At 42.6% G+C, this 144,179-nt stretch overlaps 6 protein-coding genes across 11 annotated transcripts in view; 2 read left to right on the top strand and 4 right to left on the bottom strand.

Annotated features, from left to right (window-relative positions):
• Positions 1–16,523, bottom strand: part of LOC306933439 (forkhead box protein J3-like) — a gene marked incomplete at its 3' end in the record, with an annotated part of 25,639 nt that extends 9,116 nt beyond the window's left edge. Inside the window, exon 1 of the mRNA XM_079515661.1 lies at positions 16,224–16,523. The remainder of the gene's footprint in view (positions 1–16,223) is intronic.
• A 7,802-nt stretch (positions 16,524–24,325) lies between these two features.
• Positions 24,326–57,876, top strand: rimkla (ribosomal modification protein rimK-like family member A; the record flags this gene model as incomplete). The annotated part of the gene is made up of 5 exons (XM_079525204.1): positions 24,326–24,913; positions 42,982–43,212; positions 51,090–51,176; positions 53,566–53,769; positions 57,323–57,876. Exons 1-5 carry the CDS (start codon positions 24,751–24,753, stop codon positions 57,874–57,876), a joined length of 1,239 nt encoding a protein of 412 aa, XP_079381330.1. The 5' UTR covers positions 24,326–24,750.
• Positions 57,877–65,212: 7,336 nt separating this feature from the next.
• zmynd12 (zinc finger, MYND-type containing 12) lies at positions 65,213–76,985 on the bottom strand (the record flags this gene model as incomplete). Its single annotated transcript, XM_079515649.1, has 8 exons — positions 65,213–65,332; positions 67,749–67,897; positions 71,968–72,061; positions 72,537–72,659; positions 73,493–73,662; positions 73,932–74,103; positions 74,957–75,098; positions 76,846–76,985. 8 exons carry the CDS (start codon positions 76,983–76,985, stop codon positions 65,213–65,215), a joined length of 1,110 nt encoding a protein of 369 aa, XP_079371775.1.
• A 688-nt stretch (positions 76,986–77,673) lies between these two features.
• On the bottom strand, positions 77,674–82,812 carry emp3b (epithelial membrane protein 3b (MAM blood group)). Its single transcript, XM_079496009.1, has 5 exons — positions 82,719–82,812; positions 81,516–81,603; positions 81,008–81,110; positions 78,586–78,726; positions 77,674–78,057 (listed from the first exon to the last, which is right to left on the bottom strand). Exons 2-5 carry the CDS (start codon positions 81,591–81,593, stop codon positions 77,882–77,884), a joined length of 498 nt encoding a protein of 165 aa, XP_079352135.1. The 5' UTR covers positions 81,594–81,603; positions 82,719–82,812; the 3' UTR covers positions 77,674–77,881.
• A 2,270-nt stretch (positions 82,813–85,082) lies between these two features.
• Positions 85,083–126,705, top strand: ccdc30 (coiled-coil domain containing 30). Of its 6 annotated transcripts, none has more exons than XM_079513242.1 (29): positions 85,083–85,151; positions 86,096–86,310; positions 87,611–87,793; positions 88,871–88,991; positions 93,276–93,466; positions 94,646–94,735; positions 95,222–95,296; positions 96,760–96,919; positions 97,774–97,845; positions 99,644–99,759; positions 99,879–100,009; positions 100,352–100,544; positions 102,693–102,785; positions 105,505–105,630; positions 106,162–106,299; positions 107,988–108,166; positions 109,284–109,587; positions 111,892–112,014; positions 112,421–112,591; positions 113,822–114,031; positions 114,919–115,076; positions 117,092–117,257; positions 118,923–119,044; positions 120,001–120,142; positions 120,858–120,994; positions 122,893–123,013; positions 123,800–123,867; positions 124,037–124,244; positions 125,186–126,705. In XM_079513242.1, exons 2-29 carry the CDS (start codon positions 86,290–86,292, stop codon positions 125,210–125,212), a joined length of 3,846 nt encoding a protein of 1,281 aa, XP_079369368.1. In that variant the 5' UTR covers positions 85,083–85,151; positions 86,096–86,289; the 3' UTR covers positions 125,213–126,705. The 6 variants fall into 6 exon arrangements, with proteins under 6 accessions (XP_079369368.1, XP_079369370.1, XP_079369369.1 ...); XM_079513244.1 differs by having other exon boundaries at positions 95,219–95,296; positions 99,644–99,717; XM_079513243.1 differs by having other exon boundaries at positions 95,219–95,296; positions 122,893–123,010.
• Positions 126,706–126,791: 86 nt separating this feature from the next.
• On the bottom strand, positions 126,792–141,395 carry znf362b (zinc finger protein 362b). The gene is made up of 9 exons (XM_079513294.1): positions 141,265–141,395; positions 138,595–138,658; positions 138,064–138,319; positions 136,566–136,673; positions 134,920–135,268; positions 134,520–134,744; positions 131,389–131,467; positions 130,386–130,544; positions 126,792–129,139 (listed from the first exon to the last, which is right to left on the bottom strand). The coding sequence occupies exons 2-9, from the start codon at positions 138,655–138,657 to the stop codon at positions 129,023–129,025; spliced, it is 1,356 nt and encodes a 451-aa protein (XP_079369420.1). The 5' UTR covers position 138,658; positions 141,265–141,395; the 3' UTR covers positions 126,792–129,022.
• Between the last annotated feature and the right edge of the window lie 2,784 nt (positions 141,396–144,179).

Raw genomic sequence — 144,179 nt, 5'->3', positions numbered from 1 at the left:
CTAGTTTTGCAACCATCCCCCTGGAGAGCCCAATACACCAGGAGGAAGGGGAAGAAGAACCCAGGAAAATACACTGCGCCTGCAAAATCCTTGCTTAATTAAAAATAGGAAAAGGAAAACAAATGTTTAGTACACACTCATAAAATTAAACAAAGCCAAGGTTTGGGGACAGGAGAGGAGAGGAGAGGAGAGGAGAGGAGAGAGGAGAGGACCGACAAGACCTTCTGCAAAGCGCCATCCCCGTAGTGTCTACTATCCCATCCTCCACCCCCACCCAAATCCTGGGAAGCCATCTTAATTAGTACACAATTTCTTTGCTGAGGGGAATGAAGCCATACTGGTGTTAGTGTGTGTGTGTGTGTGTGTGTGGGGGGGGGTGGGGGGACCCTACAACAAGTACTTATTCTCCCCTCATTAAAAAGGAGGCTCAAGCTGCAAATCAGACTGCCACAAGCTCCAACCTGCTGTGCAGCCTCGGCTGTTGTTTGTCGGGAGGTTTGGAAGCGTGGGCCGGCTGCACGGCTGCGTGGCGGGGTGCTGGCCTGGCGAGGAACATTTGGCATTATGGGTAATAAAGGAGAGACAGAACAGGGGGCGTGACTTGGCTTCTGGGGATATGACGGGGTCCCTGCTGTGGCAGGCAGGCATGCAGGCAAGCAAGCAAACCCACAACCTAAAAAGGTCCATAGATTCTCAACCTTTTTTCATTTCAATGACCGCTGGAAAATGAGGAATCAATGAACTCACCTGAAGCACGTGAGTCTTTAAAAATTGCAAATTACATACATCTTTCACTAAACAAATCCACACCCTAATTAGATTTTTGGCCATAGTCATTCACAAAGATAGACCATTAGTAAGATAACTAAAAAAATAAAAAATAAACATAGCCCACACTGACATTACACAGATGTTACTTATTATTAGTGTGGATTCCTCTTTAGTTCCTATAGGGCACGACTGCACTGCGACACTGCCCATAGGAGCTTCTTAATGAAATCAATCATTTTGAAGTTATAACCTGCCTGTCTTGATCTGATGGTGCTGGTGAGGACTCAAAGGCAGGACAGCAAGGCAGGCAGAGTTGAAAACCCAATATTGGATGATTTAATACATACAGTGAAAACAGTCACAATCACAAACACTAAACATGATGTGACACAAGCAATGACTCGACAAGGACTGACTGGGGAACACATGAGATACAGCAGGGAAAGACAACCATGAAAGCTATAGAACAGATAACAATACATAAAAATACAAGGCCTAGACTCTACCACAAAAGACACAAAAGTCGGTGACTGTGATACTGCCCCCATAAGAACCTTTTCTGACATCTCATGGTAGCATACCAGCTAAATTATTGATAGTTAGTGGTCCTATAATGGAATAAAAAAAGATGATGCAATCTTGCATTTTATGAATTTACGTGTAGGCCTATACCACCTCCTCTATTGTACTTAAATACAATACAGCTTTTTCTTTTACAAAAGATGGTTATCATTTGGGAGGTACTGCTACAGGCAGTACTATTCTATCATTTGGGAGGTCAAATTAAATAATGGACATTATTTCAAGAACAACTATTCAAGAAGACAACAAACTATGGTCTCAAGACAAGTGATCCAATTTACCATGATGAAAGAAAGTGTATCCTATACATAAATACATAACCAGCGACACTTAATAACCTTGAGGGAATAATTTCAACATGATGCAAAACAGGTCATTGACAGTTAATCTCCTCGTAGCAGGGCTTTTTTAGTTTTTTGTAATGCAGTGCATGAGTGCCCATGTAACAATTATAGAAAACAATCACAGCAAACACAAAGTCTAAATATGTCCGGGATGTCTGTCTGTTTTGTTTTGTTTTTTATCACTAACTAGGAATACATCTCAAAAGTAGTAGGCTAAATAAAAAGAACAGATGTAAATTAGTTGATCATAACCCGGTCAAATCCAGAGTGTAAAATGTTACTCTAAACTCTAAAGTGTAAAATATGCAGGGTTGTATGTACAATTCTGGGCACAGCCTGCCAATTGGATACAGAGTAAAATAAATAGTACCATCTTATAATAATGAGTATTAAAGAGGACCGATCTGACAAAGTTAAGGCATAACATTGGCGACGAGCTGCTTTAATATCGTTTTTACAACTAAAATCTGGTCTTCAGAGACATGCACCCACTGAATCTAAAGTTTGACAGGGGGCGCGCGAATCGGACGGGCTGCGACCACACATGCGGAATGCCAAACGGAGCCACACTATACTAAATGTATGCATTTTCATATGCATCGATCAATGAGGACGTATGCAATCATGTTAGTGACACAAAACAAGAACGTAACCCAACTTCTGTGAATGAGGAAGTGGCCGCGGGGCGCACACGTTGGTCCGACATGGGACAGTCCGACATGCGTGGCTGGTTAAGACACATGCGTGGCCGGTTAAGACTCACCCGTGGGCCGTGGCTCCGGTGGCCGGTTAAGACTCACCCGTGGGCCGTGGCTCCGGTGGCTGGTTAAGACTCACCCGTGGGCCATGGCTCCGGTGGCTGGTTAAGACTCACCCGTGGGCCGTGGCTCCGGTGGCCGGTTAAGACTCACCAGTGGCTTCCGTGTGCGGTTAGGGTTAGGTTAGGGTTTGGGGTAGGGCAGATTAGGGGTAGGGTGTCACAGTCAGACTATTGCGTGTGTGGTGAATTATGAATCAATAATTCTTACAATATCTCATGTTCGTGGGCCTAGCATATGGGTGATCCTGTTTATTCATTAGGTATAGTTAATTGCACCAGTCAGTTCGTCTCCAAAGTATGTGACTGTCTTTCCCACACACCCGATCCCATGTGGTGAGGGCCATTTGCTATGTGCCTTCCTGGGCTATTTTGTATGACAAGAGGAGTTTGTTGACATGAAGGAACAGAATGGTTGATCAAAGGGTAAATGGTTCAAAGGGTCTCTACCTATCTATAGGGTGGCCAAATGCCAGCTGTCTGGAGCTATGTGTATTGTGTAAAACTGTACTTAAACCATGAGATTTCTATGTCAGTCGGTCAGTCTGGGACGGCGTGAGGCCGCCGGAGGAGCCTATGCCATGCTTTGCTATGCTGTGTACTTCGAAATAAACCAACATCTCTGAGGAACATCTACTCTGTCTGCCGTCTCACAATTATCTCCGCTCTCCCGTTTTGGTTAAGTTTGTATGGTCTCGTGTCCAAAATACACGACATGTGGTGCGACGAAACCGGTGTCTTTGGTGCGTTCCAGCGCCAGGCAGGAGGAATCAGCGGCTTTTTATTCAGTCTAATCAGCGAGTTTTTGTGGAAGACGGCAACGACGGGTTCCAGCGGAACGAGGAGGAGGATGGCGACGGACCACCGCGATGAGGAGTGTTGCGCAGCGACGACGTGCGTCTCTTTCCAACTGGCCAGTGGACGGAGGAGCGGTCGGCGAGGAGCGGACAGCCACACGGAGGCCTTCGATCTTCGACTCGGCGCAGGGGACGGCGAGCAGAGGGGCGATGCGGCGCGGCGGGGGCACCAGCGTTCCAGGGGGAGAGGGGATCGCTCATCCCGACGGGGAGGGGCGACCACTCGACGCTTGGCGCGGCGGCGGTTTCCACTTTTCCAGGCCGACTGACGACGCAAGCTGAGGGCCTTCACGGGCCTACGGGGTCTGTGATGAAGATGTTGCTTTTCTCTTCGTTTTCCCATCTCTGTTGTTTCAGAGCTGGGAGGGGGGAGGTGATGATGAGATGATTATGAGAACTTTCAGCGAAAACAGCGGTGAACATTTTCTCAACTTGGTCCATGCAGCTGAGCGAACTTTGAGGTAACGGAATGCAGAATACAGAAGATTTTCCTTTGTTCATATCAGAGGGGAGACGGGCATTCCTTCTTTCTGATTACAAAATTGTGCGTCGTGTTTGTTTCAACATGAATTAATAGGCCTCATGTTGGTATGTTTTGTCGTATAATTAGGTAAGTTGGTTCATAAGTAGCCTAATTGTGAATCAAATAGGTGTTTTCCTCGAGACGTGAAGAGAGTATTAATTAGTTAAATATTGCTTAAACTCTGGCCTGTTAATGTATTTCTTATTATGGTCAGGATAGGTCTGGAGACTTATTTTGATTTTTGGTCCTGTGAAACTCCAAAGAGAGAGTTTCATGTGATCTGGTGTGTATGTTCTATATACCTTAGTGGAGCAGAGTTTTATTTAAAGCATTATAAACGTATAGATATGTTATGGCACGTCCTAAATTTCCTGAAAGCGGCAATGTCTTGTTTAAACGTCAGCTAATTGTAACTTACTAATCATTTTCCATTATCCATTGTTTAAGATACTTGTCAGGATAGTGATTAAATTACAGGGCAATTGGCTAATATTTACAGTGTTTAAAGAGGGTTTAATTTTACTCTGTGGTTCTCTAGGGCTTAAAATGCGATTTTCTTTGTTTGTGCGCAGACGTACAAACTGAGATATTGGTCTTTGCTTTTGTCGAAGTTGACGAGGTGACGGCAGTTTTCATGTTCATTGTTCTGTAACATTTTTAGCCATAAGAGTTTGAAATAACACGAAGAGAATTCTCCACTGATCCCAAAATTGTATTTGTAACTACTGTAATGTATTCATTTATGACGAGTTGTGTAACCTTGAATGTCTGTGTTTGAAAACCCTTTGGGAAGTTCTGTACTGTAATGCTGTTATTCTGGTGTCTTGAGTATTGTTAAGCTGAGGGTCAAGGGGGGTGGTAACTGGTAAGATAATTATGGTTTCATATTTCATAGTGACAGACTGTGTCTGTCAAAGGGGGAATGTGGTGAATTATGAATCAATAATTCTTACAATATCTCATGTTCGTGGGCCTAGCATATGGGTGATCCTGTTTATTCATTAGGTATAGTTAATTGCACCAGTCAGTTCGTCTCCAAAGTATGTGACTGTCTTTCCCACACACCCGATCCCATGTGGTGAGGGCCATTTGCTATGTGCCTTCCTGGGCTATTTTGTATGACAAGAGGAGTTTGTTGACATGAAGGAACAGAATGGTTGATCAAAGGGTAAATGGTTCAAAGGGTCTCTACCTATCTATAGGGTGGCCAAATGCCAGCTGTCTGGAGCTATGTGTATTGTGTAAAACTGTACTTAAACCATGAGATTTCTATGTCAGTCGGTCAGTCTGGGACGGCGTGAGGCCGCCGGAGGAGCCTATGCCATGCTTTGCTATGCTGTGTACTTCGAAATAAACCAACATCTCTGAGGAACATCTACTCTGTCTGCCGTCTCACAATTATCTCCGCTCTCCCGTTTTGGTTAAGTTTGTATGGTCTCGTGTCCAAAATACACGACACGTGTCAGACTGTTAGTATGTCGGACCAAAGGTATGCACCCAGTGGCCCTTGTGTTTCTGTTCGGATGTCTCTGTACTGTGGATAGTCACTGAATTACCCACATTTTGGAGGATAAAATGTGTACATATTCTGGAGGATCAAATGTATACATATTCATAGGAATACTAAATGAGGTCAAAGATAGAGCAAAGGAGCAACGTTAAGCTCCATTAGGGATGTTTTGAGGGGGAGGAAAATACTTGCATTTATTGAACAGGGATGTTATTTTATGAGGATTTAAACGACACCAGACAGGGACACGTGGACAGGGACTTTAAAATCCATTAAAAGGAACAATTGTGAAATGTCAAAGGCAATGAATTAAAGAGGATGAAACTTTTGTGATTTTAAACTTAAGTTATTAGCGTCTATTAGTTGGCACATCCAGAAGGGATGACAAGCATTAGCCAAAATGAAGGAAAAAAATTAAAAATAAAATGAAAAAAATGGAAAAGCAAGGATTTGGCCATTTTCGTGTCAATACTTTCCTCCCTGGCATTGAGGACGCCACTTCTTTCACAACTTGGGCACATTGTCCCTTTAAAGGAGTTGGGAGGGGGGAGGGTGTTGTGTGTGATTGAATGTATTCACCCATTAGACTTTGTAGCTGTGATGCACTCACCCATCTGAATGCATCGCTAACAGCTAACAGCCCCCCGCTGCTAGCAGGCTTTTAGGCTGAGAGAGGCTTTACAGTTCTGCATTTTAATAGAGAACTTTGAATGGAGAGGAGGAGTGGGTGGAAATGGGTGGTTGAGAGGTTGGGAGTTTGTGTAGAAGGAGCGGGGAGAACCAAAAGAAAGCGACGTCAAAATATTTTCAGAGGAGAAATGAAAGTAATGACAAAATGCAAAGAACAAAGTCATTTTCTGATCTAATTCACACCAATAAACAGTCCTAGATTTGTATTTAACACGGTTGGCGTCTCTTCATTTCGTGGTTAATTTCAATGTGTGTTAAGTTTTCAAGTCAATAATGTCATTTTGTTTTGAGGGGCGCTAGCCCCTCCTATATTTTAAGAATTTAAGAATCTAAGAATTTACGTCATATGTGTCTGAGCAAATCTGCTATTTTCATCCTACACAAACATTAAATTCCCATTGACAATGAATGGAGAATTTACATCATGTGTCTGAACAAATCGTCTATTATCGTCCTACACAAACATTAGGGGCTATATCTTGCGCCCTTATCCCTTATCCCTAAACTAATTTGCCATTTTTTACTATTTTAAAAAACCTTTTAAAATAGTTCAAATAGCCGATCTACAAGCTCACAATGTCTCGATGTAGATCGTCTAGTTGAACTATTTTAAAATGTTTTTAAAAATAGTAAAAAATGGCAAATATGTTTAGAGATAAGGGATGAGGGTGGCGCAAGATGGAGCCCTAAATTCCCATTGACAATGAATGGAGAATTTACGTCATGATGATGTACGATGATAAGAGCGCCCCTCACTTCACACGGGTGTGATTTTTACTGACAGGATTAAAGGCATCATATCTGTGATCTCTGTGCTGATATCATTCACTGATTTACCATCCTTGCCCTTACAGTATGACTTCAAAGCCCTAACTACACCAAAGGGTCGCCATGAAACTCCTTGGGTCCAAACGGTTGCAAGGAGTTGCATGGTGACCCTTTGGTGTGGTTTGGGCCATTGAATTCCATGCGTTGAATCACTTGGGACAACGTGGGACGACGTGCGTCGGACATATCATAAAACCGTCTCGACCCTTTGGTGTGGTTAGGGCTTTATTCTGTTTGTTTCCCCTATTATTAGGGAAGGGGAGGCTGGGCTGAATTTAGATGGGCCACTGGTTGTGTGTTTCTGTTTGTGTTGGGGGGGGGGGGGGGGGGGGGGGGGGTTAAGGTAGCTCCAGACCACCGCACCGACGGTCGGCCGCGGAAGCAGTTGGAAAGCATCTGAAAGAGTCGCCTGCCGACAAGCTCACGTCAATTGCCGTCGATATCACCGTGCCGGCTGGTTGGAACCCTTTGATGAAGAACCGAGCATGTCTGGTCAGTTGCCGACCTCGGGAGACGTCAATATCCGTGTGGTAGCTGATGAGGGGATAAATACTCCACTGTAGAGTGGACATCTAGTCTGCTCGTCACGTTTCAGGGCTGACTACTCGTGTACGTAGGACGTTGTCTGAACAAGTCTGTTTGGTGGGGACGGACCTTTAGTATTTTGAGACTTCTATCTTGCAGATCACATCTGGTCACTTCTTGGGCACTCACTCTCTCCCTCTCTGTCTCTCTCCGTCTCTCTCTGTCTCTCACTCTCTCTATCTATTACAATTAACGAAATGTTTGTGTCAACGCTGTGATTGGCTGAATTCTGGGCGAAATGTTTGTGGCAATCAGCGCTGTGATTGGCTGAATTCCGGGCGAAATGTTTGTGGCAATCAGCACTTGTCATTGGCTGAATTCCGGGCGAAATGTTTGTAGCAATCAACGCTTGTGATTGGCTGAATTCCGGGCGAAATGTTTGTGCCAATCAACGCTTGTGATTGGCTGAATTCCGGGCCCGTGGATATCAGCGCTGTGATTGGCTACAGATTCCGTTACTTCGTGTAACTTCGTGTGTTGTGAGATGAGAAAACAACACGCCACGGATATTTCATTGTACAGTACGTACCTGAGGGGTTTGTCATTGACGAATAATAGTATATAGCCGATATTGTAGCCTACTCGATGTGCAGGCCTAGGCCTCTAGTTTCCTTACAATGAATAATCAGTCATATTTATCCATATATCGTATTGCGTGCGTCTTTCAGCACTCTAGATTTCCCTCTCTGTGTGGGCTCTGTTTCTGTTCTGTTTACGAAACGTATCGCACATCAGTGTGGATGCTCAGATAATTATCATTTCACAGTAGTTGTTGTGCTCCGTGTGAATGGCGCATGTCATAATAGTCGTACATTCAGCACAATGGCACAACACATCGCAAGGTGACACTTGTAGATCCCCATGGCAATGGGAAAACACTGGTGATTTCTGTGTCTTGAAATGAAGATAACATATCCTACAATTTGTTGTAGATGTGTTGGAAGTAGTTTATTTAGTTTGATTTCCGTTTTAACATCTTCTGCATCTGATCTGTCATCTTAAGTCTCTCTCTTCTCGGGTCAAGGCCCAACCATTTTGTAGCCAATGACGGGCAGTAGCGTGTTACTTAGTATTATACCACAGGTCGTTTCGAGGAAGCAATCTGATTGGTTGAAACGGCGTTCTAGCCGTGGGTTAAACCAGCACCATTCACCACCTAATCAAAACAAAGAATTCAGCTGCTCTGTTCTCCCAGAGCGCTAGCAAACTCGGTGGCTAGGCTAGCTAGTTTCTTGGGACATTTGTGGTCGTAGTGACTACATCTGTCAATAAAAAAATATATTATTTCAGCGATTTTCTTAGTATTAAGGGTAACTGTTGTATAATTGCAATATTACACTCGAGGGTGTGGTTTAACGTGATTATTGCCACTTCAGTGATGCTTGCGGAACTCGACTTAGTCTCGTTCCTTACCGCATCCCTGTCGTGGCAATAATCACGTTAACCCACACCCTCTCGTGTAAGATTGCTTAAATATATTACGAGCCCGGCTGCAGCCCCTGAATCGCTAGGCACGCTTCATTGAAAGAAATCCCACCCATGTGAAGTGAGGGGCGCTGTTATCATCTTCCAACATCACTACCAATGTATATACGGTATGCATCTTTTATGACGTAATTATCAGACAAAACAAACAAAATTAAACTCTGTCCATTTCAATGGCGTTTTTAATGTTTGTTTAAGGAAAATCATCTTACATGATTAGGTGATGTAATGATGATGTAAAACAAACGGTGTCAAAACTAACTCTCTTTATTGTTAATGGGATTTAATGTTTGTGTTAGGGACAAAACAAACATTATCTTCTCTTCATTGTCAATGGCGTTTTTAAAACAAACATTGAACTAAAAACAAACATTAAACCTGTATATAGAAGGGCCCTCAAAAATTACACCTGTGTGAAGTGAGGGGCGCTGTTATCATCATACATCATCACATTCCGGCCAATCACAATTGGCGTCCTACATTTTCTGTCCTCACTTTTCATCCTCAATACGCACATTACTCAGCCAATCAAATCATCGCTATGGGGTGCTCAGCCAATCAAATCATCGCTATGGGGTACACAGTACACAGTACACACAAACACACAAAGCTGGGCATAGGAGGTGCTAGCGCCCCTCAAACATGCTGGCGAATGAAACAAAATGAAAATTCCTTGACTATCAGACTAATATATTACTGTAATATTACTTTCCACAGTAACTAGTGTATCGTAACAATTACCAAAACAGTAATAATATTACAGTTATTAATCCAAGTAACGCTGTGTACAGTAAATGCGTTACAATGTATGCTATATTTGATGGGGGACAGAGTGTGCAAACAGTGTCTGGGGTTAGTAAATGAGATGGGGGGGGGGGGGGGGGTTCTGGGAAGGAAGGACTGACTGCCTTGTCGAAGGCTAATGTGTCAAAAGAAAGTCTGTAGGCGTGCTGAGCACCATCATGTTTAAAAGTGTGGGCCATTCAAGGGAGAAAAAGGGTCCGAAAATCCAAATCCGACGTCTTAATTACTTTCTGCTTCAGTGCCAGAAAACTTGCCAGTGAAAAGGTTCAATTATAAGATATTGAGGCAAATCAGCTGCCCTTATGACAGCTGCTTGGTCGCCCGTCAATGTTGTTGGGTTAAGTAATTATCATTTGATGCCGTCTGCTTATTCCTGGAGGAGAACCGAAGCGGCGCACATGATAGTTAAAGAATCATTCAAGTCAGTTTTATTCATTTTTGTTTTTACCTCGATTCTTGAATATTGGGTTAGTGGTTCTCGTTCATGGTCAGGTAAACTAAAAGAACGAGGGAAAATTTAAAACAGATATTTTTAAATCATGATGTCATTGACTGTGCAGAATTTGCATGCAGTAAGTTGCTTCTGAGCAGGAGTGGTACTGTAACCTCCATGTCAACCAATTCAATTAACCCATTTTGGGCAGGAACCCCTTTTGGTGTTAGCATTATGCTATGCTTTAGCTATTGAAAAATAGCAGATCTACAAGCTCATAGCGCGCCACCGAGTGGCGCACTACGAGCTTGTAGGTCTGCTATTTTTGAAAAATCGAATGACAAAACTGTCAGGATGTAGAAGACATTTTTAGAATCTGATCTCAGGTCAGAATTGGTTAAGGAAGGAATAGGACGATATACTCACACACCCATTCCCTCAATGTTCATATTAATTTTGAGAGAAACAGACTGTTTTATTCATTTACGTGTGTACAGCCTTCACTCAATTGAAATAGAATCTATTGATTCCAAGTTTTTCTTAGGACTAAAAGCAAAGCTGATTGAAGGAAACCTTGAAAAAAAAATCAGTAGGCTCCACTGCATCCCTAAAGGACCAGAATAAATATCTAAGTCAGTAAAGCCCTCACAGAACACAACACCTGAAAACATCTGCCAAGGTAGAGCGAGTTAGCGACCCAGTAGACTTACCACCGCCGACTAGGAAAAAGCTATCACAATTCGAGATTCTGACAACGGCAAAGTTAAAAAGGCATATTTAGTCATAAATAAAACATAGGAGTGCAGCATCTCAGCATGCTCCCCCAACGAAATGTCCCAGGAGAGAGTTGGAATGCTGTTTGTGAACTCATGCTTAGCACAGTACAGGGGGGCTAGCACTGCGTCACCACGACTCAAACTACATTCCCACATTCAGCCCTATTCAGTGAGGACTACTCCTCTTTAAAAATTCATTAATTTACAGCAAAAATAGATTAAAGCGCCCAACTGCACCAACCTAAAAAGTTTGGCTTGTGAATAGCATTAATAATAGAAATAAGTCCCCCAATCCTAGAGGCACTGGCTTGGAGGCACGGATTAGGTTTTGTTGCGCTTTATAATGGAGAGTCATTTACATTTTTTAGAAGTATTACAGCTTTTTGATGGTTGTTTATAATTACATTGTTTTACATGCAAATTGGCTTACAATTGTTACTCATTAAAACATAACCAGTGGAGGGCAACTACACTCTCTGTTCATGTAAGACATGGGACTTTACACTAGATTCACAATAAGCTTTGCACTCTGCTAGCATGTGCAAAGTGTTTGACAGCACCAAGGCTGAGTTATTATCCAAAAGATAGGCCATTGAGGGGTGATCATCACCCAATCTAATCTCTTGCATCTTTCTCTTTCAAATCAGATAAATGCTTATATGGATGAATCAAAGCCGATGCGTGACAAGATGAAAGGAGTTTCTAATATTACTGAACTTGAATTCAGATTATCTGTAGTTTTTGATTGACCATAGAATCACCACAGCTCCTGGGAGCACTCTCAGAAGAAAGATTAGATACATTCAAAAAAGGAGAGAGAAAGAGAGAGAGAGAGAGAGAGAGAGAGAGAGAGAGAGGCTGCTGTTTTGCACGCATATCAATTTATTGCATCTTCAAATGAATATCCTTCCCTATCTGGTGATGGAGGGGAAGTTCCTCAGGTATAGCAGCTATAACCTATACAGTATATAGTGGAACAGCCTCGTCAGATGTTGATGTTATGTAGTTACTGTGTCAAGCAGAATGCAGCAGCAAATTTCCTTCGCTGGTAATGAACACTTTTATAAAAATGTAATAAAGTTTTCAGGGATACCTTTTCTTGTGACCACGCGGTCTGACTTATGGTGCGTTACCCGTTCAAATCATATAATGGAAATAAAGACACACCAAGACTGCATTTTAGTTTTTATTCTTGCATGATGGATCGAAGAAAAATGTTTGGGCTATCCAGCCTTCATCAGTGTGGAGAGTTTCTGGATGTTTGTCCCTTTTGGACTGACATTCAGAAACATGCAAGAATAAAAACTAAAATGCAGTCTTGGTGTGTGCGACCCATTAGCTTTATTTCCATAAAGCTTTCAGGGACAATGAAACATTCACACCCATGTGTTTCCTACTAGTTAGACAAAATACATTTATATTTGATTTGAAGGAAGTCAACAATTTGCCATGACTGTAGTGTAAGTGTTCTGTGGCCAAATGTGAAAAGGCTACAGCAGCACAGAGTGCCTATCAGTAAACGAATGCATGAATGACTCAAAATACTCATCAAAATCAGCCCTTGTAAATTCATTTGAATTCATATTTACAAAGTTATTTAAATAAAGTTGGTGTTATGTTCTATAAAAGAAATAAACTTGGCATATGCAATGATATATATATATATGTATGTATGTAGTGTATCATAGGGCATTAAGCAACTAGTCGACTAGTTTACTAGTAAATCCACTAGTCGACCTTGTTGGTACTAGTTGACTAGTTGATCAAAAATAAAATAAAAATAAAACGTTTATTTTATTTATTTATTTCCCCCCCCCCCCCCCGATTTTGTAGGTCTCAAGATCAGGTAGATTATAGTTATAGTCACCAATGTACACAGTTTTTAAATGTACACATATTTATTTATAATAGGTGGCTAAACAAGGTGGTTAAACAACTAGTCGACTAGTAAACTAGGCAACTAGTCAACTAGTAAAAATGACTAGAAGTGAATGCCCTATCATCCCTCCATACATACACCTCTTGAAAGTTAAAAAGCAAGTTGGTGTATTGCACTGTATTGTTTATGCAGGAGATGCCTGCGTGTCTTGGGGAGCAACCCTTTTAAATATTATATTTATCATGATTTGTGACAAGTGCACGGTGTGAAATCCATTGTGCTTAAATGAGTTGGCAAATAGTTCTTGGCAAACAGTGAGATGCAAGTATGTGGTTGAACGCTGTAATAGTAAAGTAATCAAAATGATTCCGTACAAGAAGGAAAACAATAGATTGTAAATAAATAATGTGTGCAGCCAGACATCATGAAAACCATGATTGATTCGTACATTCACATATGGTATTCTTGTTTATCAAAGAAACCCATTGAAACCCCACCCACAGATAGCTCATATTAATGCCACTCTAAAAGTTAGTACTATACTCATTTCTTAGTATTACTTTTGCTGACATTGACGATAATTACAACGACCTTTCCAGTGATAAAACAGAAATCAGAACACATTACGTGGTTTTCTCCCCTGCACGTTTCATGTGATTCTGCATAACATATTTTAATGAGGCATTTAGGGGTCTATGAGTGATCTATTGAGAGCATCTACAATGGCAATCACCAGTGAGTGTGGCAGCTGTTCTGCAATTAAAAAGCCAAATTAGCCTCAATCAACACCATTTAAGGGCGCACGTAAATCTCAGTGCAAATAATGATGAGAGAAATCTGTTCAGACAGCTCTCATCTTGATAAGAATTAGAGGCGCATCCAAATCAGAAGCAGGGTCCTCTCCCCCACATTTTCTCTTTCTTTACTTCTCCTATTATCCTCACTCTCTTTTTCTGCATTCTTCTTCTATTGTATTTGTTTCAATGGAAATGTAATTGTTCTGTATTGGCCAATGACACAGACGTTGTATGAGGAAACATTGTTATAGTCCTTTGTACATGTACATTGTATATATATATATATATATATATATATATATATATATATATATATTCCAGGTGGTCCCAAGATACATTTAATTAAATGATGGAGAGTTGGTACCCAAATGGACACTTACGGTCCATTTCGTTTCATTTTACACTCTCAAGAGTTAAATTATTGTTAAACATCTGCATTACTTTAATTTACAAAAAGTGTACACAATTAGAGAATGTAGAAGAATTGTTATTTTGATCAATGTTTGTGTGTTATCTCTCCTATGGTACCACATCAATACAGCATGAAATTGTGTACATCTTATTCAACAACAACAAGTTTTGCGTCTGAGAGTCTAAAATGTCATCAAATGGTGGTTAAATGCAGAATAGATAATGGACCTTGACATGAAAAGGGTTGAAAACCACTATATCATAAGCTGTAGTACACCTGTGTACTATATTAGTTAGTAGAGCAGTATAGGCCATAGGCCTGCCCTATAGTATTATTACAATAGGGTTTTCTTCAATGTGTGATAGGCCTATAAGTCTTACGGCTGTTGGTCCCTAAAGCAGAGAAGGTTAGTAAATGGTGCATTTATATAGCTCTTTTATCCAAAGCGCTTTACATTCACACACACACACACACACACACACACACACACACACACACACACACACACACACACACACACACACACACACACACACACACACACAGATGGTGGAGGAAACCATGCAAGGTACCAACATGCACATCGAGAGCAATTAGGGGTTCAGTGTCTTGCTCAAGGACACTTTGACACTAACTCTGGGGGAGCCCGGAATCGAACTGGGAACCTCACGGTTTCCAGCCGTTCTACCGGCCACTGCCACCAATAACTACGCCAGCCTTGCTGAGCCAAGTGAACCCATAGACCATGCAGGAGCCTATCTCCTGTTTCCATAGAGTAAGGCGGCTTGATGTACTACAAGTACATCTCCCAGCCATGATGTACCAACACCCCCTGGACGTGACACTAGTATGTCGCAGGGACTTACCCCCCAATCCAACCCTTGATGCTGAGTGCCAAGCAGAGAGTCATTGGGTCCCATTTTTTAATAATCTTTGGCATGACCCGGCCAGGAATCGAACCCCGACTTCCCAATCTCACAGAGGGCACTCTAATCATTCACAAGGCCACTGACCTGACCCTATAGTCAGAAGGAGACCATATTTGGGTATACTCAATGCAACTCATATCATAACCCAATGTGACAATAGCCCATTCCCAACTTGTACATATTTGGGTGATAATTGTTCAGTGATTGCCATGGTGCCAACCTCAACTTCCACATTTATTTATTTATTTAACAATTTGAAATGGATTCGGGAAAAAGGTATATTCAAGGCCTATAGGGCAAATGTGTCAGGTTACAGTTTACCCAAAGCTTTGCCTCTGCTAAACTCTTTTGAAAGTAAAGTAATTATATATTTTAAGTTGAACACAATCCTTTCAAGAGTGACTATACATTCCACAATGACACACAACTCAGATTAAACTTGATATCATGACTGAGTAGGCTGCTTAAATCACACAGGTAGGCTACCACCAAGCTGTGGTGATGCTGCCCCCCCCCCCCATGCAAATCACCCATAGCACAACTCAATAGATAATTCCTTTCAGCGAATGTCATTAAAATCTGCTTTAATACGCCGATAATGAGCACGAAGTATATCCAGCTGTTCTTATGATTTTAGAAAACTTTATTACCGAGTCATCATTCTACATAATGTAGGCTACCTTCACCTGAGAATATATAATATACAATCAATGACATTGCTAACAACGAGGACACAAGGATGGACATTCCGTATTTGGCGATTTTTAGGTTTGTTTTGTTTAATACGACATCGACAGTTTATCACATCTAAAGTGCTTGTAGCAGCAGGTATGCTATGTTCGTGCACGCATGTTCTGTGCGTTCATTTTTTCCCCAACTATAACCTACGTATCATTTTCTCAAACAAACAGCCGATTGCTAGATATAGGCTAGCCCCAATAACTGAATATGACCCACACGACTATTAATACAAAGTCATGGAAGTTGACATGACATGGATATGTTAGAAATACAACACTACAAACGCTGTCTATGAAATATGCATACTGTGACAGGCAGGGAATTTGACATGGCCTGTCATTAACTCAACTCCCTCAAGCTTAATCAAATTTTCTCTCCCTGAAAGACGTTTTTTTTTTTAAATCTCGAGCCCTGACCACTGTCATCCCCAGATCCTTCAGCAATAAGACTACTTACTTACCCCGGGAAGGTGTTTATGTGCCGGCTCAAATTTTTTTCTTTCTTTCTTTTTTTCCCCCTTTTTCCTCCTTCACAGAATCAGCGGTAGAAGCCTATATTCTGCACTTGGAAATGTCCCTCGAAGACAAAGCTTTATGGGAGGTTCAGTCACTTGGTCGCATGCACAGTGCTCCGTAACGGGCGTCAAATTGACCGGTGCCCGTGGTCATTTGACTGTCATGATGAGCAGACTTGACCCGCTATTCGCTTTTGCGGCGCTCAACAACAAGGATCCCCGGTCTCACTACCCCGTCCGCCTGCTAAACCACCGGAACTACTTCCTATGCCAGCCGGAGCACGTTGAAGACAAATCCATGCACCACAAAGAGAGAGAGAGAGAGAGAGAGAGAGAGAGAGGGAGAGAGAAAGTGAAATCAAATGTCAAATCCACTTTACTATTTTCCAAATTTCTATTGGATTTTCCTGGGACATCTTAAATTATCGTTATACGTGTTATGAATGTATTATAACAATATTAATAATAATATTAATAATAATAATCCATCATGTTTTTATTGTATTATTAAAATATATATATAGATTTTACAATACAATATTAAACACAATATTATATTCAATAGAGATATCTATCTATGGATATCAGCACCATCACCTTTCCCTTGGAGGGGGGGGATAGTAGGATATAAGAACTGCAATGGTAAAATGCTCCTCAGGCACTTAAAATATGGAACAAGCTTGCCTGCCACAAAACGAATGGGGGGCTAAAATGCTTACAATGCTTATATTTACAGACAGCAAAGATCTGATGTCTGTTACCAAAACACATTTTTCTGAATATCTTGGGACAGATTTTGGTGCATATAGAGGCACTCAGAGGCCGGTGTCTTGACACTTTGTATGGAGTTTAGTTACACCGGCAATTTGTGTTTTTTTGTGTATCAGAAAATACCAACTTCTACCTATTGAATCATTCATCCCTTGGCTTATGCAACATTTATAGACCTACCCTTTTAGTTGAAAAGCTTAATATATGAATCAATTGTGATCTATTTATAGAGACATTTGAGCCCCCAACCTCTCATAGACTGATATGCTTTTAAGATGCAATCTGAGCACCATGCCATGGTACTCACAACGAGGTGGCAGTGGCTACAACTGTCTACAGCCCATGTTTACATTTGAATCAATCAATAGGACAGAAGACATGTTTTCTTTTCAAATGGGTTAAACATAAGATACTACATAGGAGAAGGTTTGTACTACAGAGATTTGAAAACATATTTTGTCACAAAAACGATATACATGTGGCAGTAGTGTCTCAGGGGTAGAGGGGCTGGTAAAGCAGCCGGATGGGACCCGTGAGGTTCCGAGTTTGATCCTGGGCTCCCCAAGAGTTAGTGTCCTTGAGCAAGATGCTGAACCCATATTGCTCATGATGTGCAGGTCAGTGCCTTGGTAAAGTACTATATAAATGCACTATTTAGTTACCACACTGACATTTGATTGTTTGCGTCAGTAAGATCCATACCAACAACAGTCAGAACATGCAGTCGATTCCTGCATATAGACTTCAAAACCTGAACATTTTGCTGCTTTATTGCCTGTCTGCTTTGTTTGCTTAGATTTCTAATCTTTTCCACAAGTCCTGGGACACAGGCCATGGATATGAGTTTTTGGCGGAGATAAGTCTCACTTACCATTCTGTAGTTTAGCCAATGTGGAGAGGAAGGAGTGGAGACAGACATGAAACAGTCATGCAACTTCAAACCTGCATATGCTTAGATGAAGTTAGTTAACAGTACGATGTATGAAAGTATAAACTGACAGTATTGAGAGATTAACCTACATTTTAAAAGGAGTCCAACATGGTTATTTATGGGATCAAGTGTTCTGATGCAAGGTCAGTATGTGTGGCATGCTACTGAGTGGCCTGCCATGATTGAGCTGCAGCTAGAATGTCTTGAGTGTTATCGTATAGTACTGATTCCTGTGTATAAGTATGCTAGTATGTACAGACAGATGTAGTTATAAAATATTCACAGTAGGTTTTTGAGAGCTCCTTGTGGTCTGGTTTTCTCATTTTATTATTTATTTATAACTAAGTAAGGTATATAGTATAGTAATTATGTGTGGAAAGGTACTCAATGTTCTACCGTGGGTGAAACAGGTTTTTATATTAACTTAGGAGGGTGTCTCAAGCGGTTGCATGTTATCCTGGTTTCTTACTCCTATAGAAGGCCTGTGTTCTGTATTACTGTTTATTTATTTAGGTTATTTTTTTTAATTGTTTTTCCTTTTCCATTTTTATTTAGCCTATAGTAGTTTCAAAATAGTGAAGCCACGTTAAACTAAAGTATGAAAACAATTATTAGTATAATTGAATAAGTAAAAACATTGAGTCATGGGTCTCTTTTACAAGAATGAACTGGCCATTGAGTGGAGGGTGCACTGAGTGGAGGCTGCAATTAAGACAATTCTGATGATAGTGTAATTAATTCAACATTGGAGAATATAGTATATGAAAGCTGGCAGAAGTCTGTTTAGGTGTAATAATTAAGCGAGTGAAAATGTAAATTGACTTTTCAGACACTGAGAAAAGTCAATGACAAACATACATATTTTGGCCATAAGCCAGCTGGGTGTTCCTGAAAAATGTAAGGCGCAATTTGAGTTGCAATTTGTGTGTGAAAACACTTGGAGTTATATTTCAAGCCACCTGCAAACAACAGCAGTTCTCAGATGTTTGTTTTGCTTGTCTTATTCTTTGTGTTTCTGAAAAGCTTCAAATTGATTAAAGACATGATATAATGAGCCTACACTTTCCATAAATGTTATATCCAGTTGGGGGGTGGCTGGGGCATTATTATTTGAAGACTACAGTCTGTAAAACATATGTTTGCCATACTAATGTCTTTGGATTACAAATGTCCTTTATACGTGGTACCACCAAACAGTCACACAAATCACTTCATATGAATAGCCTTTTGTTTCATGTTTGTGAGATTTGTCCGTGGTGTGTTTTGTTCAAATAAGTGTTACATTTTACTAAAGAGCAGGAGAGATGGGGAGACCCATATTACTAAACAAACACTCTATTGCAATAATTACTATAAGAATATAGATCTTAAAATAAAGAAATAAAGGGGTTTAATCTAAATATATCACTTACTTCTGGTGCCATATGAGACTAGTGTATTAACAGATTGTTTTGCAACTTTACAACTCTATACTGCTCCCATCTGGATGTTTGCAGTCCTTACAATGGAAGCAGGCTACTGATACTGGAGTAAGTGTTGAGATGCATTCATTCATTCATTCATTAAAAGCAGCACTGTAGTTTGGGGTATCAGTGGCCACTGAGGGTAGAGTGGCAGCGGGTAGAGTGGCGGCGGTGGCTCAGGGGTAGAGTAGCTGGATGGTAACCGCAAGGTCGCCAGTTCGAACCCGGGCTCCCCCAGAGTTAGTGTCGAAGTGTCCTTGAGCAAGACACTGAACCCCTAATTGCTCCTGATGTGCTGGTTGCACCTTGTATGGTTTCCGCAGCCATCGGTGTACGAGTGTGTGTGTAAATGGGTGAATGTAATGCACAAACTACGTAAAGCGCCTTGGATAAAGGCACTATATAAATGCACCATTTACCATTTTACCATTTACCACTTCGGACACAAATATCTATGCTGCTGCATTGTCTGAAGGAAGCCAAACAAAAATAAGTTGTACTCTTTATACCTGTACACAAGATGTAACAATAAAGTACAAGCTTGAACCTTGAATAACATGGAAGCCAACAACTGACTTCATTACCCATTGAAGAGTCTCTGCAAGCATATCCAGCGAGGACGCTCTGTGATTCGCCAGTCTTCGCTTTGACTGCCTTGGTGCCTTAGCAAAAGCCATGGATGAAAGTGATAGTAATACAGTTTTATGGAAGGATGATTGTTATTGTTTAAACATGTAACTTTACAATTTTGTGGCACATAGGATAATAGTTGTTGCTGTCAGGAAGAAACCACTCAAATTTTTAGTTTTTTTGAACAGTCGTTGGAAAAACAAATATTGAACCATGATGAAAAGTATTAAAAAGCGCTTTGGACAAAACCTCTTAACCCCAATTACCTCAAACTGTCTAGTACAAAAGCAACTAACTCTACCACCTCTCCCAACCTCTCATGCAAGTAATTGACAATATATAAAGTCACAATACCAACTTTGATGAGGCAGTATTGCATTGGTTTAAAAATATAAATTTTCTTAAAATATATATATTTGTTTAATTTCCTGATAATTTTACATTTTGGAGTTAGGTAGTTTCTCCCCGACAGCATGTTATATAGTTGTTTAAAATGTTAAATAGTGCTGTTTTAATTAATTTCTTTCTTTCATCAGAGCACCAATGGGTGGCGTAAGAAGTGATTCATTGAGGTAATGTATAAGGCGATCACACGGCCCGTTTTTTTGTTTTAGATATAGAAACTCTGTTCCAACTCTACAACATTCAGCCTACTTAGGACATATCGGCTACCATTTGAAAGTATATTTCACTTTAAATTGCTTAAAATAAATCCCATTCATTTAAATGGGGAAATGCCATTTAACTATAGTGGAGCCTGGCAACCTTTTATGAGACCCTACTACTGCAACAACAACATATTAGACCCTAGCAACCACCTATTAGACCCATATAAACCGCATATTAAACCTTAGCAACCACATAAGACCTTAGCAACAGCTTATTAGATCCTAGCAACCACTTGTTTTACCCTAGCAACCACCTGTTTTACCCACCTATTAGACCCTAGCAACCAAATATTAATAAATAATAATAATAATAGCTCAAATTTATATAGCGCTTTTCTGAATTCCCAAAGCGCTTTACATAAAACACTAGGAACGAACTTTATTTCAAGAAAACAAAAAAACAAAGCAGCATTAGACCCTAGCAAACACTGTTTTACGTGTCTATGACTGAACTGAATTACCCATAGTCTTAACTAAACTGGTTTACTCCACAATAAACAAGACTAATAATAAGCATGAATTTATTATAGTAATGTACATTTGTAGACTTCAATTATTTGTTATTTTAAATACTAAAAATCTATCTACAAAAAATTACCAAGTAAAAATGTATCACTTTTTTAGTCTCTCAACACACCACTAGAGGACTCTCTAGACCGATGTCTGAATCATTGTGTCTGTCTTTTCTTCCAGTGTCCCCTCTGGCAGCTGGCAAAGTGTAATTGATAGGTTCTTTTCAATTCACAAGTTGTTCATATTGCTTTGAGGCCTTTGTAAACCTGAAAGATTGTGTTCTGTTTCACATTTAAAAGTGGGGTGCTTACTTTAATTGGAGTCACGTGTAGGCCTACTAGTGATAATTCCAAACCAGTCGGTCTATTTATCCGCACGAGCCTTTGGATTGAGGTACTCAAACAACAAAAGACAGGCTTTAAACATTGTTTTCACTTTTCAGCATCTCGAGCTCCCGCCCGATTTCCATGCCATGGCTCCCGCTTATGAAAGCTGAATGCAGCGACCCCTATGTGTGGCCGGAGGTCACGACCATAACAGTGCAGCAGCAGTCTGGAGACTGACACAGACACAGTTCAATATGGATGGACACTACTAGTCTGGGGTCAGGGCTCTCTATATAACTGAGAGTCCAAAGTAAACAAGATACATATATGACTATGAGGTGTTTTGCCTATAGTAGTAGATACATGTAAATAGTTAAAGCTTACAACAATACCAATAGGTGTATTGGTATTGTTGTATCTAATGTCACTTCACATAGCCTTGGTGTATTATACACCTAGGCTATGTGAAGTGACATTAGATTGATCATATTTATATATGATCCACCGCCCCCCCCCCCCCCTTTCCCCTCACTGTATATGTTTCTTTTCCCTTTTTACCTCCATTATGATGAATTTCTGTTCTGTTCTTTGTCTATATAGAAGTGTCTATTTGTACCTCTCTAAATGTTTTGATGAATTGAACATGGTGGACCCTGTTGTAAACAAGTGTAATGCTTAATTGGGTCGTCCACTCACAGTTAACAGCCTTTGTATTGAGTTTGTGCTTGAAATGTACTGTAATTCTGCAAACTGTTAATACAATTTTCAATCAATCAATCAATATCATCATGATTCATATATGAGTTATGAAATAATTTGGTCGTGCATAAGCATAACCATAACACGCTTGTAAGATTCTTCAAGTGACCTGCAGTTTCTTGCCGTGCTGCATGCATAGGCCATGAAAATGCAAACGTGTCTGAAATGGAACATCAGACCCATTAACTCTTTAATGCCACATTGCCAGTCTCATTTCGAATATAAACTGTAAATCTCCAATGCGTTTTATATAGCCTACTACAGATCGTCTCGTCTGTAAGATAAGGTGCGGAGAAAGCAATGATGATGCTGCATGCCTATAGGCTACCCTAAAAGTGAAAACAAACAAACAAACAAACATAGAGGCTATATTGACTTAGCACAATGTTGGCAACAATAACCTACTTTCACAACGCATCAAGTCAGTTCACAGTCCGCACGAACCGCGCATCATCGCATTTCCCCCTCGCAGCCATCAGGCGATACAGTATGCCGCCTCTGTGACAAAATAAATGAACAGCAGATGGTCAATCATACTCAGTAGGCCTGGCTACTGGGTGTGTTTTTGCATTCTTCTTCAAGGGACCTCCCAACAATATATAATATATTAGCATAATAGTACATATAAATAGAAGACAGCACAGCAGACAGCTTTTATAAGACTGTATAAAGAGATTTCATGGGAGAAAAGTAAAAAAAATAAATAAAAAATAAATGAAAAGAAACGAACACAGCAGAGCAGCCCGCGGGTCAGTTTCAGCCTCATTATGTGTCTGTCTGTCTGTTTGTCTGTCGGGTTAGTAGTAGTAGTGTTAATAACACTGTGTTATTAAATATCCTGCCGCTTGGGCTGCTTGGGCATGGAGACAGAGGCGTTGGTATTCGGTATTCATTCACTGTCCATAACCATACCTCCTAGTAGCGCCCGGTCTGAACCGGTTCGGAAAATGCGCGGACTCGCGTGCGGACACAACACATGAGGTCTCGCCTCGCGTGCTGGTGTGTATTGATGATAGATAGAGAGAGAGCCACGACGACGATCCCATATTCTAAACGGAGCGGGTCGTGCTGTGATTGGCTAGTTGGTTGTCAGGCAGCCAGGCGCGCGCTGCCATACCTCTCTAGTATAGTGGCATACGAGGAGAAGACATTGTCGAAAAAAAATCTGGTCAAGGAAAAATCATGTCAAGTTTTTTTTTCCTTTTCGCCACACATAATTGAGGCACTGTTTGTAAACTAGTAGATAAATTAGTCAATAATACTAGAGTTCTATTTAACTATAGAGTCAATGTTGGAGTAAGAAAACAAAGTCAACTCTTAAAAGATATTATATTAGTAGACTAGAAAGTCTGTTGTCTCTAGAGACAAACAGGCTCTGTGGAGAGAGGCTGTCGTTTCCCTGTGACAACCAACATCTACCCAATCACAGGGGCGACGGTTCCTCTGGGCTATGGGAACTGGGTGTTTTTTCACGCACTGATTCGCACGCACGCACTCACTCAAACACACACAGCTTCCGCGCGCTCTCCGGTCCGCGCCGTGGAGTGGAGTGAGTGTCCATGATGTATTAAAATACTCCGGTCGTCCCTCTAACTCCCGTTAAGCCGTCACCATTGGCTACGCGCGGCCACGGGTCATCCACACCTTCCACCGTTCCATTGGAAGACGCGGAGGGCGCACGAGTGTTTTCATGGCTTTATAAGTTGCAATTGGTCGACTTCGCTGGCAGAACCGCTATTATCATTGGCAGGTCTGTTGACAAAACGGGAACGCGGAGACCGACGTGATAGTTGTAAGGAGGAGGAAAAAAACGCAGGGCTAGGAATTAGCGTGCACTTTTCAGCACCGATACCTCGTGGATAGCAGCCAAACGGAGCCCAGTGTGTGTGTGGACGGACGGACGGCCGCGCGGGTGGGGGGTTTCATTGTGATCCCACTTTTTTATATTACTATTTCGTGGCGTGTATGCTGGTGGTCTCGACCCGGCCGAGCGGAGAATAGAGCGCAGTAACAGAGCCGGAGCTTTGTTTGCCCTTCGCGGGCAAATAGTGCAGCATCTTTGGGCTTTTTAGTAGGGGTCGGGAGACCGTTTTTTTTAAGTCAGCATCTAAGTAATCAATAGTCTGGTGATCTGAGGGACGGGTCTCGAAGGACTGCAGATGAAGGCAAACGGCCGGACGAACGGAACTCGCTAGCACGGTCCTTCTAGCGGGCAAACCCGCACGCCTGCTCTGTCTAGCTGCTGTACTCCATTGTGTGAGCGGCAGCATCCATCCATCCCTGCGCTACACGACCCATCCACCGCCCCCTCACACACAGTACACACGCCACAGCTGTGAATTTTCCTTTATTTACTTTTCCCCCCCTTCCCCTCTGGCTGCTACTCGGCTCCTCAAAGTTCCACATCCAAAAATGTGTTCCCGGGTTTGGTTCGTGACTGACCGGCGTATTCACCAGGAGTATCCCCAAGTGCAGATCCTCCGGGCTCTGAAACAGCGCTGCACTGAAGAGGACGTAGAATTCCGCTCTCTTCTCATGGATGAGATCGTGCTCACTATCAGCGAGGGGCAACTGGGCAAGTATAATCAATTCTGAATACATGATCATGAAATGAAATAATTATCATGATCATTTGGGAAACAACGCGATGCTGCCTATATACGGCATAACTTTGGGGGGTTCCCGACTCCCGGGTTTGTGTTGTGTAGGGGAGTCTAAAACATTGTACAACCTGCGATGCCCACAGAATGATGATGCTAGCTGCTAACGGTATTGTTTTGTAGCTGCAGCAGTGTGTAGCGGAGAGTGGGCTAGCAGTGTGACGGTGACCGCCTAACCCACTTTCCAGCTAGACCGCCTGCAGATTCAGTCAGTAGTGACTACTGAGTAGCCGAGGGTAGCCATACAGTAGGCTACACTACAGTATGCTGTTTGTTTGATGCGGAGGCAAGTACAATGAATAGTTAACCATGTCAGGCGCAAGATGAGCCACGATTGAGAATTTGAAAAATGGCTATTCCCTTTTCTTTCTTTTTTTTATTCAGTGACTGACTGTTGATGGAAATGAGAACATTGGATTGGTGCTTATTAGCCTCTTATAGGCAAATACAGAAGTAGGCTATAGCCTGCTCTATTGGATGGTGTATTTCTTTCCAATACAATAGTGTTGTGTTGTGTGTCTTTTGGGGGGGTGATTTCCAACCTACTTCCTCAACCCTAGCCAGCAGCATGCCATTATAATAATCCTTGCCATCCCTTATTGATGCTGTGTCAGCCACTGCTTAGCTTTGTGTCTGCACTCTGCAGCACTTCTCGCTAGATAGGTAATAACTGATGATATTACATTGATGCTCTCTCTGTGTGTGTGTGTGTGTGTGTGTGTGTGTGTGTGTGTGTGTGCGTGCGTGCGTGCATGCGTGCGTGTGTTGCTTATTCCAGTTACCTTGATAGATGTGTGCATGCTATGTTAACTTATTATTACATAGATGCTAGCTAGCAGTGTAGCCATGACTCTTGCCTGAAGCCTAATATCTATCTTCATGTATGGATTCTCCTTTGGATGTGAGAGACATAGGCCCAAATCCAGGGGTGGGAGGCCTACAACAACGGTTATGTTGGTTATCCACTATCCAGCTATACCTAGTTCCACATCACTGTTGTCTTATACTTCCACAATCACATACCCGGCCTACACTATAGTGTTCTTCACCTTGCACTTTGCAAGTTACTCGACTAATGCCTGTCGGACTGTTAGTATGTATAACCAACGTAGGCTACATGCACCCCGGGAGCATCTGCTACATGACCAAATTGTCAATTGCTCTCGGAGTCTCCAGGTTTTCGTTGTCAGTTGGGGTTGGTTCGGTGTGATGCTGCTTTATAGAAAGAACATTGTTTGCAGGGTTGTTATTATGAAACTCTGTTTTAGGAAGCTTTTGTGTGTTGATGATAATACTAGGGACGCTTGACAAGTAGACTCACATGGAATTTGTTAGAGGAGTGTTGGGGGGCCATTGTCACTCCTTGGGAAATGGTTAAGTCTCAATTAACACATAGCCAGTATAGTCTGCTGGTCTGGCCTGAGGCTGAGGGAGTGGGGTTGGTCGGGGCTGTCGCATTGCTATGCAGCGGTGACATTGGGCAGGTCTTCCAAAATTAAGAAAGCTAAAATTTTCCTCCCTCCCAGTCTACGTTTGCCAGAGCTTCTGCCCAGTGCACTTAGAAGTCCAAACATGGGTTCAAGAGCCAGCAATACGGTTAAAATCCAAAGGGGAATGGATAGCAGTTTTCAGAATTTAACATGTTCTCATATCCCTCCCAGCTAGGACATATTAGTTGTTTTGTACACAAATAAATACATAACACTGGCTTTTTGTTGCATACCTAGACATAAGGGTATGAGAAAGATAATACTAGAGGGGCGTGAAAGAGAACACTGGCTTAATCCACAGGTAGGTAGACAAGTATCTAGGATAACAGGTGACACAAATGGAACATTGCTGGTTGGCTATCCAGGCATTTAATCCTGACTGGACCAGGATGTACATATTGTCAATGGTATGGAGTTCTTAGCTGCAACATTACAGATTAACAGTCAGTGAACAACAGTTTGAACACATAGGAGGCTTACTACATGGGCACTGAAGACAGCAGTTAAAAGAATACAAAGAAGAATTGTATACTGTATAGGTGTAGTTTCTAAAGTGTTGTTATTTGTTGAGTGAAACTGTGTGTTGAGTGTCTGGAGAGCTGATAATCAGATAGATAGATAGTCTAGATAGATAGTCTAGATAGATAGATAGATAGATAGATAGATAGATAGATAGATAGATAGATAGATAGATAGATAGATAGATAGATAGATAGATAGATAGATAGATAGATAGATAGATAGATAGATAGATAGATAGATAGATAGATAGATAGATAGATAGATACTTTATTTGTCCTTTCGGAAATTTGTTTTGTGCACAGCAGTCATCAGGATATACATAAAACATATGGAAACAAACAGATCACACAGTACATAGACAATAAAGAAACAATGCCAACAGAAGGCCACCAGTCATAGTTCCAAGAGGTATCACATCACATTTTATGCACGGAACTGAGATGGGGCCTGCTTGTTCATAAGTCCTATACTTATGGGAACAAACGATCCAATTTACACCTTACATTAATGTGTGTCATATCCAGGTATGAATCCTCCATATTTAATTTACACCGTGGATGTCAACTATCCACATTTTATCTTGGCACAGATACACTTCTCTTGCTGTAAGTCTTAAGAACAAGGCTGTCCCAAATACCTTTTAGGGCCTTAAGTAGGCCTGCAACATTCAATCGGACTAATTAGATCTGTGCCTAATATATGTAAACGACATGACATCAGCGTGTGACTGCAACTTGTTCCTGTTCGCAGATGACTCAGCACTGCTAGTCTCGGACATGAACAAACTGCAGGTTGAAAAGGCCCTCAGCCCTCAGAATCTGCACCTGGCTCGCTGATAACAAACTATCTTTCACCTGGGAAAAACTGAATCCATTCTCTTTAGATCAAATAGTAACCTCAGCAAGGCAGATGGCTTCTTGGTTAGAGTTGGTGACAATATTATCACACGAGAAGATGAAATTACCTACCTAGGTTCCATCCTGGAGGCTAATCTTTCCAGTGATAAAATGGCCACCAACGTAATCGAAAAAATCAACCAAAGAACAAGATTCCTTTACAGGATCTCCTCACTGGTCAACAAAAACACCTTGAAGACTAACAGGAGCCCTCGTACAAGGTTTCTTTGACTATGCATGCACCTCTTGGTACCACAGCACCTCAAAGGCCCTTAAAACAAGGCTCCAGACTTCCCAAAACAAATTGGTCAGGTTCCTACTTGGCCTCACCCCCCGAACCCACCTCACCCCTGCCCACTTTGACAGGCTGGAATGGCTTAAGGTCGATGACAGAGTACAGCATTTTGCAATGGGTCTGGTCCACAAGGTTCGCTACACCACCAAGATACCCATGTACCTGTCTAAATACTTCCTTAATGTTAATGAAGTCCACACCCATAACACCAGAGGGAGTGCAACAAAACATGTGCAACCCAGATTCGGCACAAACAAGGGACTAAATTCTTTCCGCTCCTATGCCACCAAAATGTGGAACGCCCTACCACCAGTCATTAAGACATGCGAATCCCTTGACTCCTTCAAAACCGCTCTCAAAGGGCACCTACGGACGGCTGCAATTCGAAACTGGCCCCAGTAGAATCTGAATCCCCTCCCCCCACCACCCAGCCCTTTTTCCCCTCCCTGTATATGTTTCTTTTCCCTTTTTTACCTCCTTTATGAGGTTCTGTTCTTTGGATATAGAAGTGTCTATTTGTAAGTCTCTAAATGTCCTTTACAGGATCTCCTCACTGGTCAACAGGTCTTTTATGAATAACTAGTAATGCTGTTTAAACAAGGCGGTAAAGAATACAGCATAGGCACCTCCGGCGGCCACAAATTGCATACACTTTAGAGACCTTAAAGTCCTTTGATCAACAATCTGTTACTTCATGTCAACAAACTCCTTTGTCATACAAACAGCCACAGGAGTGTAAACAAATAATAAATATCATGAATCTTACACATTAAATACTGGTTAATTTTTGGAACCAGACCTTCAGGCCTGCCATATGTACTGGAAAAATATGTGCGTGACATTTCTTTTTTAAAACAATGTTTTATCATATAGGAAAACTATTGGTGGACCAATAACCCATGTTATGCTTAGATGTGATTGGACCATAGCAGTTTGGGGAGGGGCTTTGCCGCTTAGCTATAGGTAAATTAGGTGGAGGATTACTGAAACACTTTTTGAATCAAGAATTTAGAAGAAAGGATAAGGTCCTTTCTGAAACATTGTTTCTGTTCCCAATACATTTAAATTCCTTATTGAATCTGATGAATACAGTGTGCTCTGCACACAGCCTGTGTGCAGGCCAGGAGTCCAGTCTTCTACATTAATCGGCCAATGGTCTTCTCTGATGCACCAGTCCATCCGTATAGGTGTCTGTGTTAAAGTTCTGTTATTTTATGAATCACAAAGTTTTTCATTTAGCGGCCCCTCTAATGTAAATGTACTATAGGTATGTGCTGTTAAACAAGAAAAAAGGTGAAGTATTTTATAGTTATTAACCTATTCTACAAGTGGATGTCTATCTCAGCAGCAGCTAATTGTATGTTTGTGTTCTGTATACAATCTAAACCCAATCCTTGGATATTTGCTATGCACAGGGAGAAATTAGCACAAGCCCCCAAAAAAAAATGCTGGTAAATGTTTGTAGTCTGGTAAATCTGTTTCTGAGATTCTTGTCATTTTGATCAGGAAAAATTGTGAATTTGTGGACATTCATTTCGGGAACGGATTAACAGCCACTAACCAAAATGTGTGGTTTCTTGCCCTGTGTATTCTGGTTTATAATTAGTAGTGCGTGATTCAGTGTTCACACAATCACAGGCCGAGAGCCCACATTCTCCACTAAAGAAGTTAATGTGCTCACTAATATGTCCTCAGGTGAGAATTGGCCACAGGCACTGACACAGCCCAAAGTGTTACTTTTGGATTACCTAACATGGTCTCACACAACAAAAGGTCAAACACACTCAATGCCCAGCTATTGGCATTTCACATCCCATGATGTGTGCTGAGAAACATATGAGCGCAAGACAGGATATGAATCCTTCGTCAGATTCTTTTATGTTCCTGGTGGGTGCCAGTGGGCACACTTTTAACCAGAGGATGATACATGTCACATATTTGTGTCACTTAGAACAGAACACAGGAACATTAAGCTGTGCCCAGTTCGTTAATATTCCATCAGACATGTGAGCATAGGATGGATGTATTTGCAACAACAGCCATAGGGTGGATGTATCCCTGTTCCATTTTCATGAGCCATTTCTTTTTTACAAGTCTATGTGAGATATGTTATATCTTAAAGCATGGCTGTAAATGTGTCCAATCTATAACTGCCAAAAGTAGGGGTTATCCTGGAGGTAAACTGGAAAGGAAATTGATTGTAACATTTCCCTGCTTTTTCTCAAATGTAATTCCAACTGAAATGAGTTACTTAAATCGTATATCCTCAGAATTTGTCAGTACCGTCACCACGTACTGGGGGAGAAATGGTAATACATTAGATACAGTCATAGTCCATCGCACCGCATAACGTTTTTGGATATGAATGTATTCAAGTTCATGTATGGCCAACAAGGCCACCTAGATAGATGTGATCAGGGACTCTTTTATAGAATTTAATCGGGCTGCAATTAGCTATTATTGTTTTGCAATTATTCAGTTGAATGATTTTTAAATTAATTGAATAATCGAGATGCATGTTAAAAAAAACATCTTTCAAAAAAAGTATATATAACAACAAATCAACTAATCACTTAAGCTTTATTTTATAGCCTACTTCATCGTACAATGGTGTTGAAAATGCTGTCGTGAAAATCTACAAGCTCAACGCAGGCTATTTTCACTAAATTTGAAATCTTTCAAAATGTTTCGCCAATAATGACATGCCCAACAATGGGATCGATTATTGATCGATTATTATTTTATTAAATTATTATCAATTAAATAGTTTGATTAACTGTTGCACCCCTAGCATTTAATGCTGGTGGCTCGAGTCTGGATGAGACTATCAGCCAAGTGTCTGAAATGCAGCCTAATGTAAATGTAAGGTAAATGAGCTTGTGTTGTCTTCCTATCTTGTGATATAAGCAAAGTACCTTGTGTCAGTAGTTCCAGATTGACGTATTTCTCTGTAGCGACCCATATATGTATACACAAGTCAGTGGAGTTCTGTCATGTGACTGGAAGAGGACATTTGCATTTATGGTTTCCCCCCAAAAAAAAGAAAAGAAAAAAGGCTGGACAAATGATAAGTGTTCAACAAAAGAAATGTCCATTATCACGTCCAGTTTTGGCATTTCCGTAGATTTGTAAATAATAATATTTTGTTGTTGCGGAGCTACAGGAGAGGACTAGGTAAAAGCTTATTCATACTCCAGTTTTAGGTGATAAGGTGACCACCTGGTCAGTAAAAAGTGGTTAGTAAAAAAAAACAGAGATGTCAGATGTTCAGGTCATAGGGTCGATTCATACATGATTTCGGCTCGTCAAAATTTTCAGTAGCACCGAAGAGCCGACTTTAGGACGGTACCTACCCCCCCCCCCCCCCCCCCCCCCCCCGAACCTCAAATGACGTCACATTGTAGGCTCTACAGCGCCGAACCGACTTTTATTCGGCTCTAAAATAGGAGTATGGTCCATAGGTTCAGGTGAGCGGTGAGTTGCTTGCCACCGCGGCGTGACGTTATGTTGTAGTTTTCGGTGGTCACCTTATCACCTAAAACTGGAGTATGAATAGGCCTTTAATGGTGATATGGCCAGGTGTGTGACCAGGCGCACGACAGTCGGGGGTTGCTTGCCTGATCACACTTGCCTGTTCAGCATCACATGTTGTGTCAACTTTGTTGGCTAATCATTTACCTTTTGCCATTTAATGGTCATTTTCTAGAGACCTGGATATAAACAACCTGACCAAAAGGAGAATGCCTTGTACAGTATGTGACATAGCGCACACATGCATTTGCCCTCTCTGCAATCTTCTTTCATTGTTGCATCAGCTCAAAACGACAGCATCCAACGTATGATTGCTAGATTGGAACCGCATCCCTCTCTAACTTCATACTTAGTGGTATGACATGATTATATATATATATTGTATACAGTAGCTCACGATAAAAGGATTGCATATTTCTCTTCATTTCTGTGAAGTGTAAGGATGGACTTTTGTTTGTTTGTTTTTATCATGTAATATTAGTGGCCCATCCCATTATGATAATGTTGTTACACATCATGTATACTTTAGTAAATGTAGTAATGTTTACTGCATAAGTCTTGACAGAAGAAGGAATTACTGAATTACACAAACAGGTAAAGGGAGGCCCTGACTGATATGTCCTGGCTTCCCAAGAGCATATCCAATAGTTGTTGAAAGTTGTTGCCAAAGTGACAGTGATTTTAGGTTCTGCGTGCGGCACCCAGATGCATGCAACAGTGGTGAATTTCAGATAGAGGCCCTTAAGGTGCCTCACCTCACCTCACCTAGGTGAGGTGAGGTGAGGCATGCAAGTCGAAGAAAATGTGCCTCCGGCCGTGCAGCAGGGCCCCAAATAGAGGTAGAATTTTAGGTTCTACAGGCGGCACCCAAATGCATGAAAATGTGGGGAATTTCAGATAGAGAGGCCCTTAAGGTGCGCGGCCAAAGGTGTGCGGCCAAAGGTGCGCGGCCAAAGGTGTGCGGCCGCTCTGTATTCTTTTTGCCTCCGGCCCCAAGTAGTTAACTAATGACTGAGCAGTGACAGTGATTTTAGGTCCTGCAAGCAGTTATATGTGTGTCCTATTTGCAGATTCTTGATTGACATTTTGATGTGTGTTCACATGTGCCTTGAAAAAGGAAACCCATGCCTATTTGGTCACACACAGGTGTGTGTCTCATCTGCTTGAGCATTTACATGGGTGTATACACATGCACAGCTCTGCATTGGTGAGAAGTTATCTTCAGCCACCTACCAGGCCTAAACAACACGCAGCTGACGTTCCTGTTCTTTGTTTCTTCCCTTTTTCTCCGTTTCTCCTAATTTAGTTATGCCAATTCCCCACATATCCCCACACAGCGGTTACTGTAGCGGTGACAGGGACTACACAACGTGTCGTGTGTAGTCCCTGTCGCGGCTAAGCGACAGGGTCACGTGGCGGGGGTTGGTCACGTGGCGGGGTTTAGATGAGCACATGTTTCCTCCGATACCATGAAGTCACCAGCCACTTCTGTTCAACTAACAGTGAGGAATTTCACCGAGAGGATGTAACGAGTGCAGAGGAACATGCCATCCTCCCCACTTCTGCTCCCCGCTGAACAACAGGTGCCCTGACCAACCTGTAGCTATAGCACAGCGACAGAGATCGCCCTCCCCGCCTGGACAGGCCAATTGTGTTTATTGGAGCGCCTGGCCAAGCTAGATGCAGCGGATTCAAACCCCTGGTGTCCGTGATGGTGGGCTGGAATGTTTCACTTCAAGGGAAAAGCTTGCTCGACCCGAGGACAGTCTGTAAGAGTTCAGGAGTATGCTGTGACTCTCAGAGATGATATGATATAGTACTTTATTGTCAGTTCACACTGAAATGTGTCTTGCGACACAGCAGCCAAGTATGCAGAACACATATACGTACACACATTTGACATAACACAAAGAACAAGACAATTTACATACATAAAGACATGAAGACAAGAGCAATATCCACCGCTTAGATTATCCTGTGGCTACTACGACTCTTGATTAAGCCTCAAGGTCGACTGGTGGACAAAGGACCTCTTTAGTCTGACCTTATTGTATGCTGGTACACCATATCTCCTTCCTGAAGGTAGCAACCTATATTCTCCATACAACACATGCTTAGTATTAGAGGTGATATTCCTTGCTAACCTTAGGATAGTCCTTAGATAACCTTAGATAGTCCTATAGGAGTCTTGCTTAATAATGATAGGCTGGAATGCCATGTTGTCTTGTCTTGTCTTGTCTTGCGTTTGTGTTTGTTTCAAAACTTGATTCAGGTTATGTGGTTTGTAACTGCCATCACTTCCCTGTTAGCTATAGGACTATATAATTGCTTTTATGCTACCACAATATTTTGCATATAGTGGTCACAACATTTATATGTACATGTTATCTCTTTGGTATGTTCCATATGGGTGTGTCACATATACTGTCATATTGTTTTATTTACTGTATACCCTGAAATCTTGAATAAACAAAACTGTGAAAAAAAATAATAAAAAATAATAATGATAGGCTGGAATGTCTCCAATCATGCGGCACCCAGATGCATTATTAACCCTAAATTATTAACACTAAACACTGGTGATTTACACCCGGACAATTATATTTTTGCTAATGTCTGTTCGGGGGAATTTCACCCGTGTTTAGTGATTGAGTGATAGAGAAAAATATAGAAAATATATATATATATATATATATATATATATATATATATATATATATATACTGTATATTCCCACTGGACCAGGAATGTGTGGATCAAAGGAGAAGTTGGAGAGTTAAATTATTGTTAAACATCGGCATTACATCAATTACAGGAAGTCTACACAATTAGAGAATTGTTTTCCCCGTTATCTCTATGCTCTATCTATGGTACCAACATCAATACAGAATACAAATACAAATGCTGAATAAATAACGAACCTTGATATGAAAAAGGTTGATAAGCACTGGTCTAGATGTCTGGTAAGATAGTGAAAGTGGCTGTTGGGCCATAGCCAGTGAACAAAACACTCAGGTTTCCTGTTTTGACAGAGCAAGCCTACAGTATGCTTTTGTCTCCCATAATTTATAGTTGTGTGTAGGATGCTTGTGCCTGCCTACTGATGACAGATCACTGTAAAAAGACCATTGTTGGCCCAACCCTTGGCCTCAGAGGGAATAGTACGCTGACTGTTACCCTCCCAGGATAGCCCAGACTGAGATGCCATCTAAGGTTGGCATAACCCACCAAATGTTGCAAAGGATCATAAGGATGTGTCGGCAGCAGCAACACCAGCACTGTGATTTCAGTCAGACAACTCTTGGATTGAATACATATATTTATTGGGCAGCCGCATAAATATATAGAGCATAAATATATAGAGCATAAATATTTAAGCATATTTTATTTTGGCCCTGATGCTACTGCTAAATAGTGCTATGGTACTTAAAATATTGCCAAATCTGCCCTGATGCTAAGGGTGCTAATATGCTGAAACATAGTACTTAACATGCTGCCAAATCTGCAAAAACAAAAACAAAAAAATGTCAATATGCTGCCACAATGGCTTGCAAAGTTATTTTTGCAGATCTGGTGGATTGCTGGGGATTTTCTTTTCTGTGGTGTTTTTTGGCTGATAAATGGTACTCATCCTTGCATAAATGCATGGTATTGTTTATGGCTATGGCTAGATGTCAGTGGCGTGCACAGATAGACACTAGGTGGTGCTAGAGCACCTGCCCTTTGCCCTCTGGACAGCATTGTTCCCTTTTGATTTTTTTTGTACAGTGTACACTGTACAGTATGTGGACCATGGTGACATTGATCAATTATTGATACAAAGCTTCTAATATATTATTTATGCCCCAAAATCTATAAATCTCACACTATTAAGGCCGGTTCCTCGCGCTGCACAAGGTGCCCTTTTTTCACTTGAGCACCTGCCCCTCTAAATGTCTGTGCACGCCACTGCTATGTAGTGTATTCAGCTCAATCTTGTAGTGGATGTTCCTTCAAGCTCTGTCTCTCAAAGCATTTTGGGGGTCTTGCCGTTTTGGGGGTCTATTTAATTCCATTCCCTATAAAATCTAGTTCGCAAATCATTTATTATAATTCATACTTACAGGGAATGAATGAAATGAGACAGAGTCGCCGTGACGCCAAATAATATGCTTAAATAATAAATATGTATGCTTTATATATTATGCGCAATAAGTACAGTCTGACTGAAATTATGCAGAGCTAGTTCAGGCAGACAAGGACTCCCTCTTTCATTGGTGTTTCGCCCAGGTTGCGCCTAAACCCTAATGTAACTTCACAAACACTATGCCTGGCTAAACCTAACCTTAACCCTAACCCTAACCTCACAGAAATGATGCTTAAACTTACCTCAAAACCCTGTCCACCTGGGCAAAAACACTGGGAAAAGACACTCTCCCAGACAGACAACTCAAAGGAGTGTCAACTCCTGATCAGTCACATGATTACACAGACTATTTAAACCTCTGTCCCTGAGTCTGACTCCCTGCCGTGCTCACATATCATTCTTCTTGCTGCTGCTCTGCCATCTTGCTGCTCTGCTGCTGCTGCTTTGTATTCTGTGCCAAAGATTGTTTTAGCTGAAAAGAGAATGACAGACAGGGACAGGGTCCGAGGTAGTGATATTCAAAGGCGGAGTCCAATCGCCTGATTGGCTAGAAGTGCTCACACTTCAAGTTGTAAATGAAAGGATATTGGGAAGCATCCCCAGCCATAAAGATGAAGAAGAAGTGTGAGAGAGATCTTCTTTCTTGAACTTATGCTTAGAGACATATTTCAATAAAAAGGAGAGATCAAGTTGTTGCAAACGAAACGTTATATTGAATAAAACATGAAACAATTTGGTGATTACACTCTGTCAACGTTTAGCGTATAAGTAGGGAAAATGTCAAATCTGCAAGCCGTTGCATCGCAACTCGTGAATTAGTAGATCTGCTATTTTCATTTTGAGTTGTCATTAAGTCTCCCTGTGGATTTCATGAATATTTAACTATTATGCACAATAGTTTTGACTAAATAATGACTACAATGGATCCACTGTTACACAGCTCCTTTTTCCATTGACTAAAACGTAATGGTTTTGAACATACGGTTTCCACTGGTCAGCAACGACACTAAACTGAATTAAAAACACTAATTGTTGATTGACCTGTGAAGGTGTAAAGCAGGGGTTCTCAAAGGTTTTTGTGTCAGTGGGGAGCCCCAAATTCATATTTATTTGGCCGCGGACCCCCATCTGAAACGGTTTTGTCAGGGACAAAAATGGATGTACAAGCTCGCAGCACAGCATGAACGCGCTATGATAGTTTTTTAATAGCCAACGTATAAAGTGGTTACAATGATTGTGATGCTATACTAACACATTTTGCTGGGGACCACCTGGAACCCCCCCCCCACACACACACACACAAAGTAAAAGTTTATTCATTTAGCACTTAAAAAAAAGAGCATTACACAGTGCTTTTCAAGGTATAAGATTCACAAATAAAAGAGCGATCTGTCCGCAGTGCAGGCGAAAAACAATATGCAGCAAACAATAATAATAATACTTCTAATGGTGAAACGGCTTTGCCAGACAGACACACGAAATCTGTACATTATCACACCAAAGCCCCTGGCTCGCCTTTTGTTTGCTGCACAGACTGGATCGGTCATGAGTGTTTCTCTGAATGTTTTCAAATGGTCACATGACAGGCAGTACAGTGTGCAAGCCAACACCCGGAACAAATGAATAGGGCTAATTCATCCACCAGTGCTCCTATTGGCTTATGTTTCCGTTCCCTTGGAAACGGCGACAAGCACCGCGGACACTGAACACTGTCTGTCAAAAATAAAAGCCTGTGGATCCGTCCCTCCCTTCTGACACTTCGCACCGTAGCGCCGCTTGCTGATCACCCAGTGAGCCACACAATTGTAGCTGTGTGTGCCGTGTCTGTCTGTCGTCGCGACGGAGCCGAGAGGGGACAGTGAATCTTACTGATTGAATACCGTGCTGATTGAAAGGGGGAGAGGCAGAAGAGGAAGAGGAGCAAGGGAGGGGAGGAAGGGTGGCAGGCAGAGCTGTCGCTTCGTGCCTGCAGTTCACAGACATGCTGCTGCACTCTTCCCACTCATCCCCCCCATTCTCTTCCCCTCCTCTCACCACGCATACCTGACATTTGTATGCGTTCTTCTGTTCCGTTTTTGACATGAATGTGCACAAAGAAAACGTTTATATGAATTGTGTATGACAAAATATCAGTTCTTTGTCGTTTAGTGGCAATGTTGTTCCGCCAAACCATCTTAGCTGAACATTGCGTTTGGAAGTCATGATCACAGCAAAAGAACGAATGGCTTTCCAGTATTATCCTTTTTAGCCATAATGGTGCAACCCGCAGCTCAGTCTAAGAAGAAAATGCCGCGCCCCACCCACAGGCGGCTTTTTTGACAGAGCGTGAGAGAGTAGAGCGGTGAGCGTCAGTAGCTTCCCGTCTCTCTCCTCATTCCATATGCATCGGCCATCAAGCTCCCCGTGACCCCCGGCGACCAGGGCTGTCGGTGCTGTCGCTGTCGTTAGCGTGGAGATCTTAAGATGGCTGGAAAGAAGGTCACGGTGGAGCTGAAGTGCTGCGTCAGTGACAGCCAGCATCCCTCTCTCCAACCCCCTCCTCTCCATATATTACTCTCTCTCTCTCTCTCTCTCTCTCCTCGGGTTCCATCACCACCCCATCTGTCTCTCCTGGTGAGCTGTCAGGCTAGCTCCCTGTTAAGAATGCAGTGTTCCCCTCTCTATCTACTGTATTCTCTAGGTCTTTTTGTTATCAATTTTTGGGGGAAGGACGGGAAGCCCTTTTTGTAACTATACCTTTCAGGACAGAAAACCCCTTTTGGGGTAGTTTTTGCTATGTACGTACAGTATATAGCAACATAATTTTTTTGTCTTTTTTGAATAAGAAGGCATTTTTTAAATCGGCCTCAGTCCAAAATTACCGTTTATTTAATTAATAGCAGTCACAAGCTGGTATGCGGGTATTCCATTGGTCTAGTAACCAAGTAGACCAATGGCTGGTTACCTGCCAACAGACTCCAGTCAGTCAGTCAGTCAGTCAGTCAGTCAGTCAGTCTGTCTGTCTGTCTGTCTGTCTGTCTGTCTGTCTGTCTGTCTGTCTGTCTGTCTGTCTGTCTGTCTGTCTGTCTGTGTCTGTCTGTGTGTGTCTGTCTGTGTCTGTCTGTCTGTCTGTCTGTCTGTCTGTCTGTCTGTCCGTCCGTCCGTCCGTCCGTCCGTCCGTCCGTCCGTCCGTCCGTCCGTCCTTGTGTGTGTCTGTGTGGCGCGGTTAGTCTCACACACATGCTGCCAGTAGGCCAAGCAAGTCAATCTCAGATCACTTATTTTGTATTGTTTGGAATGTTTGGAATGTTTTTCACATTTGGCGAATTCATAATCTCAGATCCACCATCCACCATTCCTCGATCCATATTTCGACAAAACTGACGTTATCAATATGACCAGGGGTGCACACAAGTGGTGCGCCAGTGCGCATGCGTCGTCAAAACGTTTGGTGCGCGGTAGATCAAAGGCATGGAGGCGCATTTGCGCACCAACAGCTGAGAGACAGGGATTTAGAGAAAGCTGACAGTCACTCAAACTCAAATGAGATGTTAACGTCCTGTAAGTAGACTAATCATTACAAGTGGCTCTTATTTTGATGAGGAAGTAGAGGACAGGAAGTGCGTTTCAGTTGTAAACAAGCTAGATGACAGTTTTTAGCTGTCAAAGTGCTAGTCGCTAAACCGTGACGTTAGCGACCATATTTACAATATGAATACTATCTGTCACTTAAACAATGTAGGTTAGGAAATAGTGAAACAAGACTTATGGATTATTTCTATGTTTTCACCACTTCGTTCGATCACGTACATATATCATCGTGTGTGCCTTGTCTCCATGCCATGGTCTACCGTTAATTATTGCCTTGATATGCTGTGCACAGACAGACCCGTTTTTATGATATGATGGGTGGGTGTACAGTAGATATTGTATTAGCAGACTCTTGGCCATTCCATTAAAGGAGAATTCCATACTAGAAGGCTTTCTTACCTTTCTTTGTAGTTGTTACGTCCCCACCAAAGAGGTCCAGGTGTTTTTTTGTGCAAAAACTCCTTATTGGCCATTTCCCCTACCATAAGCCCTCAATGAATTGCATTGCATTGAATGGGGCTATGGGGTGTTATGCTAATTTGCTTATTTCCATCGAAATAAGTAGTAAAGTGTGCCGCTTGGGATATTATTTACATTATAAAGAGAGGATATATACAAAAAAATTATAATTTTGAGCGATGGAAATAAGCGAATTAGCATAACACCCCATAGCCCCATTCAATTCCCATTCAATTAATTTAGGGCTTATGGTAGGAGAAATAGCCAATAAGGAGGTTTTGCACAAAATAACACCTGGACCTCTTTGGTGGGGACGTAACAACTACAAATAAAGGTAAGAAAGCCTTCTAGCATGGAATTCTCCATTAAGTGATTGATTGACTGATTGAATAGTGTATTAGACAGAATGTATAAACAGCAACAGAGTACAGTCAAACACTCAGTCCAAAAGGGATAGATAGCACCAAAAGAAAGTCCTTTGCGGTCTTGTTTCTATTTAGGCCCTATGATTGATATACATTGAATGTTTGACACTAAATTGTATTTGGCCATTAATGCACACTGTCAAATGTTTTCTTTCTTTTCTTGTCAAATTATACGCACACACGCACGCACGCACGCACGCACGCACGCACGCACGCACGCACGCACGCACGCACACACGCACACACACACGCACACACACACACACACACACACGCACGTTTGAGTGGCACTGCTCTCCCTGTTATGTTAATGTGGGACTAAAGTAATTGCATCTCCCTTGGGTGTCTCTGTATCCCGCTGGCCTACACTGAGACAAAGCAGTGTTTAGTTTGCTGTAAGTACATTACCAGAGATCTTGTTCAGTGACTTGGGGGAATCAGAATAGCAGCCGGAGAGGAGTTGGCACCGGCGCTGCCACAGGGCATGTCCCTGTGGCAGGGCCAGTGCCAACCCCTCTGGCAACAGGGTACATACACAACTCCAAATCACTTCATTGCCAGTCTGTAGAACATACAAGTGGTTCTTGTTAAGGGGCCACATGAAACCCTAACCGCAAGCACGGGAGCAGTGCATGTTCGACCGTTGTTTCCGCATGTCGGTCCGTTGGTGAGTCTAATCAGCGCGTGCATCCCCAGGACAACAGACACAGCAACATGTGCAAAGCACTAAGGGCCGATTCATACATAAAAGTCGGTTCGGCTCTGTAGGGCCTACAATGTGACGTCATTTTAGGTTCGGGGGGGCAGGTACCGTCCTAAAGTCGGCTCTTCGGTGCTACTGAAAATTTCTGACGAGCCGAAATCATTTCGGCACTACAGCGCCGAAACAGCGGTAAAATAGGAGTATGAATCGGCCCTAACAGTGTGCAAATTACAAAGTCAACCGACATCCTTCAATGAAGAACAGTATAGTCTGCACTGCAGTGGTATTTCAGTTCAACACTTCATGCTGTAGGGATATGGGACTTAACCAGTGCTGTAGCCTAGGATCCTTTCAGACGGTATACCATAATTATTCCCTGCGCACGTATAGGCTATACCTTAGAGTATATATGAATAGAGACGGCACTCGAGTTCTCCTCCCATCCACTTGCATTAAGTTGCTCAAAAGCGCATGAGACGATTTCACTGTGCATTCTGGGTAGGAACAGAGTGCATTCTGGGATGGATTGGGCCCAAACACATGAACGCGCTGCCGCTGACTATCATTGCAGGCATTCAGCGTTCACGTGTCATCGTGAACGTGCACAATGATAGTCAACGGACCAGCGCGTTCATGTGTTTGGGCCCACGCTGCAATATCAAATTGTCCATTTCGCCTCAGGGTTTCATCCGGGTGCTGTCTCTATTCATATATACTCTAAGGGCTATACACTCGCGCGTGGTCAATGGATGAAATGATCAGTATACGCTTAAAAAAAAGAAACAAAAACTCAGCACGGCATACCACGTATATAGCGTATAACGTCGGTAGAACACGCCACTGATATAAACTGCCACTCCTGAAATTGGAAAAAATCAAATTCACAATCAGGGGCTCAACCGATACATTTTTCAATTATTGGCAGTCATTCATCACTTACTTTAACAACTTAGATTTAATCTGACACTGTCACATCCCCTATAAAAATGTAAATTGAAACCCCATTTCAGTACAAATCCCCTCCTAACCTCCTCAAGCATTCTCTCTCTTTCAACGACCAACACTCATGTCAATTAGAGGCCAGACCACACTGTATGGTAACTGAACTCCACACTGTTTTTGATTTATCTTTTCTCTTCTTTTGTCTTTGTATATTAGTCTTTCTCATGTGCCATATTAGGTTGTTGTTGTTTTCTCTTTTCTGTATTTTTGCAGAATATCTCTTGTTATTTGTTTTATTTCTCTCCTGTTTTCTGTTCCGTTTTTTTGTTTTGTTGTGTATACCAGTACTATTTGCAACACGCGCTTGTGAGCAACTTTTGTGTATTGTAGAAAAAAAAGAAATCCCATTTGTCAATAAAATAATAAATAAAAAATACACGCCACTGAATAATAAATAAAAAAAACACGCCACTGAACTTAACACCGTTAAAGAAAGCTACTCTTGGAAATAGATCTGGAGGAATGCTGGCCCTTATAAAACAAATCCCAGTCGGAGTTGGTAACTTTCGAATGGTAAATAGCAACCCAAAAAAAAGCATCAACCAAACAGGACAGTTTGTGAAAGTAGTTTTAGGTTATTAACGATCAATCAATGAATCAGTTACATTTTGTTCCTACAAATTCTAATCAGTAGAAAACGATGTCCAGAGACTGTACTAATAGCTCACATTTATATAGCACTTTTCTAAATACACAAACCGCTTTACATAAAAGACTAAGGAACATAGTACAAGATCAGTGCTAGGTAAAAAAGATGAAAGGACAAACAAGGGCTGGGGGGGGGGGGGGGGGCATCTTACTGTACTGTACACCTTCAGTTTTATTCATCATTCCTTTCCCACCAGCATCTGCCACAACACACCGGCAATTAAAGGCTTTTATCTTAATCTTATCTTAATCACGTCTTCCTTTGCTCTCCCTTTATCTTCCATCTGCCACATCCCCATCCCCCACCCACCCTCAGGTCTACGGGTGGAGCAGGAGGTGGTGACTTCATACCCGCAGGTGGCGGTGGTTCGGGTGCCCACGCCCTGGGTGCAGTCGGACAGCGACATCACCGTGTTGCGCCACCTAGAGAAGATGGGCTGTCGGATGGTCAACCGGCCTCAGGCCATCCTCAACTGTGTCAACAAGTTCTGGACCTTCCAGGAGCTGGCCGGACACGGGGTGCCTCTCCCCGACACTTTCTCCTACGGTGAGACAAACACCTGTCATGTTCTTTTTATTTATTTATTTTTTACATTAGGGAAGGTTAGTCAAAGTTCCAAACAAACATACTTCCCTATCAATGATGCATGGTCCGCAGGCTTAAGCATAGTTTACACTTTGATGTACTGCTGCACGATTCTTGCTCAAATTTGAATCTCTTGTTTTCCTCCAGAAAGAATTCAGGTCACGATTCTCACATGATTCTCATTTTTTCCATGAAAAAACATAAATATAGCTGCATGCAGGTGATCTAAATGTCAGAGGTCAAAAGTCAGAACACGAAAGTTGTTCAGCATGAGGAGACACATATGTGTCTGCAGTTTGCATTTTCAATTGAGTGCTATAGCGCCACCCTTTGGCCAATGGTCATGGGCTTCGCATAGTCACCGTTTGGCATGGACCTCTTCCAGATTCCCGTGTTTCACGAAAGCAGTCAGAACTGCTATTTTTTATTGTTTTTTTCCTTCTTCTTCTTCTTCTTCCGCCAAAAATAGCAGTTCTGACTGAACCGTGCAAAGATGTCACCAGAGGCATGCAGCTCTCCAGACCTGTGGAAGGGCATTCCGTATACCATTGAACTATGTCATTATAATATGTTGTGTCAAAAACCAAAAAGGTATGGAATGGAATCTGGAACCAATAATTCTTCAATATTTCATGTTCTCTTACACAATGTGCCTTGTGTTATTTACATGCAGTAGAGCTCATCCTGTTGACACCTATGGGGGTGTCGATGTGGCGCCTGTTTATACTGTAGTCTGAGTTCCTGAGTCACATCTAGGGCAATTACATGCTAAACAGTGGATCAAAGGGCTACAGTGGTCCCAATTCTACCTTCTATAGGGTCAAATGGTTCATGATATATGCACGTTCAAAGTTTGCATTTTCAATTGAGCGCTATAGCGCCACCCTTTGGCCAATGGTCATGGGCTTCGCATAGTCACCGTTTGGCATGGACCTCTTCCAGATTCCCGTGTTTCACGAAAACCGACTGCACGGTTCAGTCAGAACTGCTATTTTTTATTGTTTTTTTCCTTCTTCTTCTTCTTCTTCTTCTTCTCCTTCCGCCAAAAATAGCAGTTCTGACTGAACCGTGCAAAGATGTCACCAGAGGCATGCAGCTCTCCAGACCTGTGGAAGGGCATTCCGTATACCATTGAACTATGTCATTATAATATGTTGTGTCAAACACCAAAAAGGTATGGAATGCCCCTCCACAGGTCTTGAAAGCTGCTTCCCCTGTGGAATCTGGAACCAATAATTCTTCAATATTTCATGTTCTCTTACAAAATGTGCCTTGTGTTATTTACATGCAGTAGAGCTCAACCTGTTGACACCTATGGGGGTGTCGATGTGGCGCCTGTTTATACTGTAGTCTGAGTTCCTGAGTCACACCTAGGGCAATTACATGCTAAACAGTGGATCAAAGGGCTACAGTGGTCCCAATTCTACCTTCTATAGGGGGTGGCCAGAGGCCAGTCTGGTTCAATGTGTATTGTAAACTGTTGATAAGCAAGTTGATTTCTATGAAACATGGTCAGTTCTGTCCGAGGCCGAAAGGCTGAGGAGCCTATGCTGTGTTGCTGAAATAAACATCGGGACAACATCTAATCTGCTCTGTCGTGCCGTCTCACATTTTCTCCGGTGCTCTCCCAGCTTCCAGTTTTAACAGTATTTTTGTATGGTGAATGGTATATAATTTACCACAGATGATGCCTTGAAACCGGTCATGGTGGCGTGTTTTTCACGTCAGATGAAACAGAACCAGTGGCTTTTTTATTCAGTCTAATTAGCGAGTTTTTGTGGACGGCGACGACGAGTTCCAGGCTTCCAGCGGACCGGGGATGATGACGGCGACCACCGCGATGAGGAGTGTTGCGCAGCGACGACGTGCATCACTATCCAGCCGGCGGACGGGTGGACAAGCGAGGCGGTCGACGAGGAGCAGCAGCCACACGGAGGCCTTCGATCATCACCTCGGCGCGGGCGGCGTGCAGGGGAGCGACGCAGGGGAGCGACGCAGCGCAGCGTGGCGGCGGGACACCGGCGTCCCCGGAGGGGAAGGCGACCATTCGACGCATGGCGCGGCGGCGGTTTCCACTTTCCATGCCGACTGACCAACAAGCTGAGGGCCTTCGCAGACAGGGGTCTGTGATGACGGTGTTCGGCCTTTTCCCATCTCTGATGTTTCAGAGCTGGGAGGGGGGGAGAGATGATGATGAAGAGAGTTTGCTTTGAGAACTTTCAGCGAAAACAGCGGTGAACAGACTCTCAACTTGGTCCGTGGCTGAGCGAACATTGAGGTAACTAGAAAAAGCGGCATACAGAAGACATTTCCTTGTCCATATCAGAGGCAAAGACGGACATTCCTTCTTTCTGATTACAAAATGTGCGTCGCGTTCGTTTTCTACTAAATCATTTTACCATTATGCACTGTTTAAGATTATTTATTTGTCAGAAAAGTGATTTAAATTACGGGATGGGAGTTATTAGTGAGAGTTAGATTTCTGTTGGCTTCTGGGGTATAACGTGTTCCTTATTTTTTCTTATTTTATTGTCATGTGAATCACGAAGAGGTTTTTGTGATGTGTGGTCAGGATAAGTCTAGAGACTTATTTTGATTTTGGTCCTGTGAAACTCCAAAGAGAGAGGTTCATGTGATTTGGTGCCTAAACATGTTATCCTAGATTTGAGTAACGACAGAAATTATCCTCCTAATGATGTAACTACTGTAAGGAAAGTCATTTATTTATGTCAAGTTGTGTAATCTTGAATGTCTGTGTTTGAAAACCATGTTGGGGAGATTCTGTACTGTAATGCTGTTATTCTGGTGTCTTGAATGTATTGTTAAGCTGACGATCGAGGGGGGTGGTAAGAATTATGGTTCCATATTTTTGGTATGACAATCTTGTGGATGGTCATAAGGGGGGTTATGTGGAATCTGGAACCAATAATTCTTCAATATTTCATGTTCTCTTACAAAATGTGCCTTGTGTTATTTACATGCAGTAGAGCTCATCCTGTTGACACCTATGGGGGTGTCGATGTGGCGCCTGTTTATACTGTAGTCTGAGTTCCTGAGTCACACCTAGGGCAATTACATGCTAAACACGTGCTCTTTAAGAACCGGCTCTTATACGACCTGGAATAAACTCCCACGTTACCTTAAAATAAATGTACTACGATTTCTTGTCCGTATAGGTCCAAAGTTCACGTGTAGACGTTTTTGTCCATTTTGATCAAAGATCCTGGGAGGAGAGACATTTTAACTGTTTCTCATATAATTCAAAATGGCAGGTGATCTAAAGGTCAGAGGTCAAAAGTCAGAACACGAAAGTTGTTCGGCATGAGGAGACACATATGTGTATCAAAGTGTCATTGCCAACGGTCAAATGGTTCATGAGATATGCACGTTCAAAGTTTGCATTTTCAATTGAGTGCTATAGCGCCACCCTTTGGCCAATGGGCATGGGCTTCGCATAGTCACCGTTTGGCATGGCCCTCTACCAGATTCCCGCGTTTCACGAAAACCGACTGCACGGTTCAGTCAGAACTGCTATTTTTGGCGGAAGAAGAAGAAAAAAAAACAACACAAAAACAAATATAGCTGCAAGCAGCGATAAAGCGGGACCAAGATAGAATACAACAGAAAACAGAAAACAACAACCTTGCGGTCCAAGGGCAAGAGCTCTACTGACTGAGCTACACAGAGACAATCAGTTACTCCATTGTTAACAGGAAAATCATTCAGTGTTCAGCATAAGTACTCAAACTTTTAGAAATTAGCAGATCTACATGCTCATAACATGTCCCGGTACGGTACGGTACGGTACATTACGGTACAGTACAGTACAGTACGGTACAGTATGGTACAGTACAGTACAGTACAGTACAGTACAGTACGGTACGGTACAGTATGGTACAGTACAGTACGGTACAGTACAGTACCATATGGTACTGTACAGTACAGCACAGTATGGTACAGTACAGTACCATATGGTACGGTACAGTACAGCACAGTATGGTACAGTACGGTATTACACTATTGCACTATTGCACTTATTACACTTATTACACCATTACACTATTACACTACTATTACACTATTACCCTATTACACTTATTATACGTATTACACTATTACACTACTATTACACTATTACACTAAATACACTTATTACACTATTACAAAATTAGACTTAATACACTATTTCACTATTACACTATTACACTTATTACACTTATTACACTATTACACTATTACACTAAATACACTTATTACACTATTACAAAATGAGACTCATTACACTATTTCACTATTACAGTTACTAGTATCTCTATTATTGTGATGCCATGTCCTAGTGCCTGATGGGTCAAAAAGTGAGGTCAAATGTAATCTACTTCAATATTTCTATAGTAGAGTCATCACAAAAGGAGCACACAATGCATACACTGAGTTGTCTTTACCCGGATTTGAACACACAACCTTGTGGTCCAACAGCGAGAGCTCTACCGACTGAGCTATGCAGACACAGTCAGTTGACTCATTCTACACAGTAACATCATCCAGTATTCATATAGGTATTAGGTGCAGAAGAAGAATTTTCAAAACCCAGCAATTTTCATTGGCTCATAAAAACTTAATTTTTTCACTTAGAAAAAATGTGCTATGATTTATTGTCCGTATAGGTCCAAAGTTCACGTGTAGAAGTTTTCGTGCATTTTTATCAAAGATCCTGGGGGAGTTACATTTTAACTGTTTATCATATAATTCAAAATGGCAGGTGATCTAAAGGTCAGAGGTCAAAAGTCAGAACACGAAAGTTGTTCCGCATGAGGAGACACATGTGTCATTGCGAACGGTCAAACGGTTCATGAGATATGCACGTTCAAAGTTTTCATTTTCAATTGAGTGCTATAGCGCCACCATTTGGTCAATCGTCATGGGCTTTGCATAGTCACCGTTTGGCATGGCCCTCTACCATGTTGACAAGTTTCGCGAAAACCGACTGCACGGTTCAGCCAGAACAGCTATTTTTGGCGGAAGAAGAAGGAGAAGGAGAAGGAGAAGAAAAATAAACACAAAAACAATAAGTGACCAAAGTCACTTTGTGACTTCTTGGTCCCTTAATAACTAAAATGAATTGGACAGCCAACTATAGTGCTGCACGATTCTTCACCATTCTTGACAAAATGAGATTAGATTGCATAGGTGTCTGAATCTAGATCTCGATCTTTTTCCGATTAATTTTTAACACGATCAATTATTGAATTTACAAGTGTATTTCACACACAATTTATGAAATGGAACAGAGGGTGTTCAGAATCCCCATATGATAAGACAGAGGGGAGTACATTTGATTTTATTTGTTAAAAACAAAAACAAAACAAAACACAAGAGATTAACAGTTTTGAAATACAACTAACTAAACTGCCAAATGAATGAACTGCTTCAACTGCTTCAGTCACTGTTTTTCAGAGATATAGTGAATTTCAGTATCTCTCCTTACCAGCCAGCCATGTACAACTTAATCAAGTGGGACACTCTGTATTGTGTCAGACCACAGACAATGAACTTGACTTCGTTGGAGTGTGGGGATTCCACTGTAAATTGTATATAGATCCCATAACCTAAGGTCGGCTGCAGACAGTATCCAATAACTAAACAAATCAGTTCATTACTTAACCTTTTCTGGCAAACAAATTACGCTAAAGATCCACTTGTGTCCTTGCTCCAAGCTCTTCTGGGAGGCTCCTCTCTCCTCGGCTCCTAGCTTGACAAGCAAATTATAAATTGAGACGTCAGTCCTTCAAGAAGGAGGAACTCCATTGATACCTCAGTCGCGACCGGAATTCGGAGGAGCAAGGAGGTGTTTAAAGTACTGAGAAGGACCAGTGTCTCACATGTCTGTCCTCTTTGATTTGATTTCCTTTCTCTCTACAATCTCTCATCTAAAAATGAAAAGCATTTTGGTTGAGTTTCGGTGAGCGACCCAGTTGTACAATTAATTATACATTTGGGTTTCCAATTACCTCCAAATGACCTAATATTGATTTATCCTTTGTCGCCTTTCTTACCAATATATCAGCATTTGTGTATATCTGTGTCAGGACCAGTGATCATGTTTCACAACAATGTTACTTATGTGTTTATCTGCTTCCAGTGTTGTGTGTAATGAGTGTTTGTCACTGTTTTTATTCATCGTTTTATATGTTGGCCTCATTGACAGTTTGGACTTTATCTGGTTACATCATATCCCTTAAGCCTGCATACTTTATGACACGAATTAATAAACCAACAGTCAAGCTAGCCAATCATTTATCCCAGTGTAGCCTATACGGCTTATCAAAACAGAGAGAGAGGGACAGAGATGGAGAACATGGCAGATTTGTTTTTCCATTATGTTCTCTAAATACATTCAATCCTTATCATTAGAACAATATTTAGCCCCTGATCCATCAGCACAGCTCTCTGAAGATGTGTAGTTCTGACCAGCTTTGGTTGAAATTGATCGGAACTGAGTACTGAAGGCAAATTAACCCCCCCCCCCCCCCCCCCCCCCCCAACCCCGAGTTAGGGTTAACCAAACCACACACACACGCACTACTTGTTTGGCTGTTTTTTTCCCCCCTTTTTTAAAAGACAAAACAACTGTTCAGTTCAGTGACGTGGTGTCAGTGGCAACAGAAAAGAAAGGGGAGGCATGAGAGAGAGAGAGAGAGAGAGAGAGATGACGAGGGAGGGGAGGATTTGCCCTAAATTCCACCCGTCTCTTCACAGTGCACACTAGGCCAGGCCGCGCATGCAGAGCGGCAGAAGCGCTTATGTAACAGTCAGAGGCCCTCCCCTCCCTCTGTCCCCCCTCTCATGGGTTTGAAAATAAAAGATAGCCTCCCTCCCTCCCTCTCCCTCCTGCTCCCCACATCCCTCCACACACACAAACATACGCAAAAAAACACAGCATAGCATAGCATAGCTCATGACGTGACCAGGTTCTGTCATTTTTTCTATGCTCTCTTTCTCTCTCTCTCTCTTGCTCTCTCCCCCTTCTCCCTCGCTTAAAAACTCTTGCGGACGTGTGCTTCTTCGAGAAGTCATGTGGCAGGGGTCATCTCACATCTGGTTGGTCGCCTGAGAAGTCCAGGCTGACAAATACCGAGAGGAAGAGAGAGAGAGGGACGGAGAGATAGGGAAAGACGGGGAGGATGAGAAAGAAAGTGAGAGAGAAAGGGAGAGAGGCAGTTCCTTAGTACTAACTCTTTCTGGGGGCAGATAGAACGTTATTAATTATCTTAATTCTCCTTACGACATTGCAATGTTACGCGAGCAGACCATTTCTTTCCGCTATTCTGTCGGGCCACAACAAAACCCGAAGCCAAAACAAATCTGTTGCTATACAACTGCTGCTGCTGTGGCGAACTGATGGCAGAGGTGGTCATCTGTTTCAAATTAAACATGACCTGTCCTCTACCAGCAGACGACTGGCAATCACATGAATCAGCAGGCTTCTAACCCTAAAGCTCAGGGTGAGCATTCTAGCAGCCATCTTCATCCAAAACCATTTCCCTCTCTCCGTCTCCTTGCTGTTTTCAGTTAGCACTGTTTCCATAGTAACACACCATATATATTATTCCCCCCTCCGCTCAGTTTAGTCAGCTGGGATGTGTGATACGTGGAATCGAATTGGGGCAATTCCTAATCTATTTTTGTCTGTCTATGTCGTATATTTGTGGGATTTGTGTACGTGTGTGTGTGTGTGTGTGCGTGCGTGCGTGCGTGCGTGCGTGCGTGCGTGCGTGCGTGCGTGCGTGCGTGCGTGTGCAACCGTGTTGTGCGTATGTGTATGTGCGCACATTTCACAGGAGGCCATGAGAACTTCCGTAAGATGATTGACGAAGCGGAGCCGCTAGGCTACCCAGTGGTGGTGAAGAATGCACGTGGCCACAGAGGTGAGAGCGTCCACTCCTCACTGCTCACTGCACCGACCGCACGCACGGAAAGAAACAATAAAAACACACAAAGAAAAAGTGCCAAAGCCTCTCTAACCTTCTGCACACGGCACCACGGTCCCGGGCCGTCCTCATAGGGAATTCTTCGGCCGGGTGTTAAATGATTAGGACGGTGGTGTTGCAACAAGCACACAAACACAGCACATCAGCATTACTGGCTTAGCACACCGTATTACTGTACGGCCTCACGCTGTACAGTTTCAGCTGCTAGGATCATCTTTTTCATTCGCTAATACTAATTGACCTACTTTTGTTATTTCGGCTCCCACCGCTCACGCGTTGGGCTAGCCTGGGAAGCCAGAGCCTTGCCATTGCTGATGTCACATTTCCTGGAGATTGACTGCATGGGGCTCTGCTGACCCATGAAGCCTTTTCTATTCAGTCATGGACACTCCGCCGGTTCTGCCATTGTGTGGAGGGGCTAACAATGGACTTTGGCTAGCCATGGCCGTCATCACAAGGCATTGTTAAGGAAAGCAGCCGTTGGTCAAATACTAGCTAACTTGACCCCTATTTATGGAGATTGGCGGGACTGTTTTCCCTGCTCACTGTAGTTGACCATTACCATTGGCTAGAGTCCAGCTAGTGATTAGCCCTCCGACTAAAGGAACTTGCTCTTGTGTTTACAGTACATCTTGGCACAGTTAGACAGGCCTCAGATAACAATGACTAGTACTGACAGTTGTTCTTTTGCCAAGTAGTGGTTGGCTTATGCTACTTGAACAAAAAGGAGGAGAGGTCGCACAACTCGTAGTCACGATGGGGAATTTCAGCTGCTTATTATTTAAGATGACCAACGTTTCAGCAGAAGATGCCTTCTTCAGGCCAGGGTGACCCTGAAGATCTATTTATTTATCTCATCTCCCGTGGTCAGCACCTCTCCACTATTGGTGTGCGCTCCCACCTCTTTGTTTGGCTTATACTACTGATATATATACTCTTCACTCTTCAGAGGGACATATGCCAAGGTCTAACTCAATGGACGGCACTTGCATTCAGTTCCTTGCTCATAATATCCCCGCGGAGCCCCATAGGTGTCATGTTATGGCTGCTGCTCCATTCATGATTGACCGCACTGACCAGTCAATAAGACAGCTAGCCTCATCGCGTTATTGTGTATTAACCCGTGTACAGATATACGTGCACTCATTCACAGACACACTGCACTCACATGGTGTTCCTTGGTGCTGTAATGAGGGTCAGGGGACATGACACCTAGCAGCCAGAGAGCCAAGCAGTGCTAATTAACACAGCAAGAGGCATTCTGTGCCCCCGGAGAATATGAGTTGTCCTGTTATGTGAAGGAATGGGAACTGATGGGAAATTACATGGTCATCTCAGTGGGCGCCTTTGTCAGCATACACAGCTAGGTGTCAGGTGAACATTTCGTTATATAACTTCAGACAGTTGAGGTCATTTGAGGGCCAGAACATAGCGTTTTTTCTTTTTCCTTTTGCGTGAAATAATGCTCATTGATGGGGTGTAACAGGAAACAACGAAATCATCAATGTAGTGGTAAATAATAATGAATTGCGAGGAAGCAAACTGTACAGAGCATAGAGTTGTTTTCTTTGCTGGTATGTTCTGTTTATCACTTCAGTTCAAATCAAGAAACCTAATTGCCATAATAGAAAGCCTGAACTTCCTCTCTTCCTCACATTCATCTCTTCATTATCTTATTTCAGTTGTATCAAAAGAAAGTTTGAGCCTGGCTGATGGCTTCAGCCAATATATATAATTATTTTTGGAGGGGTCCTTACAATTTACAATTTACAATTTAGGCATTTAGCAGACGCTCTTAATCCAGAGCGACTTACATTAGGCAAGAACAAAAGTATGGGAATACATCACATATATAAAATGCATTTATCAAGAAACATGCGTAAGCTAAGAACGTAACTAGAACATATCTATATAATGACACTATACATATTAACTATACATATATACTATACTATGCCATACATATGTACTATGATGTGCTATGACTACATACAATGCAATTATTGTGCTGTCTACATGACATGCTATAAGTCTGTTTCAAATGCTATCTAAGTCTAAAAAGTGCTATCTAAGGGGGTAGGATAAGTGCTATGGGCCATGATGGAGTCTGAAAAGGTGGGTCTTCAGACTACGGCGGAAGATTGGGAGTGATGCTGCAGTTCTGATTGCAACGGGGAGTGCATTCCACAGTTTTGGGGCCAGAAGGGAGAAGACATGAAGTTTGAGCACAGCAACATGTAGAAGACATTTTTAGAATCAACCTCAGGTCTTACTTAAAGGGTCAAGTAGATAAGCAGAATGTATATGTTTCTGATGACCTCTCTAGGTAAGGCGGTGTTCCTGGCCAGGGACAAGCACCACCTGGCAGACCTGTGCCACCTGATCCGCCACGACGCCCCCTACCTGTTCCAGGAGTACGTCAAGGAGTCTCACGGGCGAGACGTGCGCGTGGTGCTGGTGGGCGGCCGCGTCATCGGATCCATGCTGCGCTGCTCCACCGACGGCCGCATGCAGAGCAACTGCTCCCTGGGTAGGTCTGATTGTCTCCACCAGGCCGAAGGCATGCGGAGAGAGTATGTTTTGCACTCCGTCCGTGTGTGTGTGTCCGTCCGTCCTTCCGTCCGTCAGTTATCAGGCACCGTTGGCCCGATCGATGCCAAACTGTGCGAACACACTCCCTGGATGCCAACGATGAACCTCTGCCCCAAATATTCCTCAACGGCCTGTTATAGCGCCACCATGAGGCCGATTTAGGCAAAACACATTTCTGGCCTGGACCGTGGCTCAGCGGTCCAGGCACCTTGGCCGGTAGCCCAAGTCTGGCAGTGTGCCGCGGGTTCGACTCCCGATCCTGAAGGCCTTTACTGCATGTCTTCCCCCCCATCTCTCTCCCCCATTTCCTGTCAGCCTACTGTCTGTCCCTCCATAAAAAATATTTAAAAAAAACTTTAGAAAAAAAAACACATTTCTGTAGATAACTCGTACACATTTTATCCATACATCACACAATTCGGTATACACTATCTCCATAGTCATGTGATCAACACGGATCTGTACAATTTCCCATCTTCCATCCTGATTGGCTAAGATTGGCTTCCAAAGCTCACATGATTGGTCCATTTCGAACAAAATGCCACAAATCACAAACACAGTGTCCAATTTCCATGAAATTATACACGCACATTTCCACTAGGGAGGACGACATGCCACTATTTATTTCCCAAATCAGCCTCACGGTGGCGCTATAACCTGTTTTTACCTATAACTGCATCGATCTGTATAAGTAAGTAAGTAAGTAGCCTTGCCGAGCCATGAGGCCCATAGGGCAGGAGCCTATCTCCTGTTTCTGTAGCGTGAGGCAGCTTGATGTACAAGTACACCCCCTGGACATGACGCTAGTATGTCGCACGGACTTACCACCAATCCAACCCTTGATGCTGAGTGTCAAGCAGGGAGGCACTGGGTCCCATTTTTTAGAGTCTTTGGTATGACCCGGCCGGGGATTGAACCCCGACCTCTCAGTCACAGGGCGGACACTCTAACCACAAGGTCACTGAGCTGGTATCGATCTGTATACAACTTATGTATGCGCACTCCCTAGAGGCCATGGAAAAACATTTTCCCTGCATCCCTCCACATCTGCCGGTTATAGCACCACCATGAGGCCGATTTCTGCAAAACACATTGTTTATGTTAGTTGCACAGATTTCATCCAAATCTCATGCAAATCGCTACACATGATCTCTGTAGTCATGTGATCAAGACGAGCCTGTTGGATTTCTCAGATTCTACACTGATTAGCTAAGATTGCCTTCGTTCTACGTTTTCAGGAGTAGCCCGTTTTGTACAAAATGCTGCACATGTCCTGCTCATCCAGAATTTTATCCTCAGAGATGCTATGAGTGATCTGGCTCTGCATTTCCTCAACAAAATGAAGAAAATTGTTGCAAGAAACAAACAAACAAAAAAACATGTTTATATTACTCCAAAACCAAACTTCACACACACGCCTATCCTCCTGGTGGAGACCTGTGCCCAGAAGGGCACTTTTTCTAGTTCATTCATTGAATGCTTCAGTGGTTTTCAACCAGTGGTCCTTGAGGAGGTTCCAGGTGGTCTTGAGAGTGTAATGGGTCCATTTGGTTTCATTTTATGCTCTCAAGAGTTAAAATTATTGTTAACACTTTGACTACTATTCACGATTTGCCCGAGTTATATTTTCATTGTTTAATCCCCGTTTTAATCAGTTTTAAGTCATACGGGCAATCCAGCGGACAGAAAGGGATATGAGTTTTGATCATCGCAAAAAGGTCTGTCAAGCGACGTGCAAAGGGTTATGGGAAATTGAGTCCCTGTTGTTTACAATGGGGAAGTTGCATAGCAGTGCACGGCTGCCCCGTCCTGCCTGTTGTTGTGGTCCGCACTTTGGAATATTTTTCAACACTACAACAAGCGATTACACCGTTTTAAAGTGGATTAAAGTGGTAACTTTAACCAACTCAACTGTTGGTGTCAAACTGTTAAACACCCGCATTAGGCTACTTAATTTACAAGAAGTCTACACAATTAGAGCATGTAAAATTATTTTTTGATATTATCAGTATTGTCTGCCATATCTCTCCAATAGTACCACATCAATACAGCATGGAATTGTGCACAAAATCGTATCCAATGACAATAAAACATTCTTTAGTTTTGGGTCTGCGAGGATAAATATTATCAAATGGTGGTCCGTGCCTTAAATGCAGAATAAATAATAGGCCTTGATAAGAAATAGGTTGAAAACCACTGGAATACTTTATTAGGCAGACATGTAAACAGTACAGAGTACAGTCAAAGTCATGTTTCCATTGAGGGGTATTCCTGGGTAATCAATTCATAATCATGACATGAAAAACAGGTAGCTGTCAAACAGAAGATGTGGAGGCGTTGCTGTATATTTGGTTGGGGGGGGCTGTATGTTTTGAAAAATGTTAGTCCTGAAAGGAATGGGATGATGTATTAAGCATTTTATAATTATACATTGTAGAATACTCTGGCTGGCTAATGTGATGGCATTCCATTTTGATTAGACATTTTAACAAAGCACCTACGTCACACTGCCGATCCTACTATGGAGACAGGTGTTCAACGGTGTGTGTGTGCGTGCGTGCGTGCGTGCGTGCGTGCGTGCGTGCGTGCGTGTGCGCGTGCAGTGTTGCTGCACTAGCGCCTCCTACAGCCTGGTCAGACGTGGACTATACAAACATCGGGGGAATTGCCAACACCTACATTGGGGGAGAAGAAAAACAATTGATAGAAAGTAACATTTATATAATATAATTAAAAACAATACAGTATTTGGAAACAAAAACAGTTTTCTTGTGTTTTCAATGACCATTATGACAAGCAAAGACAACTGAATTGAAACTAATAAATAAATCCTGAGAAACTGCAGTCCTGTTGATGCCAAGCTGAACTAACATTGAGGAGGCGTGTGCAGTTTTCAGGCTATTTGAAGCAGTAATCCACTGTGACATATTGGGGCCAACACTCACCAGTGCGTTCTGCTTTTTATGTAACAGGTGTCATGTGCCGTGACATTTTACCAGTGTTTCCGGTTGGATCTTACAATCTGATGGTCATTGGATTCAATGCCAGAAATTGTTGGTGCATGAAAATGTTGTCGTGTGCCATCACGACATGGCTTGTAGTGTCATGAATATGCATATGCGGATTAGGCACTCTTGGTTGCCAATGCCAATATGCTATTAATGATTAACCCATTTTGGGGGCGGGAACCCCTTTTGGTGTTAGCATTATGTTGTGCTTTAGCTATTGAAAAATAGCAGATCTACAGTAGTAGATCTGCTATTTCTTTTTTTAAGAATCTAAGAACGACTGACATAGAAACATAGCTTTTTCAGAAAACTCAGGATGTAGAAGACATTTTTAGAATCTGATCTCAGGTCAAAATGGGTTAAAGGGCCTGAGTGGAAATGAATTGTTGACATGCTTTTATAGACATCAAATCGACTACACTTCACAGCGACGTTTGTTTGTGCGTTAAGGTTTGTGACCCTGTTCTCCGTTGGTTTGTTTAGGTGGCGTCGGCATGATGTGCCCGCTGACCGAGGAGGCCAAGCAGCTGGCCACGCAGGTGTCCAACATCCTGGGCATGGACGTGTGTGGCATCGACCTGCTGCAGCTCAACGACGGCTCCTTCGTGGTGTGCGAGGCCAACGCCAATGTGGGCTTCATCGCCTTTGACCAGGCCTGCGGCATGGACGTGGCGGGCATCATCGCCGATTACGCCCTGTCGCTGCTGCCCAGCCGCCTCACCCGCAAGATGTCCCTGCTCTCGGTGGTGTCCAGCACCAGCGAGACCACAAGCGAGACCAGCAGCGAGCCCGAGGTGTGCCCAGGCCTGCCCGCCGGCATTATCGGCGGGGGCTCGCTGCCCGAGGCCGTGTGCAACATGAGCGTGGGCTCCACCTCCAGCGAGAGCGACCCAGAGCTGGCCGAGCCATCCCAGTCCTCCCCAAGGGAGGTCATGGCGCCCTCCCTGCCCGACCTCTCCATGCTCCCCAGCCTCCCCGACCCCGCCTACAACTTCAACACCCTCCTCGCCAACGAGATCAAGTTATTGACTGAGTGAGCTGAACGGCAGCGCCACGCATGCACTTGCGCACGCATGCACACACACACACACACACACACACACACACACACACACACACACACAAACACAAACACACACACGCGCGCGCGCGCGCAGGCCTGGTCAAAGGCGATGAAGCCCACGTTGGCGTTGGCCTCGCCGAATCCCACACACGCATATCACCCCTACACATGGCGACAGACATTCCTTTTACTAATACACAAGTAACCCACTACAATAAAACAACGCAGGCAAGATGTTAAGTGCAAAGAAGAAGAAGAAGAAGAAGAACAAATGGAACCCCTCCATGCACACACACGCACGCACACATGCACGCACGCACACGCACACACACACACACACACACACACACACACACACACACACACACACACACACACACACACACAGACACAGACACACACACACACACACACACACACACACACAAGCGCGCGTACTGTACTATGCCACAACCATGGAGAAAAACGGACCTACAGACAGACCAACTGACATGAGTCTTCTCATACTAACTCCCTCCATAAACAGAGAGATCTGAGGCTGCTCCCCTGACCCTTCTCTCTTCCCACTTTTTATCCCCAACTGTAATCCAATCCTCACACTCCAAAAACAAAAAGCTTAATCTGCAGCCTATAGTGACAGGGGAGAGGGATATAGAATGCAAGGTCCTTACCAAACTGGACAAACCTAGTTTAATTTTTTGCAAAATTGCGGAGGGTGAGTTTAGGAAGAGTATTATTACTATTATCTTTATTGTTACTAATAGTAGATCTGTTTCTGAAGGGGCGGGCTTACCCCACTGTAAGCACCCAAGAGCCAAGGCGGGTTCTCACGCTGAAAGCACTCCATAAAGGTGTATGTAGGAGAGTGATATGGGCAGGTTTTCATGGAGACTGTGGCCATGCTTGGTGAATTGGGGAGATGGGGTGAAGTGTTTCTTGCAAGTGGTTATCTCCATTGGACAGGGATGCGGTCCGAGGGCTGTAGGCACAGTGTACTGTCATTTCAAATGTAGCAATAGTCCTTGTTGGAAGGGACATAGTGAAGGATGGGGAGAGAGAGGGCAAAACTGGAACCCGAGGTGGAACTCACGGCCCTCGCAGTGGTGATTATATTATGTACAGTACGTTGTAATCCTCTCTAATAAACTGAGTTCATTGCTTATGATCTTGGGTAATTCGGTTAATTGTTTTCATGAACAACTCTGCCTAAAGTCAAAATGCGGCGCTACATTGACAGTGAGTTAATGCATATCTTTGTGGACCTGCTGTTTGTTTGAGCTGTCACGCTCAAACAATCACATATTTTAACGTACTGCCATATCACACCCAGGTTACAGAGCATTCTGTGATCCACGGAAAGGTTTGTAAAATTCTCACTTGATTCATTGTCAATGGAGCCCATTCAAAAGGTGCTGTTTAACTCACAGGTTAACTCTTGGGGTAGACTTGTTGATGTAGACAAAAATTAAATAAATTATTCAAGATCATATGAATACTAAATATGAATTCTGCTTTGGGGTGTATTTCCCTTTAAGCACAGAGGGTATGACTTCTAGAAATGTTACACCCATGGGAGATTAAATTAAATACTTTTTTAAACTTATGCTTTTAGATGGCTCTTTACCATTTTTCTTTTTTTTTACAAGAACAATAGCAGTTCAGTCGGTCTGCTATTTATTTTTTATTTATTTTTTAACTTCATTTAAAATATAGCACTTTATGATGAACAGATGCATTTTTCTGCTCAGATTACGTATTTGGGAAACGTGACATGGAGTGTGAAAGCTGAGTCTACACCGGCAAGCATAATATACCTCAAAACAGATGACTTCTCACTGCCATAGTATGAAACAACAGAAACCCAAACAATACATATCAACACCAGGATACTTGTGGTTTCAGATGGGCCATGATATGCCAGGCTTTCCCTCCCTTTATATAGTATATCTAGGAGATAGGTAGTTTGTGTATTTTGTTTTGTAAATATTAAGGTAGTAGGATTAGCTCTATTTCTAACTAGAATTCCAGCTGATGAAACTGGAAAGGCTAAAACAACTGCCAACGTTAACATTTTGGGTAAGCTAATATGTACAAATTGGTTTGTACGATACTGAAAAAGGAGAGAAAGAAAAAAAAAGTTACAACCGAAATTTGGTGCTGGAGCTTCTGGATTTGGCTAGATGTGATTTCTCAGTCATTCTATTTGCCGATGACAATTTAATGTTATGTTTTCTTTTCTTTTTTAACAAAGCGAGGCAACCTCCAAGCTATGTCAGCATGATGTACAAATAAAAATAATGCAAAAGGTTATATATTTTTTTTTCAGTCTGTTTGAATAGAATGTTACTTTCTCATTCCTTTAATGGGGGAAAAAAAAACAACGTTTCTGGGTATTACCGTAGCCAATATCTTTTTTTTTTCTTTTGATACATCGTTTTACACTAGATCACTTACCGGTCCACCTTCCACTACTACACCTGTCAATACAGGCTCTGGGGTAACTGCCATTCGTCTTCGAAACCATTCACAGTATATGATCCAAAGCACAAGCGAATCCTGTTTTGCCTCAGAATGTTTCTTTGTAGACTTGTTGACTCTTGCAAAATTCAGGGAAGCAGCCTGGATCTCCCTTTCCTCCCACCCCGTTAAAAAAAAGAAGATGCATGTGATATATATATCCATCCAAGCTATAGGGATCTGCCTGTGAAATGATGCTTATCGGCAGATACACTAACAACAATGGGGGGGAAAAGAGGTTGTAAGCTATAACATAAGGTGCAGTGTATGATGAAGGTTTACAGGCACTTTTTCCTTGCTTGTTTTACATCATTCTTTTTTTCTTTCTAATTTATGTTTTTCTTTTTTCTTTTTCTCAAAGAAAAAAAGAAAAAAAAAAGTTGTGTGCACTAATATTGTCTCAATAAAGTGAGACCGCTGTGATGGTTGACCCCCTATACCCCCTTTTTTCATGTGGGGAGGTTTTACTAACTGTCTGGAATCGAACAGGGGCTTGAGGGCAGTAATCACGCAGATGCCAAATCTAAACGTGGCAGATAAGACAAGACAATGAGAGGTGACTTTTATTTTTTCCTCCCGAAAGCTGTCAAGTTAATCGCAGTGTCTCCACTCAGAGATTTAACACCATTTCCAGTACTGTGATGTTGTCCAGCATAATATTTACTGTATACATATATACAAAAGGAAAAAAAAATACATTGAAAAAGAGAAGCTGTGAAATCCCCCCCATGTGTCCCCATCCAGTACTTGACATGCCCTGATTCCCAACAGGTAACCTACCCCCATAACGGTACTTCTATTTGCTCTGCTGATATAGTTGCCCGGGAGTACCGTTACAGGGCTGGTCACCCTGCTTTCTGAAAGGTCCTATGGGGTGACCACCTCCTGTTTGGAGTCGTCACCCTTTTTCCCAAGTTTTTGTCTTTGTATTAAACTCTGTCATTCCACATTCATTGCTTTGTAGATACATGTAAATCCAAGATGACATATCCTCTTTACACCTTAAACACCAGCCATAGGAGAGATGACGATTTTCTTTTTTTCTTCTCTGAACATGATGCATTGTTTGAAACCATTCAGCCAACTTCATCCATAAGCACATCAAGCCAGGCTAATGTTACTGAGCTTGTTTGGGACAATTGTTTGTGCCCTAACAACTATGAAAATGCCTTTTCATTGTCTGCATGGTGTCCTTTTGTGAGCATTGATCTGAGAAGATGTGTATTTCCCTCACAGGTAACCAAGCACATCGCTCACAGTTTGGTTCAGGCTTGGGTTCTGTCGGTCTGGTCTTCTCAGAACAGTGGCCATTTCAAAGGAGAGACAAGGCATGGGAGATATTGACCAGAGCCAGGGAACGCCACGTACTAAATTACATGGAAGCAGAAAACACCGGGAAGGTTATACTGTAGTGTGTCCACTGGTAACCTCTTGTTCTCAACTGGTTTAATGAGCTGCTGAAGTGTTCCCAACACTGCCCTTTGTCTTAGCACTCAAAAAGCACCGCAAGTTAAAAACGTTTCAACTTTTAATGAGAGTGTGGCGTTTCAAGTGGTCTTTCGGTTAGCCATATTATAGCAGCTATGTAACAGCTACAGTATGTGACTGGTGCTTTCCAAACGCACCTCTATTTTAGAAAGAAGAACAAAGTGAGAGGTGCCCAGTGGACACATAATAGTTAAGTCATAAAGTGGTCCTTGTTGGCCCGTGGATATAAGATGTCATTAGCTCGAGATGTGTTTGGCCTGCCTAGAGCACGCACAGCAAAAGCGTGTAAAAACAAAAAGAGTGTAAAAGACATGTCAATAAGTGTCCGTTTTGACACTCTGGTTTGAAACTTACACAGAGGATTTAGCTGTGCAGGTATGGGATACTCCAGACTGATCATTGTGTACAACAACACAACGCAAAAAGGTTACTATTTATTTCTGAATTGCTGCTAATGTATATTTGGCTCAAATATTTAAAAAGGGAATATGTGGAAATGCTGTGCAAGCGTTTCCACGTTTCACTGCCTCTCAACACCTAGAAAATGAATCTCAATGCCAAAAACAAGCATTTTGTTGTATAATTCAGTACTAATAATACTAGTAATGAGATGAATTTAACATTGATTCTTTGTTTTGATATAAATAATTTTTTTTAAACTGTTTCAGAATTTGTATATAATATGTAGGATTTGAAAGCGATCATTAGGTTCCTTTCCTCTGTTTCCTTCCTCCAGGTTTGCAGTATCAATACCAATGATGGCAACAAAAAAAAAGAAAGAAAAAAAAAAGGTTTATGCCCCAATGCATTGATGCAGCTTCTCTGTTGGTTAGAATAGAGACAAATTCACTTTGTCCAACACTAGTATTTTATCACCACATGATAATTGATTTCACACCTGGCGTGATACGTGACTCTGGACTTGTACGCAGAGTCGTGCTAGACCTCAATGTGAAGACAATTGATTTATCATCAGACATTTTGACAAGTGTGTTGCAAAATTCCCAAATCAGTTATAGTTCACCAATGTGCAAAATGATGTACATATACTGTATATCCCTCTTTTTTTTCTTTTCTTTTTTTTAGATCAAAATAAATTCATTCAAAAAAGATGAAAAACATGCCTGCTTCTTTTTATTTTATTTTGATCTGCATGCACAATACATTGCAATGTTCAGTGGACACTGATTTCACAATGTTACATGGTTAATCACTCCCCAAAGTTAATTACCCACTTACACGTAAACCCTATATACTTCATTGTAGGAACAGCAAAAGTAGCCAATCTACTAGCTCACAACGTGTCGCATATGTGACTGTCACTAAGCTTGTATGTAGATCAGCTATTTTCACTATCTCTTTTTACGTTGAAAAAATGAAATGTTTGACACTGTCGTGCCGCAGTGCGACCACGTAGGTGGTGCGCCACTTTCCCCTCCTGGCTTTGCCCTGGGTTGGCTCCCATAGAGTCAATTTACTGGCCTCAAGTTCCGGGTGCTCGACGCAGTGCCCTGCCAGCCTCATCCTTCTCTCTCTGATTTTGTCTGTGACTCGTGGTAGGTCCCCATAGAGGTCCACATTTCTGATGCGCCTGATGTGCCTGAACTAACAGTTGTGTGATTTTGGTTGACCACCTGAGTGGTCCCTCATGAGTCTCCATCTAAACCAAAGGGGTGACGGGTGAGCATCATCTGATTCGCTGAGATGTCTTATCAGTGTAGAATTTAAATAAAAAGATTTTGAGGGGGGAAAAAAAGTATTGAACAGCCTACACATGACGTGCCTAGCGGATATGAAAGCATTCATATCATTGTGCACGGACGTTCAGTCTCTCAGATAAAGTAGTTGGTGATCGTATCATGGATATCAATAATGCTTACATAGATTAGTGTTTCGACACTGAGTCAAGCATCATAAAACCATGACACTAACATGCCCAGAATTAAGGACGTCAGTGGTTGCAGCAAGGCGGACCTTGCTGTCGCCTAGATGTCTCTCGTAGCCTATCTATAAAGTATGCTACAGTACCGGCAGTACACAATACATATCAAGTACACTGTATCTCAAGTTCAAGTACATAGACTAAGATGTACTGTGCATGGGCTAATATCACAACAGTGCCCTCTGGACCCTCGTCTGGTTCTGACAGACAGGTAGTGTGTGCAGGCTGGGTGGTGTGTGACAATCCTGTTGAAGTATTCCTTTGGTACGGCGACTGCGGCGGCGGCCGGCGAGTACCCGGGAGAACAAATTAACGAGACACGAGACAGTATCACGCTAAGGTTCACAAAGTTTATTACACAAACAGGAAACATATATAGTGCTGGATCATAATGACGTAACAATAAGATATGAGACAGAAGAACGTGCCTACTGCAGCAAGGCTGACCTTGCTGTTGCCTAGATGTCTCTCGTAGCCTATCTATAAAGTATGCTACAGTACCGGCAGTACACAATACATATCACGTACACTGTATCTCAAGTTCAAGTACATAGACTAAGATGTACTGTGCATGGGCTAATATCATAACAGTGGTCCCTCATGAGTCTCCATCTAAACCAAAGGGGTGACGGGTGAGCATCATCTGATTCGCTGAGATGTCTTATCAGTGTAGAATTTAAATAAAAAGATTTTGAGGGGGGAAAAAAAGTATTGAACAGCCTACACATGACGTGCCTAGCGGATATGAAAGCATTCATATCATTGTGCACGGACGTTCAGTCTCTCAGATAAAGTAGTTGGTGATCGTATCATGGATATCAATAATGCTTACATAGATTAGTGTTTCGACACTGAGTCAAGCATCATAAAACCATGACACTAACATGCCCAGAATTAAGGACGACAGTGGTTAACCCTATATGGTACAGCAGTGTGATAGACTACAATTTACAATTTACAATCAGAGCAGACGCTCGTAATGCAGAGTGACTTACAGTGAGCAAGAACATGGTAATACATCAAATACATAGAAATAGTCATCAAGGATCATAAGGAAGCTAAGAAGCTAACATCCATCTAACAGTAGAATATCTGGAGTCTGAAGAGGTGAGTTTTCAGACTACAGAGGAGGGCACAGTCTGGTGCATGTAATGTAACAACATACATCATCATCATCATTTTTCGATCGCGGTCGAGATCGTGGATTTCACAATAACACGCCAGACTTCCCGGTCCTTCATTGCCATCCCCAGTTCCTGCTTATACTGATGCCTGTGTCCCTAGCGATGACATCAGGGAACAACATACAGTAGGTCTGGGTAGATGGTGGGCAGGGCAGGCTTTAGTCAGCCAGCCTGTTCCGTTATTGGGGTGTGTGGGTTCTCTTCTGTACCAGCTGCAGCAGGTCCTGAATAGGCTCTGTCAGGTTGTGGTTTGGTTCTAGCTTGCTCAACTGCAGGGCTCTGCTGCCAAAACCCAGGGCCTGACACACACACACACACACACACACACACACACACACACACACACACACACACACACACACACACACACACACACACACACACACACACACACACACACACACATGGAAATAAACAAACAGGCTACAGCTGTTATACCGTTCAGGGCAGAGTTAAAGCTCACTTATATAATGTTGTGAATTGGGGCCGTGTCCCAGTGGGTCTGACACTCACTCCTGATCACCCAATCAGATGGCAGACTGGCAGTGGTGGAAAAAGTACTCACATTTACAAAAATTGCCTCTGAGATGTAGTGGAGTAGAAGTAAAAGTAGGCCTACTGGAAATTGGAAATCCTATACACAAATTCCTCAAAATTGTACTTAAGTGCAGTACTTGAGTAAATGTACTTAGTTGGCTGGCTGGCTACGCATAGTGCTTTACACTGGATGTGCGAAAGATAATGTGGATCCGAGATTGATGACGGATGATGTCCGACACAGACAGATGGGTGGAACGGGTACTCGGACACGGGTACAACAGGTATTGCATAGCCGGGTGGGGCATGGATCTCCAACTTCCATCGTTACAGACTCGGTGCTCTACAGCCGGGCACCGGCCTAGTTCTTTAGAATCAAAAAAGCATCTCAGCCCTCAATGGTTTTGGCCTCACTTGGACTTATTTCGAACAGAAAGAGTAGTCAGTTGAGGCATAAAGCAGGTGCTGTACTGTAAGTGATGTCTCTTTTTTGTCCCTTCCAATTTAATTGTTTATCCTGTGTACGTAGTTCTCACTCCTGATTGGATCAAATTAGTATGCCCGACCTGATTATGTATTTTCCATTTATAAATAGCCGGAGACAACAGGGAGACCCCTGTTACTGAACAAACATGCTATAGCAATGATTACCACAGGAATACAGAGTTATTTAACACTTCTTACAAATAATACCCCAAATAATCACTTTCAGCACCTTTAACTTGGACCAAAATTAGGATGCATAATATGAAACCTAAGCTAAAATCAAAATGACCCCCCAATGTTGTGCTCCTGCACAAGCAGTGTTTCTCTATTATGCCACAGCTAGCTGGAGTGTCTGGAGTGTTTTGTTTTCTTTAGGACAGTGAATCAGAGAAACAGGAAATGGCAAGACGATACCCCAAACTGCTGACACTAGGCAATCTGTGAATTTGACTAGAATGCAAATAAATGCTATTAGAGAGCATGAACATCATGCTCGCGGGCCTCTGGCAGGTAAAGAAATCACCCTTTGAGAGGTTGTCTTTTGCATTAAATGTCTGATCTGTGGTATAGCAGCTCTCCTCACTTCATACATTTGCAACCTTATACACTGCCATGACAGCAAAGGGCACGATGACATTGTACATACAGTACGTACATACTACATACACAGACACACACAACCAGACACAAATACACACGCACGTATGCATTCACGCAAACACGAGCGCACATGCACGCATGCAGATCAGCACTCGGCCAAGTCCTACTACATCCTGGCATTGAGCCACTAGTGTAGTGTGGGAAATGGAAGAACTGGCCTGTGAATGGTAAATAGACACACACAACTAAGCTACAAGACGGGATATTAGAAATACAGACGGAAACTGGTGAAAAGATTTCTTGAATGCATATTAAAGACCTTTTGAGAGTGTGTCATGGTGTCTGGTTTATCCCTTCCCCTCTCCCCTTCCTGACCTACTAAACTTGAAAGACCTTTAAGTCTGTGACAATCACCTGTTTGATACAGGCCTTTTTCCACATACTTTTTTTTGCCGTCTCTGAATGTCAGTCAAACCACCACTAGCATGCTGCTGAAAAGCAGCACACTCAATTTACCTCCAACCTCCAATAATACACTACTATGTAATAATAAATACACTATAATTCCTGACCTGTACTGGCATGCATGAAACCAGTGAGTGAAGTCAGGACAGAGATGCGCTGGTATAGGATCAACTCCCTGATAAATCCCACTGCCAATCCAGCGTGATAGTCTTTAAGGCTTAAGTAATTACAGCTGAGCTAATTCCACCACCAATGAGACGGTGCAGCATACAGTACACAATGTGTCACTGTGTCAAAATGGAAGTGGCAATTATGCAAATTAAAGCACACAAGGCATTTTTTACTATTTTTCATGAAGGGTAATGGGCAAGATAGGGCCCATATATGTGCTATATCTTGCGCCACCCCTTATATTACCCCTTATCCCTAAACTTATTTCCAATTTTTTACTATTTTGAAAAACATTTCAAAATAGTTCTGAAATAGTGCAGATTTTCTTTTCTTCTTTTAAACATGTTTTTCAAGATAGTAAAATATGGCAAAGACGTTTAGGAATAAAGGGTAAGATAGATCCATTGGAAAGTATATAAAACAGTGTGCCAAGTGATCTCTTTATTGCGCCCTCACCTTCAGGCGGTCTCCTCCCAGGTACCAGAGCATGGCCAGGCAATGGGCTACCAGGGCAGTCTGTGCCGTGTCCTCCTGCCTGGAGTCCTTCTCTCCAGCATCCAGTATGGTTGTAAGCATGTGCTCCACCTCAGCCTGCTGGGCCTTGTCTAAAGCCCCAAACCACACCAAAGGGTTGAGACGGGACAAGACGGTTTTAGCGTTCGTCCCAGCGGTGTGATATATGACCCAAGTGATTCAACTGGTTCAATTCAATGGCCCAAACCACACCAAAGGGTTGAGACGGGACAAGACGGTTTTAGCGTTCGACCCAGCGGTGTGATATATGACCCAAGTGATTCAACTGGTTCAATTCAATGGCCCAAACCACACCAATGGGTTGCCATGCAACCGTTTGGTTGTGAGGAGTTGCATGGCGACCCATTGGTGTGGTTTGGGCATCAAATCAAACGGAAACATGGCAAAATACACACAACAGATTGCGTTGTGCAAATTATGTAGGTATGTACACCTGAGAATTTCCATACACATTTTATTCATACACCCTTTATCGAGACATCATTTAGTCTTTGATTTATTTTTAATGTTTTTTCACAACGGCAGTGGTGTCGAGGCCGCCTGCTGGCCTAGTGGTCCAGTGGTCCTAGTGGTCCAGTGGTCCTAGTGGTCCAGTGGTCCTAGTGGTCCAGTGGTCCTAGTGGTCCAGTGGTGTCGAGGCCGCCTGCTGGCCTAGTGGTCCAGTGGTCCTAGTGGTCCAGTGGTCCTAGTGGTCCAGTGGTCCTAGTGGTCCAGTGGTCCTAGTGGTCCAGTGGTGTCGAGGCCGCCTGCTGGCCTAGTGGTCCAGTGGTCCTAATGGTCCAGTGGTGTCGAGGCCGCCTGCTGGCCTAGTGGTCCAGTGGTGTCGAGGCCGCCTGCTGGCCTAGTGGTCCAGTGGTGTCGAGGCCGCCTGCTGGCCTAGTGGTCCAGTGGTGTCGAGGCCGCCTGCTGGCCTAGTGGTCCAGTGGTCCTAGTGGTCCAGTGGTGTCGAGGCCGCCTGCTGGCCTAGTGGTCCAGGCGCATGCCACATACAGTATAGGTATAGCCAGGCTCTGGCCTGACAGGGGTGCAGTACGTTGTTCAGACTAGTCATTGGTCCGACAAATGACAACTATTGGTTGAAGAGATTTGTAATCAGTATACTCAGTTGACCATATTATTATCTAAATCATTAATGTTGAAGAATGAGCCATCTATTAATAAAGGCATAATGTGATTAAATACAAGTTTATTATAAATTTTTGAGCCATCTATTAATAAAGGCATAATGTGATTAAATACAAGTTTATTATACATTTTTGAGTATATCACAATCTTGATCCATCCATGTTTAACCTTTAATCTACATTTTTAAGTACAGCGTGATCTTGATCCATCCTCGTTTAACCTTTAATCGAGATGACCATAAGATGATGAATACATTGTACGCCCATTTTCCCGTAACTGTTTTTCCTAAAAACAGCATTTACCGATCATGGGAGGGTTGATAGAAATCTAAAATTGTCACTATGATGCAAGGAGAGGTCACACGGCCTCTCGACATGTTTTGCAAAGTTCCATATTTCTATACTGTGCAGGGGAGGTTTATGCTGTTCTGACTAAGCTGACCACCGAATAACCTCGAGGAAAAGCAGAAGTATCGAGGGGAACATGCAGAGAATCGTCATCTGGAATCCACCTATTTGGCTTCATGTTAATGTATAAAATGGACAGGGAAAGCTTTGACCAGGACGCTCAGACTTCATGAACTGGCACTTGGTGGTTACACATTAAACTGCAAGGGAAAGAATTCTGACGCCCATGAGCTCATGTAGTACATTTCATTCTATTATTCAATCTGTAATACTTTGATTAAATACATGTTAAATCCTTAATACCTTTGTCCGTTCTTAAACTTCACCAACTAAAAGGACGCGCAGATAGCGTGCTCCTAGAGGGTTGTTCTAAAGTATCTCACTGCACAATTTGTTTTGTTATTATCAAGAGCTATCTCCTTCACAACCCACCTCATCTCCTAACCTAACCATAACCGCAAGCACGGGAGCAGACACTAGTCCGACATGCATCCTGCCCTGTCTGAATTACATGCGGTCCCCGCCTGCACGTTGCGTGTTCGAGTCCCGTTCATGACGACCTTTACTGCATGTCTCTCTCCTTCTCTCTCTCCTGTCAATCTTCACTTGAAACTATCAATAAAGACAGAAAAGCCAAAAACAAATCTTTTTAAAAAAAGGGAAAAAAATGGCAGTGGTGGAAAGTAACTAAGTACATTTTTGAGGTACTGTATGTGTACTTTACTATAGCATTTCCAATTTCCAATGCTTTTACTTATATTGTACTTTCACATTTTATTTGAAAACTTTAGTTACTAGTTACTTTGATTATTATTACAAAACATACATTAAACACTTCAGCCCCTATATACATGTTGAGTACTTTTTCCACCACTGTAGAATGGTCACTGGATAGGTCAGGATGGTCACTGTTGCAACCCGTAACCACAAAGCAAGAGGACGCCGGAACTAAAGAGATAACGTGCCAACTAATAACAGCTCAGCCAGGTCAGGTCACACTAGCCTGGCTAATAAGCCAGACCGAATCAGCCGTTGGCAAAAAAAATAATGGCCTGCCGGCGGACAGTGTTGTGTGATATTAGTCTGGCTTATTAGCCAGGCTAAGGTCACACGCCCCCGGCGGCCGATCAGGACAGGAAGCCAGGCTAAATTGCATTGAGGCCTACGGTATATCTAGGCCAGTTGCTACTGGAGACGGTATAATGGTACAGACAGAGGACGTGTCAGTGATGCTCCTTAAGTCAGCCGCCATGACTGCCTGGTGTTAAGACAGGCGCAGTAGGCTAACATGGCTAAATATAGTATCGCTGACCTTATTTTCAGCGATACGCCAATGGAGCTCCATGCATGCTCTCTAGGCTGGAGGGGAGAAGATGCTGACAGTGAGTGGCTGATGACATCATCTAAAGCTGCACAGAGCTTCAGTGGCAGAATGGCGCGATAAAAGTGCAATTTGCTCAGCTGGATCAGATAAGGTGGATCATTAAGCACATGAACCCTAGCGTGCCTATAGACTGTAAAACAATATGGATGAAGGGAGCTATGACATCGCCCATTGGTTTCTACACACCTGTTTCGAAGCAAATTAAAATCCATTATCCACCACATTGGATTTCATCAGTGATCTTCATAATGGGCATCTATCTATCTATCCATCCATCCATCTATCTATCTACCGGTATCTATCATTTCTATTTACAGTAAGTGGGCCGGTGTTTATAAAAAAATGTTTTTGTGGCTTTCGCCTTTATTTTATATTCTTTTATGGAGGGACAGACAGTAGGCTGACAGGAAATGGGGAGAGAGATGGGGGGAAGACATGCAGTAAAGGCCATCGGGATCGGCAGGGACGGATTAACCCCTACGAGGGCCCCTGGGCCGGTAATTTTTGCAGGGCCCCCATAGGGCGTGTTTGCGCAACATTTTTGTGTTTTTCCGTGTTTTTCCATCTTTTTGACCTAAATTTAAGGGTCCCAGGAGCCCTTTTCAGGGTGTCAAACCCAGTACCGTGCGGTCCAATTTCCCTGAAGGGCCCCTGAGAGCCAAGGGCCCCTGGGCCACGGCCCCACTGGCCCAATGGCTAATTTGTCCCTGGGGATCGGGAGTCGAACCCGCGGCACACTGCCAGACTGTATTACCAGCCAAGGTGCCTGGACCACTGAGCCATGGCCCAGGCCATATAATCCTAATATTTCTATGGCCAATTCCCATCTGTTTTGTATTGTATTCTATTCCTTAACCTTGTGATTTAAAACAAATACCTATGAGAACTCAATATAGACCCATGATGATGAACACAGAATTTATGTTCATCATATAACATGTAACTTTTAAATTTCATACAAATATTTAAATACAGCATTTATGCATTCACCAGCTGCCAATAAAGTTTAATATACAATTTTATGGTTCATAAAGGATAATAACAGATGTTGCAGACGTTCAGTCATGAACACATCAAAGTACAATACAAATTTAATATGCTGAGTTTCAATATTCATCCAGTAAATATTTTCCTCAGATGTTCTAGTGTTTATTTGATATTCTGTTGCATCTTGTTTGATCATTAATCATCTATTCTATTCTATTTTATTCAAAACAAGACTCACCAAAAGGAGCTTCAGATGACACAATGGATTTGTGGGCATCATCAGTGTGGCTCTCAAACTGTTTGGTCAGATGGGAATGCCATGTACTTGCCACCTACAATGCGAAGACAAATCGAGGTACAAAGACGAATTAAATAGAGCGCCTACTATACAGTTATAGTGTTGTCGTTAAGGTCTTTCTCTGTAGTGCCTGCTGTGCCTCACTTACTCAATCTTGGGTTCCCTAATATACCTATGTCTCATTTAGAGAAAACACAAGTGTTCAGATGCACTTTGTTGCAGTTTCTGTCCACCCAATTAGAAAAATGACACTTTGAGGGCTGGAAAGCGAGCAAGTGACTACAAACCTTGGGTCAGGGTTGTAAATATTATTGATTTTTTTTTGCCCACTCATACTAACTTAAGGTCAGTCATCAGTCAGGGAGGCAGGCACGGCATGTTTATATGTTTAGCATGTGTCATGTCATACATAAAAGGCGATGATTCAAAGCACATTGCAATACATAAAAGCATAACAGAGAAGGAATACAAATAAAGTCCAGTAAAGCCAAAATAAGAATATAAAATACCTCAGAGTATAGGGAATGAGCAATGGGCATCTTCCCCTGTTTCACAAACACATTTGCCATGAGAAAGTATCCGCTGCAGGTGACAGTGCTGTGCAGACCGTATTCTTCACTGGCATAGTACACCTTAACACAAAAGCAGACTGTCTGTCAGACTTGGAATGAGCTTTATTCTCTTGGTGAGAGAATTAAGAATTGCCACTAAATGCCATTTAGGATGTTTTGTTTGATACCACAGATGCAATGGTATAAAAAAAATAAATGAAGCTGAAATCAGCAGCCAGCGGTCATACGCCTCGGAAGGTTGCAGCAGACTGACAAGTAACTAAAAGCTGGAGAACTAAATTCAGAGTTTTAAAAGGATACAATTATAACACACTCAGGGACGTATTAACCCCCACGAGGGCCCCTGGGCCGGTAATGTTTGCAGGGCCCCCATAGGGCGCGTGCGCGCAACATTTTTGTGTTTTTCCGTGTTTTTATGATCTTTTTGACCTAAATTTAACTAAATCAATGGCCAATGACGGGCCCCAGGAGCCCTTTTCAGGGCGACAAACCCAGTACCGTGCAGTCCAATTTCCCTGAAGGGCCCCTGAGAGCCAAGGGCCCCTGGGCCACGGCCCCACTGGCCCAATGGCTAATTTGTCCCTGAACACACTGGGTAACAAATGTAATCAAATGTAAGCCACGTTCGTAGCAATGTGAACCGATTCAGAATACGGTCATATGAGAATAAAACTGAAACGAGATTAATAATGAATCAAATAATAAATCAATGATCAAACAGGAATACAAATTGTATTGTGTGTCACAGGTCTATCATTACAATCAGTGAGAAAATCCATCGTTAAATGTACATCTCAGCTCAGCTCAGCACAGATGTTAGTAACAAGACTTTCATTGACTTGACATTATGTTATTGCCAAACACATTGGCACGCTGGCAGCAAAGATACAGACATCATTGGCGAAGCTGAGCAGGGCGGCCTCCAGGTTCCCTTTGGCGGTATGGAGCCGACCCAGGCTCCTGTGCAGCTGATGGCGGACTGCCTGGCCGCAGTCTGGCTTCTTCATTACTGTCCACTCTGCCTGGGATAAGTACTCCTCTGCCTGGGGTAGACTGCCCAGACCTGGATATATTATTTGCACAGGTCACACATGCAGAGAGAGAGAGACATACAATAAACAAGCACACATGCAAGCCTGCACACACACAGCCTGCAGCGCAGCTGTCTAATTTCGACAAAAAAAATCCACAGAACTATGTATTACATTGCACTGGCATTCTTTGCATGCCACGAGGAAAGGGACCAATCTGATCAGCAGCTCAAGGCAAAACCAAACACTAGAATTATTGTAGGTGGAATATCATCAGTTACAAATGTCTTGGTGCACCCACCCATGTTGGCTTCACCCAGCAGCAGGTAGGCAGGGACCAGCTGGACGGCGCTAGGACCATAGACGTCCATGGCACACCGTAGGGAGAGTCGGGCAGCCGGCAAGGCCTCCTGGTACTTTCCCTCAGAAAGCTTGCTCTGGGCCACCTCCCTGGAGATCTCTATCAGCTGCTCCTGGGTGGACGGATGGGGAAACCAAACACCAGATGCGTTTCTTTTGCAAAAAAGACCCCGCTCCTTTTTCTATGTAGATCATTTGGAAATCTGAGGTAGAAACCAATGGTGGGGATTTGATCCTATAAGCCAGCTGAGGGTCCATCTGGGTTTGAATGGATGCAGAAATCTTTCTAATTGTTGTACAAAAAAAATCACACCTGTGTGAACTGAGTGGTGTAAGGTCTTATATAGACTGATCAACTGTGGTCTGACTGACGTCTGACGTAATGAAATCACACCCGTGTGAACTGGGTGACCATAGCAACCATGCTCATGTTTTGGTACGAACAGAAACGTAAACTAACAAAGCCAGTTGTAGGAGTGGTTTACACCACTCAAAAATATTTTAAAAAGTCTTTATATGACTATAGACAGCACGTGCACCAAGGCCCGCCCCACTCGATCATGATTGGAGGAAGGCCCCTCTCATCCTGATTGGATGAAGGCTTTGCCACCCAAAGCCCAAACCGAAACTAGGGTTTTTTGACCCCAGGGGCTCACTGGGGACAGGGAGGAACTCCTTATATGGTCAGCACACTTTATAGTAGGGAGGATTATCCAAAAAATAAGAACAAATAAGTGATATTTGAATTAAGTGAAATCACTGAATATACCTTTAAGGCCTCTGCGGCGATTCCTCTCATGATTTTTGTCAATGGTATATGACTTGGTGGTATATTTATTTGTGTGACTATATTTGCATAAACGTGTCACAGCTATGAGTGTTAGTGAATATAGGCTGTGAGTGAGTGCATCCAGTCAACCATCCCTATAATGTCCTCATGGGACACCGCATACAGTAACTCCTCACCTGCTTGAGCAGTGTTTGGGCGCGGCGGGCGTCACGATCACTCAGCAGGGAATATAAGGGTGGCGGGGTGCGAATGGGAACAAGCAGCTGACAGATCCGCTCGTGGATCCCCACCCAGTCAGCACGCTGGTGCTCTGTGTCACTGAAGGGGAAAATAGAAACACAGGCAGTACACGCCTGCTGTACTGTACACTGCATTCAAGTATGAAAATTGGCACCCTCCTGTCCTTTCCTCTTCCCCTCCCACTCATGGTCCTGACTCCTGCATGCATGGGGCAAAGGAATTTCTACTTGGCATATAAATGCAGTGGGCTAATACTATACAGAACACAAGATGGTCTCTATAGGGTCCAACGACATGCAGTTGTCTGTCTTGAATGAATCTGATTGCTTTGGTAAAGACACTAAGGATTAATCTAACAAGTCAATCCCCCCCAAATGCACCTCTGGATATATCCTTTAGTTAGTACATAGTAGGGATGACCCGATACACTTTTTTCGCTTCCGATCCGATCCCGATACCTCAATTTCTGTGTTAGCCGATACCGATACCAAATACCGATACTATAGTGTTGTGATCTCATGTTGTGTTTATAGCTATCTAGCTATATATCTCGTGTTGTGTTTATAGCAGACTCCTCATTCAAATGTGCACTTGCAGTTTGGGCAACTCCATAGCAAACTCCACATGTCCCAACATTTTATTTACCTGCCATAGTGTCAACCCCCTACCCCCTGTGTCGGATCTGTGGTTAGACTGGCATATTCACCGATACCGATATGACCCGATATGACAAATAAGGGCCGATCCGATACTTTTCCCGATACCGATACAGATCGGGACATCTTTAGTACATCTATAGTATACATTATATATATATATATATATATATATATATATATATGATTATTTTTAAAGCTCTTTTTTAGCAGATCTACAAGCGTTACGGGCTTATAGATCGGCTATTTCCATTACTTCTTAATTATAAATTTTTTATATAAATTCTTAGATTTGTTCCGTTTGTTTTAACATTTATACAATTATTTTAAAAAATAAATATTTCTTTAAATGTTTTAATTGTAGGAGAAATAAACGGGATATTTAACAAGACAAGTCGTGAGTGTTCCTGACCATAAGATTTGGTCTGTGACCTGGGGGAGACATGGCACTGATGGCAGCCCCTCCCACACATGTTTTCCCTTCCCTTCCCCTCATCCTTTGTTTTTTTGCAGCACACTTGAGACAAGTTGAGGGGTGTGTATATGTACAATGTTCCATTGATTCATAAATGCGCGTCACATGAAACGCATTCGAAAGGCTTGGAAAGACACCATTGACTGTATCACTGTAAAGAAGTTGGTGGTTGTAACTTGTAAGCTCCCCTCTAAAATAAGAGAATATCTTTAGTGGCTCAGTCAACCCTAAACCATGCAGACAGGAGCAACATTTGGAGCAAAGCATGTCACCAAATGCAGTAGAAAAATGTCTGTCTCTTCTTTCTACTTAATTGTTGCCCCATTTTTTGTGATATAACAAACAGGCTGTTCTTTCACAATTCGCTGACTGTCACATGTGCAAAAACAGAAGAAGAAAAAACAACAACTTTGTGGTAAGTTCATTTCCAGCTGTTCGTTTCCCTCTGCCACATTTTCGGTGGATGCAGGTTCTCATGCCAAAACGTTCCACAGGAGTGTTGTAAAGTCTTGTGAGCAATGCCACCTAGTGTTCAAATTACATATCCCAACAAGCTCAGCCTCATTTAATTATCAGCATACAACTTCGTGAAATTAAAATAATAACGCACTAATTGTTTAATTTGATTTAAAAATATAGTTTTAAATGAAATTATAGAATCATCAACAAAAACAATACAACAATAAGAACTCACCAGTAGAAGGTGACGCAACACTTGGTGCATTGCAGGTGCGCTGCTTTCTGACAAACTTCACATAACCTTTTTACACCTTTAGAGTTTGCAAGAGGATTTATTGTGGATGTCTCCCTTGAAGCTTGATGTTTACTAGGCATTTCCACCGTACGTCGGCTAAATTCAGACTTTTTGAACTAATTTGTTACAGGTAGGCTACAAATGATTACAACCACAGCTCTATCCACACCACAGAGATTTCTGTTTACAAACTCTACTTTTGGTTGTCATGGCGATGATAATCTTTGAATTTGTGCATTTCGGTGGCCTCTGTAATGAATTCAGACACATTTTCAACAACAACGCCAGCTGTTCGAAATAAAAAAAAGCATGACAATTCAAACAGAACCTTCTGATGAATTGAAAATGGTGGACCCTGTTGTAAACAAGTGTAATGCTTAATCATTTCATCTGAAATGTACCCATTTCAATTAATTGTCCATCAATCAATCAAACCAACCCATAGTAGAATGAAGGTAAGAATTCTGTTTTTCCATGTGATCTTTTTTATTGAGATATATTTTGGAGGCACTTATTAGACATTAGAGATAGGTACTATATAGGTACAAAAATATATTTTAAAACTTTGCAAATAAGCATAAAACGTCCGAGGCTACTCTAAGCATAAGTCAAAGCAACTCCAGTGCCATTTAAATCTAAACCTTGTCAGGAAAAGAGAATGAGAAAAAACAACAACCCAATACATAACACTTCATTGGCACTTGTCTTAATTTGTCAACATGAATAAATTCTAATTATATATATTTTTTAAATGGGATAATCAGGCTGCTACATGCGGTAGGCCTATATAAGCCTGTATTGTCTTGTTAAAAAAAACACATATACAAACATTTGTCAAAGCCTGAACAATCAACAGAGGCACCATTCACAGCATACCTATATGTATCAAATCGTTCAGATGTATAGCCAGCTGCAAATATGAGTAACCCTGTCACTTCAAACACTGTCACATAGTAATCCTCCTGGATCCATGCTCTTACTGTTTCTTTCGCAGATGGATGTACATGATCCCACTACACAGCAGCAGAGGCACACACACCCAGGCCAGGATGAAGCAGTAGCCAAAATGTCCTGAAAGCATTTCCTTGGAGACCTGAAGTATCTCTTTGTGGTGTAACGTGTAGATGAGAGCTGCGGCAAACGCTGTTAGACCTGAATAGACAGTAAGGATGGTGATGAACATTATGCCTTTCATAAAACAAATGTATTTATTTAAGCATTAGGACAATACTCCATAATCTACAAACAGCATTAGATGTAATTAACCATAAAAAGTCCATAAAAAGTTAAAAACACACAGTGGTGGAGTGGTCGGAAAAACACATTTTTTACTTAGGTAAAAGTATGAATACTGTAATGTAGAATTACTCTGTTACAAGTAAAATTCCGGAATTGACTTGAGTAAATAAACGTACAAATGTATTGGCATCAAAATGTACTTAAAGTATCAAAAGTAGAAAATACTCATTGTGCAGTATTTCTCATTTCAAGTTTTAAAATGTACAGTATGTATGCATGTATCTTGAAAATAGCAGATACAGTATAAGTAAAGGTACTTAGTTACTGTACACCACTGCATTATGGTTCTGGAAGGCAAGGTTAGTGCATGGGACACATACATAGAGCCGGGTAAGGCTATATTGGCACTTTGTTTTGTGGCTCCTGTTTCCTTATCATTACCTGCAAAGACTTGACACAAGCCTGTAAAGTAGAAGAGACCACCCTTGGACATGGTGAACAGCTGTCCCAGGAACACCAGGAACGACACAGAGGAGAAGACCAGTGACAGAACCATCAGGACCTGGACTGCCTGAAGCCACTCTGAGGAAGGAACAAGAACGCCATCATGCACCACACCACACCAGGTATATAGATAGACCAATACTAGAAAAAAGAGAAGGTCTGCACACTGAAGTATAAGCTCCAAAGCGTAAAAGATTTATTTAAGGTTCCTTACACCATAGTGGACATGACATTTCGAGCCTCACGGCTCGTCATCATTCACGAGGCTCGAAATGTCATGTCCACTATGGTGTAAGAAGGAACCTTAAATCAATCTTTTACGTTTTGGAGGTTACTTCAGTGTGCGGACCATATCTTTTTTCTTCTATTATTTACCTCGGCCCGGCACCTGGCGTTTAGTTTGTGGATGTGCGTGCTCTATTGTAATTTTCTGTTATATAATATAGACCAATACTGTCATCATTTTTACCCCCCAATAATCTATTTTGCTTTCCTCTATTTAGTTGTTGAGGTGGATTATGGTGGGTTTTGAAATTGCAATGAAGAAAAGTACACACATGCTTTTCAATTAGCTTTGACCCAAGGATGACGCAACATCCGTACCATGTTTGTTGACAAAATATTATTGTTATTACTGGGGTGGCCATGTAGCTTAGTGGGTCGAGACAGTCCATCTGATAAGCAGAAGTTCACCAGTTCGTCCCCTGAGAGTCCTGACCCTGGTTTACACTGAGCCTTAACCATTTCTCCCCAAAGCGCTTATCATGACCATCCGAGCAGCCATCAACTGGATGAAGCTGAAGCTCAGTTTCCCCCGTGGGATTAACAAATGTCTACCTTTCCCCCGTTATTATTATTATTATTTTTTGTATACTAATACAGTAAACAATCAAAAGGGCATTGCCTGACCATGGATCACATCAAGGATCTGCAACAACCTTTCCCCCATTATTATTAATACTTGGAACGATGCAAGTTGGAAATGAATGCCCCACCCAGTGTCCCTTTTATGCCCATATGGAGTTCTTTGTCAGGCATGCCCAAATATGGAGTCTATGCAGATGTCAGAACATATTTGTGATGTCAGAACAGACATCAGGCAAAGGCCTTTTGTGGCGGTTCTGGACAACCGTGGGTCGGAGGAACCACCCAGTTATTATGTCTGTGTCCCTTTTATGCCCATATGTGGAGTTCTTTGTCAGGCATGCCCAAATATGGAGTCAGAATGATGTCAGATCAGGACAGCTCCATATGGAGATCAGGTCCAGAGCCCGGGCAGAGGCCTTTTGTGGCTGTTCTGGACAACCGTGGGTCTGACCGACTCGACACCAGGCACTGCACTCCCTGTGGGGGTGTGGAGCGCGTGTGAAGTCGGTGGGGCGAACGGGTCTCGAGTTATGTGGATTTCAGACGTACACACGTACGTACGTACGTACGTACGTACGTACGTACACACACACACACACACACACACACACACACACACACACACACACACACACACACACACACACACACAGAGATGTGCATTTATAGTTACATTTTCTCCTATTTAGTCATTGTCATTTTCCCCTTATTTGCATATATAGTCCCCGTCACTACCAACCCCTACCGTGGTCTTGGCAAGACAACCACATGTCTCCTCCAATATACACTACCGACTCGAGTCGTAAGCTGCTTTTCAACTGACAGTGATGAATTTCACCGGGAGGGCATAATGAGTGTGGAGGAATGCACTATTCTTCCCTGTTCAAACTGAGTGGGCCCTCCGACCTTACATGGCCAGTTGTATTCATACGTATATTTGTTGTAGCACCCAGTGGCAAAATATATGACAAAATGTCGTAAGTAGTAGATAAATGATTCCACCCAGTTTAAGTGCAAACTAATGAGAAAATAGGGTATCAATCAATCAAGGAACCACATACAACACAGCCCTGAATGGATGATGATAAGCTGCTCTGTTCTACAACCAAAAACCAGAGTCTCTGTTCTCTGGTTTAGGAGAGACTTGATCACAGAGGCTTTAAAAGTGGGTGAAAAAAAGAGGTTGGAAAAAAGTGTATATAAAAAATAGCTGATCTGCAAGCTCACAACAAGTCACGGTACGACTTCCAGTTTTGAAAAATAACGCTCGCCTATAGAATTAAATGCCCAAAATAGGCACACCTGAATGGGTTCCCAGATTGCATGGTAAATGGATGGGTATGGAATGTAATCTGCGAACAACATTCAGAGGTTGGAGAAAATGTTAAAGGTTAAGGTTAAAGGTGAACGCTAGGAGGTGGCCATTTCCGTCCCCTGGGACCAAAAATGATGCCCCTGCTTGATCAGGAGTTTTAATGAAATGGTTCCTTACCAGTTTCCTGGGAGGAAGCACACAACCAGGTTCCTGTGTCGTTGTCGAACCTGCAGTTGTACCACAGGTCTGAGTTCTCCAGGCCGTCCCAAACCCACCAGGACTAGACAGACAGACAGACAGACAGACCGACAGGCAGACAGACAGGCAGGCAGGCAGGCAGGCAGGCAGACAGACAGACAGACAGACAGACAGACAGACAGACAGACAGACAGACAGACAGACAGACAGGCAGGCAGGCAGGCAGGCAGGCAGGCAGGCAGACAGACAGACAGACAGACAGACAGACAGACAGACAGACAGGCAGGCAGGCAGGCAGGCAGGCAGGCAGGCAGACAGACAGACAGACAGACAGACAGACAGACAGACAGACAGACAGACAGACAGACAGACAGACAGACAGACAGACAGACAGACCAAAATATACATCATTGTATTACTATAATTATTAACTAATTTGATTGAACGTGAATTAGTATTAATCGTGACATCAAATTGATTTCTATACCTTCTCCATGGTGGCAATGAAGAGCATAGCCAGGGTGATGAGATGCAGGAGGGTAACGAACATCAGCAAGTATGCCATCTTTAGTTCCCTGTCAAAAACATCATCCGCCCAGCATACGCATGGCATCATTATTCATCATTACATGATCATGTTAATTTAGCACATTTGTTACTGCCACACTTGTGTTATGGTACCTTCCTGTTTTCCTTTTAAACCCAAAATGGAAAATGTGAGCCGCAAGACAAAGAATACTCTGTGTTACATAAGACCCGGTGCCAAAACAGAGTGCCAATGAACTTCTTTTTAAAACTACTCGTTGACTGGCCCATGTGTTAACATACAGTGAACCTGTTTTAGAGTAAGTGGGCGAGGTTCATTGAAATCAAAATGGTGTCAAAATGTTTACTCAATTAACCTCAATAACCTTCTGAAGGTTGGTGTTTTGGGGTTCTTTTTCATGGCTCAGAATAAACAGCGTGTTTTTGAACCTACACCTGGTGTTCATTAAAGCAGCTCTACTTGTAAACTCTTCAGACTTCAAGTACGGTATGAAGGAAATCATGTGTTTTTACATGGTTGTTACAAAAATGAAGTGAAACGAAGACCCAGCTGCATCTGTAATACGTGTAATTGTAGCCTAAAATTGTTAAAAAATTGTCAGACAAAAAGTGAAATAGAGAGAGGAAAAAAAGGAAGAGGATGAAATTATCTATGGATCTTTATCTTAAGGAAAAGTCCAAATGGATGGGTGTCTGTAGATCTTTATCCGAAGCTCCAACTGGGTGGTACTCAAGTCTCCATGATTGTCAAATGATATAATTACTGTAGCCTACCATAGATTACACCCATCAAAGTGAAAAGTGAATGAAAAATAATAATTCATTGGAAATGGCATAAAAAGAACCAGACTAAAAAATAATGACCCAACCCTAACCATATTATGACAGGATTTTTTATCAAGTACTGTTCAACATAAGGCACAATCATTGTTGATATTGCTGAGATTCATGCTATGATTCATGTTATGATCATATTTTATCGACATTGTTGTGAATGCCAGAGATTTCTTAAGCTTGGACCAGAAGCAACAAAACATGTCAGTACTATTTCTGTTTTGATTATGACATACAATGAAAGGAATGATCAATATCCAAGTTACATTATATTCATTCACTATTAATAGTAGCCTACATTTCCACTCACCTTGGTTTTAGATCTTGTTCTTCTTTTAATCTGACCTCACCAGCTTGCCTCACAACTCCTCAATATTATGCCCCTCTCAGTGGTCCTCTCATTTCCAGGGGAGCCACACCTCCTTTATTTTTTTTCACCCACGCCATCCACAGTTTCCAGGGGGAGGAATGTAGAGTTCCTAAAAAGAAACTCTAAACGCCCATTTCCCTTGACTTGAACAGAGCTCCCTTTTTGCTCTCCCTTATAAGCCTGATCTATACTCTGTCGTATGACAGTGTGTGCCGCACACCAAAAATAGCCGATCTACAAACTTTCAGCGTGTCACATCGTCAACATGCTGCGAGCTTGTAGATTGGCTATTTTACTCTTGCAACACCGTCATACGGCGCAGCCTATATGTATCTCACACTCCCTCAGTGCAGAATCACCGTCCAAAAAAGAGTCAAAGCAAGACCCACCCATGGGCAGTGGAAGGAACGAGTGGCTCGACCACATGAAAAGATCCTTACTGTAAACAGTCCATTTAGAGTGAACTCTGGTACCTATAATGACCGTGCTGCCACTCCTCATCCATCTGTGTTGTGAATCATATGAAAAATAAACATGCAGCTACTGTATAGCTTAGTTTTGTTTTGTTTTTTAGTTTTTTAACTGCAGGGGATAATGATGAGTGAGAATGGAATGTAGTACTCAATGTAGGCTGTTTAGGGCTGTAAACGTTGTTTTTAACTTCTTAATGACTTGCCTTTGCTATATAGTATTTTAGTGTACTAGACCAGGGGTTCTCAACCCGTGGGTCGCGACCCCTCGAGGGGTCGCCAAATTATTTTGGGGGGTCCACAAATTATTTAAAAAAAATAAAAAAATAAAAAAAAAGACAGGCAAATGAATGGCTGTAAAGTGGAAATGAAGAATTTACATATAGTACACATAGTATATGCATACACCTTCCCTAATGATGATGGTTTCAGTATTTATTTATGGTGTATTGTCTCTATTATTAAGGTTATTGTAGCAGTCAATTTATATTGGGGGTCGGGAGGGGGCGGGGCGGGGGTCCCGAGACGTTGCCAAAGCATTTTCGGGGGTCCCCGGCCAAAAAGGTTGAGAACCCCTGTACTAGACGTGGTTCCCAAACAGTGGGTTGGGAGTCTGGGACCCATTTGTGGGTCGCGACTAGTACAACTTTTTTTTTTTTGGTTCCTAAATGATTCAAATATGTATTATTATTTCAAAAGATAAAAATACATTATGTTGTTTGACAAATTTAGTGTGGAAAAAGGGTAAACGTTGTCTTTTATCTCTATCATCCATCCTTAGGGAACTCAAGGGAGTATTCACATAGGGTTAGGGTTCATCATAGACTGATTATTATTGTTATGAGGAAAACAAATTTATTTCCCCCCTGCAAATTACTGATTGATTGATTGAATACTTTAACAGTTTGCAAAAAAAAGCACAGGAAAGTAGGCTACAGTTCAATACCAGGTCTGCTAAGAGGATTTAAACCCCATGTAAGCCTATATGGCAATTGTTGCCATTGGGGTCCTTCATATTCAATTCATAGGATAAGGAACATTTAATGACATACAAATAGGCTATACTGACTGCAACCATAGATGTCTATGCTGCAACCAGTGGTGAAAAGTAACTCATTTGAGGTATTTGTACAATTGTACTTTACTTGAGTATTTCCAATATCCAGTACTTTCACAGATTTACTTCTACTCTACTAAATCTCATATCCAAATATCCTTTATTTGAAAACTATAGTTACTACGCCTATATAGTTACTTTATAGATTTGGATTATTATTACAAAACATACATTAACCACTTCAGCCCTATAGGCTATACATTTTGGTACATTTTGGTAATTTGAAAATAGCTGATCTGCTATTATCAAAATATTTTTAAACATTATTTGAAAACTTGAAAATTCACATTTTGATTACCAATACTTTTGTACATTTACTTGAGTAAATTTGGAAATCCGTACTTTTACTTGTTGTAACAGAGTATTTCTATATTGCAGTATTGATACTTTTATTTATTCAAGTACAAATATGTGAGTACTTTTTCCACCACTGACTGCGACCATGCAGCAGCAGGGGACATATGGTGCGTCAGTCATGGGTCAATTTCAAGTCATTCAAAGGGCTATGATGAGAAAACCTTTTAACTTACATTGCCAAAGCAAAAAGTGGAACGATACAATTAAAACAAAGTTAACACTTGAAAGTCAGAATCTCCAATGAATCAACAATCTATTTCTATGTACCATTAAGATCACTCGATGCAGAATTATTCCCATCCACTCACTGAATGGTATGGTCCGTTGCCTAGGTGCTTGTAGAAGCCACTCCGCTCCGCCACGCCTGTCTCGCTGACTGTCCCTGTCTACTATTGTCTTCTCTGATGCACCTGGTGTTTTGTCGCTAAGGTGTGTAAAGCTTAAGCTCACTTTTGGCACTGCAAAAACGTATATTTTAGTCGCTGTGTAAATAACGACACAGAGATTTGCTTGCGAGGGGTGTCGTTCGTTGATAACTGGGTGCTATTAGCTAACGGGTAGCGAGTTAGCGTTATTAGCTGAGCCTCCTCAACTTCTGTGCTCAGTCAACTTTGTTGGGGCTAACTTCTAACTAGGCTTAGCTGAAGCTGTCGCTCTTGGTTGTGGGTTTATTTGCTCTGAGACGGCTGAATGGATATGATGAATGAACACATCCCAGTTTATGCAGTTGTCGGCTAGCTTTTGCAGGAAAGGAATGCAAATGCCTGTGGTGCCTGGAGAGAGAAAAAAAGCCTAACTTGCTCCTCCTCGTCAGACATTTTGGTACTACAACTACACTGGACGCATCATCCCAATATTGCGGATTTCACTCAACTACTGACTGATGGAAGAAAGCGGTTAGCTGTTACTGTACCTATAAGAGAGATGGTGTCTATATGTAAATCACTGAGTCAAACAATGTTATTAACTGCTATGGACCTTGGTGTATGTGCATACTGCAGCCTTGTCCCCTGCCTTGCTTAAACAAGTCATGATAATAATATACAGCAGATAAAACATAGCTAATCAGCTTGAAGCTTTGCATAGCCTAGGTGATGTAATGTGACACGCACACCTGAGGTTATGGCATGTGACACTTCCTACCTAAGCCGAGGTAGTAAACTATAACCCTGATCTTCAATCTTAGAAAGTCAAAATGCAACTACAATCCTACTCCTAACTAGCCTGGGTTGCTGCGTTCCGTGATTCTGAATTGTCAGTGACATTTTCAGATCCATGGAACGCAGCGAATCAGGCTGGAACCCAGGCTAACTCCTAACTTGCTTGCACAGACATCATCATTGCTCTAACTTAGGGTCTCTCATCTTTTACAGGGGAAGCAAGAGAAGAAGACAATGGCACACAACAGCCAGACCGAGCAGCAGTCTGCGTTTTGAGGATCTACGTATTGGACAAGATTTGAGAACCTTTTAATATGTTATCTGGACAAAATGTAGGCTGGATTGCTGCTTAACATCATTGTCCTGGCTGAAAAGTTCATCACTTTACCGATGCAACTTCCTGATGCATGGCCATGGATAATGAAGAGGTAATGCCCATATTCATTCACTGATTTGTTTATCATGGTTTAACATGTACAGCTTTGTCCTAGTTTGTATAATTTACATACTGTAAATGTTATAGTTTGGAGTTTGACGGGCGTCTGGCGGCCGGGATTGCTTGCGTTGACTACAGCAGCTGTTGGATTCAGAAATGCGCAAACCAATTTGAGCAGTTTCACTATTTCACCAGGCTGCCAAACATATAAAAAGGATTGGTTACTTGCTGCAGTGGATGTTAGAGTTATTCGAATGCTTCCATGTAATCCCACTGTTGACACTTTTGGTCTGATGTTTAAGTACACCAGGCATGTGAGACCTGATGCTCCAGCCTAGCATGTGGAGACAATGCACAGCATGCTGTGATGGTGTCTGTCTACCTCCATTGAATGACGGGCCCTCTCGAGTTACAGGACCTGCAAATTACACTATTGAATTCAATGACAGGTGTTTAGCGTAAGCAGGACCCATGCGTTGTGTCCTCCTGCTCCTGCCATTGCCATGTGTCACGCAATAGATCATTTTGCAGCTAACTCAAATTTAACATCACATGTTTTCATCACACTGAAAGTGGCAGCTTGGAATGGATACTCTAAAAACACACACACACACACACACACACACACACACACACATACACATACACATACACATACACATACACACACACACACACACACACAAAAGTGATCTATGTAGGCCTGTCGCATTTTGAAAGTATAAAATGATTAATGTGGCCTATTTTGCCATAGTACATTATTCATATTTTTTGGCTTTTTCTGCCTTTATTGATAGTTCAAGTGAAGAATGACAGGAAAGAGGGAGAGAGAGACGGGGAGAGACATGCAGCAAAGGTCGTCATGAACGGGACTCGAACACTCAATGCACTTGCAGGCCAGAGCCTATCCCCCTTTTTGAAACTAGCCCCTCGCCACTCGCCCTGCCTACACACTTCCACTTGGTTTGATCATAGATATATAAATAATAGAGACGGCACTGGATGGGAGGGGAACCCTGGTGCCGTCTCTATTATTTATTTATCTATGCTCAAAACGAGTAAGTGTGTAGGGCGAGTGGCGAGGAGTTGTAGGTGATAAGGTGACCACCGAAAACTCCAATATGACATCACGCCGTGGTAATAAGCGACTCACCGATTGGCGCTCACCCGTCCCAAACACATCTCTGTTTTTACTAACAACCGTTTCGGTGGTCACCTTATCACCTAAAACCGGAGTATGAATAGGCCTTATGCAACACATTGAGCGTTAGCACCAATTCTTTGTCCCCAAGGTGCGGACGGAGCAGGATCAGATCGCGGTGCGTCTGCAGGAGGATGGCCTGCCTCCAGGGGTCAGCGTTGAGGAGCGACAGCGCCACCTGTGGCATCAGCTGCTTGGCACTGAGAAAGAGCGCAACGCAGCCAACCAGGAGCTGCAGACGCTACGTGCTACACAGGCCCGTGAGATGAAGGAGGTGAGATGACGAGAAAGGGCCATATTTATCGCTTTGGCAAAGTACTTGCCCACCACGTTGAATAAAGAGAAGAAGAAGCGCTGCGTGGTCCGTATGGTTATCTGTAACTGCAAACAGGTGCTCGTTGGAGAGGGTTCGATAATAGGCAAGTTCCTTCCTCTGTAGTAGTGGGCCAACAAAGTAGTGCCAAAAAGGGGTGAACTCAAAGAAAATACAATGCCTTCTGTTCAGTACAGTTTAAAAAGCCTTCATATTTCCATGGCTCAGCTAGGCAAAAAAGGACCAATGGACCCTGATGAAGTACTGAACAGAGTGCTTTGGATTTTCTTTGAGTTCATCCCTTTTCCGGGGAGGGAACTTTGGATTTCAAAGGTCAGGTGCTGTTGCAAAATAGATTTAATGAATGTGCTTTTTCATTAAACTTGGGGGGACGACCAGTAGGTTGCCCCGAAGACATTCTGCTTAACCTTTGGGTCAAAAGGGTGAATGTTCATGGTCAAAATCAAGAACAAGATCACAATAATGGATTTGGCAGTCTTTCATGAGAGGATTTACTTTTTGGTTGAAATGATCGGAGCCAGGTCAAGGATACAATCCAGGGAACATTTTAAATTGTGTTGGCAGAGGTACTGCTTGACCTGTACTACATAAGTGCAAACTTTCTAGTTGATGTTAATTTTGGCAGTTAAGTCTTAATTTATTTTGCTATACATGTATTACTAATGCATTTTATTTGTATAGTGCTTTAAATGTTTTTTTTTTTTTTTGCGCCTTTAGTTTATATTTTTTATGGAGGGACAGACAGTAGGCTGACAGGAAATGAGGAGAGAGATGGGGAGATGACATGCAGTAAAGGCCGTTGGGATCGGGAGTCGAACCCGCGGCACACTGCCAGACTGGATTACCAGCCAAGGTGCCTGGACCGCTGAGCCACGGCCCAGGCCTTGTATAGTGCTTTTCATAATACTGCAAAATCGATGCATAACTTTTTAATGACAATTAAAAAGTGTGTGTGTGTGTGTGTGTGTGTGTGTGTGTGTGTGTGTGTGTGTGTGTGTGTGTGTCTCTGTCTCTCAGGTAGAGAGCTATGTGGAGCATATCCGCGGGCTGCTGGAGGAGCGCGAGGCGCTGACTGCTGAATATGAGAGAGATAACGAGCAGCTGCGCCTTGAGCTCCAACAGATCAAACTGCAGCAAGGTGAGTGTGTGCGCCACAGAAAACACTACTTTTATCCTCCAACTCACTGTTGTCCGGACCCATTTGTGGGTCGCCTACACATTTTTATGGGTCCCTTTATTTCTGGTTTCCTGCATTTGAAATGGTTTTTAACCGATTTAGGCCTGACGTCGAAATTTAAAAAATGTCCTTATCTTTCTGTATCAGTGGTGCTTAAAAGATTTGAGGCATATTTTCACGATGCCACATCTTTGTGGCATAGGAGCGAAATTAATTTAACCCCTTGTTTGAGACAAATCTGGGTTGAATGTAGTTTGTGGAACTCCGTCTGGTGTTGTGATCGTGGACTTCATTGACATTGATGTTATATTTTGAGACGCAAAACTCATTACTCCACAATACTGTACTTACTACATCATGCTAATCCCTACCCCATGGAAACCACCTTGTGACAAATTCAAATTGACGTTAGATGGGTTTTTTTCCCCCATGGCCCCGCATACTGTTGTAAATTAGCGTCATTCATTTATTCATTCATTCACTAATTCACTCACTCACTCATGGGACACTAGATGGATAGTGAGCACTTACTTGTCCAATGACATGCTTGCATGCAAATTATGGTTGGCGCTCTTCCAACCACGTCCTTTCATGGAAATTACTTGGCGCAATGGTGTCAGTGCTTTGTCCAATTACGTGTTTCGTGCAAATGAAGTTCAGTCAGCCACTTGGTTTCAGTCATCCTCTAGGTCAGGGGTGCCCACACATTTTTGACGTGAGAGCTACTTTCAAAATGACCAGCTCAACAAGATCTTTTTTATGCCATTGCTGAAAATAGTTTAAATATGTAATGTACCTGAGGGGGCTTTGGAATATAGCGGAGCTGTTGTTACATATAAGACAAATGCACTTGGAATGGGACATAGAGGGGGAAGAAATTTAATAAGTAGGGTTTTTAATTTGTAATGCTACCAACGTTTTTGTGCACAGCAACACTCTTTAATACTGTCCAATACATACTTAGATGGGAAATTATGACAGGCAGTTTCTGCTGTCAAAATATGACTCCCCAGTCAAAAAACACTTTGTGTTTTAACCCATTTTGGACTGAAGTCGATTCTAAAAAGCCTTCTAAATCCTGTTTGAAGTTTTCCGAAAAACTTCAAATATTTATATAGCAGCATCAAATCTTTTGTCATTTTTGAATACTGTACATACTGTACAGAACCCCAAGAGGGGTTCCCGTCCAGAAGGGTTAGAACACCTATAGGGGTTCCCGCCCAGAATGGGTTAAATAGACACTAGTGCTGTCTAAGGTGTGATTTGGGGCCCTAAAGATGAATACATCTTAAAACTAAAATGTATGCAAAAAAAATATATATATATTTTTCCCTTTTTTTTAAATGAAATATTCTTTTTCATGTGATCTACCTGCACAGCCTTTGTGATCTACTGGTAGATCACGATCTACCTTTTGGGCACCCCTGCTCTAGGTTCTGCAGCGATATTCATGTAAAGCACAACCACAGGGATAAAGAAATGCAGAACAGATTAAATAAAACTGAGCCCAGCAAGCATTGTGATCAGCTCTTCTTGCCCAACCTACAGTACTAGTGCTGTTAGATAAGATCTGAAGAGACAAATTAGATTAAAAGAAAATGAAGTATTTCAATCCTAAATCATGTGAATCTTTGAATAATCTTGATAATCATAGTCATAATTTGAAATAATTGTTAATTTATTGTGATTTGGCCGATGCATAGCTACTATGTCTGTGATGAACAATACAATTATAATAATTATAATAATGTAGCTTGCACTACTAGCCGATACCAGTGGGTGACTCTGGGAGTTCCATTAGGAATGCAGTCGGCGTGTGCCGGTCATGACTCATGGTGGCTGTTATGATTGATCCAACGGTGGCTGGAACATACTGTAGCTTCGGATGCTGCTGTTGTTGTTTATTAACAGCACTTGTTTAGCGAGAGGAAAAGAGAGATGACATGACTCGACTGGCACAAATGTTCTCTGATGAATTGAAAATGGTGGACCCTGTTGTAAACGAGTGTAATGCTTAATCATGGATCGTCCATAAAGTAACAGTTTTTGTATTGACTTGTGCTTTCATTTCATTTCTGTGAAATAAAAATTTCAATCAATCAATCAATGTTGATGAATTCTCAACACCGTTGCCTCCAGTAGAACTGTTTGTTTTCAGTAGAACCAACTTTACAACTTTACAACATAGAACTGGTTCATTTATGACTGTATTAACATTTCTTTCTAAACGGATTGCTTTACTGTTACACTGCAGAGCACCTAATAGATAGCATGTGTCAGGAGGACATTGTTTTGATCATGTTATTTTTTATTCATGACAAATGCAGAATCAGATACCGACGTCTTTTGTTCATACAAACTGCCAATTAATATTTGATATGGGGAAATATATAATTAAATGAATGCGCTAATACCGGTATGGTTGAGCAGAATAGGTACTGAAGCCTACAATAAGTATAGGCTTTTTAATGATATTCGCTCTGTAAATTGTTGTTTGATTCAGTCTATGACAGTGAAGCACTGAGTAACTATACTACTACACTACTTTGTGTTGAAAGTATTATTTTGGATTAATACTTTACTTTATTTTCAGTCACTAAAGATTCTTCTACACTGCCGTTAATGACTGGAATCAAAGTCTGTGAAAAAATCTAGGAAAAACAACGCCCTCTTTTCCTTGAATTTGAAACGGTCTGTCTCGAGAGACTATCCAATCCAATCCAATCCAACTTTATTTATAGAGCACATTTAAAAACAACAGAGTTGACCAGTGGAGAAAAACAAAACAAACAATATAACAAAAGATATAAATAAAATAAATAAAAATAACTCACTCTGGGGTAAAAGCTTGAGAATAAAAAAGTGTTTTAAGACGGGATTTAAAAATAGGGATAGAGGGGGACAGTTTTACTAAGAGGGGGAGTTCATTCCACAGTTTAGGGGCAGCTACAGAAAAGGCACGATCTCCTCTAAGTTTCAGTTTTGACTTTGTAACCTCCAGCAGAATCTTGTTTGCTGATCTCAATGATCTTTCTGGGACATACAATTTTAAAAGATCTGAAATATAAGGAGGTGCTAGCCCATTAAGGGATTTAAAAACAAACAATAAAATCTTAAACTTGATCCTAAAACATACAGGGAGCCAGTGCAGTGAAGCTAAAATGGGGGAAATGTGGTCACGCCTTCTTGTGCCTGTCAGAAGGCGTGCAGCAGCATTTTGCACTAGTTGCAATCTATAAATGCAGCCCTGGCTAGCCCCAACATAAAGTGCATTGCAGTAATCCAGGCGGGTAGTGATAAAAGCATGTATGACTTTTTCAAAATCTAAAAAAGTTAAAAAAGGCTTCACCTTAGATAAAATCCTGAGCTGGAAAAAAGCTGATTTTAACTATGCCCTGAGTGACACAAGAACGTGAACTCGGTGTAGAATACGGCTTTAATTTGAATATCACCAACTTTACAAGCAACCAGTTGTAAGATGACGTGCAGCATTAAGAGTCAGACCACTGTAGTGTGTATGATAGAGTAGGAGGTCTCCCTCCTCGCCCATCAGTGCATCCACAGCAACGCCTGGTTCCTATCTAAAGGAACTCATCGAAAACAACTAATCTCCACACCATGGGGGACCACCAGGCTTTCTGCTCAGTTGCTCCTCGGCCGTGGAATGCCCTGCCTGAACACCAGGGAGCACCACAGTCTGTTGACACTTTCTTTTTCCGAAAGGCTTTTGTCCTAGATTAACTTTTGGACAGGATTGTTGCCTGTGATTTAGGCTTTTGTTCTTTTAGACCATTGATCTGAATCTTTTTAATTTCTCTGTTTTTATTATTATTTTAATAATTTTTCTTTTTCAATGTAGCACTTTGAGATTTGGCTTCAAATATAAAGTGCGTAACAAATATGTATTATTATAATTTATTATCTGGACCTTGATCCAGATCCAAGAAGGTACATTAGAGTTCTCATTATTAATAATGAATTATCTTATTAATAAAATAATAATTCTATTTGTGTATTTATCTATTATGAAGATGGTGCTGACTAGCGTTTCACTTTTACTCTGCGATAGAGTTCTCATAAATCCTGACCCTACCCGACATGACCCAACGTTTAAGCGCCAGGTTGGGCTGAAATGTTATGCTAATTAGTCGGGCCGGACCATCACCGGGCCTTAATTTTCAGGACCGTTGAGAATTCTAAGGTACATGTTGTGGAGCCTAATCCATGACACTCATCTTCTTGCAGAGGGCCAGGGCAAGGAGCTGGTTGAGCTGTTGGCCCAGGAGGGTCTGGGAGAGATGGGCCTGAGTGGGCCCAGTGAGCAGGTGGCATACCTGCTGGTGGAGAGGGCTACGCTCCTGGAGAGGCTGGAGGCTGCTGAGAGGAGGCTGGACAGCCAGAGTCTTACAGGCAACCTGAGGGAGGTTCATCTGCAGGTAGGTACCACACCGATTCAGTGGTGTGAAGTAATTAAGTACATTTACTTAAATACAATTTTGAGGTATTTGTACTTCATACTTGAGTATTTCCATTTTCCAATACTTTTACTTTTACTCCACTCGGGGGCAAATATTGTACTTTTACTCCACTACATTTATTTGAAAACTTTAGTTACTTTGATTATTACAAAACATACATTAAAGGGGAATACCACTCATTTTCAACATTTTACTATGTCATTAACACGTTAATTGCCTGGGTTATTTAATCCATTACATTATAGCGCCCAGTCAATTTATAAACACGGACCACTTTTACCGACGGACCGGATGTTGTTGTGAATGTGTGTGTAGCAGCTAACATTAGTCACACGACTCACACCACTCTAAAGGCGAGCGACAACAACGGGAGGTAAGAATAAATCTATCGCGACTAGCGACTGGACTGCGGAGGGCCGTCTAACACAGGATGTTTTTTTATAATTAGACGCGATGATTTAGATCGCGAGTTATTAACGTTTTAAGATTTTCGTTGTCGTCGGCTAAACAGGGGAGGGAGATTTTCGATGACGTCTCACTGTTGCGCAACATCGAGGATTGCACAACAGGCGCTTCCAGGCTGTCTAGCGATGCGATCCGTTTTCATATCAATAAACTTTGTCTTTTGGATCAAACTTCGTCTTGGGCGTCGGGCGTTACTAATAGAAAGGACAAAGAACGCGATGGGCGTGTTAATATACCTTAGAGCTGTTGTGTGGAAATAATACAAAAGTCCCCCCATTCTGTGTTTCTAGTAAAATGTTGAAAATGAGTGGTATTCCCCTTTAAACACTTCAGCCCTATATACATGTCACCCATTTGAAAATAGCCGATCTACAAGCACACAATTCGTTGCGATAAGACGCATTGTGAGCTTGTAGATCGGCTATTTTCAGAAGATTATTTGAAAACTTGAAATGAGACATTCTGCACAATGAGTATTTTACTTTAAGTAAATTTTGATACCAATACTTTTGTACTTTTACTCAAGGGTCGAATACTAATACGTACAATATACACAACACACATTTGATTAGAAAACTCGAAATAGACTGATCCAAGTGCAGATTTGAGTAAAAAGTGATGCTACAGTCAGAGATGAATTTGTCTTCTTTTGTTATTCTACCATCTTGACAGGCGGAGCTGGAGCATGTCCATCACACACTGGGAGACGAGCTACGGCAGCAGAGAGAGGACATGCTGCAGACCAAAGATGGCATGACTAAGGTGAGGAGACTCCATTTGAACCCTGGTGGTTTAGATAAGGCTCAGGACTAGCTTGGAAACCAGATGAATCTGCCACAGGAATAAAAAAAGAATGCCCTGGGCAGTGATATTAGTCAGGCCATGCCAGGTTAAATCAGACCTGGGGCCGTTTCACTGTCGACTCATAATATCAACATGAGGAAACCACATTTCATGTGGAGCAATCATTATGAAACAGCCATTAGGTCAACAGTTATTTGACTGTCCAGTAACCCTAACGTTACAGGTTTGATAGCAGCAACAACAGCAAAAATGGCACATGTGCGTGCGTGCGTGCGTGCGTGCGTGCGTGCGTGCGTGCGTGCGTGCGTGCGTGCGTGCGTGCGTGCGTGCGTGCGTGCGTGCGTGCGTGCGTGCGTGCGTGTGCGCGTGTGCGTTAATGGTTTAAAGTTGTTAATCAACCAAATTGTGTCATGTTGTACAGCAGCCTATCTCTCTCCTCAGCAGTCTTCGTGTCAGAGTCCATGGAAGAAGCTGTTTGGTCCACGCAGGTCTGCTCAGAACAAACACAGTGGTGCCCCCGTATGTCCTCCACCATACAGCTATATCCAAACCACTAACACTGATGCCACCCGTTTGTGTGGCTTGTTTTGATGCATTTACTACTACCAGTCAATACACACTCAAACTGAGAAGGTCTTATTGATCCCGGTATGCCCCACTGTGATGTCTGTACCGCTACTGAACCACAGCACGTGTTTCACTAACAGATTTGTTAAATTGGGACATGGTAAATTGAATTAATGCATGATCAGGGTGAAATGTGAGGAATGGAAATCGTCTGCATGTTAATTGGCAAGAGCATGTCCATTGGCTGGTCCGTTGGCTGAATGTAATCCTTCTCTCAGGTGTATACCAAATGCTGGGCAATGGGAATGTGGTTTCTTCTCCCTCTCATTTTCCTAAATCTCCTTCTCCAGGCCCTCAGTGATGACGGCTCCGAGCCCCGGTAACGCATGTCTCTTAAATCAACACATTTAACCAGATGTGCCAACCACGTACAAGACTAACCACTTGAACCCCTAGAATCCCTATTCAGGGAGAAAATAGCAGATCTACAAGTTCACAATGATCTAAGATGGGCATATAAACAGACCTTTATTGATCCCGGTGAGGAAATTCAGCTGCCAAATGCAGTACAGAAAAAAACAGGGCAAACCAAGCCCCCAGAGCGGCTGGGAAAAGTTGAAGCCGCCCAACCCTACTGGCCAAAGCTGGAACTGCGGTGGTTGTAGCATGTAACGTGAGCAAAAGAGCACGCAGCTGGGGTTTAACCCATTTGGACCTGGTGTAACCTATATGTTGTTATACCTTTCATGCCGGGAGCCACCGTGTGTCTCATACACCTGTGTCTCATATAGCAGGGGTTCTCAACCCGTGGGTCGCGACCCCTCGGGGGGTCGCCAAATTATTTTAGGGGGTCCCCAAATTATAAAAATAAAAAATAAAAAAGGAGGTTTTTTAAATTTTATTTTCACGATTTTTCAAAAATAGCAGACCTACAAGCTCGTAGCGCGCCACTCGGTGGCGCGCTATGAGCTTGTAGATCTGCTATTTTTCAATAGCTAAATTATAACAATGCTTAAAACACCAAAAGGGGTTCCCGCCCAAAATGGTTTAAGGTTATTGTAGCAGTCAATTTATATTGGGGGTCGGGAGGGGGCGGGGCGGGGGTCCCGAGACGTTGCCAAAGCATTTCCGGGGGTCCCCGGCCAAAAACGTTGAGAACCCCTGTCATATAGCAACCAATGCTACGCCAGTGAGAAACTTGAAATGAATAGTGGGGGCGGGGCTGTCCGCTCTCTAGTTTATTACTCTATGGTAGCAACCAATAGATTCTGGATGCTAATAGCAGTCATAAATATACAAAAGATACAATAATTACAGAAAGGGGTAGCGGCAGCATACTGATACTTTGAAAGGAAAACGTTTTGTGAGCTTGTAGATCGTACGTAATGTACCCAACCTCTCCTATTCTCTGTCAGGTTCACAACGAGGAGGTGACCAGGGAGCGAGGGGAGCGCCAGAGGCTGGAGCGTGACCTGGAGGAGGCCTCTCGGAGGCTGGCCATGGCCCACCAGGACATCCGCAGGCTGAGCAATGAGCTGGACGCCGCCAGGAACAACAATGCTGTGATACTCAGTGGTACGTTTCGAAACCGGTCGGCGCATTCACATTTGTCACTTATTTTATTGATCGTCCGCACAGAATACAAAACTCTGATGCTGGCATTTAAAGCAACCAAAGGTATGGCTCCCCCATATCTTGCAAGCATGATTGAACCCTACAAACCCTCCCGAGCACTCAGATCAGCCAACGCAGGGAAGCTGGAAGTACCCTCACTAAAAACGCCGGGACAACGCTCCACACGTCCCAAACTCTTCTCCCTTCTGGCCCCAAAACTGTGGAACGCACTTCCCGTTGCAATCAGAATTGCAGCATCACTCCCGATCTTCCGCCGTAGTTTGAAAACCCACCTTTTCAGACTCCACCATGGCCCATAGCACTTACCCTTAGACAGCACTTTTTTAGACTTAGATAGCATTTGAAACAGACTTATAGCATGTCATGTAGACAGCACAATAACAGTACAGCATAGTATAATATATATGTATAGCTTATATGTATAGTGTCATATAGATATGTTCTAGTTACGTTCTTAGCTTAAGCATGTTTCTTGATAAATGCTGTTTATATATGTGATGTATTCCCATGCTTTTTGTTCTTGCTTAATTGTAAATCGCTCTGGATTAAGAGCGTCTGCTAAATGCCTAAATTGTAAATTGTAAATTGTAACAAAGCATACATGGGCAACTGGTGGCCCGGGGGCCTCTTGCGGCCCCCACCTTCACTTAAGGAGAGGAGATGAGTAGCGATAGCAGACCACTATAATGTGTACAGGTATATTAGCCTCTAAAGACATAAAATGGAATCCATCTGAAAGCTTTTAGTTCTCATAATCTCATTCTTAATAAATCATTTTGATTGCTAATCTTAAGGAGCTGACCTGGAGAGAACGGGCCAAGAGGTTGAAAACCTGAGGAAAGAAGTGGACAAACTGAAGCACTGTGGTGAGAGAGACTATGGGCTTCAATTTACAACCTGAGGGTAGGGAATTAACATCATCCTCCAGTCAAAAGATGATCACTGCTGGGTGTGGTTGGTAAGTTTGTGTTCGCCACTTTGATCTCAGTCATTAACACTCTTATCTCTTACCAACCTCTGCACCATGGGCGACAGGGCCTTCTGCCACGTAGCCCCATGTCTGTGGAACTCTCTCCCTATGCACCTGAGAGCACCACAGTCCACCGACTCTTTTAAGAATGGACTAAAGACCCACCTTTTTAAGAAAGCATTTCCTTAAACATGTTTTACCTAGTCGTTTAGCTTAGCCATGTTGGGTCCCATGATATTATTGATCGCGCTTCGTTATGCTTTTGATGTTGCTTACGCTTCTTTTTTTGCCATGCTTTGTAGCACTTTGAGATTCGTGAGAATGTAAAGCGCTTTATACATAAAATGCATTATTATTATTATTATCGCCCAGCGTCATTTGAAACCATTAAATCAATGCGCTCAGCGATTTGCAGCTTCAGAGCCCATTTCAAGGTGGCACGGCGCCATCTTGGTTAGTGCTAGATATAATAGCATGTAGCCAAAAGACCCAGAGGAGATCGACAACCAACGGATGTATGATTACTTCTAACGCGACTAGCGACGGGACCGCGATGGGCTGTCAAAAACACAATCTTTGGTTAGAATTGGAATCATTGATTTAGATTAAGCGTTATTCACGTTTTTAAGATTTTTGATCCTATCCATTCAAATGGAGGGGGAACACTTTGGATGACGTCCCAACCGGAAATTACATCAAATGTTGCCCAATAAACGCTCCCAGGCTGTAGACTCTTTTATGAAACGAGTAATGTTCCGTCTTTTGATTAATATCCGTCCTGGGCGTTGGCCGTAATTATTTAATAGGACGGAGACCTCAGTTTTGGCCGGCCAGAGTGTTAATTGGTGTATTCTAAGAATGTACTGTAGTTGATTCCGTCAATTTTAAATGTGGCATGCTATAGAAAAAGGAGAGACCATTGGGCTTACTTCAGACACACTGACATCAAGCCAAGGACACTGCATGGTTCAAATAGAATTTTTGCATAATTTTGTTACCTTAAAAAAGCAATACAAGGAAAACACAGACCGATTTCGACGGGCGCTGGTGTGGCTAGAAAGTATGTCAGGTTCCCTCCTGCTTGGGTGACATCATCTAAGTTTATTTTTGAGGGGAGCCCCCTCCGATGTGTGAACACAAACATTGGCTTGTGATTGGCTGATCACCCCATAGTGATGATTTGATTGGCTGAGCATAGTGTGCCGTGCCTAATGCCTCGGCCAACGCCAAACCACAACAGAAACAAAATCTGCTCTGCTTTTATAATTGTGTATGCATGTATTTTTGTGTATATGTGTATATTTATTTAATTTTTATTTTCTCTAGACTGTTTTTCCGACTATCCTTGGGATTGTGGGTGGGCGAGGGTGGGATAGGGGATTGAGTTTTATTTTTTATATTTTATTATGTCTGTTTAATACCTGCCCCTGGGCTTCTGTTATAAAAAACCTGAATAAAAAGATTTTGAAAAGAAGATGGAAGTGAGGGCAGAAGTGATTGGCACAAGTGTGCTTTTTTTTTTATTTTTTAGATGTAAGCATTGTAATGTCTTTCAGAATGTGCAGAATTGCATGCATGACTTTGTTCATTGAGGTAAGAAATGACCATGCAAAATCAGACAAAACTGCACCAAGTCACCTGTCCTGCTTATTGTTATATATTCAGAATTCTATGTTTGTTCTGTCTTGTCCCAGATATGGTGGAGCTGCAGAAAGCCAGAGAACGTAACGAGAGGCTGGACGCTGAGATCAGAGCTCTGAGAGAGAGGGTACGGACCTTGGACTCTGAAAAAAGAAATATCCAAGAGACGGTTAGCAGTTAATGCATCATTATTCCTAAATCAATCCAAACCTATAAAGTTAACATTATTTATGATAGTATTATTTCAGCAAATGCACTTTGGACTTTTTCCTCCCCCAATGCCTCCAGATGGCAAAGAATGGCCTAGACCAAGACCACGCAGTCAAAGACACGGTTAAAAAGGACAAGACTAGTGGTGATGAGGCTCACATCGACCTGACTGCCTCCTCAGCTGAAGACAAGGATGACATCCATAAACGGTATCAATACAAATACATTGATTTATTAGTAGTGAGACCATAGCCGATCTCCGATTTATGGAAAAGCTGATACTGTGCCTGATTACTTGGTGTGTTATCTGCCTAAAAATATATATTTTGAACTTGTGGCAGGGAACGCCATTAGACTGTGCATCTGCCCGGCAGCCAATGTGTTCATATCCTAAGGAATTCATATTGAATATTAGACACTGAAACAACCTCCTTGATCGAATGCAATCTCATTCAGTTGTGTTCCTAGTATGTCACCCGTCCGTTCTGACTTCTATATCTCCTACATGCCTCTGTCCTCCGGCCTCTCTGCCCTACCGTTTACGGGGACAGGTGCCGCGAGGCGAGGGAAGACGGCCTGGTGCAGCTGCGAGAGCTGCAGCGGCGGCTCCAGAGGCAGCGCATGGAGCAGGAGGAGCTGGTGGAGAGGAACGAGGAGCTGGAGTCCCTGCTGGGCGAGGCCCAGAACGCCAGCAAGGAGGACAGGCAGCGCCACGAGGGGGAGGTGGAGGGACTGCACAGGAGGGTGAGGAGAATGAGGGGGAGGTGGAGGGACTGCACAGGAGGGTGAGGAGAATAAGGGGGAGGTGGAGGGACTGCACAGGAGAATGAGGGGGAGGTGGAGGGACTGCACAGGAGAATGAGGGGGAGGTGGAGGGACTGCACAGGAGAATGAGGGGGAGGTGGATGGACTGCACAGGAGGGTGAGGAGAATGAGGGGGAGGTGGAGGGACTTCACAAGAGAATGAGGGGGAGGTGGAGGGACTGCACAGGAGGGGGAGGAGAATGAGGGGGAGGTGGAGGGACTGCCCAGGAGGGTGAGGAGAATGAGGGGGAGGTGGAGGGACTGCACAGGAGAATGAGGGGGAGGTGGAGGGACTGCACAGGAGAATGAGGGGGAGGTGGAGGGACTGCACAGGAGGGTGAGGAGAATGATGGGGAGGTGGAGGGACTGCACAGGAGGGTGAGGAGAATGAGGGGGAGGTGGAGGGACTGCACAGGAGGGTGAGGAGAATGAGGGGGAGGTGGAGGGACTGCACAGGAGGGTGAGGAGAATGAGGGGGAGGTAGAGGGACTGCACAGGAGAATGAGGGGGAGGTGGAAGGACTGCACAGGAGGGTGAGGAGAATGAGGGGGAGGTGGAGGGACTGCACAGGAGGGTGAGGAGAATGAGGGGGAGGTGGAGGGACTGCACAGGAGGGTGAGGAGAATGAGGGGGAGGTGGAGGGACTGCACAGGAGAATGAGGGGGAGGTGGAAGGACTGCACAGGAGGGTGAGGAGAATGAGGGGGAGGTGGAGGGACTGCACAGGAGGGTGAGGAGAATGAGGGGGAGGTGGAGGGACTGCACAGGAGGGTGAGGAGAATGAGGGGGAGGTGGAGGGACTGCACAGGAGGGTGAGGAGAATGAGGGGGAGGTGGAGGGACTGCACAGGAGGGTGAGGAGAATGAGGGGGAGGTGGAGGGACTGCACAGGAGGGTGAGGAGAATGAGGGGGAGGTGGAGGGACTGCACAGGAGGGTGAGGAGAATGAGGTGGAGGGACTGCACAGGAGGGTGAGGAGAATGAGGTGGAGGGACTGCACAGGAGGGGGAGGAGTGGAGCACTGCTAACATAACATCACTGAAGGTCACTGTGTGAGACATGTGAATACAATAATCAGAATCATGTTTGTCACATCGCAGTAAAAAAAAAAGTGGGTGAAATGTTGTTTTTGTGCATAGTTCCCATCGTGTTATTTTTTTTTTTAAAACAAAGAAAGGGAAGAAGGGGGGGGGGGGGGGGGGGTAGGAGATCAAGGCAAGAAAGAAACATTTGAAGCTCGTTACACTAAGAAACCGCACACTTGTAGGGTCTCTCTTAGCTAATTTACAAACGGCACAGCCATAGACTCTCTCTTATCTTATTTACAATACAACTAAGGGGTTTCCAGATATTTTCAAGCTTGTTTCACAAACGGCACAACCGTATCAAAGCAGTTTGATTTAGTATTGCTGAGTGTATCCTGAATGCCAGCTCCGACGAGCACACTTTTTTTAGTTTATTTATACAGGACTAGTATTACCAGAGAACCTTCAGTCCAGAAAATGTCCAACATGGCAGATTCAGATTACATTAAAATTAGTATTAGGCAATAATTCAAATTACAGGACAATCTCGGATTAAATTAATAAGAAATGGAGCTTTTAAGAAAGTGAGTCAAATAGATTGGTCATCATCAGTGCTTTTATCAGCAGGCAAAACATGACAAAGGGAAAAATAACTCTCTTTCAAATCCCATTAAAGGTAAATGGTGCATTTATATAGCACACACACATTCATACACCCATGGTGGAGGAAACAATGCAAGCCAGCCAAAGCACCAACCTGCACATCGGGAGCAATTGGAGGTTCAGCGTCTTGCTCAAGGTCACTTTGACACTAACTCTGGGGGAGCCTGGGGTCGAACTGGGAACCTGACAGTTCCCGTCCGGCCGCTCTAATGCTCTTAATGCTCTTAATGCTTGTGGAGAAAAGAACAACAAAGGCGTTGGTTTCTGAGAAGCTAATAAGCTTCTAGTCCTCGACTAGAATACCACTCTAATGATAATACAGTCTGAAACCAGGCTTTAAAGGATGTCTGGGAATGTTGGCTCTCTGTTGACTTGACTAATTATTCCGTGCTGTTCCTACAGATCAAAAGTCTGGAGGTAGAACTGAAGAAGCACGGTGTCCAGGACAAGATGCTGAAGGATGGAGGCAAAGAGACTGAGTCCTTATTACAACAGGTTAATTTCTTTCTTTTAACCACTTTAACCATTATTTTAAACTTTTGCTATTTTTGGAAAAATCATGAAAATGTGGAGCAAATGTTTGAATATATTTGAACGTTTTAACTCAAGTCTTTGCTTCTGGAGGGGTCCCTGAAACAACATATTTTCAGATGGAGGTCCGGTGGCCAAATACATATAATATTTGGGGCCTTGACATGAAATAGTTTGAGCACCACTGATATAGAAACATAGGTTTTTCAGAAAACTGTTTCAAATTTGTAGTATCGGCCTCAGTGCAGTGGAACTCTATAATTCCAAGTAACAGAACACGACCATATTTCTTCGTAAAAGATATGGAATTGTGGTGTCCTGCTGTTTTATAATTAACCACTTAACCCATATAAACTTGTTGACCTGGGGTCCTAGGGTCTATACTTGGGACCCTCCTTTTTCCCCTCTACACCAAATATCTTTGCCTATTGTGACGTGCCCAGAATAGACAGACACACCAGGGTTAAAGTGGTAAATGTGCTGACAAACCAACACAGGGAAACTACCACAAACTGCACTTAAACGTGATGTGGACCCAAAACGAAATCAAACAATAAAACGCTCATCACAATCCAGCTGCCATGTCTTTCCCTCTCTCTCTGTCCTCAGCTTCCTGACTCTCCAAGTAAAGGGAAGAATGTAAAAAAGGAATGTAATTCCTTAGGTGATTGTATTGTCACTATCTCAAAAAGGTTCTATATCAGTTAGAACTAGAAAAAGTGCCCTTCTGGGCACAGGTCTCCACCAGGAGGATAGGAGTGTGTGTGTGTGTGATGTTTGGCAAAATGTTTAGGAGCAATATAAACGTGTGTGTGTGTGTGTGTGTGTGTGTGTGTGTGTGTGTGTGTGTGTGTGTGTGTGTGTGTGTGTGTGTGTGTGTGTGTGTGTGTGTGTGTGTGTGTGTGTGTGTGTGTGTGTGTGTGTGTGTGTGTGTGTGTGTGTGTGTGTGTGTGTGTGTGTGTGTGTGTGTGTGTGTGTGTGTGTGTGTGTGTGTGTGTGTGTGTGTGTGTGTGTCGCGGCTTGGCCTGTTGTAGCGCCACCATGAGGCTGATTTTAAAACGGTCAAGTGGCATTTCTTCCAAAGCCTAGTGGGAATATGCATGCACAGTTTCACCACAATCGGACGCTGCGTTGAGTAGTTGTGGCGATTTGTAGAAAACGGGTACAAAGCGGGCTACTCCTGAAAAGGTTAGAAGCCAATCGTAGCCAATGAGGGTGGATTATGAGAAATCAAACAAACCCGTCTTGATCACATGACTATGGAGAGCATGTGTACCGATTTGCGTGAAATTTGGATAAAAACTGAAGGAGTAAAATTAGAAAATGTGTTTTACATATGTCGGCCTCCTGGTGGCGCTATAAAGAGCAGATGTGAAAAATTCCAGGCAAAGGTTTTTCCTTGGCCTCTAGGGAGTTGGCATACTCAAGTTATCCACAGATCCGTGCAGTTAGAGGTAAAAACACTTTTCGGCCAGTTATAGCGCCACCATGAGGCTGAGTTGAAAATGTTCATGTGGCATTTCTTCATCGGCCTAGTGTGAATGTGCGTGCACAATTTCACGGAAATCACACGATGTGTTCATGATTTGCAGCATTTTGTTTGAAACTGAGCACTCCTGCAAACTTTGGAAGCCAATCTTAGCCAATCAGGATGGAGTCTGAGAAATCTGAAAGACCCGTTTCATTGAATGGCTCTAGAGAGACTGTGTACCAATTTGCGTGATGTTTGGACAAAATATGTAGGTGTAATGTCCAAAAACTTGTTTTGCACAAAGCGGCCTCCTGGTGGCGCTATAACAGGCCGTTCTGGAAATTTTGGGGCAGAGGTTCATCGTTGGCATCCAGGGAGTGTGTGTGCAAAAGTTGGCATTGACCGGGTTAACGGTGCCGGAGATTAGCTGTTCACAGACGGACGGACGGACACACGGACACACGGACGGACGGAGTGCAAAACATACTCTCTCCCCATGCCTTCGGCCTGGTGGAGACAATTAATATGATTATTATGATAAATAAAACAGCAAACCGTGACAAAAAAATGTTTGCAGCATTGTAAACTGCGCTGTACTGGTAGTTATACTTAGCCTGGTGAAACCACTCCCCCTGCTGGACAACATTTGCATTCTGCCAGCAGGGAGAGTCTGGGAACTTTCAGGCAGAGATGATGTACTCCGGTCCAATTCTGGCCGGAGCGATATGCGGCTGTATGAGGCTGCTAGAGACAGGATCAACGCGAGACTTATGACATATGGAAGCGCTGCCACAGCGCAAATGTAAACTCAACCTAACAAGACTACAACTCGAAATGATTATTATTATGGAGATATCAAATGTTTGTCCCGCTGCTTCCGGGTTCATCGTTTCTGCTTGAGAGATCCCAGATGCAGGCAGGAGGAGGGAACTGGTGAACTCAATACTGCCGCAATCTGGAGGAGTCGGGTTAAGTTATACTGGCATTAAAACCAAGACCAAAATAGGGCTGAATGTAGAGCAAAACGACTCAAATCTGAACTGCTATTGCTGCCTGCATAACATTTCAGAGAAAACACTCAGCCACAAGTTATGTACAGTATGCACAAATAGAATTCTTGAAACTGACTCGCTTGTGTAATCTCATTTCACGACGTTATATGATCCACTTTTTGACCTCTGACTATGTTTTGTGACGTTTTGTGGGCAGCAGCTGAGAGGCGGTAACCAGGAGAGAGTGGCTCTGCTAGAGGCTCGCCTCACCGAGGAGAAAGACTGGAGGAAACAGCTGGAGGTGGACCTCAGTACTGCCCAGGCCGCCCTCAAAAAGGACAAAGAGGTGACACCATTTTGGTCCAGTTTTCCCACGTCTTTGTTTCTGTGCCACCAAAGCGAAAACAACAAAAAAATTCTTTTTTTTTTACACCAAAACACGCAGGCCTCAAGTTTGTTTCTGCAAAACGCCCGATCTGCAGAAGAGTAGACACCACCTGATAATGTGAATTCACACGACCGGGATGGTTTTCCAGGCTATTGTTGTTAGTGCCTGTGCGGAGCTCTGAGAAAACACTGAGCTTGGTTGTTATTGCCCAAGTGCATCATCGAAACTAGAGGTCATTAAGTAAGATGGACCAATAAAATAGAACTTTATTGATCCCTGGAGCGAACTTCAGCTGTGAGTAGTTTTCAACACTGAAAATAGAATTGCTACCCAACAACATAAAATTACAGATAAATCACTGCTGGACTTGTCTACTTTCTATGATGGCGTGTTATGCGTCAAGGTGTGTATACCTATTAGGCTCTGAAGAACACAGATTTGCTGTTTGGTTATAATTCACACATTTCCTTATTCTCCTACTTACCTCAGGCCTTGCAGATCGGTGAGAGAGAGCTGAAGAAGCTGAGGATTGAGGTCAACGGCCTTCAGACTTCATGTCAACAAGGGAAAACCCTCATCAAAAGTCTCACACAAGTTAAGGGAGAAAAGGCAATTCTTGAGGAAAAGGTTGGTTAAATTAGCTTTTCTTAAGCTGCTTTTCTTGTAAAGGTGCTATTTTTGCCTATTTTGGATACTAGTAAACCTCAATTAAGCAATATTACACGAGAGGGGGTGGTTTAACGTCATTAATGCACGACCTTGGACCTTGGCAAATGGGAACAACATTAGTGGCCAGTTCTCCAAAAGCATCTGATGGTATGCAGATAACATGCTATTTTTCATGAAACTGTCTAGTGTACATCACCCAGCAGATGGTGATTGATTCCCCATGATTTTACATGTGAAACTAGTAAACCTTTTGCAGTCATGTTTCCGGAAAAAGTAGTAGTTTTTTGTTAACACAAACAATGGCTGTACCTTTCTTTATTTATGTACTCTGTGTGTACGGTTTTGCATTGATTATCATCATATAGGACTAGCCATAAAGAGTCCTAACATTGTTTTTTGGGGATGGGGGTATTTTTGCCTTTATTGATAGATGTACAGTAGGCTGACAGAAAACGGGGAGAGAGAGAGGGGTGGGGGGGGGGGGGGGGGGGGGGGTGCAGGGTGATGGTGAGAAGGCAGCCAAGGTCGTTGGGATCAGGACTGGAACCCGCGACACGCTGTCGGGCTAGATTACCCGCCTTGGTGCCAGGACCACTACGCCGGCCCGGCTCGAGTCCAACATTTCTTACATTGCCTGAAGTTCATTGTAACCAATGGCGGCGTGGGTCGGCTTGTAGATGGCTGCCTTGACCGCATCACAGTAAATGCCCCGAGATGCATACAGCAAACAGATTAGCCACATTTATACTTGGATGTGGATATAAGATGGCCGATATGACGCTGGGCCATAAGGTGGTCCAACCTTAATATAGTTGTTTGGTTTTCTTTTTTTAAACTAACATTTTTATTCCACGATTTGGGCGACTGTGGCTCAAGATGTAGAGCAGGTCGTCCAATGATCCATGGGTCGGCGGTTCGAATCCCGGCTCCTCCTGGCTACATGTCGAAGTGTCCTTGGGCAAGACACTGAACCCCAAATTGCTCCCGATGTGCTGGTTGGTACCTTGCATGGCTTCCGCCGCAATCGGTGTATGAATGTGTGTGTGAATGGGTGAATGTAATGCACAATCTATGTAAAGCGCCTTGGATAAAGGCGCTATATAAATGCACCATTTACCATTTTACCATTTACGATTTTGTAACCCATTTTTCACCCCTTGTGTCAATTATCTAATGTGAACGTGGGCTCTACACACCCTCCGCTAACCTGGGGAGAGCAATGGACTTGAACTCATGCTTCCTTCATGCATGAGTGTCCAAGTCGCTCCTTTACACCTGACAGGGGGGAGTTTCCCTGGTTGAACGTAGCGTGTGGAAGGAACACGTTATTCCAACCAGTTCCTTTCCCCTCCATCAGGCGCCCCGGCTGGCCAGGGGGAGGCAGTTTAGAGAGACCAGGATTACTGCATGTTTTTGTGAGGGTACCTACCCTAGGGGACACGGGGAGAACATGCAAACTCTACACAGAAAGGTTTTCTTTGAATAAGGCTCTGACGAGGGCAGTGATTTCCAGCGTAAAGCACCCTACTGCAATAATTAGTTAATTCCTCAATGTGGGATATTTCTTTGTCAGTTGCCCCTGATTCTCCCCTATACTGTATATATGTCACTCTACCGTTCATTCTCTCTCTCTCTCTGTTTTTCAGGTGGCCCAGTTGGAGCGCGCCCAGGGCCGACTGCAGGGCGAGTTAGCGTGTCAGAAGGACAGTGGCCGGGCACACGAGGACCTGCAGGAGAGCAGGCTGCGGGTGGAGCATCTCCAACAGCAGGCTGATAGGCTGAGTGCTGAGCTCACCAGCCTCCAGTCAGAACACAACACACTGAGGTCGCTAATAGGTTTTGTTCCTACATGAAGTCTAGGGATGTCCCAATCACGTTTTTCTTTGCCCCCGATCCGATTCCGATCATTTGATTTTGAGTATCTGCCGATACAGATTTTTCCCGATCCAATATATTTCCACACTCACTCCAGAGCGGGCAGAAACCTCTTATCTCCATATTCTAACATCTTTTATGTAATTAATGCCCTACTTTGTCATTCTATGTCACACAAAAGTAGCAAAAATAGATGAACTTCTAGAAGCTCGAAACGCAATACAGTGCGACACGCTTTTGAAATTGTAGATCGGCTATTTTTTTGCCATTTTTAATGTTAGTTAGTTAGTTAGTTTCATTTATTGTCCACGTGTAGAAATTTGTCTTCGGTCTCAACAGTAAAAAACAAACAGCAACAACACTTAACACAATTATTTTCCCATGGCAAAAGAAATTGTAATCCTGAATGATGTTTTTGCTATATTTGAATTGGAATCCTGAAAAGTAAAAATGTTATATATCAAATGCATTTAGTTATACTTATGTTAACGTTTTTAACTTAAATGCAAATATATTGGACATAGAAAAGACAATTTTAATACTAGTCTTGAAGCTACTAATATAGACTGAAGTAATTAAAGTGGGTCATGTTTGGAATTGTAACCTTATTAAGTGATTAAGTGAAGGAGGTGGGGGCTGCATATGGGATATATGGGATATGTGGGTTGAAATGAGTGTAAGGGGAAACCCAGTAGCCAAGTATAAAAATAAATTGCAGCTTCAAAGGTTGTGTTAATTGACCATGTAGAATAATCTGCCATTGCCGAAGGTTGCTTATTTCTCAGCCAAATTATTAAACAGAATTTGGAACACATTCCGTATGTAAACATACTCGATGCATTTAGTCCTAAGTAGTCTACACTTTCGTTACTGATTTCTTGCAATCCAACACTTAAGCCTGTATATTTCGTCGCATGACAAAAATTGCTGATCTGTAACTATGTAGATCATCTGTTATTTTTTGCAATTTTTAGGAAAAAAAGGTACGAGAGAATTCCAGGTTCTAAATCTATCTGCCATGCTTGTTTCAACACATCTACACACATGCACGCCTGTGGGCCTCGTAGGGATGAATTGGCTGCCGAGCGGCTGCAGAGCAGCGAACTGCAGACCCAGCTGAGCTCCAGGGTGCAGGAGAAGCTGGCGGTGGAGGCGGACAGGGACCGCTTGGGCCTGGAGGCGCAGCACCACCGGGATCAGCTCCAGGAGAGGGACCGCTTGGGCCTGGAGGCGCAGCACCTCCGCGATCAGCTCCAGCGTCAGCAGGAGCTCCTCTCGTCCAGACAAGAGAAGGAGCCAGAGCCACACAGAGCTCCCACGGAGTGTAGTCCTAGTCCAGGGGGGAAGACTGTGGATGAGGGCCAAGATCAGGTACCTGGATGGCATAGATTTAACCTCTCAAACCCTATACTTTTTAAATATTTGTTTAGACTACTAAACGTGACATCATGTGGCAGCCAAGTCTATGGACTTTTTAAACACTTTTTTGCCAGGGAGTGCCAAGCACATGAGGCCGATTTTACTCAGAAAAGCCCCGCCTTCCATTTCCCCCAAACACCGGGAGGTGAAATCTTCCATTACTACAGTACCTCACGCTCTCTTTAGAAGCGTTAATATTCTAAACGAGATGCATGATGAAGTCAAAACATTAGAGTACTAAACCTGACGTCATGTGCTAATGTTTGTTTAGAGTACGAAGTTTGTTTAAAGGAGTGAGGTGCCCCTCACATCACACAAGTGTGATTTTTCTTTTTCTGAAAGCTCACCCATTAACACTAGCGCGTCGGAGCGGTCTGGCTGACCGATTTTGAAATTTTTAAGTGGATTTTCTTTGCCCATGAAGTCCTGAGAAAGTTCCCCTTGCATGACTTTTTCTAAATGTTCGATTCAAACCATCTCTGTTTTTTTTTTTCATCTGAAACGTTTAAGAAATATGATTTTAGTCATAATTCTACTACTGAGTCTGCTCTTTTTCGGTCCGTGGGACCGCTCTTAGACTCCTCACCCTTTCTCCCCCGCAAGCAGTGAAGTTCACACCTGGAGACGGGCATTGTTCAAGCTAATGTGTCATTTGCATTTCAACTACTTCCACATGTATAGGCAAACTTACATTACGAATATACTCACAGCATAGACTAAATGTTGTTTAAGGCATACTAAGAATAGAACGCTAGGGTTTGTGTGATTAAATTCTCATAATACAGTATGCCAAAATGTATTGGAATGGATAGACAGTGTCCCTCTGTTTTGGACATTTTCTGCTTTGCTCTACATTCTTTTTTTAACGGTATACTGAGCTGAAATAAGCATACACCTATATCCTAAAATGTGTCTGCAGAGACGCTGTATTTATTATTTTTGAAGGTTTCTGTGTACCTGCTGTGTTCTGTGTGACGCCAATGATAGTTTACCACGTCTGCAGCCTAAACCACTGCATGCTGCATCTCATGGCATTCAAACAAGCTACAGTAGCTAGACTAGAGGGAGCTAATGCTTAAAAATGTACCCAGTAAAAGCAAAGCAAAGTTACTATATTTACCCAGGGTAACTGGACTAAGCATCAGATACTTGTTTACAGCCAGGCCCTGCTCATAGAACATTTCATGGTAGTGGTTCAATGCCTTGCTCAAGGGCACTTCAGCGGTGGTAATTTTAACGTGCCGGTCCGGGGATACGAACTGGCGACCTTCCGCAAACCGATCGGCCACCGCTGCCAAAAATCTACGGTATAATTCCAAAATATGAGGAGCGGGCCTTTGCCTATTGGCTGGAATAGAAGGGATGGGTTGGGATAATGTGTATTTTGTAGATTTTTTATTTTATAATTATTATGCCTGTTGGTTTAAATTGTACACGCATAGAAGCAAGAACCTAATGTCTAGTAATGGACATTCATATATTGCATGCTAATTAAGCACTTAACACCAATACCTCTTGAATCTGTTAAGCCCTGGCCTATTTAATATAGCTGATCTAGATTAGCCGATCTACAAGCTCACAATGAGCTTCTAGATTCTAGAAGCTCATTGTGAGCTTGTAGATCGGCTAATTTTGCCTATAGTGGCATGCTCCAAATTGGGATGCCAGATTGACAGTGGTCAATATGTGTGTAGTTATAAATATTAGAACAGTGGTATTCAACCAGTGGTCTGGGGACGACCAGTGGTCCTTGAGGGGGTTCCAGGTGGTCCCCCAGCTAAATGATGGGGCGTTGGTAACCAAATGGACCCTGTTATTAGATCTTTAACTCTTGAGAGCGTGAAATGAAATTTTGAATTTTATGCTATCAAGAGTTCATTCCCTGAATAAGGCAACTTGTTGCCGAAACGTTGGAAAAATAAAGATTTTGATGGCATCGTGACTATGAGCTGTGCGGCCTCTCTCCTTTCTCTCTCATGCTATCAAGAGTAAAATTATTGTTAAACGTCTGCATTACTTAATTTACACGAAGTCAACACGTTTGCCTGTTATCTTTCCTATGGTACCAACATCATTCAATACAGGACGAAATCTTATCCATACGACAACAAAATTCTTTCGTTTTGGGTCTTAGAAGCTAAAGGTCATCAAATGGTGTACGACGTGGCTCAAATGTCGAATAAATAATGGGCCTTGATGTGAAAAGGGTTGAAAACCACTGTGTATTAGAACATGTCTGTTGTGTTCCGTTCCTAGATATCGGTTGCGAAGCGGGAACTGAGTGGTCTTCAGGTCACCCTGGATGAGGAGAGGCAGCTGGCCTCTCAGCACCAGCTAGCCCTGCAGGCCCAGGTCTACGAAGCCCAGGCACACACCAAGGTCAGTACATCTACTTATATGAGTCATATATACTGTTATGTAATCAATACCTCAAAACGGCTTCCAGTCAACACCAAGCACAGCTGTTTCCTACATGTTATTATGGCCTAATCTAATGTACCGTATGTACAGATCTTTGCTGCACATTTCTTTGAGGTGATTTATACTGCCAAAATAGCCAATGGGGCAGGCGTTGTGAGCTTGTAGATCTGATGTTTTCGGCACACCTCACACCAACTAAGTATAAATCAGGCTATAGTTGATGTTGGACCTTGGGTGTCTAGAACCATGTGCTTTTTCTGCATTCATCTACATTGCGGTAAGGGCACTGTGTAGATTCTACTGCACATGCTCTTCTTCCTTTGCGAACGATCTCTCGTCGTGTCTCTCTCTCTCGCTCTATAAGTCCCAGAACTGTGTGCTGGTCCAGAAGGCTGAGGAGCTGAAGCAGCTGAAGCAGGACCTGCTGAGGGCCCAGAGCCTGTTCACCTCCGCAGAGAGAGAGCTGCGCTACGAGAGGGAGAAGAACCTGGACCTGAAGAGACACAACGCTCTGCTGGACCAGGAGAAGCTCAAGGTTAGAAATGGATTCACACACAGCAGACCTTAGTGAAAATGGTTGAAGGTGTTTATTGTCCCATAGTATTCACATGAAATACAGTTGGGTAGCAGCAGAGGCAGCACTGGACAACAACATTTGAATAAGATAAGACATGATAGAATAATAGTAGTATGATATACTATAAATTATTATAAAAATCTTTTTTAAATTTTTTGGATAGTATAAATTCTATGTATAAATGGCACTGCATGTGACTTTAGCATTGTGCCATTAATGAATCGACACGCTCTGAGAGATAATTGGCCTTGGATAAATGTCTTCAGTATTACCGTAGGTTCAACCAGCATTTAAGCAATATACACAAGATTGGATTGTACTGCATAATAGTGTGTAGAAGTTTAGAGATAAGGGGTAAGGCGGCACGCAAGATAGGGCCCTTAGTGTACTCTGACACACCAGTATCATGGTGAGTGCTTCCCCTCCCCAGCTGTGTGAGGAGCTGAAACAGTATCATGGTGATGTGCTTCCCCTCCCCAGCTGTGTGAGGAGCTGAAACAGTATCATGGTGATGTGCTTCCCCTCCCCAGCTGTGTGAGGAGCTGAAACAGTATCATGGTGATGTGCTTCCCCTCCCCAGCTGTGTGAGGAGCTGAAACAGTATCATGGTGATGTGCTTCCCCTCCCCAGCTGTGTGAGGAGCTGAAACAGTATCATGGTGATGTGCTTCCCCTCCCCAGCTGTGTGAGGAGCTGAAACAGTATCATGGTGCTGTGCTTCCCCTCCCCAGGCTGTGTGAGGAGCTGAAACAGTATCATGGTGGCTGTGCTTCCCCTCCCCAGCTGTGTGTGGAGCTGAAACAGTATCATGGTGATGTGCTTCCCCTCCCCAGCTGTGTGTGGAGCTGAAACAGTATCATGGTGCTGTGCTTCCCCTCCCCAGGCTGTGTGAGGAGCTGAAACAGTATCATGGTGATGTGCTTCCCCTCCCCAGCTGTGTGAGGAGCTGAAACAGTATCATGGTGATGTGCTTCCCCTCCCCAGCTGTGTGTGGAGGAGCTGAAACAGTATCATGGTGATGTGCTTCCCCTCCCCAGCTGTGTGAGGAGCTGAAACAGTATCATGGTTGTTGTGCTTCCCCTCCCCAGCTGTGTGCGGAGCTGAAACAGTATCATGGTGCTGTGCTTCCCCTCCCCAGCTGTGTGAGGAGCTGAAACAGTATCATGGTGGTTGTGCTTCCCCTCCCCAGCTGTGTGCGGAGCTGAAACAGGCCCAGACCAAGCTGGTCCAGACGGAGCAGAACATCCACGGCAAGACGAGCGAGATGGAGCGTCAGCAGCACAGGATCAGGGAGCTGGAGCTGGAGCTGGCACGCAGCACCTCGAGCCGCAACGCCACCACCAGCCTGCAGGAGGAGCTGCAGGCAGAGAGGGCGCGTCTCATCGCAGCTGACAAAAAGGTTACGATTTTGGCTTTGCAGCCCCTGGAGTCCTGTAAAGCATGCTTTTTGTCAAGAAAATCACCAGACAGCATCAGCCTTTTTGTCAAAAGTGTTCTGTCATACAGTTTCAAGTATTGTTCCTAATACAACATGCTCCATACATAGGCCTTTTCACACGGGTAGCGACTGACGCGGATAGTAATTCATTTTCAATGAGAGGCGTGCGTTTATTTTAGACACGCAGAGAAGTTGAGGGGCAACAACGCAAGCGTATTTTCATGAGTGCAGTCCTGTGAAATTGTCGCGTGTGTGCTTGTTTCATGCACATGCCCGCAACTGACTAGACGTGGATTGTGTTGAGCTTTTTGAGGGGCGCCAGCCCCTCCTATGCCCAGCTTTCCGGGTTTGTGTGGCTGATCGCCCCATAGCGATGATTTGACTGGCTGAGCAGTACATTTTGAAGCAAAAATGAGGGCAGAAAAGTGAAGACGGAAAATTGAGGACGCAAATTGTGATTGGCCAGAATGAGATGATGTATGATGATATGAGCGCCCTTCACTTCACACGGGTGTGATTTTTTTTAATTTTATTTTTTCGCTACGAGAGTTGCGCGCCTCATGAGCAGACCTGTCGTTGATCCAGTCGACAACTACCCGTCTGAAAAGACCTATACACTGAGCAGCTTTTGTGTAATGATTAAGTGAGCTCGTTGAAGAATCTGTCCTCCTACTAATATGACTGATGACTGATGTAGAGGTCAATTCATATCTAAAAGTCCCACAAGCGAACATCAATTTGGTTGCAGACAGAGTTTAAATGAAAGACAACAATAAAGGGGAGAGATGGACCGAAGTGAATTCCACGGTGCTGCCCCCCCCCCCCCCCCCCCCCCCCCCATGTGACAGGTGCTGGACATTCAGCAGCAGCTAAAGGCTGCTCAACACCAGCTGCGTATGGAGGAGGCTCGGGCCGGCGAGAACAACCGCCTTGAGAGGGACAGCAGGGACCTCTCTGACACTCTGTCAGCCCTGAGAGCTAAACAACAGGAGGAGCACATCACCAGGTCTCAACAACACGTCTCCTCACATCATAGTCTCTGTGCTCATCCATTGGGCTTCTCTCCTTTCTCTTTTCATAATCTTAAGATAGCTAGTAGCTACACTAAACAGATGCATATAGGACGAGTTGTACTTGTGATTGCTAAGTGACTGGCACCCCTCTCAGCTCCCCGGCCCTCTCAGCTGGAGGCCCGGGGTGCATTATTGGTTAGACATACTAACAATCCAACAGGCATTAGTCCGACAACACCATCGCTCACGACATGCGTGGCCGGTTACAACTAATCCGTGACCGGGTTAAAACTCACCCATGGCCCCCGACATGTGTGACAGGTTAAAACTAACCCGTGGCAGGTTAAAACTAACCTGTGCGTGGCAGGTTAAAACCTGTGGCTTCCTGTGAGGTGAGGTTTAGGGTATGATTTTTGGGTAGGATGTTGGACTAATGCCTGGCGGACTGTTAGTACGTCGGACCAAACACATGCACCCTGCCTGGAGGGCCTGAAATGTCCACCAAATTGGAACGTTAATTATGAATTGAGTGGGCAAAACTATACCTAAATTAAATTGTGTGTAGGATCAATATGAGTAAATTAATATATGATAACCCTTCCACAGTAGTAGCTTTTTCATATTTGCTATTTTTTGCATATTTTCCTATACAATGTCTTATTTGCATATTTAAAAATCTCTCCCGTGTGAAGTGAGGGGCGCTAATATATTAAAGTCTAACTCATGTTATCTTCGTGTAAGTAAATAAACTGGGTAAGTTTCATGGTGATAACGATCTAATAAAGGTATGGTTTTGCCCACTCAATTCATAATTAACATTCCAATTTTGGAGCTCTGGCTCATGGACTAAGAACCACAAAGAACTGAGTGGAAAAGGGGTCTCTATGTCCTCCAGTACTGGCACCGTCCTTATGCCCTGTGCCCACAAGGTGGTGCTGTGCCTCTCTATTGGCTAGTAGAAACTGATCTAGGCTCTCATGGGTTGCTAAGCGACTACTAGAAGCCTCTTTAAAGCAAAGCGCTCTTTTGTTGAGGCTCAAATCCATTTTTGATTGCTAGTGCTGCAAGGGTTAAAACACGGTATGTTCTCAGTGATATTATTTCCATTGTCGATAAAGCGAAAAAGAAGCTGTTTGAATAGTGAATAGTGATTCATCTTTGGCACCTAATGTATGCCTGTAAATCTACAGAATCTACAGAATTACCATATCATTGTTGGGTTAGTTTATGTTCTATTTACAGATTTAAGAATCCAACACTCCCACAAGGTGTGGATTAAACCAGTTGGTTCTCAAACGTTTTAATGTCAAGGACCCCAATATTGATATGCATTTGTCCAGATTTGTCAATGTTCTAAAAATGAAAATGAATGCTATAGAAAATGGCATAGTTAAAAGCTCAACGCATTGTCGGCTTGTAGATCAGCTATTTTCCGATTGCTGAAAAATAATAGTTTAAATTGTTCCTCATTTTTCTGGGGACCCCCTGCAACCCCTCAAGGACCCCTGGAGGTCCCCGGACCTCACTTTGAGAACCAACGCATTAGAAACTTGTGTGTGTCTCTCCCTTTTAACCACACAGCGAGATCCTCTGTTAATGTATCCATTTGTTACATTAAAGGGAAACTTCACCTTTTTGCAAGAAATGATATGTTAATGACATTTAAAAGATTTAGAACACTTTCCTGGGGGTCTTTATGTGTGTAATATGTGGTTTTAGATTTTAGCAGTGAGCCCAGTGTCTCTGATGTCATCGACACTGGGCTCACTTACGTTGTTGTCTCAGTATGACAGCCCCCCCCCCCCCCCCTATCCACAAGGAGGAGCAGTGCACCAAAGCATTATAGGAGTTGTAGTCCAGGAAGGAAGTGAGCCCAGTGTCGATAACATCAGAGACACTGGGCTCACTGCTAAAATCTAAATGATCTAAAACCACATTAAAGGGTATGGTCCCTTTAATACTGAATATGTTACTTTGTACCCCCCTCTCTCTCTCTCTCTGCTCCCAGGAAGCTTCTAGAACAGCGTGAGGAGGAGCTGCAGCAACAGGTGCGCTCCCTGAGGCTGAAGGAGGCCAACCTGACCAGAACCAACTCTGAGCTCAGCCACCGTGCCCAGCAGCTCGACACCCGGCTGGCCGTACTGGAGGCTGAGCACAGCAAAGCCAGAGAAGAGGTGAGAGGCTAGGTTGGTTCACTTGATGTCGCCACGGGCTCTTTCACAAGACATTAGGAGTGTAACAGCTATCAGCATGTTGACAACACAATAGCAGACTGGATATGTCAATAGCTGATGCCCCAAGCAATGGGCATCAGCGTTATTCTTTTATTTCATTTTCATTTCCAGATACACTATCTGCAACCTTTTTTGAAACAAAGTGCCATGTTTTTATTTTCTAGATAGTCAGTGTCAACATTCTTTTTTTATTATTCAGATATTTGTATTGAAGTTTGCACATTTAAGGACAGACAACATTCATTTTAATGACACCACATAACGATTCTAACATATTTTGATTGTCCACGGATATAACCCTTTCCCTTCTTTTTAAGTATTTTAAACATTATATGTGTCCGGGTAGCTCAGTCAGTAGTGCACTTTCCTTTCGACCGCAAGGATCCCGGCCACCGCCAACTCAGGGTATGAGGAGCATGGCTTGAAGTCGTGTACTGGGAGCTGATTGTAGGTCTAGCCGCTAGACCATCATGCTAGACTCTAGCGCATGAAATGGGGATAGACTCCCGCACCCTGGCTGATACTGACAATTCACCTCTCTGACTTACTTAAATATTTTCTTTCACATTTGTATAATGATTATTAGACTCGGAGCTACAGCCTCGCCTATCTCTCGGACTCCCTCCCCATGAGTTCAGAGTTTGAATGAATGTTGAATTATGTGCAGGATATCATTTACATACTTATGTGAGGGATTTCATTTATTTGACACAATTTTTAACCAAAGATCCTCTCTCTCACACTTACGCCAGTGATCACCCTCCGTTGTGCCTACCCCTGCAGTACGGTACACATGCAGACTCTTTCCAATGTTCATTTCTCTCTTTCTCTTTTATGTTTCCCTTTCTAACGCTTCAGCCCTGATTGATAACGTGGATTCACTTACACAACGAACGTGTGTGAGTGAATCCACGTCATCAGTCTGGCTAATGCCAGGCTAGCTCTATGCTCACCCCTCTCTAAGGTGGTCTTTACACGAGAACGGTGTTCATAGAAAACGGCTAAATAAAGTATCGTTTGCTGGTGTCCCTTTAGGGGAGAATGGTGTTTTCAGGTGGTGATAACGCAACAAAGTGAAACCACCTTCCAGAGTGGAAATCTTTGAGAACGCCGTTTTATCCCTTCTCCATGTAAACAGGCAAAGCGGTGAATCCGCAAAACTTATGACATCATGGCTCACGTTGGCTCACAGCGCATATGTTTATTACATTGATGCAATATATTGATATATGATATAATGTAGTTCCTGAACAAGCCTCCCTCCTCGCCTACAAAGCGCTGCTCATCAGCGATGGTGAATGTAAAACCATGATGTAAATAAAAAGCCTTGTGATAGGCGGCAGCAGCGTTTATGTAGCCTAATGTATTATAAAATATATAACCATCCTGTGGCGCGCTCTGCCTGCATGCTCTGGGCTGCGGCCACAACCACGTTGTGTTCTGGAATCATTCAAAACCCCAATAGGGTTGCGTGAAGGGGTTCTTCTTCTTGTACGTGGGTGACTGGTCTATTTGGCAGCCCGTTACCGCCACCTAGCGACATTATAGCGTTGTATATGTATATGTATATATGTATATGGACCGAGGTGTGTGTTGTGTCCACAGCAGAGGGACAGCCAGAAGACGTGTCACAGGCTGCAGGAGGAGGTGGCCTCCGGTCAGCAGGAGTGTGACAGACTGCAGGGAGAGATGCAACAGGTGCTGCTGCAGCTGGACAGTCACATCAGGTAAAACACACCTTCACGTTTTAGTCATTTGGATTCCATAGAAGCCAGCATGTCTCAGCATGTTGCGCCGCGAAGACAAGGTCTGCGACACAGACTTTGCAGTTTAGAAGAGTAGAGCATTTGAAGTGGTCAAACTAACGATATGTTATATTAGCAATAGGCATGTAACGATACACTCAACTCACGATACGATACGTATCACCATATGGGGTTCATGATACGATTTTTCACAATATTTTAAACACAAGATTATTTTCCAGACAAATGACCGAATTTTTTTTTTTTAATGAGTTATCTTCCCCCCGAGCTTAGCCTACTTTTCATGTAAAATTACTTAATTTCTGTGCAACAACTGTAAACATGCTTTCTTGTTTAGAACCTAGCTCGAGTTAACATGTAAAAAAGAAAAGCTTTCTTTAATGGCATCTTAGGATAGTTGTAGACCTATTTGACAGTGCAGAAACATAATTGCCTTCCTTGATGTATTAATGAGCATCACCTGGGCACAGTCACAGACACACAGCTCCCCTCTGCAGACTTCTACTACTGAAAGTGACTGCATAGAGTCTGTCTCATTTCTCTCCAAAAGCACTTGAATATGATGGAATATGATTAAAGCTCACATTTCATATCGCACACACCATAATTTACTAGCCCTAACATGCCTAATAAGCAATACTACTAAAACATGATCAAATCATTGCACATAATTGTGTTAATTGTTTAGGAAGCAGCGCTAGTGTGGGCACTGTGGGGGGCTCCTTTCACACTGTTCCATTCATGCATGTTATGCACAGGATGCTTTTGTCGTTTGTTCTTTTGAGTCACTCTGTTCCAAAGGTCAAAGTATGTTCGACTGTCGCGTTGTTCCGTCTTTTTTGTTTTTGTTTTGTGCATTTCATGTGCCATTTGCTCGGGCTCATGCACGTTCTGCTACAACACTTTTCCCCTACCAGGAAGTACAACGAGAAGCAGTCCCAGCACAAGACCAAGCTCCGTCAGGCCAAGCAGGTGTTTCTGAAGGCCACGGCCCAGAGAGACCGCATCATCCAGAAACTGGAGAACGACCTCGCCCTGGCCTCTAGCCTATCGCACAAGGTCAGACAGACACCATCCTGTCAGATAGAGAAGTGGTTCCCAAACCTTTCAGCCTGTGACCCAAAACAGAAATTAGATATTTGCCTCTGACCCAAACTACTGAAAATGTGTCTCACACTTTTGTCTGTCTTTTCCCTTCATGTGGCTCTCCCCGGTTTCCCTTCATGTGGCTCTCCCTGGTCTCCCTTCATGTGGCTCTCCCTGGTCTCCCTTCATGTGGCTCTCCCTGGTTTCCCTTCATGTGGCTCTCCCTGGCTTCCCTTCATGTGGCTCTCCCTGGTTTCCCTTCATGTGGCTCTCCCTGGTCTCCCTTCATGTGGCTCTCCCTGGCTTCCCTTCATGTGGCTCTCCCTGGCTTCCCTTCATGTGGCTCTCCCTGGTCTCCCTTCATGTGGCTCTCCCTGGTTTCCCTTCATGTGGCTCTCCCTGGTCTCCCTTCATGTGGCTCTCCCTGGCTTCCCTTCATGTGGCTCTCCCTGGTTTCCCTTCATGTGGCTCTCCCTGGTTTCCCTTCATGTGGCTCTCCCTGGTTTCCCTTCATGTGGCTCTCCCTGGTTTCCCTTCATGTGGCTCTCCCTGGCTTCCCTTCATGTGGCTCTCCCTGGTTTCCCTTCATGTGGCTCTCCCTGGCTTCCCTTCATGTGGCTCTCCCTGGTTTCCCTTCATGTGGCTCTCCCTGGCTTCCCTTCATGTGGCTCTCCGTGGTGGCGTGCAGGAGAAGGAGTGGATCCACACGGTGACGGAGGAGAACGAGAGGTTGTTGGTGGAGAAGAGGGAGTTGCTGAGGAAGATGAGTGATGCGGAGGATATAGGCAGCAATGGCATGAGGACCGCCTCCACCATCCAGCTCAGGTATACCAGCTCCGTGGATCATCTTGTTTTTACGCTGTGGCTCTGCAATGGGCTTGTCGTCTATGAGAGAGAGAAAGTGTGTGTGTGTGTGTGTGTGTGTGTGTGTGTGTGTGTGTGTGTGTGTGTGTGTGTGTGTGTGTGTGTGTGTGTGTGTGTGTGTGTGTGTGTGTGTGTGTGTGTGTGTGTGTGTGTGTGTGTGTGTGTGTGTGTGTGTGTGTGTGTGTGTGTGTCTGTGTCTGTGTCTGTGTCTGTGTCTGTCTGTCTGTCTGTCTGTCTGTCTGTCTGTCTGTCTGTCTGTCTGTCTGTCTGTGTTTCCAGACATGGCTAATCTTGTAAGCTGCTAGACTTGACAAGTGTCAAACGTTTCTGCCAGTAGGCCACAAACGTACATCCACATGTTTTTCCGTGTTCTGATCTGTCTGGAACGGTGCCCAGTCAGTCATAATGTCTATAGACGTGTTGCAGATGACTGACGTCCCACGCCAGAAATCCAAGATCCACAATGGAGCCACGTCCCAGATCCATATTGGAGCCACGTCGTTCCCACACGGATCTTGAGATCCATATGATTTCATTTTTTGTATTTGTTTTTAGGTATTTCGGCTTAACCCATTTTGGGACGGGAACCCCTTTTGGTGTTAGCATTATGTCATGCTTTAGCTATTGAAAAATAGCAGATCTACAAGCTCATAGCGCGCCACCGAGTGGCGCGCTACGAGCTTGTAGGTCTGCTATTTTTGAAAAATCGATGAACGACTGACATAGCTGACTGACGTAGCTTTTTCAGAAAACTGTCCGGATGTAGAAGACATTTTTAGAATCTGATCTCGGGTCAAAATGGGTTAACTTGAAATTAGACGGTGTACAAAGACAGACAAGCGGGGCTTAGGGGAGGGACAAATGAACAAACCCATGAGGTGGGCATTGAACACAGGATCGTTATGTGGGAGGCACAATAGGTGATGTAGCCCCGGTGCCCTAATATTTCTTTTCACTTTAAGGGGATACTCTAGTAGTGAATATCTCTGCAGAGACAGAGTGAAACATTTGTGTTTATGAGGGATAGAAAGTGTATTGAAATCAGGTGATCCATATAGGCATGCAAGATTCCCTGAGACTGAATCCCCCCGACTCAATTTCAGAATTGTCTGATTCCCTAAGGCCTCACTCAGACCTTTACTGCATTGCTGTATGCTTGTTGGATGAATGTTGTGTAGTGTCATGCCCGCCCCAATGCATTTCCAATGGGAGTCACATGGTTTGACACAACATTTGTGTTGTATGAGGGGGAGGGTCGCAAATGTGGACTACAAACCATGTGACTTCCATTGGAAATGCATTGGGGCGGCCATGACACTACACAACATTCATCCAACAAGCATACAGCAATGCAGTAAAGGTCTGAGTGAGGCCTAAGACTGAATCCCCTGATTCGATCTTAGAATAAGCCTATCTCACAGAATTTCCCCGCCCCCCTAAATACGCCCCCTTTCGGGGTTAGTGGTGATAGCGTGACGTCACTCCATAGACGCTACATGTTAAAAGAGGTTATTTAAGAAGTCTACAACTTTTGTTTTCTCAAGGTAAGGTTTGTTCTATCTGCTCGACCTGATTTACCATCTTGTTTGCTTCATAATAATATTGGTCTGTCACATTTTTACATTAGAAAATGTACTTAGATTCTCCAGAGAAAAAAACGTGTAAATGCCCATGTTAAAGTCACCACTATTTACCGGAAGTGGGCGTGGAAAACGGGCTGTGAGATAGGCCTATTGCTGGACAGACCCAGTTGCCCATTATTATCAATGTTATCAGTACGGATGACCAAATCAAGACGTCACATCTAATCACATGGGATGAATTGATTGAGTAGGATGGATTGGTTATTGTATTTCCAGAGTCAACGTGTTGGAGGTGGAGAACAGACAGCTGCAGGACAGAACCCTGAAGCTGTCCAATCAGGTCAGCTGCCTGGAACGTGCCCTGAGGAACACCCAATCATACTACAGCCTTGAGGTAGTAGTACACAGTCCCGTTTACAGTGGTGTAAAAAGTACTCAAATGTTTTTCCTAAGTAAAAGTATCAATACTGCAATATAGAAATACTCAAGTAAAAGTCCAGATTTCAATAGTATCTGTCATCAAAATGTACTTAAGTAGAATGTAGTCTTTTATGCAGAATGTCTAAAAAAAACTTTTAAAAATGAATTTTCAAAAAGTACAATATTTGGATTTGGATGTGAGATCATGTAGTGGAGTAGAAGTAAAAGCATTGGAAATTGGAAATACTCAAGTAAAGTACCTAAAAAAATACCTCAAAATTATACTTAAGTACAGTACTTAAGTAAATGCACTTAATTACTTTCCACCACTGCCGTATTTGCAGTGGTGGGTAAGAAGTAACAGTTACATACATTGGTAATTGGTAACACTTTACAGTGGCTTTATTGCGGTATTTTAATCTGGAAAAGTAAATTGAATATAGCACAACCAGTTGTCTCTACTGCCTGACGTCCAATCAACTATATATTGTATAACAAGTGCTTTTCCATAGCTTAATGCACAGACCAATACGCTGGAATAAAGCCATTGTAAAGCCTTGCGTTTTAACCTACGCAGTTAGTTACCACAGGCAAGATAACTGTTAGCGGTTTGCTTGGGAATGGTGCAAGGTGGAATCAGTCACTCCATCTCTCCACTGGCTATTTGGAAGGTAAGGGGAACGGGTGTGAAATAATGTCAACTGGGTGACACAATCCCCTCATAAAGGAAATATTTCTGACGCTTCAATCGTTTTCCTGGCAGGATGTCAAGAAAATGTTTCCATCAGAAGGTCTTCCTATGGATAATGGCCTGCATACATCTACTGTAAGGTACAGAAGGAGTTTATTTCCAATTGAAGAATTTGTTTATACCTTCTGTAGTTCCATCACAGCACATTTTCGATTGTAATTGATTATGAAGGTGAGTGCTCTGGGCATTTCCTTTTTCATTTCTCACAAGTGTGTGCGCCTGCCTGTGTTTTTTTGTTTTTTTTTGCAGTCTGACGCCGGGCACGTGCGACCCGCTTGGCATCCTGGACGCCATCTGTCGGATGAAGGTGGGCGAGAGCGTGCTGGAGGGCACCCGGACTTCTTTCTCCAACACCCAATCCCAGACCTCCGAGCTGGGGTACTTGAATCTGACCTCCCCTGTCGTTCCTCCAGAACGCAAAGACCCAGAGGAGAGCCCCGGTGTGGGGATTGACAAGGTATGAAAGGGTTTGTTTAGGAGCCCAGAGCTTGCGATAGCCATCTTGTTACATGAGTTACAATGGCGTACCACCACTGGGTTCAGAACTTTGCCCTCGTCTGATTCAAAGTGCAAACTCTCAATACCTTGTGACCCTAAATGTTTACCATCCAGTGTCTTATCCAGTCTGTCTTCTAAACTAATCTAATTGATAGTACAAAGTGGAGGTATTTCAATTTAAGGATTGAGCTCAAGCCAAAGTCCTACACCATACAGTGTCAAACACATACAATAGCATCGTCTACTTCCATTATAATTGTTTTGCTGAACAACATTGCTTTCGCTGTGGCATAGGTAAGTGTGATGTGAAAGGGATTCAAGGTTTATTTGTATTTTATTACTCCTTGTAAAAGAGTATTTTCAGAAAGGGGCTTCCACTTCATTTATGCTCAGGTATTCATTTCTCAAGTGCTATTTGCAACTCTAGTGGCATTCTACAGTATATGTTCATTCCCTTGTTTGGCTTGGTGATACGTTGTCTTCCAGGGTTATGCTTTGGGTTGGTACTAAAGTGAACACAGTGAAGAGGATCATTTGCTAAAAGCAAGCCTGTGTGCATTCCGCCGTTGCATGTATGTGCTGATGTTCGTGTAAGACTAAATGACGGAATTTGGAGCTTGTTACTTAAGCAATAACTCATGACAGGGCATGGTATGGCAATATACCATGGCCTGCTGGAGTGAGTTGTTTTATAAAATTGTTACTAAATATGGAAAGGAAACGTAAAAATTATAGACATATCCCAATTAAATTATTATAATTATTGTTAAAACAATAATTTCTTTACACAAATGCGTTCTACAAGAAAGTAATCCCTGACTGCCTGCACAAACAAGGTGGTTGCAATCCTGATTAAACTAGCCATTGTACATGTGAAATTAATCAATATTGTTCTTCTAGCAACCCACTTCCTCAAAACTGCATTAGTAATGCCTGCCGAATTGGACTCTTATGTACCTGTACACAAGATGGAACAAAGAAGCTGGCTGAAAGGCAACAGTCAGTGACACAGCAGTTTAGCGACACCTAGTGACAAAGACATTAAGTGATCGCAAAGTATGCTTTTTTTTTGTTTTTGTTTTTTAGTCTTGGAGTGATATAGAACTGTCAGAGCCATACTATATCGTAATTATACCATACCTATACTATCAACCATTCAGATTTATAACAAATAATATGGACATGAAAAATGTATTTACGATTGGCTGTCACATTAATGTCCAATATTGCAACTCTTAAAAACAGTCCCAGTCAACAGATTAATCACCATTCCAAAATCAATACTTTTGACACTTTGTTGTGCATTATTGCGTACTTAAACTTTGAAGCAAAAGTTGTGGCCCAAACATTTGGGCACTATTAATCTGTGTGTTTACCTTGGAATTTGTCCAAATGGTGTTTGCCTCCGGATGCCAAAGCAAGTCCTAACTCTGGACCAAGCTGTATGGTGGGGGTGGTGGTGTGATAGGCAAAGTAAGATAATGGCAGACCTCACACTAGTGCTCAGCTAATGTCTGGTAGAGACAATCAGACTGATTTGAAATAAGCACTTTATAAAAGGTACATTTGTGACTTGGTTTACATCAAGGAAAGAACGGCATTGGTACTTATTGGCAATTATTTTATACGTAAAGTAAAGTTTCCTATGGGATGAAATATTTTTGTTGGTTAGCTCATTGGTCATTATTATCGTACATTGTCAGCACTTAAAAGTTTACAAGCGTTTCATAATTACAGAATAACAATACTGTATAAATGTGGTAAATACTAAATGTATTGGTTCGTTTTTTTGTCTGTAATGTAGAGATTTTGTCAGATGTAGAGTATCTAAATATTCTGCTATAGCCAGTTGAGTATTTACAGCTGTGTGAAATGCTGACTTCAGCTTAGTTATTCTTTGTAATTTGATGTTGGCAGTAAAAAGGAGGATACCGGAAAGGAATTTCTATTTTTAGGGTAGCCAGGCAATGGTGGAACTACTTGTATGCCTGTTTTTGTAACTGGTCACACTCGATGCCAAGATACTTTGCTAAAGCTCAATAAAATGGAGAGACTTTTTATATGATATACTATCTAACTGTGATCAAGAACAATCAGTTGACAACTAAGTTATAAATGTTGGGATAGGATTTAATATGCACATATTTTGTACCACTAAGAATAGCTTTGTTTCTTTTTACGGCTAGAAATCCCCAGCTTGTACACTGTGGTAATTGTCGTCCACTTAGTCGTCACCGTGCCTGAAATGACAAAGTGTTTTAACTTTGTCTTACTGGTAAAAATGAATACCATCTTAACAAAAAATGTACTTGTGATGTGGTATGCCTAAAATGAAATACTATCACAGGCAATAACTTGACTCTTTGGTGAAGTTGAACCATGTAAATACAAACATATTTTCATAAATAAAGAGAATTAATTCACAATCCTGCAACATCTTTTTTTTTTTGTATGTGTCCTGTTTTACTAAAACAGCCTGATACAAAATGCTGCCGAGCAATGAGTAAGTTTATAACAGTCTGTTTATTAAACAAGGTAAAGATACAAAGCTTTTTTTTTTTCCTTTTTAAACATTGATGTTCTTAGTTTTACTTTTCAGTCTTGGCTGTGCATATTTAGTTGTCTAGAAACTTGTATATGAAACCACAATGCAAGACAGGAAAAAGTAATAAATCTACGCAATTATCTTTTTCATAGAGAACATGGGTTAAACAGTTATCATACAGTTTACAGCTTGGGTAGTCCATGCGAAAGGAAAAAATAAAATATGTTTACAAGACGGAATACTGCAGAACACAACAAGTAATGGAAATAGAATGGTCGTTTGCATGGTAGAACAGTTAAGGCTTATATGTAAATAACCGATATAAAACGTGAATATTATTAACATACAACATGTAAATCATTACAGTAAGTTCATAGATAAACATCTTTTACAAAACCCGAATAGAAAGAAACGGTTTATGAAAACTTAAAATAGGAACTATAAATGATTAACATGATTTACCATACAGCAACATGTACATTTTTCTCTGTAATCTCAAGAGGGGGAGAGAGAAAGAGAGAGATTAAGTTGAAGAGGCAGGGTCTGTTGTTTGTGTTAAATGATGTTTTCAGGCCTTTTCAGTGGCTTGAGTAATAGTTTTTTTTGTTTTGTCTTTTATTCTTTTGAAAACATACTATATACTGTATATGTATTTTACATTATTCTCAGTTCCACCTCAGACATACAGTCGAGCCATAGCACCTTTTCATTAAGTACCCTGAAGAATACAGGGTACCTCTAATTTGTACCATTCAGAGGTTAAAGTTACAGTAAAAAATACATCAAACCAATACTGTGTACAATGAAAAGAATACTAAAATAAACAAAAGAAATATTGCGAAGCATAAGCATCGACTCCATGTTAACTTGTCATATAGGCCCATGGAGTAGGACTTATATGGAAGTTCATTGTAAATGGGTAAAGCTTGTTAATATGTTTATATGAAGGTAAAAATACTATTTATATATACGTATATATATTGGGTCAAAATAGCTGTAACAACTTCACATTTTGGTCCAATGGTTTACTTTTAAATATATTTTTCCCATTTTAACAGATTTCATGTCGGCTTGAATTGATTTAAAAAAAATTATATCACGAGCCAAAGTCTTAAGCGTTAAGTAGATACATCAATTAGCAACAGTATGTTTCTAATGCTTACAAACAATGTCCATAGCTTAACTGAACAAAATAGTGAAAGCAAATACGGCTTCTAATATTTCTTTCTCACAAAACAAAACAGAAAACCTGAATATGGTTCATATGGCACTAGACATGAGGAAAACAATTGGAAAATGGAAGGTAACTACATAGCAGTGATGGATCATAATGCAATGATCACAAACGTTGCCATTGTATGTGGCGGATGAAACATTTGGGGAAATAGTAACCCTTTTCTCTATTTTTACCTCCTAAATGATCTTAATACAATCATCATTGAATTGTCATCCACATTGCTCCGATTGCCATTCTCCAAATTTTGATTTCTATGACCCTGTAAACGTATAGTTGAATATTCTTTTTTTAATTACAAATAAAAGGTATAGAATAGAAAAGTTAACCAAAACAAACAACACAACTTTCATTTCGACACAAATACTTTTAGCTGCCTCAAGTAATGCCTTTTTGACGCCATGTGACAAGATTAAAACAATTTGAGCCAAAACCACAAGGCCTAAAAGTGCTTTAAGATTATCTTTGGATGTCTCCAGAATACACCCACAAAATATTTTTTTCTCTTTTACTTTCTCAATTCCTTTTGAGAGCAAATTTCATCTGGCACATTTTGGGAAACCATTTCATGGAATAATAAACAAAAAAATAAAATCTAAACAAATGAGTTTTCAATTTAAGGGCCAATGCATCCGGCAGTGTACATGACGCCTACGAAAGTGCTTTTTTAGATCTGACGTAAGACATTCCTAGCCTCTGGGCAATGTCGAGCTGCATCGTTACATTCATAAAAACGCTGTGCTCATCTTGACAGGACGTGTCAAAATGGAACGAGAGAGAGGGGGGACGTCTTGGATGCTGTAATCAGCACTGAATGCTTATGTCAGCTGTCATATGCTAATGTAGGCTTTATGTAGATGACCGTGTGCGCAGGGCCCCTAAAAGCCAGCCTCACGTGACTACGAAATCCAACCTACTGTGCTGCTGTGAGTACTAGTGACTGACTGACTGGGGGAACTCAGATGAGGGAGATGCGTATGGGGATGCTGGGGGACTCGGTCCTCTGTGGTGACTGATGGTTCACTAGGTGCTCCACCACCGTATGTTTGGACATGTGCTTCATAAGGTATGTCTCCTGTGGAAAGAGAGAATGCAAACGGGGGTTTTGCAATGTACAGTTGTACACGTTTTATTAAAAAAAACATTTCACTAGACCTTGACAGTAGGAAGGGCTGCGGCCCAAAACGTTACCACATAAGTAAAGATATAACTGGGAGCAGACATTTGGTCTGCAGACATTTTTATTCTTTGTTTGTTCTGGCACCCAGCCTACTAAGGTTAGCTAAGATGTGTGTCTCTTTTGGCCTCCTCTGCTACTTGACAGTAACATATTATACTAAATGTCTACTTTGTGTAAAATATCAAAGCATACAAATTTCCCTCATCGTTTATGCCCACTCGTTATGTTATACAGTATATCAAAATCCATCTAGCCGGATAAACTGTACAATTTTCAATACAATTTCAAATTCACCGACTATTCCTCCTCAATATGCAAGGGATAATTGACGGCACGCGGGTCGTTGTTGAGAAATAACTCATCTAAACATATCTAAAACATGTCTACTTCTCGCATTAAAGGACCACTTCACCACTTTTCAACATCTCTTCATATAATTGGTCCTCACTAATGTTCATGATAAAACACCATTTTTTTCCTACTCAGTCTGTGTCTCATAGGAGGGCTTTGGGCAGTTCGGACACCCGTCCACCAGTGACATCATCATTAGGCAGATGTTTTTAAACAAGATTTCTTTTAAAATATATTTAGATTTTTATTATCGCGAGAACGATGCATTGCAACTTTTCAGGAAAAGAAAGCCTGCCGTTTCTATTAGCTTGGATTCACCATCGATGATGTGGAGGACACTTTCTGAACTGCCCATAGCCTTCCTATGAGACACAGACTGAGTAGGAAAAAATGGTGGTGTTTTATCATGAACATTAGTTAGGACCAATTATAGGAAGAGCAGTTGAAAAGTGGTGAAGTGGTCCTTTAAATGTTTTCAAAAACATTGAGAGTAATGTTTAGCTCTTAGCTGTAAATGACTGTGCGTTTGTTTGCATGGCTGTCGTGTTGGATATGGCATAAAATAGTAGCACAGCAGATGCTCTGAGTTTTTACGTTATGTTCAATGTGGCAAGTATTCGAGAAATGCAGCTGGATGACAAATTCTCTGCACTCTCCAAAAGTACAAAACATTTAGAATCGGTTTTCTAGTCTAGTTCTTTGGAGTGACAAAACAGAACATTTCAACATTGACAATCCGTCATTAGGCAGACAGGACTATTCAAACCTAGGTAATTTGAGGTGTACTCACTGAGGTGTATGCTCTGCCACACATACTGCAACAGTAGGCCTTAGCATTTTTTATGGCGTGCGCTGACAAATGGATCTGCAATGATGCTGAATCTGAGTAGGCACGGTAGCAGTTAGGACATTTGTACGGCTTGTCTTTGTTGTGCTGCCTCTGGTGAGACTGTAATAGAAAGACGAAGATAATGATCAGTTATTTTCTTGTAATGGCAAAACAAAATGCAACAAACTCTACTTTTTTATATTCATTAGGCAGTTCTTGCATTATTGGACACTGGACTGTACGGTGTAGACCGACAGGACGCCTGTGGCAGAGCGGTAAAGACATGCAACAATGGTCTCTACAAGTCAGAACTGAACTGGGGACAGATAATAATTTAGGCCGTTTCCCGTTTTTTTGACGGGTCTTCCCTTATTCTCATCACATTACCATTCCACAGATATAGTCATTCTCCTTCCTGTATAAAGGGTGTTGGAGCCAAAATGCTTTGTTTATTTTGTTTTATTTATTTAAATGAACTAATGACCAAATTATGTCCTTCTATATGATGACGTCATGTCAATCAGTGATGGGTGGTTGTCATGGAAACCCCTCATTACCTGTCACTGTGATGGCACTCAGGTGCGACAGGGGAAGACGACACAGTTTTCGACCGTGCGTGGTCGAGGGTTCAGTTTTGTTGTTTGTTTATACGTTTACACAGTTTGTTTTAAGTTTGAATACTACTGCTGCTGGATTCTCAATAAATTGATTGACATATCCAAAATAAATAGAACGAATATTGAATCAATCACTGCACGTGTCTAACTACAGTTCAACCCAGTTGCCCTGCTGTTTAGCCTAGAAGTACAGGCTTCACAGGTGTCAAAGTTACATTCTTTCCATCTGTTGTCACTCCCACGGTACATGGACTGACTGGCCTTTTGTACAGAACATGCCTTGCTTAGAGTGAGGTCATATATGTGGTCTTACCTTTGCCATGTAGTGTGTATGCAGTGTTACTCACCTGGAGGTTAGAAAGTTGGGTAAATGCCTTTTCACATCCAGGGTGGGCACATTTATAAGGCCTATCACCAGTGTGGATTCTGTGGCAGGAGGAAGGGGACATGAAGGATGTTGGATTACTCAAAAAAACTAGAATCCAGTGCATTCCTCCTACAGTATATAAATGGAATGCATTGGATACTTTACAATATCTTGGGAAACACATTAGCCATTCAGAGGTTACTATAGATCAGTGGTTCAAATAACTGACGTCGAAATTTAAAAAAAAAAGTTTTCTAAATCATGACAATTTTCGGAAAGATTTGAGGCACATTTTAACGATTTTTCAAAAATAGCAGACCTACAAGTTCATAGCGCGCCACTCGGTGGCGCGCTATGAGCTTGTAGATCTGCTATTTTTCAATAGCTAAATTATAACAATGTTTAAAACACCAAAACGGGTTCCCGCCCCAAAATGGGTTAATGGTTAATGTGGTTAAACGCTAACGTGACATGGATGCGTTCCAGGTCTCAATGGGTTAAGAAACTTTTAGTTTGCCTAACACAGACCTGGGCATTCCATGGCTGACTCGGACCGGCCCGTGAAAGGTTACTTGGAAATTTGAAACGTACTTTCTAATTTTACCTTATGCGTGGACTAAAACGGCAAGCCTGTTTGTTCACGTACAGGCAATGTGTTTCCTGCCGTGAATTGTGTGCGATTGACAACCTGTTACCTTCCTTGTCAGTTGTCACCCCTCAAAAATGTCCGCTCATGCCAAAAAAACAAAAGGTGGATGCCGAATGCAGAGGTTTCAACAAAATATAGTATTTATTTACTGAAATTGAAACTGGTAATAATAATAACATTACTCTTACCAGCTTGTCAAAACAATGCCATCTGCTTTTTATATAGAAAGAAAGCCCTTGACTTGACTTCAATGTTAGAGTGTCTTAAGTTGAAAGCGGTTTTAACCGGAAACTGCGACAACTGTGAAAATCCACTATGTAACTAGTGTGGTATATATTATATAGAAAATTAACTTCTGCTCTGACAAACATGGGCATGAGCTACAGGGCCTCACAGCTGGCATTATATGCTAAATAGATTTAGCTTGCTGATAGCAGCAACTAGCCTGGGTTCCAGCCTGAATTGCTGCGTTCCGTGATTCTGAATTGTCACAAAATGTCAGTCTGGACAGAGGCTGCTTGACTCGGATTTCATAACGTCAACTGTTACGTAGCCACGTTGTTGCTGATACGTCATCAACCAGCGCCACTCTGTCCATGCATCTCACTGTTGAAATTGGTAAATCGTTTACTTGGTCAAAAGTAAACGATTCATTAGTCCACTGTGAGATTCAGTAGTACAAAAGAGGGGGTGAGTTTAGTGAATGATAGGGGATGTTGCAGGACAACAGCAGTAGCTGCGCATTGATACGTCAAACTGGTGTTTTTCCTCAATCCACACCACAGACCAATCAGAAGCCACGGTTCCATTTCAACCTTTCATATGTCCCGCATACCTTGGAGATTAGGAGACTGTCCAGACTGAGTTGCGAAGTGACATTTTCAGATCCGCGGAACGCAGCAAATCAGGCTGGAACCCAGCCTACTATGCAACGCGTTTGTCATTGTGTCACCCAAAACATACTTTTTGTAACCGAGGATCATATCGTTTAGAGCAGAGGTTCCCAACCACCGGTACGTGGACCGGTGCCGGTCCGCGGGACATGTGCCACTGATACGCGAGGAGGGAATCCCCAAGTATTCCCGTCGTATAAAAAATCCATTTGAAAACGAGAGGACAAACACCAGACCTGAGAACTATAGTGGCAGTGGATTTGCCGCTGCACGTAGAGCACGAGTCCGCGACCCATTAGAATGCAAATGCATGCCTTTCAGGCAGTCTTTGTATCCTCCTCGTCACTTTGAAAACGCTTCTGATTGTGTGTGTGTGTGTGGGGGGGGGGGGGGGGGGGGGGGGGTTGTGCTATCTTCACAAGGACTTTCCAAAAAGCGGTGAAAAGTTTACTCTGTCCGTTCGAATGAAAATACCAAGGATTCGTCAGCGGACGAGTCAGTGACTGATTTATAAACTGCTTTGAGTCATAGAGTATATAAAAGGATAGAGACTGAACTGGCGCGAAGCTCCGCCCCCCCCCAGCTATTCATGTCAGTGGAAGTTGCTCAGTGGCGTTTTGAAGCACCCGGAAGACTGCCGGAAGTCCCTCCTCCGGACCTCAAATTTGAGGTCCGGGGTGACGTAGGGAGTGATGGTCCTACATGTTAAAGCCCAGCTGCACGGGGTTTCCCGGTCATGAATACACGGGTCCGCCTGTAGTCCCTCCTCCTACCACTAGGGCCAAGAGCTTCAACGTTGAATAGCCTCACTGGCCCCTTGCTTCGAGTCCGTGTTACTTCAGTGTTGCGTAGCATAACAGTGACATCACTGTCCGATCCTTGGTATCTATCTTTACCGTTCACGTGTGCTCAGCGAGCAGCAGCAACAACAACAACAGCTGCAGCCTATTTTATCACGGTCGCTTGTGCTAATGAAACAAAACACTACACGCGGTGACGGTACAGGATTATTATTTCATGTCAAAACATTCAAGTATCAGAAGATGATAAGGTAAAGGTAAAGTAATGTGTGTGTCACTCTGAATGTTTAACTAAAGTTTTCCACATATGTCCAAAGTAATTTCCGTTACCCAGGTAAAGTAATGTGTGTGTCACTCTGAATGTTTAACTAAAGTTTTCCACATATGTCCAAAGTAATTTCTGAAAAACCTTAAAAAAAATAATCGTACACCAAAAAGATGAATCCGAGATATTACGATTCTAAAAACTGCGTCCCCACTCCCCATAGACGGCATAAGCCAGCTGAATTCTCATTTATTTTATTTTTTTGACTGACTGACTGAGTGTTATGAGCGTGTACAGGACACAGTTGTGAACCGTAATCAATTGATATTAAAAAGTCGTGAAAAGGCAATATCAACGCGCTGGGACATGGTCATGCCAATAATTACGGTAAAGCACACCCTCTCGGTAACATTGCTGTATGTTGGATTGTAATGGACCCCAGGAAGAATCCCCATGCTTTTAGGCAAGTGCTAATGGGGATCCATAATAAGTAAAGTAACTGACCTGGTGTGCTGCTGCAGATGTGACAGCTGGCGGAAGGAGTTCTCGCAATAGGAGCAGTGATAGGGCTTGATTCCCAGGTGGATGCGCAGGTGCTGGGCCAGATAGGAAGCATTGGCGAATGACTTGGAGCAGTGGGGACACTTGTGGGGCTTGGCCTCCGTGTGAGACTTGGAGTGCATTTGCATTTCTGACTTTGAGAAGAAGGTAAGTGGACACACTTTGCATCTAATGGACAGAAGAGGACAATAACAAATGCCAGAGTGTTATTGAAGACTACCAATAACACAGACTATGATATATTAAACTATAGAAATGTCCCACAGAAATGTTTTCTGTAGGACAATGACCTGATCAAGATTTAATTATCTGTACAACACAAAGTAACTTCCAGTTTTCCAACCTGTAGGTTTTTCCTTCTTTGGGTCCAACAGTGATACAGCCTTGGTCAGATAGGAGGGGATAGGGCACCACCAACAGTGGACCTGTAGCATGCTCGGCCTTGATCTTCTTGCGTCCCCGGGGGGTCTTAGGTGGGGGCCCTAGGAGACCCGCCAGGCCCCCGACCTTCATATGCTCCATGCCGGGGCCATTGACCAGTCCAGAGATGATGTTGACCGGTGCTCCACACAGCCGGTTCTGACTGCTGGAGGTGGGAGTGGTTGGCGTCAGTGCCTCTGAGGTGCTGTGGTTTTCTTGCCGGGACGAAGGGGCCAAACCTGTGGCGTAGGGATCAGACAGTAGGTAGGCTACTGCACATTGATCGGTTAAAATGGTAAATGGTGCATTTATATAGCGCCTTTATCCAAGGCGCTTTACATAGATTGTGCATTTCATTCACACATTCACACACACATTCATACACAGATTGCGGCGGAAGCCATGCAAGGTACCAACCAGCACATCGGGAGCAATTTGGGGTTCAGTGTCTTGCCCAAGGACACTTCGACATGTAGACAGGAGGAGCCGGGATTCGAACCGCCGACCCATGGATCATTGGACGACCTGCTCTACCTCTTGAGCCACAGTCGCCCCACTGGTTAATGCATACACCCAAAACTGGTTTAGTTGGCACTCAATCCTACCAGTGTATTTGGCCAGTATCTTCTGTACTTTTAAGAAGAGACAAACGAGCACTCTCAGTCTAAACAATGCAGTTTACCGGGTGCACGGCTCACGAAGAATCACTGTAATAGAGAAATAGCCAGCACTCCAAAGTCCTTCTGGTACATGTATTGCATAAAGCTGCACGGACAATCAAAACACGGCGTCAAGCCTTCCTCAGTGTGTATATATTATTGTTCTATTCGTTTTAACCATGACGTAGGTTTAATGCCTACTCTTTAAATAAACGATTAGCTGCAATTGTGTAGCATAGTTTCACATAACTCCTCTGCAGCTACTCAGTGCAACGTTGCATGCACAGTGAATGCTGAATGTATATATTTGGAGTTATGTATAGTGCACTGCACTATTTTTAGTATGTGTTGCAATGTCCCCTTGTTTTGTATGTTAATCCCTGTTGTCCGTGTCCTAGATGTGTCAGTATGTACTGTTGCTGTGGAAGTCAAAAACAAGCATCTGTTCTGCACTGAATCTGAATTAGAGCCAGACCAATATATCGGCCATTATTTGACTTTTTGACAATTATACAGCTGATATTTAAAAGAATTACCACATTTTGGGTTGTCAAATACAAAAATAGCAGATCTAAAAGCTCACAAATGTGTAACGCATTGTAAGCTTGTAGATTTTTCAAATTGATTAGAATTAATTTTGCACTTTTTGATATATCGGTCAAAACATCGGTAATCGGTGGACTGAGTAGATTCTCGGACTCTCCAAAATTGCGATGGGCATCAGACCCAAATGCCGGTCGGGCTCTAGTTAACAGGGGTGTTCTGTCATTCACACAGTGAACAGTGACTCCTGTACCTGCTCTAGTTAACAGGGGTGTTCTGTCATTCACACAGTGAACAGTGACTCCTGTACCTGCTCTAGTTAACAGGGGTGTTCTGTCATTCACACAGTGAACAGTGACTCCTGTACCTGATCGATGGTTGATTCTGCCAGCTTGTTCTGACATCTGTCTTAAATGCCAGTCTTCCCACAGTCCCTTCGCCTTAACCGTCGACTTGTTGTCATCCATATTTCCATCTGAGAGGTTGTGAGGTGAGGACAGATTAATCAATACACAATAAAGTTTGAAAATGAAAGACACATTTTACAACACCTGTCTCTATATCGGTACTGTATTATTTCCAACGTTTCCAACTCTAAGGATGAAGGTCAAAATGAAGACTGAAATCATAGCTTTACAATACTGTGAAGTGACAATCGAGACAGAGCAAGTTCATTCTCCGGAAGCGGCGTCAGATGCAGTGTCGCCGCCAACTGCCGATGACAGCCGCGGCAGTGTTTTCGCATTGGTCCGACACGCTACCCCAAACCCTAACCTAACCCTAACCTCACAGGGAAGCCACGGGTAAGTTTTAACCGGCAGCGCATGTCGGGAGCCACGGGTGAGTTTTAACCAGCAACGCGTGTCGGGAGCTACGGGTGAGTCTTAACCAGCCACGGACACGCATGTCGGGAGAGCAGAGGAAACACTGCAGCTGTTATCGACAGTTGCTGTGTCTGGACCGACGGCCACCGCACGGACCGGCAGTAGAGGAGTCATAATACCCCCCCCCCCCCCCCCCCCCCCGCGCGCGCGCACGATGCATCTTACGCCGCTGCCGGAGAATGCACTCGCTCCTTCTGTGACAGTCATGTCACCTCACGAATGTTGTTGATTCTTTTATAATATCATTTATTTTTTCATTTGCAATATCATTATTGCTTAGCGAGTTCTTACTTCAAGTTATTGATAATGAAGGTAAACATCCCAACAGAATATATATCATTGCAATGCAACAGGGTTGAACCAGGGCACTGTGTTTCCCATAGAATTAAGTTGTAACAGCGGCGGTGATGAATATTATTTTTTGCCCTCAAAATAATAAGTCAGGTGTTGCAGAGTCAGTGGGTATGGGATCAAAGGCTTCAAGTCTATCTGTGTGCATTATATAAGATCATTATTAAGGATCTTCCAAATGTTCATTTCACAAATGTTTCCTTTACAGGTACAAGATGTGCACCCAATCTCCTCTGACAAATGTTTCCTTGCACAATCTGGTCTAGAGTCTGGAGTCTCTGGACAGACAGACAGTCATGTCCTTTCCTCCCCTTACAAGTATGTAACTGTACACAAAGCGTCCACACTGAGAACAATAATATAACTTTAGTTTCTAAAGACATAAGATGGAGCCGTCTTCCATCGTTAAAAAACAAATATAGTAATAATTGACTAAAAATATAGCAGCTGCAGCGCCCTGCTGCTGAATGCACCTAGGGGGGCAGTCACACAAGCCCAGATGTTGTCCACTTCAGTCTGCGGGACACATGCAATAATGTAGTACAACTGGCTTTAATTCTAGCAATTTACTTGCAACTCATTTAGACTTGGGAACCAATACCAGACCAAACAATGGACATCAGACTGTACCTTGTCCAGAGCTGGAGGTGGGGCGGGCGTGTAGGGCGATGTCTGGCTGGCCAGAGCCCTGAGGCTGAGAAGGGTGGTGGCTTGGCACCTGCTGCGGCTTCTGGGACATACCGTGATGTGCGGAGCCGTCCGAGGGCGAGGAGGACACCAGCAATGACTGCTGGGAGGGCGTGGAGGTAGGTGGCAGATGTAGGGGTCTGATCTTCTCAGCCATCAGCTGCTCCTTGATCTTGTTAATGAGCACCAGGTTATCCAGCTGAAAGGTTTAACAGACAACAGTCACCATGTGTGAATGTCATTCATGCCTTCCAAATCGGGAGCTTTTTTTTTTAACTTCATCACCATTTATAGAAGGCCTCAGGTTTGCATCTGTGAGCAAACCTGAGGCGGGGGGGGAGGGACATTGAAAGATTCACTGTTTCGGTCAGGGATTCCTGCCGAATGGCTCAAAGGACATTAACACATGGACACAAGGCAGTGGAAAATGGCAATGTCACAGAAAATAAAGGCTATGGATAACTCGCTTCTTACCTGGGTCGGCATGGAGGGAGGTGGTGGCCAAAAGTATGGGTTGTTGAATCGTGGCTCTGCCATCCTGAGATTAAAATAATCTGTTATCACTCATATTTTAACATGACACACATTATGAAGTAATTGTGTGAAATAGGGCTGTATGATAATTGGGGGAAAATGTAATTGTGTGATTTCAACAAATGTCGTTTGTAAAACCAGTTACCAAGAAGTCATTAAATTCTAGTTACCAAGAAATTAAATCGGGTGAGTCATCCCTTGCCACTGTTGGGTTTCTGTAGTAGTGTGTGGTCATTCACATCCTGTTCTAAAAGCTTGACTGATTGTTATCAGATGGATGAATGTACTGGTTTCTTACAGGTTAATCATGGAAAAATGAAAACTTCGTCAGTGTGTGTTTCCTATTATAAGAGGTAAAAGTGTTTTAGTGCAATATGAGTGACTGGCCCAATTTTCTTTAGCTATCCTTTGCAATGACACTATTCAATGTGCATATCGTTGCTGTCGGGAGGAAACCACCCAACTCCATTTTTGATGTTTTTCTTTTTTGTATAAATCAGTGCTATTGAACACCCTTTATGTCTGTCTGTGTGTTGTTTCGGACAAAACCTCTTAACTCCACTGGACCCTCAAACTGTCTACTAAAGTAACTAACTCCACCACCTCATGCAAGAAATTGACATTATATAAAGTCACAATACCAACTTTGATGAGGCAGTATTGCTTTGTTTGCAAAATATAAGGTTTTCTTGAACTTATGTGGTTATGTGGTTTCTTCCCGACAGCAGAGATATTATATATATATATATTGTATATTGTACATTGCGATGTCGATGCTGAAATAATATATTCATGAAAGCCTAAATTTGAAACACATTTGCCATAGTATTAACCAGTGGATGTCTAATACCTTATTTATGTTCAATTGCACAGACAGGACTGTGTGCACAAAGTTCTCAATCCAACATCATCTTCACTATAATGCATAGAAATCAAATCAGTGTATTAGGTTTAGCCCAGTTAGAAGTTAGAACTGGTGCAACGTATACGTAGTTACACCATTCAATCCAGATGCTATACCACGGTGTCTCATTAGTTGTTGCTATACATGTGTAGCAACACAATTATTATATTTAAAATTTTGATAAGAATTTAACCTAAGGTTTTCAGAAACCTTAGGTTAGGTCTAAATGGGTTAATATGTATTCTGGACAATATTAAGAGACGAGTCCTGGGGTTTGACAGCACGTGGCAACTTGTTTACACAATTTCAGATGTGAGATTACTAGTCACGGTTAGTGCACACAATTAAGTACAGTATGTCACTATATATATATATATATATATATATATATATACATACACACACAGTATATATCACACGCACGCACGCACGCACACACACACACACACACACACACACTTTCACTTACTGCACTATAATCACACAGGATTTAATTCATGAATAATTTTAAAATAGTAACAAATAGTATGTCATAACGAGGATATTCCATTAGTAATTATAAGAATAAGAACAGATCATTTGGGGTTGGAAAAAATATAATCACTGCTAATATTTGAGGAAGATGGTTCATGACATGTGACCATTCAGTTCAGCACATATTATTATGATATTATTATTTGGGTATTGTTATTATTATGCAATTATTATTTCAGAATAATAACGGGCTCTCACACCTCCTGCCACGATCACACTTCATACTGTATTGTCAATTATCTATAAATGACATGCGCACATGATATTCTGACAGGCACATTCATAAAAAGGTTAATACAGTCTAGTCTTAAATATTCCGCAAAGACTGTTTTGACCGTGAATAAATATGTAATGATAGACAAACATATCCCTTTGTCTGAATATGAATTCGTGGAAATAAGTGTATTATAGGTCGCTCTGTTGCGAGTAAAGAAATATACATATATCATCATAGGAAACTTCATAATTTCTACTTGCAGGCGTAAACCGCTTGCGAACATGTGTGATATGCACTGATCGGCGCGGCCCTCCTCCCCGATAATACGCGACCCAGACGTCTTGTCTAAGACAGTTTTGTTAAAAAACATTTCCAGACAAAAGAGAAACAAAAATGGCAGCCCTTATTTTTATAAGGCGGGACGCCATATTCTGCAGACCCCAAATTTTTAGGAACATTACTGACATGTTGTCTGGGGAGGAAACGAGACCTAGTCGACGCTGACACACAAAAGGTGTGTTTGTCGCGTCAAAGGCATGAAGGATTGTTTACGGGGAATTGCATGAGGTTTGAATAGCCCGGCCTCCCCACCACTTCTTTTAAAAAAAATGACACTTCCTAGAACAACCATGCCCTGCAAAAAAATATATAGCACGGAAATACAACTAGCCCAGATGCTGTCTACTGTCTCTAGTCTGTCTGCCTCGATCTAAAACAAAACATAACGGATAAAAAGAACAGCATCGGCGCGCACACCGCCTGCTCCCATGAAATACTGGACCATCTGGACCAAACATGCACTTTTGTTTGTTTGTTTGTTGTTGTTGTTTTTTTTACATTCTGCAACTTTTTTGACGAATCAAAAGCCAAGTCTATAGTATTTTCTGCACAAGTCACGCGCATCTCGACGTTATGCACACTCGTAAAGACGTTGGAAGACGTGCACATTAAATACCTGATTGTGTCCTCCTGATCGCAGAGAGAGAACAGATCTAGGCTATTATTATAAAAGGTTGGTGTTCTCTAGCCTGACTGTGCCTCCAATCCGGACCACCAGCGCTTCCGGGTCGCTTTGTTCACTTCTGGGGTAGAAACGTACTGCGGTCACACTCACAGTGCACACGCACACACACAGTAGACGCCACGGGGATTTCACCTCCTGACGATATAAAGGAATGTACATTGATTGACTGTTACTGACTATGTACAGAAACATGCGCAAACCACCGCGTGGGGGGGCTTTCTGAATGGATTTTCTCCCCTTCCTTATAAAATGCCACCTTTTTTAATACGTTGGATAACTTTACTATAAAATTGCTTGAACTGGTGATGGTTAATGGACCAAGTTATAAGCGTTAATTATTACACAGCTATAGCTATAAAGGTAATATAAACATCTTGTTCACTATATTCATTTTATTATTTTGTATTATTACCATGACGTTAACGTGGTGTCAAGTTTCTGTCAACACGTTAACATTGTTTTTATATTATAATAATAATATTAAGGTGCAGAGATGCAGAGAGAGAGAGAGAGACAGCTAGAGAGAGAGGGAGTGTGTGTGTGTGTGTGTGTGTGTGTGTGTGTGTGAAGAGAGAACAATTCAAAAAGTTTTTAAAAAGTACATTTTGCATGTAGGAATACATATATTTAATGTAAAATGAAATACATTTAGATGGTTAAAAACAGAAGGTCCTTAGTAATTATTTTCCTCAGAATATAAAAATGTCTTCCTTCCTCAAATGTAAGGTCATGGAATATCAGAATAAATCTAATCTTTATTTCTGTTAGAAAGGTGCAATGGAATTCTAGGAAGAAGTCCTATGAACGTGTCTGCTGACGTACAGTATAAGCCTACCATATATCTTTGTAACCACCAATAGCACTGTACTGTCGCTCTGTGGGGGGTTTCTGAGTGTGTTTCCTGTTTCTGATCAGTTCTGCTCAAGTGCCAAAGAAGTGACAATCACAACAACATAAACAGGTTTCATTTGTATTTGATCACAGTCTGTTACATTTGGTCCAAACTCTATTTATTTTGATGAATTTATAAATATTGATCATTTCAAATGAGAGAAACAGGCTATCAGGTTTACTGTTTAACTTTATTTTAAGGCATATTCTTTTGAAAATGAGGTGCCTGGTGTTGGTAAGTAATCCACTTTATTATTTATATTATTTATTCTGTGTTATAATATATTCATGTTTAATTTATTAAGACTACTCCACTAATTGATTATCTTTTGACTTGAATAAAAGTTGATTGAAACCAATCTGTATGGTAGAGTTTGAATAGACTGGTGTCAGGTAGGACTAGCCTACGACACTTAGACCTACTGGTTGGCAAGTATACTGTCCGAGGCTTATAAGATAATATAACAAAGATATGTGTCTTTTCACTCTGTGAAGCAGTCGTACTGTACATGGCTTTTGTATAAAGAATTGTACTGTGTATTTGATAAACTTGTTTCAAATAATATATTGTAAAGTTCTATATAAAGAAAAGAAAGCCTTCATGTTGCCTGCTGGATGATTCACGTCAGTCAGTCAGTCAAACTTTATTCATTTAGCACATTTCATACATGTGCTTTACTATATATTAAGTAAACGGACAGCCAATAAGTAGGTACGATATGATGAAAGAGCATACCATGTAATAACAATTATTAAACAGGGAGAACTAATCAAATGGGGGGGGGGGGCAGCTTTGTCTTGATTATAGTTTATTCACAAGATATTATTGATAAACTCTTTTTTTCTTTTGTGGTATTGTACATGGGGCCAGCTAGTCCCAAGGAACTAAATCCAGCCTAAATCCTTTCTCTCAGGTTTGGCCACTCTTGTTGGGCTTCCTTTACACTGGACAGAGTTGCACAGAGGATATGTTGAAAGAAAGTACTGATACATGTTGTAAGGAATGTCCAACAGGTAAGCTCTCACATAGCATCCCACGTGTTGCTGAAAAAAAGAAAAGAAAACGGTCAGTGGAACTTGTTTTCAGCCGTGGGCTTGTAGTATATATATATTGCTGTGTTGAGGGATTTATTTGAATGCATACTTAGTACTTACTTTCTCTTCATCCTGTGGCATCAATAATACCTGCACTGTGATCAGTATTTTGCAGCAGGTGGTGTCCATCTCAGAGTAACGGTAGACGTTTGGCCAGAATTCTACTTGTCGTTTAAAGTCAGTGCAAGCGAAGCCTTAATTAAACTTAAAACTTTGGCATAAGAGTTCTGAAGAGTTCTATATTGAGATATTGTTTCAGAACACACACTACATAAGGCTTCCGTTATGTTGAGTTGATCTTACTGACTCACGTCTCACTCTACTCCCATCACTGTTTGTCACTCACCTGCACTTGGCAAGAACAATTTGACTTGAATCGTTGTCTTGAGGCTGTACATACAGTCTGGACCTCAAGGTGTTGTGGAGTCATCCATACGTTCTTTTTGTGTGCGTTTCATTTTACCGTGGTCAGCAGCACCTCTTCAATTTTGGTGTGCGCCTCATCTCCTTTTGTCTGAGAGTCATCCATATGTAACACAAGCTTTTCAAAGTCTACGTGATTTCTTTGTGCACAACTTCCTCTAGTCTAGTGATTCCACCATTTACGGTGGTTGGTGGTTGGTGGTTGGCTGTGTATGGGAGGTAGTCCTGACCTATATCATCACTTTGATCTGGGTGATGTTGAGGCCTGTTTGCTATGCATATCCTTGAGTCTGTCAATCTTTACTTGATTGACTTTGCTGTCTATAAGAGAGCAAGTAAAGGCTGCCTATAAGAGAGCAAGTAAAGGCTGCCTATAAGAGAGCAAGTAAAGGCTATCTATGAAGACTATCTTCCAATTGGGAAAAGGATTCCATGTT

This window comes from Electrona antarctica (assembly GCF_951216825.1).
Source record: "Electrona antarctica genome assembly, chromosome: 2".
NCBI classification, from domain to species: Eukaryota; Metazoa; Chordata; class Actinopteri; order Myctophiformes; family Myctophidae; genus Electrona; species Electrona antarctica.
Note: the sequence above shows the minus strand (reverse complement) of the source record. Positions and strands in the feature narration are given on the sequence as shown.

Excerpts from the sequence above, each read along its gene's own strand:
- znf362b (XM_079513294.1), bottom strand. The coding sequence starts at position 138,657 with ATGGCAGAGCCACGATTCAACAACCCATACTTTTGGCCACCACCTCCC. Across the intron at positions 135,269-136,565 it reads CAGAATCAACCATCGATCAG|TAGCCTACCTACTGTCTGAT; the intron begins GTACAGGAGTCA and ends ATCAATGTGCAG. Across the intron at positions 134,745-134,919 it reads AAAGAAGGAAAAACCTACAG|ATGCAAAGTGTGTCCACTTA; the intron begins GTTGGAAAACTG and ends TCTGTCCATTAG.
- ccdc30 (XM_079513240.1), top strand. The coding sequence starts at position 86,290 with ATGGCCATGGATAATGAAGAG. Across the intron at positions 93,467-94,645 it reads TGAGGGAGGTTCATCTGCAG|GCGGAGCTGGAGCATGTCCA; the intron begins GTAGGTACCACA and ends CCATCTTGACAG. Across the intron at positions 117,258-118,922 it reads ACAGCAAAGCCAGAGAAGAG|CAGAGGGACAGCCAGAAGAC; the intron begins GTGAGAGGCTAG and ends TTGTGTCCACAG.
- emp3b (XM_079496009.1), bottom strand. The coding sequence starts at position 81,593 with ATGGCATACTTGCTGATGTTCGTTACCCTCCTGCATCTCATCACCCTG. Across the intron at positions 78,727-81,007 it reads TGCTTCCTCCCAGGAAACTG|AGTGGCTTCAGGCAGTCCAG; the intron begins GTAAGGAACCAT and ends TTCCTTCCTCAG. Across the intron at positions 78,058-78,585 it reads CTTGTGTCAAGTCTTTGCAG|GTCTAACAGCGTTTGCCGCA; the intron begins GTAATGATAAGG and ends CTGTCTATTCAG.